This window comes from Oncorhynchus nerka, linkage group LG27, assembly GCF_034236695.1.
Source record: "Oncorhynchus nerka isolate Pitt River linkage group LG27, Oner_Uvic_2.0, whole genome shotgun sequence".
In the NCBI taxonomy this organism is placed as follows: Eukaryota; Metazoa; Chordata; class Actinopteri; order Salmoniformes; family Salmonidae; genus Oncorhynchus; species Oncorhynchus nerka.
In genome coordinates this window covers 55,536,051-55,680,229 of record NC_088422.1, presented here as the reverse complement: position 1 = coordinate 55,680,229, position 144,179 = coordinate 55,536,051, and positions in this window count along the sequence as shown.

Genomic DNA, 144,179 nt, shown 5'->3' with positions numbered 1-144,179 from the left:
AAGGAAGCCCGAGAGGCAGCCCCAAAAATGTATTGGGAGGAGGCACACGGGGAGTGTGGCGCAGCCAGGTAGGAGACCTGCGCCAACTTCCTGTGCTTACCGGAGAGCGAGAGGGACCGGGCAGGCACCGTGTTATACCGTGGAGCGCAGGTGTCCCCGGTGCGGGTGCATAGCCCGGTGCAGTACAACTCCTCATTTCGGCCGGGCTAGAGTGGGCATCGAGCCAGGTGCCATGAAGCCGGCTCTACGCATCTGGTCTCCAGGGCTATTCTACCTCGCCGCACTGGCCTGGCTACCGGGAGCATGCAACCAGGTAAGGTTGGGCAGGATCGGTGCTCAAGAGCTCCAGTGCGCCTGCACGGTCCGGTCTATCCAGTGCCACCTCCACGCACCAGCCCTCCGGTGGCAGCCCCCCGCACCAGACTGTCTCTCCGTCTTCTGCCGCCAGAGTCTCCCGTCTGTCCAGAGCCGCCAGAGTCTCCCGTCTGTCCAGAGCCGCCAGAGTCTCCCGTCTGTCCAGAGCCGCCAGAGTCTCCAGTCTGTCCAGAGCAGTCAGCCAGCCAGGAGCTGCCAGAGCCGTCAGCCAGCCAGGAGCTGCCAGAGCCGCCAGCCAGCCAGGAGCTGCCAGAGCCGCCAGCCAGCCAGGAACCGCCAACCAGCCAGGAACCGCCAACCAGCCAGGAGCCGCCAGAGCCGCCAGCCAGCCAGGAGCCGCCAGCCAGCCAGGAGCTGCCAGAGCCGCCAGCCAGCCAGGAGCTGCCAGAGCCGCCAGCCAGCCAGGAGCTGCCAGCCAGCCAGGTGCTGCCAGAGCCGCCAGCCAGCCAGGAGCTGCCAGAGCCGCCAGCCGGCCAGGAGCTGCCAGAGCCGCCAGCCAGCCAGGAGCTGCCAGAGCCGCCAGCCAGCCAGAGCCGCCAGCCAGCCAGGAGCCGCCAGAGCCGCCAGCCAGCCAGGAGCCGAGCTGCCCCTCAGTCCAGTGGGGCGCTTTAGTAGGGTTGCCAGTCCAAGGTCGGTGGCGAGTGTCGCCGTTCCTAGGAGGCCACAGAAGCGGACAGAAGACTATGGTAGAGTGGGGTCCACGTCCAGCGCCGCCACCGCGGACAGATGCCCACCCAGACCCTCCCCTTTAGGTTCAGGTTTTGCGGCCGGAGTCCGCACCTTGGGCGGGGGGGGGGGGGGGGGGGGTACTTCCACGCCCTGACCATAGTTTGCTTTGTATGTTTAGAGGTTTTGTTTGGTCAGGGAGTGTTCTGAGTGGGCATTCTATGTTGTGTCTAGTTTGTCTGTTTCTGTGTTTGGCCTGATAGGGTTCTTAATCAGAGGCAGGTGTTAGTCGTTGTCTCTTATTGGGAACCATATTTAGGTAGCCTGTTTTGTCATTGTGGGTTGTGGGTGATTGTCTATGTGTAGTGTTTTTGTATAGCTTCACGGTCGTTGTTCATTTATTGTTTTGTTCAGTTTACTTCGTGTTTTCGTCATCCATTAAAATGATGCATTCACACCACGCTGCGCTTTGGTCCGCTTCTTACAACGATCATGACAATAGTCAGGCTCCTCCCTGCCTTCACCTCCTTGACAGCAGCCTGTAGCTGTTCGGGAGTGTAGCGGCGTGGTTTCTTTTGCTCGTTGGGCCTTTCCCTTTCCAGACATTTCCTGTCAAAATAAAATGAAAGGAGTTTTTTTGTGTGTTCATGCAACATAATTTATTAACATAGTTCCAAAGAAATGGACTCACAAATTTGGATAACATTTCCATGTAATCCAACATATTGATATTGCATATGTCATGGAAAGAGCATAATTTTCTTTGTAAGTTAAGTTTGGATGGAGTGAGAGGACAGAGGTGAGTTGGTGCTTCAACTTATTTATTTTTTCATATTAATATGGTTTATTTAACCGCATTTATTTACTTATCGAGACATAATCAATGGTGAGTGTAAGTTAATTACTCTTGAGTTCATCAATAGTTCATTCAATCAATGGTTAAATTTGCGCGTCATTACTGCGAGCCATCATGACACTCAAAAGCCAGAACAGCTGCAGTTTACTTGTGAGGCTAACCTTAGCGCAGCCCTAAACCCCTCTTCAAATTCGACACAAACCTTCAAACGGGTATGTAATGAGACATTACAAACTCTAGTGTTTTATTTACATTTTAAAGTTAATTAGTTGGACATATCGGGTGAAAAAACCTGTTTCCCACGCAACATATTTACCCCTTTCACTATCACTTCGTAGCCTTCACTCCCCACCCACCATTTTTAAAAAGGCCCTGTGAAGCTCCATCACCTACGTAAATCATGCAGAAACAGGCAGGGTGGCGGTCTCCTCTTTGATTTTGTTGGAAAGGGAAGAAATTGTGCTTTGCAGTGGTATTCATATTACAGTTGACCTGGAAGTATTACGTTTTTATGGCCATAAAATATGGGCAATTGTACGTAATTGTGGGATGTACAAAAGTGAGTTAAGACATGTAGCTAGCTAAACAATGGACCATAATCACAACTCATGACGTTACTATTCTGCATGACTTTGCAGGTAGCTACCCAACCAGTTTTATGGCTGTGACTAGTCAAGCAAATGTCTGATATAAGATCATACACTTAACTTTAGCTAGCAACCCAGCCAGCTAATGTTTGCAAATATTGTGAATTTTTCAGTACATATGTGGCAATTATTTATTTCAGAAAGAGCCAGCAACCCCGTGCACTAGTTTTGTGCACTGGGTCATTAGACACCATTAGACCTGGGGGTTGGACACGACTCTGGTTATTCCTGTAACTGTTATGGCCAACTATATACTGTTGCTATTGTTACACCTCTTGGGTCTTTTCCAGAACAGGGGTGTCCCTTTCAGAGGAGTTAGCAGGATGACATTTGTGGTTATTCTTGTAGAGTGCCAGTGTCTGTTGCTATGGTCCTACATGCATGAAAACTATTTATGTGGCTCTACAGGTTCCATGTCCTAATATGAAGGCAATATGATAACGGTGGCTAAATGCCAGAGGGGATGAGCCATTAAGAGGAGTTACTATGAATATGACGTAAGGAGGACAAACGCATAAGAAGCCTGTGCCAAGACTGGAAGTGAGTTACTTCATGAATTAGCTCGGCTTTTGTTATATTAATTATTTAAAGTCTATTTGAACGCACATGCTCCAGTATTTGACTGAATAATTTCACGACACTAGCTAACAGTACAATTGAAGTCACTTTCTGTCAAAATTAGAAACGTGTAACATTTTAAAATGTAGCTCGCTAGAATACCATGGTTGGACCCGTCTCCTGTCTGATACCATGCATGGTTGCCCTTAGTTTGAAGACATTATTCAGACTGGTGTTTCCTCCATCTCAGTTATCATACTCAAATTCCACTGATTTCAAAGCTCAGTCGTCCAGAAAGTGGAGAGCATACACATATAGTTAGCTAGCAAAACAACCAGCTAACGTTAACTAGCTAACAGTACACTTTAATTTGACTTTAGGTTTATGCAGTTTTACTCCGTGATACATTTAAAAAAAGCCACGTTCGTCACGATTACTTAGACATACTGATCAGCTCCAATAGACAGACAAGTGCTATATGGCAGACCAATCCAAACTCATTTCTCGGCATGTCCAGCCCAATCATTATCTCAATCAACCAACTAGGCTCGTAATTTAACAATTTTATTCGTATCTACAGATGCCATACAAGTATGATATTAAGGCACATGAAAGTTCACATGTTGGAGAAGGCATTTGTGCAAAAACAATAAAAAAATTTTTTAAATAAAATGTGTATGTTCAAACTGCTCTCCTGTGAAGTCATGACTTGCGATGTACTAGGAAACACCTAGTTTCCAGAATCGGGTCACGTATATTTTATATTAGACATTCTTTAAGTGTAGCCTCCCTTCGCCTTGATAACAGCTTTGTACACTTGGCATTCTCTCAACCAGCTTCACCTGGAATGCTTTTCCAACAGTCTTGAAGGAGTTCCCACATATGCTAAGCACTTGTTGGCTGCTTTTCCTTCACTCTGCAGTCCAACTCATCCCAAACCATCTCAATTGGTTTGAGGTCAGGTGATTGTGGAGGCTAGGTCATCTGATGCAGCACTCCATCACTCACCTACTTGATGAAATAGCCCTTACACAGCCTGGAGGTGTATCAAATTGTATTTGTCACATACACATGTTTAGCAGATGTTATTGTGATTACCAACAATGACAAGACAGCCTACTGGGAGGAGGTGAGGGCCCAGGGAGGGTGATGCCAGTAAAATAACCTCTCACCCAACTTCAACAAAACAAAGGAGTTGTCCACATCAATTGTATCCACATCAATTGGACCGCAATGAAGGTGGAAAGATTAAAGTTCCTCGGCATACACACCACTGACAAACTGAAATGGTCCACCAACACAGGCAGTGTTGAGTCATTCTCCTGTTGAAAAAAAGAGATTGTCCCACTAAGCGCAAACCAATATTGTCCGTGTTTTTAGATGTAGGCCGTAATTGTAAATAAGAATTTGTTTTTAACTGACTTGCCTAGTTTAAAAAAGGTTAATTAACTTCTTTGGGATAGGGGGCAGTGATCTGGCAGAGAGTAACTCGCTGGTCACACGCATTTCGCATGAGAGCGACCTGCGTTCCAACATTTATGATAAAAACATCCTAAAGATTGATTCTATACTTTGTTTGACAAGTTTCTTCAACCTGTAATATAACTTTTGGAACGTTTCTTCCGACTGGACCTGAACGCGCGTTTGGATTTGTTTACCAAACGCCCTAACAAAAGAAGCTATTTGGACATAAATAGACATAAATGGACATTATCGAACAAAACAAACATTTATTGTGGAACTGCGATTCCTGGGAGTGCATTCTGATTAAGATCATCAAAGGTAAGTGAATATTTATAATGCTATTTATGACTAATGTTGACTGCGCAACATGGTGGATATTCTTTTGGCTGGTTTGGGCTCTGAGCGCCGTACTCAGATTATGCTTTTCCGTAAAGTAAAAAAAAAATCTGACACAGCGGTTGCATGAACTTGTTATGGCTGCAATCGCGATATCGGGATCGATATTACAACTACCAGTGAAAATAGAGGGCGCCAAATTCAAACCACAGAAATCTCATAATTACAATTCCTAAAACATACATGTGTCGTATATCATTTTAAAGCTATTCTCGTTGTTAATCCCAACAAAGTGTCCAATTTCAAATAGGCTTTTCAGCGAAAGCACTACAAACGATTATGTTAGGTCTCCACCAAACCACAATAAGCACAGCCATTTTCCAGCAAAATATAGCATTCACAAAAAGCATAAATAAAGATAAAATTAATCACTAACCTTGAATTTTTATCAGATGACACTCATAGGACTGCATGTTACACAATACATGCATGTTTTGTTTGATAAAGTTCATATTTAGATTTTTTTTAAATCTGAGTTTACATTGGCACATTAGATTCACTAGTTCCAAAAAGATCAAGTGATTTTGCATAGCCACATCGGTTCAACAGAAATACTCATCATAAATAGATGATAATACAAGTTATACACATGTAATTATAGATATACCTCTCCTTAATGCAACCGCTGTCAGATTTTTAAAAAAGTATACGGAAAAAGCAACCCATGCAATAATCTGAGACGGCGCTCAGAACAGTAGCCAAATTAGCCTCCATGTTGGAGTCAACAGAAACCAGAAAATACATGATAAATGTTTCCTTACCTTTGATGAACTTCATCAGAATGCAGTCTTAGAAAACCCAGGTCCACAATAAATGCTTGATTTGTTCGAAAATGTCCGTTATTTATGTACAATTAGCTACTTTGGTTAGCGCGTTTGTAAACAATTCCAAAGTCACAAAGCGCGTCCACTATAACGCGACGAAATGTCCAAAAGTTCCGTAAGTCAGTAGAAACATGTCAAACGTTGTACTGAATCAATCTTTAGAATGTTGTTTACATATATCTTGAATAACGTTCCAACCGGAGAATTAGAATTACTTCAGATGAGCGGTGGAAGGCAAGTCCTTCCCCTGTGAACGCGCCTGGTGAAAGCATGGTCCACTCTTGGCTGTGGCTATTTCCTGTGTCAATCGACCCCCCTTCACATTAGAGTCATCAGACAAAGTTGACTCATCCATATCTCGCTGTAATTTCAATGAGACCTTGGTTAAAAATCTGCCACCTCCAGAAAAAAAAAACAGGAAGTGAAATGTATTAGGTTTTTGCCTGCTATATGAGTTGTTATACTCACAGACATAATTCAAACAGTTTTAGAAACTTCAGAGTGTTTTCTATCCAATACTACTACTACTACTACTAATAATAATATGCATATATTAGCAACTATGACTGAGGAGCATGCGGTTTTATACAGGCACCTTTCATCCAAGCACCTCAATACTGCCCCTGCAGCCATAAAAAGTTAAGGAGAAGTGTATCTAAAGTTCCCATGCATAACACTAGAATTTAATCAACATTTATAATGAGTATTTCTGTGAATTCATGTGGCTCTCTGCACAATCACCGCATGTTTTAGAACTACTGAACGTAACGCGCCAATGTAAAATTAGATTTTTTATATAAATATGCACTTTATCGAACAAAACATACATGTATTGTGTAAAATGAAGTCCTATGAGTGTCATCTGATGAAGATCAAAGGTTAGTGATGAATTTTATCTCTATTTCTGCTTTTTGTGACTCCTCTCTTTGGCAGGAAAAAATGGCTGGGTTTTTCTGTGACTTGGTGGTGACCTAACTTAATCGTTTGTGGAGCTTTCGCTGTAAATTATTTTTGAAATCAGACACTGTGGCTGGATTAACGAGAATGTTATCTTTAAAATTGTGCCTAATACTTGTATGTTTGAGAAATTTGATTTATGAGATTTCTGTTGATTTGTATTTGGCGCCCTGCAATTTCATTGGCTGTTGACGAGGGGTTCCGCTAGCGGAATGGAGTTCATCTAGCGGAACCCCAGTCCTAGACAGGTTATATATAAAAAATAAAAAAAACAGATGGGATGGCAATTGTTATAGAATGCTGTGGTAGCCATGCTGGTTAAGTGTGCCTTAAATTCTAAATAAATCACCGACAGTGTCACCAGCAAAGCACTCTCATACCTGCTCCTCCATGCTTCACGGTGGGAACCACACATGCGGAGATCATCCGAGATCATCATCTCATATTTGGACTCATCATGACAGATTTACCCCAGTCTAATGTCCATTGCTCGTGTTTCTTGGCCCAAGCAAGTCTATTCTTATTGGTATCCTTTAGTTGTGGTTTCATTGCAGCAATTCGACTATAAAGGCCTGATTCACGCAGTCTCCTCGGAACAGTTGATGTTGATATGTGTCTGTTACTTGAACTCTTTGAAGCACTTATTTGGGCTGAAATTTCTGAAGCTGGTAACTAATGAACTTATCCTCTGCAGCAGAGGTAACTCTGGGTCTTCTTTTCCTGTGGCGGTCCTCATGAGAGCCAGTTTCATCATCGCGTTTGATGGTTTTTACAACTGCACTTGAAGAAGCTTTCAAAGTTCTTGATATTTTCCAGATTGACTGACCTTCATGTCTTAAAGTAATGATGGACTGTCGTTTCTCTTTGCTTATTTGATCTGTTCTTGCCATAATATGGACTTGGTATTTTACCAAACAGGGCTATCTGTATACCACCCATACCTTGTCACAACACAACTGATTGGCTCAAACGCATTAAGAAGGAAAGAAATTCCACAAATTAACTTTTAACAAAGCACACATGTTAATTGAAATTCATTCAAGGTGACGACCCCATGAAGCTGGTTGAGAGAATGCCAAGAGTGTGCAAAGCTGTCATCAAGGCAAAGGGTGGCTACTTTGAAGAATCAAAAATATAAAATGTATTTTGATTTGTTTAACATCTTTTGGTTACTACATGATTCCATGTGTTATTTTCATAGTGTTGATGTCTTCACTATTATTCTACAATGTAGAAAATAGTAAAAAAAAAAGCCTTGAATGAGTAGGTGTGTCCACACTTTTGATTGGTAGTATATATTAAAATACAAAAACATAGTCATGGTAAGCTCAAATAAAATTTCACAAGTCACCCAGAGGAACAGTTAAATTCCTCCACAAATGAGTCCCTAATTAATCATTTAAATCACATATGTCAGAGTCAAGGCCCGCGGGCCACATCCGGCCCGCAAGAAGGTTTTTTACGGCCCCTGGGATGATCTTGATTTATTATTAGAACCGGCCCGCAGCAAGCCGGCAGCCCGCAGATCTTTTACACGCACCAATACTACATTTCCCACAATGCAAAGGTGACGCACCGAGCAGTAGGCTGCTTCATTTCAATATTTATTGGCACAGCAGTCGTCAGCATCACAGTAAAATGAACTTTCAGATACCCATCAAAAATGGCAAAACGGAAGGTGGATACTGAGAACCGGGGGTTTCAAACAAGGTGGGAGTCGGAGTATATGTTCACGAAGGTAGCTGGAAAACCTGTGTGTCTTCTGTGTGGAGAAAGTGTGGCGGTACTGAAAGAGTATAATCTGAGACGACATTATGAAACGAAACACGCGGACAAAAACAAGAATATGGACATGGAACAAAGGCTACAAAAGGCAGAGGAATTAAAACGAGGCCTCAAATCTCGACAGGCTCTGTTCAAAAAAGCCAAATCACAAGGCCAGGCTGCTGTCAAGGCCAGTTTTATTTTGGCAGAAGAGATCGCTAAATCAGCCCGGCCATTTACGGAGGGGGATTTCATCAAAAACTGCATGATTAAAGTTTGTGACGAAGTTTGCCCAGAAAAAGGCAACTCTTTTTAAATGTGAGTCTGAGCAGAAACACCATTGCCGAGAGAGTAGACCAGTTGTCCATCAATCTAAAAGAGCAGCTTGTGAAAAAGGGAAAAGATTTTATTGCATATTCCTTGGCTGTGGATGAGAGCACCGACATTTCTGACATTGCCCAGTTGTCAATTTTCATCCGCGGAGTGGACTCCAACCTAAGCGTGACAGAGGAGTTTTTGGCTTTACGTCCTATGCATGGCACAACTACGGGGCATGATTTGTATGAAGAGGTGTCAAGATGTGTAAATGAGATGGAGCTGCCTTGGGAAAACTCGTGGGTTTGACAACCGACGGAGCACCTGCGATGTGTGGACACAGGAGCGGACTGGTGGCGAAGATACGGGAAAAGATGCAAGAGGAAAACGCGACAGGTGAGCTGACAGCTTATCATTGTATCATACACCAGGAAGCGTTGTGCGGTAAAGCCTTGAAAATGGAGCATGTAATGAGCATCATCACGCGCACAGTTAACTTTATCAGAGCCAAAGGTTTGAATCACCGCCAGTTCAAGGCATTTCTGACGGAGTTAGAAACGGAGCATGGTGATTTGCCTTATCACACAGAGGTGCGATGGCTAAGCCAGGGAAAGGTGCTTCAAAGATGTTTCGAGCTTCGTGAGGAGATTTGTCTGTTCTTGGACAGCAAAGGGAAAGACACAACACAACTCCGAGACGAAATGTTTCTGTGTGAAATGGCTTTTCTGTGTGACATTACGAGTCATCTGAATGCAATAAACTTGCAGCTGCAGGGTCGGGATCGTGTCATCTCTGATATGTACAGTACAGTGAAGGCATTTAAAACCAAACTGACTCTGTGGAGACGCAGATGCGGAAAGAAAATTTGAGCCACTTTCCCAGCTGCCAGACCATGAAAGAGAAGCTCTCTACCAGTGCGTTCCCGAGCACACAGTTGGCTGATAAAATAGGTATGCTTGCCGCTGACTTTCGACGCCGATTTGCTGACTTTGAAGCACAAAAAGCAGGTTGGAACTGCTCGGTAACCCATTTGCTGTTGACGTGGAAAGCTCACCACCAAACCTCCAAATGGAGTTGATTGACCTCCAATGCAATGATGCACTGAGGGCAAAATATGCGGCAGTGGGTGCTGCGGAGTTCGCCCGTTTCCTCCCCGGCACAATGCCCCAGCTGCGCATCCAGGCTGCTCAAACGTTGTCTATGTTTGGCAGCACATACCTGTGTGAACAACTGTTTTCTTTGATGAACCTGAACAAAACATCACACAGAAGTCGACTTACTGCTGAACACCTCCACTCAATTCTGAGGATTTCTTCAGCTCAGAGCCTTACCCCGAACATTGATGAACTTGTGGAAAAGATGGGACACCACCAAGTATCACCCTCAACCTCAAACAAGTGAACATTACTGTGCAATCACATATTTAGAGTTTTTACTCAGTTCAAGTTTAAAAGTTAAAATTTAATATTTGTTTTCACTGCATGTTACTTCTCCTTAAACAAAGTGTTGTTTTTGATTAATAGATTTTTGCACTTTATTTTTTTGTATTTCAATCCAATTATATTTAAAAATATTTCAGTTGAGTGGATGATAGAAAATTGCTATTATTGTTTTTTCTTTGAAGTAAATTTAGCCCACTTTTGCTAAAATAGAAAATATAGTCTACTGATGGTGCCTTGAATACCGGTTTCTTTCATTTAATGTTCATGTTATGGGGATATTTATATAAAGGAAATTTGTCTTTTGTGTCTGTTGAAAATTAAAGATTACTGACAGAGCCATAAGAAAATATTGCTTTATTTATCTGATCATATTGTAATATATTTGTTAGGTTTTCAGTAGGTTCAATTAGGTTCACTAGACTATATGCGTCATTTAAAATTTTTCAATGAACATTCGAACAGTCCGGCCCTCGTCTTGTAGCTGATTTTTTTATTTGGCCCTCCGTCCATTTGACTTTGACACCCCTGATTTAAATGATCCGAACGTCACCAGAAAATCAAGATGAAATGTTAGTTGAATTTTGTTCCAGAAATACGGTGCATTAAAACTAAAAGCTGATTTACCTAGCTTGGTGGAGACCCTAGGAACCTCAAGAGTTAACCAATCCTGTGAACAACTCAGGTGTCTATACTTCAACAGCAAAGTTAGATAAGACAGACATTTATGAAGTAGGGCCTTGTAAACAAAATGGGAGTAATGTAGAGATCTACAGGTCTATAGCGATGTCTAGCCAACCTTTAAAAACAGGATGTAGTGATGAGTATGAAAACTGTAACCTGAAACAAAACGAAGGGCACTATGAATAGATGGCATATGAGGTGTGCTGCTAAAGTTCTGGTTCAGCTGTCAGGGGCTTAAACAAACACACACTCAATAATTAGCATTTGATAAAGCTCTCTGATCGCTAAGGGATTTGTATTGATTGAGTTGGTGTGTTTTTCCCAAAAACAAAGTTATAATATCCAGAAGAAATATAATTTCTCAAATACCAATCTAGTGGATTCTCTTCCCCACTGATTACATTTCAGAAATTAAAATAGACAGATGGGCCCTGCCCTGGAGTTCACTGTAATTGCATTTGATTCTCTCTCTCGCTTGCTCATTCGCTAGCTAGCACATAACGTTCCTTAGAGCTTGGTGAGAGCGTGGTTGTCCTATGGTTATTTTGCATACAACCTTCCCACAATTTTCTGGGAATGGTGCAGGATAGTTAGCTTTGTAGCATTCTCAGCACATTTAAGGAACTATTTTCTTGGTAATTCGCTACAGAATGTTTACTAAAAGTTCAAACACGTTTACATTTAATAACAATTTTGGTCATGTTCTAGAAACATTCTCCAACTGTTGTGACACTGAAAATGTTATCAAATAGTTGAGACCACATTAAGAAGCAATGTTCTTCTGTAGGAATTTTAATACTTCAGCATAACATTTCCTACATGTTTACTCATGGTTCATGTCAAGTTCTCAAATTGCTCCAAGAACATTAAAGCTGCAATCTGCAGGTTGTGTGCGACCACCGTATGCCGCCCCACTTCTTGTGTAGTGTTTTCACTTTGAACGAAAACAAGGGGGTTGAGCCCAGAGCCGCCTTGGGCTGGCCTTCTGGTCTCGGTGTGCCTTTGCGCTAATCCCGCCTACTCTAATGACTCTGCTGCCCTGGAGAAGTACAGGAAGTGAAGTGAAACACACTTGCAACCTAAATTTACAGGCGCCAAAAACAAAAAGAGCATACAGACGAAGCCAACAAGCATCATTCTTGGATCTGAATCAATTCGACCCCAAAAGTGAAAAAGACTGCTCATGATCAATCCATAAACCGGATAAACATTGGAATTCATTTTGAAAGTTAGAAGAGTGACCGCTTTCATGGGCTGGTAATACTAGTTTAGGCTGGACAATAGAACGAGTCAAAATTCACCCAAGGCTGAAAATGTCAAAATAACGTTGGCTAAACTGGAACACTAGCGCGAGCCCATAGCAAATGAACGAAATAGAACGTTCGCATAGCCTGTTTTGACTGGAGTGACGCTTAGAATTCCATTTAGCCTAAATGGCACCAAAAAAGGTATCGCTTTTTATTTTACCACTACAATCGGTTTTAGGACGAAACTGAAAAATAACAACCCGTGTAGAAAGTAAACATCCGCACCTCAATGGTGCCAAGTGTGCATATGTCTGTATGACGAGGAAGTAGGGGAAAATGGCAACTTCTGACTATTTCTGGTCTAGCGTTTGATGACAACGAGATACACTGCCCAGCCTTACATAATTCGAAAGAGATTCTCACCATATTCCATGTTAAAAATTCTCACCACATTCTCACCAATTAAAAAAAAATCTAAATATACACATTGCGAGATATTTGTCAAAATAGATAAGACATACCTATATTTCCCTATATTAAACAATGGACGACTTCAGAGTTCCATGAGTAATTTTTTTGTTGTTTACATTTTAACTATAAACAACGTGAGCAGGTCTCCATTGCCAACTATAGCGAAGCTGCCATTGTGACATAGTACAACAAAATGGGATTAGAATGTTCGGAAGGCGAGTTGGTGCCACATTGGTCAATAGAACTATTAGGAGCTGGCAGGGTGAAAGATGCCCTAAAATAAGGCCTGTTTTTTTCATGATTACTTCAAAACTACGACAGGGAGCTGGGATATATGGTAATATTAAGAAACTGGGCTCCACCGCGGATGCAATTAACTACATTTTATTTTTAAAAAAGCATTGTTAAAAATGTCATGTGTCCAGCCTAACTAGGTATGTTTTGGGTTGCATTTTTAGCCTGCTAGCTAAGTTAGCTGGTAACCTTAGTGTGTTCAGTGTTCACGCTAGCCAACAAGGCTACTTCGCTAGCTAACATCTTCTGCATTTACTGTTTTGTACTCAATGGAATCTAACAACAGCATCATGTAGCTAAATTGCATAAACCTCACAAGATGCCCAATCCCTTTATTTCAACCAGCTAACGTTAGCTAGCTAAAGCTATATATGCAGATTGTTGACATGATAGTGTGTTTCATTTGCAGATTATAATGCTAGCTAGCTAGGTGGTCGACAACATTTCACCCCGCTATACAATTTGGTACAGTAACATCACACAAACATGAATTTGTCAGGGAGATACTGGAGGAGACAGTCTGATTTCGAGGGAACATGAGGCTGTACAAGTGATTGTGCAAGCCCCAACACTGAAAGATAGGTTTCTGTTATGTTTTGTGATTCTATAATTATTTTGTTGGTAGTCGACCAAAATAGTTAGCCATGTTTGCCTGTTCAGCACATTGCCTGCCCATAGACCGCATTGATTCCTACAGAAAGACTGAATGAATAACTAGCGTGGTCAGTCAAGTAACAATGGCTTATGAGATATTGGTGGACTATGAACCATAAAGTCATAGTAAGGTGGTAACATTAGCATGACACATGTTACACTAATTACAGCACAACACCACATCCAGTTGTGACACTGACATATTTGGTGTTAATGTTTTCATAGTATTGATTCTAACTCAATGTAATTGTATATTAATTTATCACGTTTCATCAGGGAAGGGTAAAATACTTGTAGTGAGCGTAATGTCTGCCATTCTGTATGAACAAAAGTTTCATACCAATGTTCCTGGAGACACTATTGCTTGGTGGGTCGTTCAAGACTTGGGGGTTGTTGGCACTGTGTGGGAACATTTTTACTTCAAAAGTAGCAATGTCATGTTCCTGTATACTGTGTCCTGTGCATATGCCAAATAAATTGTGTTTTGAGAGACTGGTATATCATACACTGCAGTTGAGGAAAATGAGAAAGGTATTTTGCTTTAAAAGTTGATAAACTTGTAACCCCACTTTTGAGAAAGTGGTGAATGTAGTGGTAAAAAGTAGAAGCACATTTTTACTTTATCTAGTCCTTGGCTATTGTAACCTCTTTCCAATAACGAATTGAGACCAAAAGCTCAAGAGAAGTTTCAAGTGTTTATTACCAAGGATGCTGTCAGCTGAGTGCGTCCATTTAGAAAGTTCACAACACATCTTATTCTCTTCCCTCCTTTTAGTCACCTCCCCAGCTATACATTTTATGACCCCAATGAGTTTCCCATATCTCCCCTCTGGAATGTCCATGGTCCTCTTGTCCTGGGCCTGACCCTGCTCTCTGATCCTAGGCAATTTCCTCATCTGAGTAGGTCAACCTTTCCAAATTTGTCAACCTTTCCAAATTACACACAGTTTCATGGCCTAAACTCCATTAATACTCTCAGTAATAATTCACTAAATAGTATACAAACAAACTACAGTTTAACTTGAAACATGTTACATTTTAATATAATCCACCAGTCACCCCTATTAAACCATAAACACTTCTTATTGTTTAATATCACTAAACAATCATTTCAACTGCCCGCTGTACACTTTCTTCTTAAGGTTTTTCTCCAGACCTGAGAGTGTGATAGAAAAAATAGAAAATAGAAAATACTAGAAAACACAAAAATACAAAAAACACGAATGACTTAAAACAATCCTATATTCTACTGATTATCAAAAGCTTCGATGTAGATGCATTTATAAACTAAATCTGAACACAGCTTGAGGAACCCGACTGACACGATCTCCTGCTACCCCTGAACCCTATGCCCACTGATATAATTTTCTGCTTAGGTCCACAAAAAGTAGGGCTCTAAACATCCCCATTATGCTTTTCCTCAGTCTTCCATCAAAGGCTACAGGATCACAAGATGTTTTTCAGCCAAGTCCTCCTCACTGCGTTCACCTCCTAAAGCTACCCTAAAGACACGAGCTGTAGCCTGAATCAATTTCACCACCTCTTGTGGCAGATCCGCACTATAGATGTGTTTCAACAGCACTTTTACTATATGGAATCCTAACAATGCCATCAGAGCTGCCCCTGTAACTGCCAACAATGCCCATGCTACATACTACAAAATACACCTTATTTGATGAATAGTCCAATATCATGCTGTTCCTACAGCACCTCCCACAACCTTAAGTCTCTCGTTATTACCCCCAAGGTAACAGCAGTAAGTATTGTTACCGCTTTAACAATGTCACTGTCACGACTGTAACGGCTTTACCGTTAGATCTATGATTGAGTTTGTGAGAATCTAACGTTTTCCTGACCAGCTTATCTATTGCCTTCTAATGTTGTGCTACAGTAGGGACTGGTGGGTAATAATTACCATTACTCAGATCTGGAGCACATCTCTCATCCTGTGGCATACACCCCCCTCCGTGAAAACCATATGTGTGAAATAGGTTATCGTGCATAAAGGTTGTTTGTCCACAAACCCTCTACAAATTCCTGTTACTGTGGCTTGGTCCCAGTTCTCTGGGAGGTATGTCAATTGATTATCTGCCCATTGATATGGAAGAGAGAGCAGTGGGGTTGAGAAAGTGTCCAGTTCTACATATCTCTGGGTCACATGCTTCCTGATTGTCGCCTGCAACAGATGGGCTGCCACCACTACTGCAAGCTTTTTCTCTGGGAATATAGCTTCTTGAATACATGAGTCTGTGGCAACCCTCTCAATTGGTGTTCCCTCATCAGTAAAACCTTCTCCCTATGCTATTGAAGTCTGAAATTATAAGACTATTTCAGCAACGGTTATGATCACCCTCCTAGAGTCCTCCATGTTGAGCTAGTCCTTTCACTCTGCACAGACCACTGTCTTTCCCACACTGCACACTATTCCCTGTATATCTCTACACAGTGAAGTGGTATTATTCTCTAATGAGTCTATCACCCATTTTCTTACTTTTTTGGGTTATTTCACCCCTTTTTTCTCCCCAAGTTCGTGGTATCCAGTTGGTAGTAGTTACAGTCTTGTCTCATCGCTGCAACTCACGTACAGACTCAGGAGAGGTGAAGATCAAGAGCAATGCGTCCTCCGAAACACAACCCAACCAAGCTGCACTGCTTTGTGACACAATGCACATCCAACCCGGAAACACCGTACACCTGGCAACCTGGTCAGCGTGCACTGCGCCCGGCCTGACACAGGAGTCGCTAGTGTGCGATGAGACAAGGAAATCCCTGCCGACCAAACCCTCCCCAACCCGGACGACGCTGGGCCAATTGTGCGCGGCCCCATGGCCCTCCCGGTCACGGCCGGCTGCGACAGAGCCTGGGCTCGAACCCAGAATCTCTGGTGGCACAGCCTTAGGCCTCCCGGGTGTCACATTGGTCTATCACCCATTTTCTTAATTTATAGGCGAGGCATCCCTCTGCCTCTGTCACATTTATTCCTCTATTTCTTGTCCCAATAAAGACTATGGAAGGTGTTATTGGATTTTTTTCTCCTTGGAATGGTCGTGATTATAGCAGCCGCCACAAACACTACCCCAACTAAACATGGCCCTATGCCACACATTGCCCTTTTACAGTGTGATCTACACTCCTGCTTCTTTTCCATCATCTCTATCAAAATCTGCACTATCCTCTCCATCTTGCTCAGCCTTTTCCAAGTCAGTAGGTGTTGGTGCAGCTTTCACCTGGGACAAGTGGATCCAGGCCTTCCTTCCCAACACCTTCACTGCTGTGTCAGTCACTAATAGGACAGTGTGGGGTCCGGTCCACCTGGGCTAAAAGTTACCCGGTTGATGGACCTTCAAGTACACATCGTCTCCCGGCTAGGGTGAGTGTGCTTTCCAATACTGAGGGAGTTTACTGTGGACCTTTTTCACCTGGGAAGATACAGAACTCAATACAAGTGTAAGTTCTTTAAAATAGTTTAGAAGTTTGTCTCCCATCACTTGAAGATCACTTAGCCATGAATAGACCCATGAGGGTACCAGGGGTGCCAATATCTCAGTTGGAGCTATCTCGAATGGAGACAAGTGAGTCCTAGCATTTGCCACCACCCTGGTAGCCATCAGAACTGCGGGTACAGTGGGGAGAACAAGTATTTGATAACCTGCAAAAATCGGCAGTGTTTCCTTACTTACAAAGTGTGTAGAGGTCTGTAATTTTTTATCATAGGTACACTTCAACTATGAGATGGAATCTAAAACAAAAAGTAATGAATTTGCATTATATTGCATGACATAAGTATTTGATCACCTACCAACCAGTAAGAATTCTGGCTCTCACAGACCTGTTAGTTTTTCTTTAAGAAGCCCTCCTGTACCTGTATTAATTGCATCGGGTTGAACTCGTTACCTGTATAAAAGACACCTGTCCACACACTCAATCAAACAGACTCCAACCTCTCCACAATGGCCAGAACCAGAGGGCTGTGTAAGGACATAAGGGATACAATTGTAGACCTGCACAAGGCTGGGATGGGCTACAGGACAATAGGCAAGCAGCTTGGTGAGAAGGCAACAACTGTTGGCGCAATTATTAGAGAATGGAAGAAGTTCAAGATTACGGTCAATCACCCTCGGTCTGGGGCTCCATGCAAGATCTCACCTCGTGGGGCATCAATGATCATGAGGAAGGTGAGGGATCAGCCCAGAACTACCCGGTAGGACCTGGTCAATGACCTGAAGAGAGCTGGGACCACAGTCTCAAAGAAAACCATTAGTAACACACTACGCCGTCATGGATTAAAATCCTGCAGCGCACGCAAGGTCCCCCTGTCAAGCCAGCGCATGTCCAGGCCCGTCTGAAGTTTGCCAATGACCATCTGGATGATCCAGAGGAGGAATGGGAGAAGGTCATGTGGTCTGATGAGACAAAAATAGAGCTTTTTGGTCTAAACGCCACTCACTGTGTTTGGAGGAACTAGAAGGATGAGTACAACCCCAAGAACACCATCCCAACCGTGAAGCATGGAGGTGGAAACATCATTCTTTGGGGATGCTTTTCTGCAAAGGGGACAGGACGACTGCACAGTATTGAGGGGAGGATGGATGGGGCCATGTATCGCGAGATCTTGGCCAACAACCTCCTTCCCTCAGTAAGAGCATTGAAGATGGGTTGTAGCTGGGTCTTCCAGCATGACAACGACCCAAAACACACAGCCAGGGCAACTAAGGAGTGGCTCTGTAAGAAGCATCTCAAGGTCCTGGAGTGGCCTAGCCAGTCTCCAGACCTGAACCCAATAGAAAATCTTTGGAGGGAGCTGAAAGTCCGTATTGCCCAGCGACAGCCCCGAAACCTGAAGGATCTGGAGAAGGTCTGTATGGATGAGTGGGCCAAAATCCCTGCAGCAGTGTATGCAAACCTGGTCAAGAACTACAGGAAACGTATGCAAACAAAGGTTTCTGTACCAAATATTAAGTTCTGCTTTTCTGATGTATCAAATACTTATGTCATGCAATAAAATGCAAATGAATTACTTAAAAATCATACAATGTGATTTTCTGGATTTTTGTTTTAGATTCCATCTCTCACAGTTGAAGTGTACCTATGATAAGAATGACAGACCTCTACATGCTTTGTAAATAGGAAACACTGCAGATTTTTCAGGTTATCAAATACTTGTTCTCCCTACTCTAGATGGTTTACCCATGAGCCTTGCTCTGACAACAATGCCTTGGTGAGTTTCTCCTTCAATGTTTTATTGCTGCGTTCAACAATTACCTTTCCCATAGGGTGATATGGAGTGTGGAAGGATTGTTTCATCTTTAAAAAGCAGCCTTACACACGGCCTGTACCACCATTGAGGTAAAATTTGTCCTTCTGTCTGAAATCCTCAAACACTGCTTGAGCTTTGGGCGCCCACCAGGTCTGTTAGAATTTATTAGAGAATAGCTCTGCTAGTGTCCCTCAGATGGAGGGGCTTCCTGCATTTCCAGCACCTCTCTCTGTTTGTCCCCCATTATTGTACATGGACACACTGCACCAATCCCCCCTCTGACGTATGGCAAAATCTTTTGGATCAATATGATGGGTGTGCGTGCAGTCCACTGTATCTCACAACAGACAGCTCTGTCCACTCATTGCAGGACATCTCGTATGTACCTGGACCGTGCACATTCGCACATTTGGGTCCGGCTGTCCTGCTGCTTCTTTAGCAGCGATATCGGCTCCCCTGTTACCTTTTTGTAACCTTATCCTCACCTACTTGGTGAGCTTTACATTTGATGACTGCTATATCCCGTGATTCTAGACATCTCATCTCTAAAATTGTAACACTTCTGTGCCAATCTTTATGGGAGTACCGGCAGCTGTCATCATGCCACGTTGTTGCCTAATTACCCCCAAAATCATGTACAACCCCAAACGCATATCTTGAATCAGTATAAATATTTACAGATTTTCCTAATTGGCTAATGTTCTAGCCAATGCCCGCACCTCTGCTGTCTGCGCCGAAGTGTGAGGTGGTAATGCTCCCTCCTCCACTACCCCAAAATCATCACAAATAGCATATCCTGACTTTCTAACCCCCTCCTCCATCCAACTAGACCCATCTAAATAATAGGTGAGATCTGCATTTTACTAGAGGAATCTCTGAAAAGTCCTCTCGGCTTACACTCCCAATCCGCGGCTAAACATTCATGTGGAATCCCTCCTTCCTCCTCTGTGGGCAGTAGTGTAGCAGGGTTCAGCCCCACTACTCCGTGAAACACCAAGTTAATCCCATTTACAGTATTTATCAAAATATGAGTTTACATTGGCGCGTTACGTTCACTAGTTCCAAAAACATCCAGTGATTTTGCATAGCCACATCATTCAACAGAAATACTCATCATAAATGTTGATGATAATACAAGTTATACACATGGAATTATAGATATACCTCTCCTTAATCCATCCGCTGTGTCTGATTTAAAAAAAACTTTACGGAATAAGCCAGCCATGCAATAATCTGAGACGGCGCCCAGAAACATTTGTCACAATAGCCACCATGTTGACTTCAACATAAACAAGAAATGACATGATAAATATTCCCTTACCTTTGATCTACATCATAAAGCATTCCAGGAATCCCAGGTCCACAATAAATGTTTGTTTTGTTTGAAAATGTCAGTTATTTATGTCCAAATACCTTCTTTTGTTAGCGCATTTGGTATACATATCCAAACGCTCATTCTGGTCAGCGTTACATCAGACAAAAACTTCAAAAAGTTATATTACGGGTCGAAGAAACATTTCAAACTATGTACAGAATCAATCATTAGGATGTTTTTAACATATACCTTCCAACTGGACTATTCCTTCTTGTCTTCATGAGCCATGGAACGCAAGTGACTACCATGAGGAATAAGCATGATCAGAAAATGGCTGACTGCCAGACACCTGACTGATTCTGCTATCATTCACTTCCACAATACCATAGAAGTCTCATTATAATTTATATTGATGGTTGACATCTAGTGGAACCCCTAGGCAGTGCAACATCATTCATATCTCAAGTGGATTGACACCTGAAACCCCACCTCTTTAAGGAATACCTAGGATAGGATAAAGTAATCCTTCTCCCCCTCCCCCCCCCCCCTTAAAAGACCTAGATGCACTATTGTAAAGTGGCTGTTCCACTGGATGTCATAAGGTGAAAGCACCAATTTGTATGTCGCTCTGGATAAGAGCGTCTGCTAAATGACTTAAATGTAAAAATGTAAATGGATTTCATTGGGGACTCTGGTGAATAAATACAAAGCTCAGATTTCTCACTTCCTGTTTGGATTTCTCCTCAATATTTTGCTTGCCATATGAGTTCTGTTATACTCACAGACATCATTCAAACAGTTTTAGAAACTTTAAAGTGTTTTCTATCCAATACTAATAATAATTTACATATATTAGCAATTGAGAGTAAGGAGTAGGCTGTTTACTTTGGGCAACTTATTCATCCAAGCTACTCAATACTGCCCCCCAGCCATAAGAAGGCAGGGGAAGACCGGGCAGGGGAAGAAGCATACCCCATTGGCAACCGACAAAAACAATACTGCTCGTTATTGCATATGAACGCAAACCAATGTTTTGAATTGGCACGGCCCAAAAACCATTCTTCAAATCAATTACTGAGAAAATGTTAGCAGATGGTGGAATGGAAGACAGAATGGTGGAAGTGTCAGCTACTATGGGTGCTACTTTTTTAGCTCTATTTTTCACACCCCTAAGGTCAACTGTTAGCCTATATCCTTCACCCTTTGCAAGAGGAAACAAAGGACTGTTACAGCAGCTTGCCTGTTTCACCATAACTCCTCTCTCCACCAATACTGCCACAACCTCTCCTATAGCGACCTCTACATCTCTCCTGATGGGGTACTGTTTCTGTGGGGAGAAGGCTCCCCCTCCACAACCACTAGTTCACAGTCTTTAAAAAAAACGCAGTCCAATCTATCTTTTGCCCAACAGTCAAATGTATCCCATTTTGAATCAAGTCTTGCATCTTCTACCCATCGTACTCATGGTAGGTACTCCATCTTCCCTTGTGTAAACATTAATGCTCCAGGGAACATAGCCATTATGTCTAAACACAATATAGCTTCCTTGACTGGAGCTACTCAAAATTTTGCTTTTACTGTTACACAACCAAAGTCAATTGGCAATGGAATAGTGACACGTGTTGTTTGTTGCACTCCTGAAATCCCATGATGGGGTGCTTCAGCCTCAAATTCAAAATGTTCTGTGATAGAGTTAAAAATAATCAGTGACATTTCAGCACCAGTATGTATAAGAAAGTGAAATGTCCCGCGACCTCCAACGGTACCTTCCCTATTAAACCCATCAATGCCTTTTATTACCACTGACCGCACAGAGGTCAACCACCCCTATGCTTCATAATCATCCTTCCTCCCTCTGGCTGCTCCTATCAGGGCCTTTTTCTGCCCTGTTGTTAGACTGGTAAATTGCTCCACCTGTTCATTTGGGACACTTTCTTATCCAGTGTGTCATACTCCCACACTTAAAACAACCAATTTCTTAACCCGTGGCAGGCTTTCTAGATTTATAGTTTCTCTCCCTCTTCATGCTAGGCTGCCAATTTGCCTTATCTTGAGATCCCCCCCCAGCTGGGGACTTATCCCCTCTCTTCTGATTTGGCCACTCACTTGTTCTAGCCCTGACTCTGCCCGCACCACTGCTGAAATGATGTCTATCCATGCACCATGGGCATCTACCACTCCCAATACAGCAGATTTGACAGAAGACCCGCCAGGATTTGCAGTCTCCCTACTACAGTATCTGGATCATCAATTTGGAGATATGTGCTCGAGGTCTCCCTCAGTCTTTCTGCATAATCGTGCACCCATTCCTCCCTCTGTGCATATGCTGTGACCTTGTTCGGAACAGGCCTACATAACACATTTTTTACAGCAACTTCTAGCGCTGTGGCAGTATCAGCCCACTGGTCTTGGTTGATTATAACCATTGTCACCCATGTTAGCAAACCGTACAGGAATCTGAAGCACCATCTATCTAGGAAGGCAGGCTCTGTGAATGATATATCCACCATAAGGATGTAATGCGCCTGCAGTACTAATTCTTCATACACACTCCAAATTGACATTTTTACAGGGGAAGGTGCCTCTTTACAGATACCTTTTACATCACTAGGGTTAAATGGTTGGTACAAGTCCCCCTGGTGAGGATGGTACCATAGAGGTTGACCCTCAGCAATGACTGTATTTTCCCCAGGAAAAAATTGTGTTGTGTATCGTATTGGGTGTACTGCCACACGCTCCCGCTCATTTCCCTCCTTAATGCACTGGTTTTCAGCTTACAATACAGGGACTGGTCTTTACGTCTTTGTTTCTCCTCAAAATAACCCTCTCCCATCAATGTGAGTACATATGGACTTGCTCTCTATAAGGCCTGGGGCTCTGCCTCGGCCATGTCTGCTTGGGCTAGCCCATATTTTACCTTAAGAGCTGTTAAGTCAGGATAGTGGAGAGTCTGAGCATAATTAGGCCTTGCTCTCTCAGCAGCCTGTAGTGCATTCCTTCGCTCTTCAATTTCCCCCCACATATCTCTTCACATGTCCTCCATTTCATTAGTCAATATTTTAGCCTCCTTAACCACCTTTCCTAGCTCTTTGAGTCCATTCAAGTTTTTTCTTGGCCTCTGTTAAATTCTTTAGTAACATGGTTTTGTTTCTCTACCACAGTGTTTTGTTTCAGACTTTTGACTACGTGTTTTCACCCGAGGGACGTCTTTCCCTGTCAGGATTTGGCCAGGATTGTTCCGGTTTTGGTCACTAGATGCCCCCATTGTGCTTTTTTGACCCTTTTGTTTTCCCTTGTTTCCAGTTATTATTTGCACCTGTGCCTCGTTTCCCTTGAATGTATTTAAACCCTTAGTTTTCATCAGTTCTTTGCTCTGTGTTTGAATGTTAGCACCCAGCCCCAGCGATGCTGTGAACATTTGTTACTCCAGTTGGACGCTCTTGTGGTACTCTGTTTTTGTTCTCGTTTATTTATTTTTTGATTATCTTTTGAGGCTTTTTTCCTGCTGCACCTACCACCTTGTGGATTTACCTTTTCACTTGGTGGACTACCTTTTTCTCTTGGAATTACTTTTGACGTTGTGGATTTATATTTTTGCATGAAGTACTTTATTAAAACACCATCTCAAGTACTGCTGTGTCTGCCTCATCTTCTGGGTTCTGCCGACTACTAGTGGCAAAGTTTTCTAAGTGACTGTTTCTCACACCGGAGACCCGAGTTTGTAACCGGGTCCTGACATTTCCCTGTATCTGGAAATACTGGAAACTTATGGGGGCAACTCCTATTCATGCTTTTGCTCTCTTCATCAGCATCCTCACCCAACTGTTTTACTGCTTGTGCCCACCAATCTGTGGAGTTTTCAGGTGAAGTAACCATGTTACCACAAAGCTCTTTTACCCTGTCTCCACCGGTTTTTACAAAACATTACCTCCCGAGTGCTGAAAATATAAGTTCTGTACACTGAATATATGTTACTCACTTCAACACAGTGTTTCTGATACCCCTCCCACTCAAACTAGATCCCTGGATTTTTCCAAATGGGGAGTAGCAGCTTCTTCTAAAATGACTTTAATCCCCAAAGTAGGGTTATATTGTACAGTTTTTAGAGAAAAACCTACAATACTTGGGTCAACAAGTTTAGGAGACCAAATTTATTGGCATTGCCTTAGATTGTAAACTGTCATGGTCAAAACATATAGATTCAATGGTTGCAAAGATGGGGAGAGGTCTAGCCGTAATAAAGAGATGCTCTGCTTTTTTGACACCACACTCCAAAAAGCAAGTTCTGCAGGCTCTAGTTTTGTCTAATCTTGATTAATGATCAGTCGTGTGGTCCAGTGCTGCAAGGAAAGACCTAGTTAAGCTGCAGCTGAACCAGAACAGAGCGGCATGTTTTTTGCTTTTCATTGTAATCAGAGGGCTGATATAAAACTATGCATGCCAGTCTCTTGGCTAAGAGTTGAGGAGAGACTGACTGCATCACTTCTTTTTATAAGAAACAATGTGTTGAAAATCCCACATTGTTTGCATAGTCAACTTACACACAGCTCTGACACACACACTTATCCCACCAGACATGACACCAGGGGTCTTTTCATAGTCCTCAAATCCAGAACAAATTCAAGAAAACGTACAATATTATATAGAGCCCTTATTGCATGGAACTTCCATCTCATATTGCTGAAATAATGCCTCTCCCCTATTTGACCTAGGTAGTTTGTGTGTATGCAATGATATGTAGGCTACATGTGCCTTAACAATGTATGTAGTTCTGTCCTTGAGCTGTTCTTGTCTAATGATGTTCTGTATTATGTAATTCTGTTTTATTGTTCATGTTGTGTGTGGACCCCAGGAAGAGTAGCTGCTGCTTTTGCAACAGGTAATGGGGATCCTAATAAAATACAAAATATCATCACTCAATAACTCTATTACCTTAGCAATTGGAATTTCTGAATTAATCTTTTATTTTTATTTATTTGTCACTACTTTCTTCTCACAAATGTTCCAATTACTTATCTACTTATTTCTAAAAATTTGAATATATATATTTATATCTTTCTACCAGTTCCCATACTAAACTTTATACGCAGCATACACTACCGTTCAGAAGTTTGGGGTCACTTAGAAATGTCCTTGTTTTTGAAAGAAAAGCACATTTTTTTGGCCATTAAAATTACATCAAATTAATCAGAAATACAGTGTAGACATTGTTAATGTTGTAAATGGCTATTGTAGCTGGAAACGACAGATTTTTAATGGAATATCTACATAGGCGTACAGAGGCCCATTATCAACAACCCTCACTCCTGTGTTCCAATGACACATTGTGTTAGCTAATCCAAGTTTATAATTTTAAAAGGCTAATTGATCATTAGAAAACCCTTATGCAATTACGTTAGCACAGCTGAAACTGTTGTTCTGATTAAAGAAGCAATAAAACTGGCCTTTAGACTTAGTTAAGTATCTAGAGCATCATCATTTGTGGGTTCGATTACAGGCTCAAAATGGCCAGAAACAGACCTTTCTTCTGAAACTCATCAGTCTATTCTTGTTCTGAGAAATGAAGGCTATTCCATGTGAGAAATTGCCAAGAAACTGAAGATCTCAAACAACGTTGTGTACTTCTCCCTTCACAGAACAGTGCAAACTGGCCCTAACCAGAATAGAAAGAGGAGTGGGAGGGCCCAGTGCACAACTGAGCAAGAGGACAAGTACATTGAGAAACAGATGCCTCACAAGTCCTCAACTGGCAGCTTAATTAAATAGTACCTGCAAAACACCAGTCTCAACGTCAACAGTGAAGAGGCGACTCCAGGATGCTGGCCTTCCCCCTACAGATACTTTTTTTCAGCAACATCAAATAAACATGACAGGGATAAAACAGAAAGGGTAGATGGCCCTTTTGGGGCACGGGGGGTGTTGGTACAAAACTAGCTTACCATTTTATTTTAGGCCAGCCACCTCCACTACCGATTTCTCCTTCCCACCAAGTCTCTCTCAAGGGTGAATCCTTTTTGTGACGCCAATTGTTCTAATAAAAATGCTATTGCAACCTCTTTGCAATAAGGAATTGAGACCAAAAGTGCAAGAGAAGTGTTTATTACCAAGGATGCCATCAGCTGAGTGCATCCATTTAGAAAGTTCACAACACATCTTATACTCTTCCCTCCTTTTTGTCACCACCCCCTTGTAGGTGTCACCTCCCCAGCTATACATTTTATGACCCCAATGAGTTTCCCATATCTCCCCTCTGGAATGTCCATGGTCCTCCTGTCCTGGGCCTGACCCTGCTCTCTGATCCTAGGCAATTTCCTCAACTGATTAGGTCAACCTTTCCAATTTAGCATACACAGTTTCCATTAATACTCATAGTAATCATTCACTAAACAGTATACACACAAACTACAGTTTAACTTGAAACATGTTACATTTTAATAGAATCCATCAGCATATATCCTAATCTGACTTTGGTGCAGGTTATGTTGTTCTTCACATTACTGTTTCTGGTAAACACACACTATATTAACTAAAATCTAAGGTTATTTATCACATGTGCAGGACACAGAAGGTGTAAACTGTACAGTGAAATGGTTACTTGGATAGTGGAGTCTTTTATTTAGACATGTAGCTAGCTAAACAATTGACCATAATCCCAAATCTAATGCCACTTTCAAACATGGCAAAATAATTTTGAACGATTATCCATCTCTGAATTCCAACTCGGAAAATCAGGCCTCCTTCTAGAGCTCCTACACAGATCATACACGTAACGTTAGCTTGTGTGTCAACCAGCTAGCTAACATTAGCTAGCAGCACGCGTTAACTTGAAATGAAAACATTTTGACAAAATTAGAAACTAGCTAGACTCTTACCTGTATACATGGATGAATGCTTCTTCCATGGATTTCATGGTTTCCTTTACTTTGAAGATGTAATGCAGAGACAGGCATTTTATACAACAGCATTCTTTTTGTTTTTCTCTTTTTGGACTCTCTCCGCATTTGGCAATCTTTGCTTCCACTGTGCATTCCACTGATTTTAAAACTCGGCAAATGTCTTCCATGACAACAACACCGTTTCTTCCCCACTATTGTCATCAGAAGACTACACTGTTTGGTTCAATTAAAATGTTCAATGAATTTGGAGAGTATTCAGTCCCCTTTTACCACATGTTGTTACATTACAGCCCTAATTCTGAAATGGATTAAATGGTTTTTCCCCCTATCTATCTACACACAATAACCCCAAAAAAGGTTTAGAAATGTTTCAAATCTATAAATCACAACAACTGAAATATCACATTTACAAGAGTATTCAGACCCTTTACTCTGTACTTTGTTGAAGCACATTGGCAGCGATTACAGCCTCGAGTCTTCTTGGGTATGAGGCAACAAAAACTTGGCCCACCTGTATTTGGGGAGTTTCTCCCAATATTCTCTGCAGAGCCTCTCAAGCTCTGTCATGTTGGATGGGGAGCGTTGCTGCACAGGTATTTTCAGGTCTCTTCAGAGATGTTTGATCAGGTTCAAGTTCGGCCTCAGATGGGGTCACTCAAGGACATTCAGAGACTTCTCCCAAAGCCAATCCTGCATTGTCTTGGCAGCGTGCTTAGGATCGTTGTCCTGTTGTAAGGCCAACCTTCGCAGCAGTCTGAGGTCCTGAGCGCTCTGGAGGAGGTTTTCATCAAGCATCTCTCTGTAGTTTGCTCCATTCATCTTTCCCTCAATCCTGACAAGTCTCCCAGTCCCTGCCGCTGAAAAACATCCCCACAGCATGATGCTGCCACCACCATGCTTCACCGTAGTGATGGTGCCAGGTTCCCTCCAGATGTGACGCTTGGCATTCAAGCCAAAGAGTTCAATCTTGGTTTCATAAGACCAGAGAATATTGTTTCTCATGGTATGAGAGTCTTTAGGAGCCTTTTGGCAAACTCCAAGCGGGCTGTCATGTGCCTTTTACAGAGGAGTTGATTCTGTCTGGTCACTCTACCATAAAGGCCTGAATGGTGGTGCTGCAGAGATGGTTGTCCTTCTTGAAGGTTCTCCCATCTCCACCGAGGAACTCTAGAGCTCGGTCAGAGCTAACAAGGACAACCCCCCTTCTACTTCTCAGTGGCTGATGTGAGTAAAACATTTAAACTCGTTAACCCTCGCAAGGCTGCTGGCCCAGACGGCATCCCTAGCTGCATCCTCAGAGCATGCGCAGACCAGCTGGCCGGTGTGTTTACAGACATATTTAATCGCTCCCTATCCCAGTCTGTTGTCCCCACATGGTTTAAGATGGCTACCATTGTTCCTGTACCCAAGAAGGAAAAGATAACTGAACTGAATGACTACCGCCCCATAGCACTCACTTCCGTCATCATGAAGTGCTTTGAGAGGCTAATCAAGGATCATATCACCGCCACCTTACTGGCCACACTAGACCCACTTCAGTTTGCATACCGCACCAACGGGTCCACAGATGACACAATCGCCATCACACTGCCCTATCCCATATGGACACAAATAATACCTATGTAAGAATGCTGTTCATTGACTACAGCTCAGCATTCAACACCATAGTACCCTCCAAGCTCATCATTAAGTTTGAGGCCCTGGGTGTCAACCCCTCCCTGTGCAACTGGGTCCTGGACTTTATGACGGGCAGCTCCCAGATGGTGAAGGTAGGAAACAACATCTCCACTTCGCTGACCTTCAACACCCCACAAGGGTGTGTGCTCAGCCCTCTCCTGTACTCCCTGTTCAACCACGACTGCTAAGCCATGCACGCCTCCAACTCAATCATCAAGTTTGCAGACTACACAACAATAGTGGACTTGATCACCAACAATGATGAGACAGCCTACAGGGAGGAGGTGAGGGCACTCTCACTCACCGTAAACAAAGGAAAAGATTGTGAAAACAGCAGAGATGGCACCCCTCTATCAACATTGAAGGGACAGCAGTGGAGAAGGTGGAAAGTTTTAAGTTCCTGGGGGTACACAACACTGCCAAAATGAAATGGTACACCCACACAGACAATGTGGCGAAGAAGGCGCAAAGAGCGCCTCTTCAACCTCAGGAGGCTGAAGAAATTTGGCCTGTCATCCAAAACCCTAACAAACTTCTGCAGATGCACAATTGAGAGCATCCTGTCTGGCTGTATCACAGCCTGGTATGGCAACTGCACCGCCCTCAACCGCAAGGCTCTCCAGAGGGTGGTGCGGTCTGCACAACACATCACCGGGGGCAAACTACCTGCCCTCCTGGACACCTACAGCACCCAATGTCACAGGAAGGCTAAAAAGATCAAGGACAACCAACAGAGCCATTGCATGTTCGCCCCGCTATCATCCAGAAGGCAAGGTCAGTACAGGTGCATCAAAGCTACGACTGAGAGATTGAAAAACAGCTTTTATCTCAATGACATCGGACTGTTAAATAGCCATCGCAAACTCAGCGAGGCTGCTGCCTACACTGACACCCAATCACTGGAATGGATCACGAGTCACTTTAAACAATGCCACATTAAATAATGCCACTTTAATAATGTTTACATATCTTACATTACTCATATCACATGTACTGTATATACTGCATTTTATACCATCTACTGCACCTTGCCTATGCCACTCTGCCATTGCTCACCCATATACTTACAGTGGGGAGAACAAGTATTTGATACACTGTCGATTTTGCAGGTTTTCCTACTTACAAAGCATGTAGAGGTCTGTATTTTTTTTTATCATAGGTACACTTCAACTGTGAGAGACGGAATCTAAAACAAAAATTCAGAAAATCACATTGTATGATTTTTAAGTAATGAATTTGCATTATATTGCATGACATAAGTATTTGATCACCTACCAACCAGTAAGAATTCCGGCTCTCACAGACCTGTTAGTTTTTCTTTAAGTAGCCCTCCTGTTCTCCACCTATTACTTGTATTAATTGCACCTGTTTGAACTCGTTACCTGTATGAAAGACACCTGTCCACACACTCAATCAAACAGACTCCAACCTCTCCACAATGGCCAAGAACAGAGAGCTGTGTAAGGACATCAGGGATACAATTGTAGACCTGCACAAGGCTGGGATGGGCTACAGGACAATAGGCAAGCAGCTTGGTGAGAAGGCAACAACTGTTGGTGCAATTATTAGAGAATGGAAGAAGTTCAAGATGACGGTCAATCACCCTCGGTCTGGGGCTCCATGCAAGATCTCACCTCGTGGGGCATCAATGACCATGAGGGAGGTGAGGGATCAGCCCAGAACTACACGGCAGGACCTGGTCAATGACCTGAAGAGAGCTGGGACCACAGTCTCAAAGAAAACCATTAGTAACACACTACGCCGTCATGGATTAAAATCCTGCAGCGCACGCAAGGTCCCCCTGCTCAAGCCAGCGCATGTCCAGGCCCGTCTGAAGTTTGCCAATGACCATCTGGATGATCCAGAGGAGGAATGGGAGAAGGTCATGTGGTCTGATGAGAAAAATAGAGCTTTTTGTTCTAAACTCCACTCACCGTGTTTGGAGGAAGAAGAAGGATGAGTACAACCCCAAGAACACCATCCCAACCATGAAGCATGGAGGTGGAAACATCATTCTTTGGGGATGCTTTTCTGCAAAGGGGACAGGACGACTGCACCGTATTGAGGGGAGGATGGATGGGGCCATGTATCGCGAGATCTTGGCCAACAACCTCCTTCCCTCAATAAGAGCATTGAAGATGGGTCGTGGCTGGGTCTTCCAGCATGACAACGACCCAAAATACACAGCCAGGGTAACTAATGAGTTGCTCCGTAAGGAGCATCTCAAGGTCCCGGAGTGGCATAGCCAGTCTCCAGACCTGAACCCAATAGAAAATCTTTGGAGGGAGCTGAAAGTCCGTATTGCCCAGCGACAGCCCCGAAACCTGAAGGATCTGGAGAAGGTCTGTATGGATGAGTGGGCCAAAATCCCTGCTGCAGTGTGTGCAAACCTGGTCAAGAACTACAGGAAACATATGATCTCTGTAATTGCAAACAAAGGTTTCTGTACCAAATATTAAGTTCTGCTTTTCTGATGTATCAAATACTTATGTCATGCAATAAAATGCAAATTAATTACTTAAAAATCATACAATGTGAATTTCTGGATTTTTGTTTTAGATTCCGTTTCTCACAGTTGAAGTGTACCTATGATAAAACAATTACAGACCTCTACATGCTTCGTAAGTAGGAAAACCTGCAGATTTGGCAGTGTATCAAATACTTGTTCTCCCCACTGTATATGTACATATTTTCATTCACCCCTTTAGATTTGTGTGTATTAGGTAGTTGTTGGTGAATTGTCAGATTACTTGTTAGATTTGTCTGTATTAGGTAGTTGTTGGGGAATTGTTAGATTACTTATTAGATATTACTGCACTGTCGGAACTAAAAGCACAAGCATTTCGCTACACTCGTATTGACATCTGCTAACCATGTGTATGTGACCAATAAAATTGGATTTGATTTGAGTGACCATCAGGTTCTTGGGTCACCCTATTGCTCAGTTTGGCCGGGCGGCCAGCTCTAAACGTCTTCCATTTAAGAATGATGGAGGTCACTGTGTTCTTGGGGACCTTCAATGCTGCAGAAATGTTTTGTTACCCTTCCCCAAATCTGTGCCTTGACACAATCATGTATCTTAGCTCTATGGACATTTCCTCTGACCTCATAACTTGTTTTTTAATCTGACATATGCTGTCAACTGTGGGACCTTATATGGACAGGTGTGCCTTTCCAAACCAGGTCCAATCAATTGAATTTACCACACAGTTGGACTCAAATCAAGTTCTAGAAACATCTCAAGGATGATCAATGGAAACAGGATGCACCTGAGCTCAATTTTGACTCTCAAACCGTAAGTAAATAATTATAGTTTTGGCTTTGTCATTATGGGGTATTATGTGTAGATTGATGAAATATACCGTACCAGTCAAAAGTTAGGAAACACCTACTCATTCCTGGGTTATTCTTTATTTTTTACTATTCTACTATTCTACATTGTAGAATAATAGTGAAGACACAAACTATGAAATAACACATGTGTAATCAAGTAGTAACCAAAAAAGTGTTAAATACAACAAAATATATTTCATATTTGAGATTCTTCAAAGTAGCCACCTTTTGCCGTGATGACAGCTTTGCACACTCTTGGCATTCTCTCAACCAGCTTCATGAGGTAGTCATCTGGAATTAATTTCAATTAACAGGTGTGCCTTGTTAAAAGTTAATTTGTGGGTCATTTCTTTCCTTCTTATTGCATTTGAGCCAATCAGTAGCCCTATTTGGTAAAAGGCCAAGTGTATATTACATCAAGAACAGCTAAAATAAGCAAAGAGAAATTACAGTCCATCATTACTTTAAGACATGAAGGTCAGTCAATGCGGAAAATGTCAAGAACTTTGAAAGTTTCTTCTAGTGCAGTCGCAAAAACCATCAAAGCGCTATGATGAAACTGGCTCTCATGAGGACCACCACAGGAAAAGTAAAGACACTGAGGTACCTCTGCTGCAGAGGATAAGTTCATTAGAGTTACCAGCCTCAGAATTTGCAGCTCAAATAAATGTTTCACAGAGTTCAAGTGACAGAAATCATCAAATGTTGAGTTGTGTGAATCAGGCCTTCATGGTCGAATTGTTGCAAAGAAACAACTACTAAAGGACACCAATAAGAAAAAGAGACTTGCTTGGGCCAAGAAAGACGAGCAATGGACATTAGACCGGTGGAAATTTGTCCTTTGGTCTGATGAGTCCAAATGTGAGATTTTTGGTTCCAAACGCCGTGTCCTTGAGGCGCAGAGTAGGTGTGCAGATGATCTCCGCATGTGTGGTTCCCACCGTGAAGCTTGGAGGAGGTGTGATGGTGTGGGGTGATTTGCTGGTGACAATATAATTTCTTTATTTAGGAATTCAAATCTAATGTTATTGGTCACATACACATGTTTAGCACATGTTATTGTAGGTGTAGCGTAGTGCTTGTGTTTAAAATCAAATCAAACTTTTTGTCACATGCATTGAATTCAACAGTTGAATATTTACTTTGAAGCCCTTAACCAACAGTGCAGTTCTAGAAAGAGTTAATAAAATATTTACCAAATAAACTAAAAATGAACACAATAAAATTGTGTGGGTCTAGGGTGTCAGGTAAGGTAGAGGTGATATGAACCTTGACTCGTCTCTCAAAGCACTTCATTGTGACAGAAGTGAGTGCTACGGGGCTATAGCCAATTAGTTCAGTTACTTTTGCTTTCTTGTGTACGGGAACAATGGTGACCATCTTGAAACATGTGGGGACAGCAGACTGGGATAGGGATAGATTGAATATGTCCGTAAACACACCAGCCAGGTAGTCTGCGCATGCTCTGAGGACGCTGCTAGGGATGCCACCTGGGCCTGCAGCCTTGCGAGGGTTAACTCTCCTGGGGGGGAAAGGTGTTGTCATGCCCTCTTCATGACTGTCTTGGTGTGTTTGGATCGTGATAGTTTGTTGGTGATGTGGACACCTAGGAACTTGAAACTCTCGACCCACTCCACTACAGCACCGTCGATGTTAGCATATTTCAACCCTGCAGGTGCTACACAAAACACTGAAATAAAATATAAAACATGATTTACCTTTGACGAGCTTCTTTGGTTAGCACTCCAATATGTCGCATAAACATCACAATTGGTCCTTTTGTTCGATTAATTCCATCCATATATATCCAAAATGTCCATTTGTAAAGCGCGTTTGATCCAGAAAAAACAGCTTACAAAAAACGCAACGTCACTACAAAATATTTCAAAAATTGCTTATAAACTTTGCCAAAATATTTCAATCTACTTTTGTAATACAATTGTAGGTATTTTTAAACGTTAATAATCGATCAAATTGTAGACGGGTCTTTCTGTGTTCAATACAGGAATGAAAACAAACCAGCGATATTATTCCTCTTGCGCAACTCTCAACAGTGTACCCAGTTCCTAGTTGGCCTACTTCTTCATTGCACAAAGGAATAACCGCAAGCAAATTCCAAAGACTGGTGACATCCAGTGGAAGCGGTAGGAACTGAAAACAGGTTCCTAAGAAATATCCCTGGGCAATGACAACTCAGGGAACAGAGAGAGGAAGAAAAAAAAGAATTCTGAATGGTTAGTCCTCGGGGTTTTGCCTGCTACACAAGTTTTGTTATACTCACAGACATGTTTCAAACAGTCAAATCTATGAATAATATGCATATCTTATATTCTTTGCATGAGTAGCAGGAAGTTGAAATTGGGCACGCTATTTATCCAAAAGTGAAGATTCTGCCCCCTAGCCCCAAGAGGTTTTAATGGGGGCCTGTTCAGCCTGCCTTTTCATGTAGTCCACGATCAGGTCCTTTGTCTTGCTCACATTGAGGGAGAGGTTCTTGTCCTGGCACCACCCTGCCAGGTCTCTGACCTCGCTGTCTCTTTGTTGTCGGATATCATGCCTACCACTGTTGTGTGGTCAGCAAGCGTAATGATGGTGTTAGAGTTGTGTTTGGCCATGCAGTTGTGTGTGAACAGGGAATACAGGAGGGGGCTGAGCAGGCACCGTTGTGGGGCTCCAGTGTTGAGGATCAGCAAAGTGGAGGTGTTGTTTCCTATCTTCAACACCTGGGTGCGGCCCGTTGTGAAGTCCAGGACCCAGTGTCACAGGGCTGGGTTCAGACCCAGGGCCTCAAGGTTAATTATGAACTTGGAGGGTACTATGGTGTTGAATGATGGTGGAGCAATGCTCTTCGTACTTGGCGACTTCAACCTCCCGACGTCTGCCTTTGATTAATTTCCTTCCAACTGTCTCTTTCACCTCGTTAACTCTTTTGACCTCACTCTTTCCCAATCCCCTCCAAGTCACAAGGCATACAATACGTTTGACCTCAACTTTACTGGAGGCTGCTCGCCTTCTAATCTCACTGCAACCCCCCTCCAGGTCTCTGATCACTACTTTCTTTCCTTTTCTGTCTCCCTTTCCTCCAACCTTAACCACTAAACCCATACCCAGATTGTCATGCGACTTCGCAATCTTCACTCTCTTTCTCCAACTACTCTCACCTCTTCTATCCTATCATCTCCCCCTTCTGCTAAATCCTTCTCCCTCCTGTCTCCTGATTCCGCCTCTTCGACCCTACTCCTCCCTTTCCACATCCTATGACTCGTACTGTCCTATTTCCTCCCTGCTGGCTCGGCTCGCCCCTCCTGCTTACAGAACACGGCTGCGGAGCAGCTGAGTGAAAATAAATTAAAACAACACTTCCGGAAGATCTATCGTCCTTTCACTCCCCCTCTCTACCTTCTCTTCCTCTGTATCCGCAGATAGTCTACCACTCTAAATGTCAAGCTTCTGTATCTAATCCTAGGAAACTCTTTTCCAACCTCCCCTCCTTAATCCCTCACCCCCCCCCTCTCTGCAGACGACTTTGTCAACCGCTTTGAAAAGACGGTTGACAACATCCCCTACTCATTCACTCAGCATATTGAGTCCCCTGGTCTCACTCACACAGAACTACCCTACACCTTGACGTCTTTCTCCACTCTCTCCAAATCCTGTGAATAGTGAGGTCTGGCCACCTGACAACCTGTCCACTCGACCCCATCCCCTCCTCCATTCTCCAGACCATCTTTGGAGACCTTCCCTCATCCCTGACCACTGGCTGCGTCCCCTCTGACTTCAAAATGGCCCGAGTTGCTCCCCTCCTCAAGAAACTAACACTCGGCTCATCTGATATCAAAAACTATAGACCTGTATCACTTCATTATTTCTTTCCAAAACACTTAAGCATGATGACCTTGATCAACTTTCTCTTTATCGCTCTCATAATGATCTTCCTGACCCTAACCAGTAAGGCTTCAAGATGGGTCACTCAACTGAGACTACTCTTCTCTGTGTCACGGAGGCTCTACGCTCTACCAAAGCTGACTCTCTCTCCTGTGTTCTCATACTCCTAGATCTGTCTGCTGCCTTTGACCACTTGAACCATCAGATTCTCCTCTCCACCCTCTCAGGGTTCAGCATCTCAGGCTCTGCACACTCTTGGATTGCGTCCTACCTGGCAGTCCGTTCTTTCCAGGTGACGTGGACAAGATATGTCTCTGCACCACTTACTGTCTAGAGGTCGACCGATTATGATTTTTCAACGCCGTTACCGATTATTGGAGAACCAAAAAAAGCCAAAACCGATTAAATCGGACGATTTTTATATATATTTCTAATAATGGAAATTACAACAATAATGAACACTTAACTTAGAATAATACATAAATAAAATAAATTTAGTTTCAAATAAATAATGAAACATGTTCAATTTGGTTTAAATAAGGCAAAAACAGTGTTGTAGAAGAAAGTAAAAAGTGCAATTAAAAAAGCTAACATTTAAGTCCTTGTTCAGAACATGTTCCAAGATGGCGTAGCAGTCAGACGTCTTTGTCCTGTCGTGTCCCTTATATATATCGTTTTTTAACATATTTTTCTTCGCATATCTTTTAAAATATTTTGCTAATCCTCAACATCTAAATACTCTCCTGCAACCCACCTCACCCTATGTAGCGTGGATCTGCTTTTTTTCTTCTAAAGTATATATATTTACTTCGGATCTGGTATCCCTCAACTGAAGCTAGCCAGCTGACTACCAGCTATCAGTCAGCAAACCATTGCCAGCGATCATCAGCTAAACTTCAGCTCGAATAGCTCTCGCCAGTTCGAACAACGTGACTCTAACCAGAGCATAACGGACCTATTATTTTTATCCCCGGATTCCCACTGCAAACAGAACATTTTCATCTGGATCTTCACAACTAGCTAACCGCAACCCCGGATGACTACTCCTGGCTAGCGTTTCCATCCACTTAGCTTGAAGCTAGCCCGGCCAGAGCTCCTGTGCTACCACCGAAGCATGCTCCTGGGCTACAAAATCCGGACCCCTTCTACAGCCGGTACGGGGCATGGAACCCCGCAGATCCCCTACGACTGGAATACCAACATAATCTGCCCGAGGACTCCAACAGGCCCCTCAGGGGTGACGCCCGCTAAAGGCCCATTATGCTAACCAGCTAGGCCTGCTAGCTACCTAGAGCTACTTGGAACCCTACTAATTCCACGACCGGTCTATCGACGTCACCACATGAAGAGGCAAAAACAGACTTAACCCCATCGCGACGTCCCCCAAAGGCTAACTTTCTAGCCCCTGCTATCTGCTTGCTTGCTAACCTGGCCTGCTAACTTCTAGCCTGCCCCGGTCTACTAACTGCTAGCTTGTTTAGCCCCGGTCTGCTAACTGCTAACTTATTTAGCCCCGGCCTACTAACTGTTAGCTTGTTAGCACAGGCCTGCTAACTGTCTGAATCGCCATGTCCCCAGCCAGCCCAACCACTCACTGGACCCATATTTATTTTCAATCTCTTAGATTTTTAATTCGATTATACCTTCCGGTAACCAGCCTCACCCAATGTGTTACGAAATCGCTATTTTTAATTTTAGAATACATTCAAGAACCCCCAGAAGCTAACCAGCTAATTAGCTACAAGCTGTTTAGTCATTGTTAGCCACTGCTAGCGGCTTTTACCTTCTGCACAGCCAGCCCTGTTTTTAGCCTGGATAATACTCGCCAGTCTACCAGTATCGAACTGTCTCTCCACAACAACGCCAGATTCCTGCCATAATCCCTGGACCACTACTTCTGATCTTCACAGCTAGCTTGCACCCGGCCCACCTCACGGCCCGACTCAGCTGTTCACCCGAACTCCACTCATACACGACTAGAACCCAATACTCCACCGGATCCTTGATGTAAACTCTGGACCTTGGCTAACCCCCCTGCCACGAAGCTAGCACCAGTTAGCCGTGAGCCAGGCACATCTCCCTGCTAGCAAACTAAATTCTACAATACCTCTTTTGCCATCTGGCTTGGATTCTCTGTCGACACGGCCCCCCGCCGCACCACCATGACTGGTCTGCTGACAAATACTCCATACGCTGTGCCTTCAATCGGCCTCCGTCTGAGCAGACCCCCCCTACACGCCCGGGCTACTAACTTTAAACGCTGTGTCCCCCGCGTGCTAACGTAGTGGCGGCTTCCCTGTTCCATCTACTGCTGCCCCCTGGACACTATGATCACTTGACTACATAGCTGATGCCTGCTGGACTGTCCATTAATCACAATACTCCATTCTGTTTATTTATTTTTTATCTGTCGGCACCAGCCGCGAACTCAGGCTCTGTGTGTAGTTAATCCGACCCTCTCTGCCTAGTCATCACCATTTTACCAGGTCTTGATTGGGAGAGCTTGCTAAAACAACAGGTGAGACAACAACAGCTAGTCAGCTAACACAATAGTGTTAGCTGTTGTTGTCACACCCTGGTCGAAGTATTTTGTGTTTATCTTTATTTATTTGGTCAGGCCAGGGTGTGGCATGGGTTTTTGTATGTGGTGTGTATATATGGGGGATTGTAGCTAGTGGGGTGTTCTAGATAAGTCTATGGCTGTCTGAAGTGGTTCTCAATCAGAGGCAGGTGTTTATCGTTGTCTCTGATTGGGAACCATATTTAGGCAGCCATATTCTTTGAGTTTGGTGTGGGTGATTGTCCTTAGTGTCTTGATGTCCTGATTATGTGTTAGTTTGCACCAGTTTAGGCTGTTTCGGTTTTCATTACGTTTATTGTTTTGTTGAGTTTGTATTTTGATTCATGTTACGTTGTTTTATTAAACATGGATCGAAATCTACACGCTGCAGTTTGGTCCGACTCTCCTTCACCATTAGAAAACTGTTACAGAATCACCCACCACAAACGGACCAAGCAGCGTGTCAACAGGCAGGAGCAGCCCAAAGAGGAGATGGGTAAGAAGGATTTCTGGACATGGGAGGAGATCCTCGACGGGAGAGGACCCTGGGCTAAACCAGGGGAGTGTAGCCGCCCAAAGGTGCAACAGGAGAAGAGGCAACAGAGGCAGCAGCAGCAGGAGCAGCAGCAGCTACAGTGGGAGAGATTGCACCACCTGGAGAAATGGACATGGGAGGAGGAACTGGACGGTAAAGGACCCTGGGATCAGCCTGGAGATTATTGTCGCCCCAAAGCCGAGCTGGAGGCAGCAAAAGCAGAGAGGCGGCATTATGAGGAGCTAGCATGGCAGAGCGGATGGAAGCCTGAGAGTCAGCCCCAAAAATGTCTTGGGGGGAGGCTCACAGGGAGTATGGCTACGCTAGGTAGGAGACCTACGCTAACTTCCTGTGGTTACCGGGGGGCTAGAGAGACCGGGCAGGCACCTTGTTATGCAGTGGTGCGCACGGTGTCCCCAGTGCGGGTGCATAGCCCGGTGCGGTATATTCCAGCTCCTCGTATCGGCCGGGCTAGAGTGGGCATCGAGCCAGGTAAGGTTGGGCAGGCTCGGTGCTCAAGAGCTCCAGTGCGCCTGCACGGTCCGGTCTATCCAGTACCACCTCCACACCCCAGCCCTCCAGTAGCAGCTCCCCGCACCAGGCTTCCTGTGCGTGTCCTCGATCCAGTACCACCAGTTCCAGCACCACGCACCAGGCCTTCAGTGCGCCTCGCCTGTTCAGCGCAGCCAGAGCCTGTCTCCTCTCCTGCGCTGCCGGAGTCTCCCGCGCTGCCGGAGTCTCCCGCCTGTTTAGCGCAGCCAGAGCCTGTCTCCTCTCCAGCGCTGCCGGAGTCTCCCGCCTGTTTAGCGCAGCCAGAGCCTGTCTCCTCTCCTGCACTGCCGGAGTCTCCCGCCTGTTTAGCGCAGCCAGAGCCTGTCTCCTCTCCTGCGCTGCCGGAGTCTCCCGCCTGTTTAGCGCAGCCAGAGCCTGTCTCCTCTCCTGCGCTGCCGGAGTCTCCCGCCTGTTTAGCGCTGTCGGAGCTTTTCTCCTCTCCTGCGCTGCCGGAGGCGCCAGTCTGCCCAGCACCGCCAGGATCCGCCAGAAGTGCCAGTCAGCCAGGATCCGCCAGAAGTGCCAGTCGGCCAGGATCTGCCAGTAGCACCAGTCGGCCAGGATCTGCCAGTCAGCCAGGATCTTCCAGATCTGCCAGTCAGCCAGGATCTTCCAGATCTGCCAGTCAACCAGACTCTTCCAGATCTGCCAGTCAACCAGACTCTTCCAGATCTGCCAGTCAGCCAGGATCCGCCAGTCGGCCAGGATCCGCCAGTCAGCCAGGATCCGCCAGTCAGCCAGGATCCGCCAGTCAGCCAGGATCTGCCAGATCCGCCAGTCAGCCAGGATCCGCCAGTCAGCCAGGATCTGCCAGATCCGCCAGTCAGCCAGGATCTGCCAGTCAGCCAGGATCTGCCAGATCCGCCAGTCAGCCAGGATCCGCCAGTCAGCCAGGATCCGCCAGTCAGCCAGGATCTGCCGGAACCACCAGCCAGCCAGGATCTGGTAGATCCATCAACCTGCCTGAGCTTCCTCTCACTCCTTCCTCTCACTCCTGAGCTTCCTCTCACTCCTGAGCTTCCTCTCACTCCCGAGCTTTCGCTTTCTCTCACTCCCGAGCTTTCTCTCACTCCCGAGCTTTCTCTCACTCCCGAGCTTCCCCTCAGTCCCGAGCTGCCTCAGTCCCGAGCTGCTCCTCAATCCAGTGGGTTTCTGGGTGAGGACTACTAGGCCATGGTCGGCGGCGAGGGTGGACTATCCAGGGACGCGAGGAGAGGGGACTAAGACATTAATTGAGTGGGGTCCACGTCCCGCGCCGGAACCGCCACCATGGACAGACGCCCACCCGGACCCTCCCTATTTGTTTTGAGGTGCGTTCGGGAGTCCGCACCTTAGGGTGGGGGTTCTGTCACGCCCTGGTCGAAGTATTTTGTGTTTATCTTTATTTATTTGGTCAGGCCAGGGTGTGGCATGGGTTTTTGTATGTGGTGTGTATATATGGGGGATTGTAGCTTGTGGGGTGTTCTAGATAAGTCTATGGCTGTCTGAAGTGGTTCTCAATCAGAGGCAGGTGTTTATCGTTGTCTCTGATTGGGAACCATATTTAGGCAGCCATATTCTTTGAGTTTGGTGTGGGTGATTGTCCTTAGTGTCTTGATGTCCTGATTATGTGTTAGTTTGCACCAGTTTAGGCTGTTTCGGTTTTCATTACGTTTATTGTTTTGTTGAGTTTGTATTTTGATTCGTGTTACGTTGTTTTTATTAAACATGGATCGAAATCTACACGCTGCAGTTTGGTCCGACTCTCCTTCACCATTAGAAAACTGTTACAGAATCACCCACCACAAACGGACCAAGCAGCGTGTCAACAGGCAGGAGCAGCCCAAAGAGGAGATGGGTAAGAAGGATTTCTGGACATGGGAGGAGATCCTCGACGGGAGAGGACCCTGGGCTAAACCAGGGGAGTGTAGCCGCCCAAAGCCGTTACAGTTGTCTCACCTGTTGTTTTAGCAAGCTCTCCCAATCAAGACCTGCGATTACTTTATGCCTTGCTGTATGTCTCTCTCAAATATCAATATGCCTTGTATACTGTTGTTCAGGTTAGTTATCATTGTTTTAGTTTACAATGGAGCCCCTAGTTCCACTCTTCATACCCCTGATACCTCCTTTGTCCCACCTCCCACACATGCGGTGACCTCACCCATTATAACCAGCATGTCCAGAGATACAACCTCTCTTATCATCACCCAGTGCCTGGGCTTACCTCCAGTGTACCCGCACCCCACCATACCCCTGTCTACACATTATGCCCTGAATATATTCCACCACGCCCATAAATCTGCTCCTTTTATTCCTTGTCCCCAACGCTCTAGGCGACCAGTTTTGATAGCCTTTAGCCGCACCCTCATCCTACTCCTCCTCTGTTCCTCCAGTGATGTGGAGGTAAACCCAGGCCCTGCATGTCCCCAGGCACCCTCATTTGTTGACTTCTGTGATCGAAAAAGCATTGCTTTCATGCATGTCAACATCAGAAGCCTCCTCCCTAAGTTTGTTTTACTCACTGCTTTAGCACACTCTGCCAACCCTGATGTCCTTCCCGTGTCTGAATCCTGGCTTAGGAAGGCCACAAAATATTTGGAGATTTCCATACCCAACTATAACACTTTCCGTCAAGATAGAACTGCCAGGGGGAGGAGTTGCAATCTACTGCAGAGATAGCCTGCAAAGTTCTGTCATACTTTCCAGGTCTATGCCCAAACAGTTCAAACTTCTAATTTTAAAAATTAATCTCTCCAGAAATAAGTCTCTCACTGTTGCCGCCTGCTACCGACCCCCCTCAGCTCCCAGCTGTGCCCTGGACACCATCTGTGAATTGATCGCCCCCCATCTAGTTTCAGAGTTTGTTCTGTTAGGTGACCTAAACTGGGATATGCTTAACACTCCGGCAGTCCTGCAATCTAAGCTAGATGCCCTCAATCTCACACAAATCATCAAGGAACCCACCAACTTGCCCTCCAAATCCACCTCTGCTGTCTTCAATCAGGATCTTAGCGATCACTGCCTCATTGCCTGTATCCGCTATGGGTCCGCGGTCAAACGACCACCCCTCATCACTGTCAAACGCTCCCTAAAACACTTCTGCGAGCAGGCCTTTCTAATCGACCTGGCCCGGGTTGTCCCGTCAGTTGAGGATGCCTGGTCATTCTTTAGCACAAAAACATCACAAACATCACCAGCACAAAAACATCCTGTGGCGGACTGCAATCGCATCGAATAGTCCCCATGCAATTGTTCAGGGAAGTCAGGAACCAATACACGCAGTCAGTCAGGAAAGCAAAGGCCAGCTTTTTCAAGCAGAAATTTGCATCCTGTAGCTCTAACTCCAAAAAGTTCTGGGACAAGGTAAAGTCCATGGAGAACAAGAGCACCTCCTCCCAGCTGCCCACTGCACTGAGGCTAGGTAACAGTCACCACCGATAAATCCGTGATAATCGAAAACTTCAGCAAGCATTTCTCAACGGCTGGCCATGCCTTCCTCCTGGCTACTCCAACCTCGGCCAACAGCTCTGCCCCCCCCCCCCCGCAGCTACTCGCCCACGCCTCCCCTGCTTCTCCTTTACCCAAATCCAGATAGCAGATGTTCTGAAAGAGCTGCAAAACCTGGACCCATACAAATCAGCTGGGCTTGACAATCTGGACCCTCTATTTCTGAAACTGTCCGCCACCATTGTCGCAACCCCTATTACCAGCCTGTTCAACCTCTCCTTCCTATCATCTGAGATCCCCAAGGATTGGAAAGCTGCCGCGGTCATCCCTCTCTTCAAAAGGGGGAGACACCCTGGACCCAAACTGTTACAGACCTATATCCATCCTGCCCTGCCTATCTAAGGTCTTCGAAAGCCAAGTCAACAAACAGATCACTGACCATCTCGAATCCCACCGTACCATCTCCGCTGTGCAATCTGGTTTCCGAGCCGGTCACGGGTGCACCTCAGCCACGCTCAAGGTACTAAACGATATCATAACCACCATCGATAAAAGACAGTACTGTGCAGCCGTCTTCATCGACCTGGCCAAGGCTTTCGACTCTGTCAATCACCATATTCTTATCGGCAGACTCAGTAGCCTCTGTTTTTCTAATGACTGCCTTGCCTGGTTCACCAACTACTTTGCAGACAGAGTTCAGTGTGCCAAATCGGAGGGCATGTTGTCCGAACCTCTGGCAGTCTCTATGGGGGTACAACAGGGTTCAATTCTCGGGCCGACTCTTTTCTCTGTATATATCAATGATGTTGCTCTTGCTGCGGGCGATTCCCTGATCCACCTCTATGCAGACGACACCATTCTGTATACTTCTGGCCCTTCCTGGGACACTGTGCTATCTAACCTCCAAACGATTTTCAATGCCATACAAAACTCCTTCCGTGGCCTCCAACTGCTCTTAAACGCTAATAAAACCGTTCGCTGCCTGCACCCGCACGCCCGACTAGCATCACCACCCTGGATGGTTCCGACCTAGAATAGGTACCTAGGTGTCTGGCTAGACTGCAAACTCTCCTTCCAGACTCATATCAAACATCTCCAATCCAAAATCAAATCTAGAGTCGGCTTTCTATTTCGCATCAAAGCCTCCTTCACTCACGCCGCAAAACTTACCCTAGTAAACTGACTATCCTACCTATCCTCGACTTCAGCGATGTCATCTACAAAATAGCTTCCAATACTCTACTCAGCAAACTGGATGCAGTTTATCACAGTGCCATCCGTTTTGTTACTAAAGCACCTTAAACCACCCACCACTGCGACCTGTATGCTCTAGTCGGCTGGCCCTCGCTACATGTTCGTTGCCAGACCCACTGGCTCCAGGTCATCTACAAGGCTATGCTAGGTAAAGCTCCACCTTATCTCAGTTCACTGGTCACGATGGCAACACCCACCCGTAGCACGCGCTCCAGCCGGTGTATCTCACTGATCATCCCTAAAGCCAAAACCTCATTTGGCCGCCTTTCCTTCCAGTTCTCTGCTGCCTGCGACTGGAACTAATTGTAAAAGTCTCTGAAGTTGGAGACTTTTATCTCCCTCACCAACTTTAAACATCTGCTATCTGAGCAGCTAACCGATCGCTGCAGCTGTACATAGTCCATCGATATATAGCCCACTCAATTTACCTACCTCATCCCCATACTGTTTTTTATTTTATTTACTTTTCTGCTCTTTTGCACACCAGTATCTCTACCTGCACATGTTCATCTGATCTTTTATCACTCCAGTGTTAATCTGCTAAATTGTAATTATTCACTCCTATGGCCTATTTATTGCCTACCTCCTCATGCCTTTTGCACACAGTGTATATAGATTCTTTTTTTTCTACTATGTTACTGACTTCTTTATTGTTTATTGTTTACTCCACGTGTAACTCTGTGTTGTTCTCTGTTCACACTGCTATCCTTTATCTTGGCCAGGTTGCAGTTGCAAATGAGAACCTACCTGGTTAAATAAAGGTGAAATAAAATTTAAAAAAATATATAAAAAATATGAAAGCTGGTGGTTCCTTATAACATGAGTCTTCAATATTCCCAGTTAAGAAGTTTTAGGTTGTAGTTATTATAGGACTGTTTCTCTCTATATCATTTGTATTTCATATACCTTTGACAATTGGATGTTCTTATAGGCACTATAGTATTGCCAGCCTAATCTCTGGAGTTGATAGGCTGATGTCATAAACAGCGCTGTGCTTCAAGCATTGCGAAGAGCTGCTGGAAAACGCAGGAAAGTGCTGTTTGAATGAATGCTTACGAGTCTGCTGCTGCCTACCACCGCTCAGTCAGGCTGCTCTATCAAATATCAAATCATAGACTTAATTATAATATAATAACACACAGAAATACAAACCTTAGGTCATTAATATAGTCAAATCCAGAAACTATAATTTCGAAAAACAAAACTTATTCCTTCAGTGAAATACGGAACTGTTACATATTTTATCAAATGAGTGGCAACCCTAAGTCTAAATATTGCTGTTACAATGCACAACCTTCAATGTGATGTCATAATTATGTGAAATTCTGGCAAATTAATTACGGTCTTTGTTAGGAAGAAATGGTCTTCACACAGTTCGCAACGAGCCAGGCTGCCCAAACTGCTGTATATACCCTGACTGTGCTTGCACAGAACGCAAGAGAAGTGACACAATTTACAGAGTTAATATTGCTTGCTAACATGAATTTATTTTAACTAAATATGCAGGTTTAAAAATATATACTTGTGTTTTGATTTTAAGAAAGGCATTGATGTTCATGGTTAGGTGCATTGTTGCAATGACAGTGCATTTTTCACGAATGCGCTTGTTAAATCATCACCCGTTTGGCGAAGTAGGCTGAAATTGGATGATAAATTAACAGGCACCACATTGATTTTTTGCAACGCAGGACAAGCTAGTTAAACTAGTAATATCATCAACCATGTGTAGTTAACTAGTGATTATGTTAACTTCTTTGATATAGGGGGCGCTCTTTTAATTTTTGGATAAAAAAACGTTCCCGTTCTAAACGAGATATTTTGTCATGAAAAGATGCTCGACTATGCATATAATTGACAGCTTTGGAAAGAAAACACTCTGACGTTTCCAAATCTGCAAAGATATTATCTGTGAGTGCCACAGAACTGATGCTACAGGCGAAACCAAGATGAAATTTCAAACAGGAAATGCCCCAGATTTTGAATGCGCTTTGTTCCAATGTCTCCTTATATGGCTGTGAATGCGCAAGGAATGAGCCAACACTTTCTGTCGTTTCCCCAAGGTGTCTGCAGCATTGTGACGTATTTGTAGGCATATCATTGGAAGATTGACCATAAGAGACTACATTTACCAGGTGCTCCGGTTGGTGTCCAATTATTGCGTAATCTCCAGCTGCGTGCATTTTTCCATTTGCTTCAGAGGAGAAACCAAACTGCCACGAATGACTTATCATCGAATAGATATGTGAAAAACACCTTGAGGATTGATTCTAAACAACGTTTACCATGTTTCTGTCGATATTATGGAGTTAATTTGGAAAAAAGTTTGGCGTTGTAATGACTGAATTTTCGTATTTTTTTCTTAGCCAAACGTGATGAACAAAACGGAGCGATTTCTCCTACACAAATAATATTTTTGGAAAAACGGAACATTTACTATCTAACTGAGAGTCTCCTCATTGAAAACATCCGAAGTTCTTCAAAGGTAAATTATTTCATTTGAATGCTTGTCTTATTTTTGTGAAAATGTTGCCTGCTGAATGCTAGGCTTAATGCTATGCTAGCTATCAATACTCATACACAAATGCTTGTGTAGCTATGGTTGAAAAGCATATTTTGAAAATCTGAGATGACAGTGTTGTTAACAAAAGGCTAAGCTTGTGAGCCAATATATTTATTTCATTTCATTTGCGATTGTCATGAATAGTTAACGTTGCGTTATGCTAATGAGCTTGAGGCTATGATTACGCTCCCGGATACGGGATTGCTCGACGCAACAGGTTAAGATTGATCATTTTTCATAAAACAAGTTTAATCCCAGCTAGCAACTTACCTTGGCTCCTTGCTGCACTTGCGTAACAGGTGGTCAGCCTGCCACTCAGTTTCCTCATGAAGTGCAATGTAATCGGCCATAATCGGCATCCAAAAATGCAGATTACCAATTGTTATGAAAACTTGAAATTGGCCCAAATTAATTCGGCCATGCCTGGTGTCCCCAGGTCTCAGTTCTTGGCCCTCTTCCCTCTACACACCAAGTCAATCGGCTCCGTCTTATCCTCACATGGTCTCTCCTATCATTGCTATGCTGATGACACTCAACTACTTTTCTACTTCCGCCTTCTGACACCCAGGTGGCGACATGCATCTCCTCTAGCATCTTCACTTTTTGCAACAAAGTACATTCATCTCTAGGAGAGAGAACGCATCTCCTTCCTGAGCGGCATGATGGCTATGTGATCCCATGGTGTTTATACATGCATAATATTGTTTGTGCAGATGGACGTGTACCTTCAGGCATTTGGAAATTGCTCCCAAGGATGAGCCAGACTTGTGGAGGTCTACAATTTTTTTTCTGAGGTCTTGGCTAATTTCTTTTGATTTTCCCATGATGTCAAGCAAAGAGGTACTGAAGCTTCTAAAGCCATGACATAATTTTCTGGAATTGTCCAAGCTGTTTAAAGGCACAGTCAACTTAGTGTATGTAATCTTCTGACCCACTGGAATTGTGATACAGTGAATTTTAAGTGAAATAATCTGTATGTAAACAATTGTTGGAAAATTTACTTGTGTCATGCACAAAGTAGATATCCTAACTGACTTGCCAAAACTATAGTTTTTTAACAAGAGTTTGAAAAACAAATTTTAATTACTCCAACCTAATTGTATGTAAACTTCCGAATTCAACTGTAGGTAGCCCGTGTTTTCAATGCTTTTGAATACATTCAAAGATGTAGTGGCTGTGTGAAGAGTTGACAGGTTTGGAGTGTGGCTCGCACGCGATCACACACGGATGTATACGCTCGGATGTGCGCACACACACACACCTGCCCCATATAGCCACAACTAGCGTCACATAACAGTGGAGAAGTTCCACAGCACCCTTCTTTCTCACTTCTCTCATCTCATCCTTTTGATGTTCACACCTGTCCATTGTGAGAGTCAGTCATTTATCTCTGCAACCCCCTCTCTGGATATACAGTCTAGAAGCATTTACAGCCGGTATTAAACCTGTCATTCAATAAGCTTCACAATGTATGGCTTCAGGCCAATTGTGTGTGGGTGTGTGCGTGTGTGTGTGCGTTGGTTACTTTTTGTGAGGATATGACTCAGATCCAGCTTTGAGGCACAATGCTCCTTTGTGAGCCTTTCAGTTAGGAATGTGTGTGATGGCCTGGATGAGCTACCCAAAATATTTCAGTGTATTAGTAGACCTCACATTTTCAATAAACCCTCAGCCAGACTCGCTGGAAACACACACACACGCACACCTCTACATCAAACATAACAGACACAGTAAGACATACACACAAACTCAGACATTTATGCTGCCAAAAACATGCTAAGTAACACAAACAGAGCGCGCTATCACACCTCCATTATCATGAAATAGACTAACCAGGCGAATACAAGTGAAAGCTATGATCCCTTATTGATGTTGTTAATTCCACTTGTGGCGAAATCTGCACGGAGCCTTCACCGTGCGCTGCCACTTTAAGAGTGCATGAGCAGTAAGGAAGGAGGAAATAAAGAGAGCTCGTTTAGCTCTTTGGGGAGGAGCTCTTGGGTGGCGCGACAGTTTGATTGTGTGTGCTGTGCTGCAGAAGTTTTGTTTGTTTTCAGCGTTTGTAGTTTATAATGTAGTTAACTCAATCATCGGTGTGATCGCTTTAGATCGTGGTTGTTTTTGTTTGGGACCGAGCCTGTTATGGATCGCATGAATTCGTAGCAACATTGTTGCGAAGCTTTAACATACAAACCAACAAACCATCGTACACGGCAGGCCTGAAGACCACAGCTAAGATTTCTCTTTTTCTCTCTCTTTCTCTTCCCTCTCGTTCCAGTGCTTTACCCTGCAACAGACTCTCTATTTTTCAAATGCACTTCCCCTTGAAGTTCATTAGAGCTGGACTATTATTGCATTTACATTTACATTACATTTAAGTCATTTAGCAGACGCTCTTATCCAGAGCGACTTACAAATTGGTGCGTTCACATCCAGTGGAACAGCCACTTTACATTAGTGCATCTAAATCTTTTAAGGGGGGGGGGGGGGGGGTGAGAAGGATTACTTTATCCTATCCTAGGTATTCCTGAAAGAGGTGGGGTTTCAGGTGTCTCCGGAAGGTGGTGATTGACTCCGCTGTCCTGGCGTCGTGAGGGAGTTTGTTCCACCATTGGGGGGCCAGAGCAGCGAACAGTTTTGACTGGGCTGCGCGGGAACTGTACTTCCTCAGTGGTAGGGAGGCGAGCAGGCCAGAGGTGGATGAACGCAGTGCCCTTGTTTGGGTGTAGGACCTGATCAGAGCCTGGAGGTACTGAGGTGCCGTTCCCCTCACAGCTCCGTAGGCAAGTACCATGGTCTTGTAGCGGATGCGAGCTTCAACTGGAAGCCAGTGGAGAGAGCGGAGGAGCGGGGTGACGTGAGAGAACTTGGGAAGGTTGAACACCAGACGGGCTGCGGCGTTCTGGATGAGTTGTAGGGGTTTAATGGCACAGGCAGGGAGCCCAGCCAACAGCGAGTTGCAGTAATCCAGACGGGAGATGACAAGTGCCTGGATTAGGACCTGCGCTGCTTCCTGTGTGAGGCAGGGTCGTACTCTGCGGATGTTGTAGAGCATGAACCTACAAGAACGGGCCACCGCCTTGATGTTAGTTGAGAACGACAGGGTGTTGTCCAGGATCACGCCAAGGTTCTTAGCGCTCTGGGAGGAGGACACAATGGAGTTGTCAACCGTGATGGCGAGATCATGGAACGGGCAGTCCTTCCCCGGGAGGAAGAGCAGCTCCGTCTTGCCGAGGTTCAGCTTGAGGTGGTGATCCGTCATCCACACTGATATGTCTGCCAGACATGCAGAGATGCGATTCGCCACCTGGTCATCAGAAGGGGGAAAGGAGAAGATTAATTGTGTGTCGTCTGCATAGCAATGATAGGAGAGACCATGTGAGGTTATGACAGAGCCAAGTGACTTGGTGTATAGCGAGAATAGGAGAGGGCCTAGAACAGAGCCCTGGGAGACGCCAGTGGTGAGAGCGCGTGGTGAGGAGACAGATTCTCGCCACGCCACCTGGTAGGAGCGACCTGTCAGGTAGGACGCAATCCAAGCGTGGGCCGCGCCGGAGATGCCCAACTCGGAGAGGGTGGAGAGGAGGATCTGATGGTTCACAGTATCGAAGGCAGCCGATAGGTCTAGAAGGATGAGAGCAGAGGAGAGAGAGTTAGCTTTAGCAGTGCGGAGGGCCTTCTGTGATACAGAGAAGAGCAGTCTCAGTTGAATGACTAGTCTTGAAACCTGACTGATTTGGATCAAGAAGGTCATTCTGAGAGAGATAGCGGGAGAGCTGGCCAAGGACGGCACGTTCAAGAGTTTTGGAGAGAAAAGAAAGAAGGGATACTGGTCTGTAGTTGTTGACATCGGAGGGATCGAGTGTAGGTTTTTTCAGAAGGGGTGCAACTCTCGCTCTCTTGAAGACAGAAGGGACGTAGCCAGCGGTCAGGGATGAGTTGATGAGCGAGGTGAGGTAAGGGAGAAGGTCTCCGGAAATGGTCTGGAGAAGAGAGGAGGGAATAGGGTCAAGCGGGCAGGTTGTTGGGCGGCCGGCCGTCACAAGACGCGAGATTTCATCTGGAGAGAGAGGGAGAAAGAGGTCAGAGCACAGGGTAGGGCAGTGTGAGCAGAACCAGCGGTGTCGTTTGACTTAGCAAACGAGGATCGGATGTCGTCGACCTTCTTTTCAAAATGGTTGACGAAGTCATCTGCAGAGAGGGAGGAGGGGGGGGAGGGGGAGGAGGATTCAGGAGGGAGGAGAAGGTGCCTGCCAGAATTGCCCTGCCAGAAGTATTTTGATGGACATTTTAGTTAAAAGGGAGGTTGCTTGCAAGTTGTGTATTGTTATGTGAACTGTATTGAGGTGAGGTGTACTAATGACATGTGGCCGAGAAGACTGTGGACATTTTTAAGGCCTTTGTTGTGTCGATGAACACCCCCCACATTCATACCCTCTGCACTCATCCACTAGAAAATAATACAGATTATTGCAAATCCTATGTTGATGACTGGGGTCGTTCTTGTATGAAGTTGCTGTTGAATTGCTCTGCCATTATTAGTATTAGTATTATTGTATGAGGTATTCTTGTTTGGGTTACCCCTGTGCTGTGATGTGGGTTTTATATGGTGTGTATTCTCTTTTCTCTCCACTGGCTATCTGGTAAACAGGCTACACTCTAGGCAGTCTCTTCTGCTGATGTGTGTGGGTCTGGTAGTGGTACTCTCTCTATTCTACTCTTTTCCTTTCGGCATGGTTAATACCTGCCTGGCGCCCGAACAAAATCTTTCTTTACCCCTCACTAATAAATACCGCTACACACTTCACTCAGTGTAGAAGAAGGGGAGGAGACAGGTTAAAGAAGGATTTTTAAGCATTGAGACATGGATTGTGTGTATGCCATTCAGAGGGTTAACTTCTTATGGCTTGGGGGCAGTATTTCGACATCTGGATGAGCAGTGTGCCCAAAGTAAACGGCCTGTTACTCAGACCCAGAAGCTAGGATATGCATATAATTGGTAGATTTGGATAGAAAACACTCTAAAGTTATCAAAACTGTTAAAATAAAGTATGTGAGTATAACAGAACTGATATGGCAGGCAAAAACCTGAGGATTTTTTTGATGTGGGTATTTTCAATTGAATGCCTATAGAGTATCTAATGGGTTAGGACTCAGATTGTAGTTCCTATGGCTTCCACTAGATGTCAACAGTGTTTAGACATTGTTTCAGGCTTGTTTTCTGAAAAATAAAGAAGAATGAGACCTTTCTGTCAGTGGGCTAAGGAAGAATGCAGAGCTGGTTTGCGCGCATGACAGAGTGCGCATCCTTAGTTGTTTTTCCTTTCTAATAAATACGCTTTTGTCTGGTTGAAATATGATCGATTATTTAAACAATTGACAACCTGAGGATTACCTGTGTCTGCTGTGCCTATGCCTACTCCTTACTCTATGATTTCAAAGTCGACGTCCGGTAGCCAGTTGTGAAGAGAGAGAATCCTGGTAAAGCGTTCAATGCCACGATTCAGAGAGGGTACCGGGCCAGATATGATAGGTATTTTCTTAGTGTCTTGCAGAGAGTCAATCACCTCTTTGAAATCCAGTCTCAACTGTTCAGAGCTGCCCTTCATTATGTCATTAAAACCCACATGGACTACGATATAATCTACATAGTTCATTCAATAGCAGTTTAGTAATGTAATTTACTCGATCTCCGGGATTGCACCAGGAATAGTCACATTTCTAACCATGGAGCTGCCCAAAATCATGGCTGGTGAGAAGGATGAGGAAATACGCCCACTTCCACGCTTCAGAGGATGGTGCAGGCCTTCGACAGCTGGAGAAGCCCCGCTCGACCCAGATCAGGAACGGAAGACGGCAGCGGTAGTTCCAAGAGGCTAACAAACAATGCAGTTGTAAGAAAAAAGAAGCTGGGGACCACGTGAACGGGACCTTGGGAGAAGTGAGTGCTGACAGGGGGGAGGCCAGGATGCTGTAACCCTGGATAAAACTGCGAAAGAAATTGGCAAATCCTAAGAAATGTTGCAGCTGCACTCTGGATGTGGGTTGGGGCCAATCCACCACTGCTCTCACCTGTCCGGGATTCATCTGCACATTCCCAGCAGCGATTATGGATCCAAGGAAGGAGATGGTGGTGCGATGGAATTAGCATTTTTTGGCTTTGACAAAAAGCGTGTTCTCCAGGTGGAAAACGTGTTCTTGTACCGAGCGGGAAAAAACGAGGATGTTGTCGAGGTAAACAAACACGAACCGGTTCAACATGTCGTGGAGAACGTCATTAAACCTATGTAAAATATGTTTTGTTTTCTGAATTTTTATAAATCAGTATTTCTGTATTTGAATTTGGCGTTCTGCAATCTCACTGGATGTTGGCCAGATGGGACGTTAGCGTCCCACATACCCTAGAGAGGTTATCCAGGGCCTGGAACACAGCAGGAGCATTGGTCAGACGAATGGCATCACCAGGTATTCATAGTGTACGTTTGCAGTGTTGAATCCTGTCTTCCACTCGTCATCTTCCCGCATCCGAACTAGGTGGTAGGCATTCCGCAGGTCCAACTTAGAGAAGATAGTTGCCCCCTGGAGCGTCTCGAAAGCCGAGAAGATGAGTGATAGCGGGTAGGTGTTCTTAACTGTCATGTCATTGAGGCCCCGGTAGTCGATGACGGGCGCAAGGTTTTGTCGTTCTTCTCCACAAAGAAGATCCCTGGCAAAAGGACGGATACTCCCTGCAGCCAGGCAGTCCTCGATGTATTTCTCCATAGCCTTGCTCTCCGGACCCGACAGTGAAAACAGCCCCCCCCCCCGGGGTGGTGTAGTGCCCAGGAGAAGATTGATCCTGCAATCATAGGGTCGATGAGGAGGAAGCAAAGTGGCCCTGGCCTTGCTGAAAACCTCCCAGAGGTCCTGGTACTCCGTGGGGACGTCAGAGTTCAGAGGCTTCTTCCGAGGCCACAGGAAGACGTCCCAGGGCAGGCTATGCCGACTACAGGCAATGGGCATGGCAGAACGGGCTCCAGCCCATGATAGTACCAGCAGTCCAGTTGATAAGGGGATTGCGGAGCTGGAGCCAAGAAAACCCTAGTACCACGGGAACCTGAGGAGACTTGATGAGCATAAACTGTAAAGACTCACTGTGGTTCCCACTCGCAGGTGGATAGGAGTAGTATTGTGGGTGACCCCATCTACCCATCCAGTGCTCTAATGTCCATGGGAATGGGGAGGGGCTGAGTGGGTATGCCCAGCTCAGACACCAGGGTGGCGTCCATGAAACATTCGTCGGCCCCAAAGTCAATGAGAACCCAGAGAGATTAACTGTTGCCCCACAGCAGGATGGCATGAAGAGGGGTGTGAGTAAGAGGAGAAGAAAAATTATCTGTATGGCCCACCAGAGTACTCGTGCCTACTGATGAGCCTGGTATTTTAATGGACAGGTAGACATACACATATTGACCGGCAGTTCCACAATACAGACAACTCTGGGTGTTAAGTCTATGTAAGCGTTCAGCCTAGTTCTGCCGAGTTACATCGGCTCCAGAGTCTGCAGACCTTGGAGACTCTTCAGGGAACTCGGGAAGCTCAGATCCTCTCGGGGATGTAGACACTGGGGACTTCCGGGGTTCTTCGGAGGCAAGGTGGGATCCTTGGACGAGCGATTGGGACCGGATTCAGACCTCTCCCTCCTACATTCCCGTAGCCGCCCATCGATCCAGATGGTCAAAGCGATGAACAAGTTGAGATCCGTAGGCAGCTCCCGGACTGTGAACTCATCCTTAACCTCTTACGATAATCCACAACGGAATGCGTCGAACAGGGATTCAGGGTTCCAGGCACAATCGGCAGCCAACGTGCGGAAATCAACCACATAGTCCGCCACACTGCGGATGTTTTGGCAAAGCTGGAGTAACTTCCTGGCAGCATTTCTCACGGACAACGGAGAATAGAAAACCCTTTTTTACCTCAGCCACAAACTCCTCCAGGCTGAAACGCATGGCAGATTGTTGTTCCCACACCACTGTAGCCCAGGCGAGAGCCCTCCCGGACATTAGCGTTATGAGATGCGCTATCTTCGAGTGGTCCAAGGAGAAGTACGAGGGCTGCAGCACTAATTTGAGGGAACATGCCCGACAGGTTCCTGGGGGAGGTGATCAGGGTTCTCGGGAAGCCGGGGTGGTTTGGAGAGACACACTGCTGACATCGGTGTTACTGAGGGGCTGGGTGGTTACTGTCGTGGCTGGCTGCCTCACAGATAATCTGCGGAATTGCTCCAGCAATGCATTCAAGGCACAGTCATCGTGTTCTGTCAAGGTCTGGAATCGTTCCATAAGACCTCGATGTAACTCCTCATGCCTCCCAGACGGTGTTGTGGAGCTGGTTCGAGTCTGCTGGGTCAGTAATGGCCAGTTCGTACTATCAGACCTCAGGATAAGACTCAGATGCAGACAGTTCGAAATAATAAAAGTGTAGTTACAAAACAGGGGGCAGGCAAATGACAGGTCAAGGGCAAGCAGAGGTCAGTAATCCAGGGCAGAGTCTGAAAGGTGCAGAACGGCAGGCAGCTCAGGGTCAGGGAATGCAGAATGGTCAAGAACCGGGAGAACTAGAAAACAGGAACTAACGAGAAACAAGAGCATGGGAAAAAACAATGGTAGGCTTGACAAGACAAGACGAAATGGCAACAGACAAACAGAAAACAGATATAAATGCACAGGGGATGATGGGGAAATGGGTGACACCTGAAGGGGGATGGAGACAAGCACAAGACAGGTGAAACAGATCAGGGTGTGACAGTATTCATTATCTTTAACTGGCTAGATATTTGCAGTTCGCATGTTTCAGTAATGATTAACATTGTTAAACAGTCCTAAATCTCTGCTTTATTTAGCTTTTGGTATAATTGGAATTTTTACACATACAGCGACTTTTTCCACATTCGTTTTTACGTTACAGCCTTATTATAAAATGGATTAAATATAACAATTTCCTCAGCAATCTAAACACAATACCCCATAATGACATACCAAAAACAGGTTTTGCACATTTATTAAAAACAAAAAACATATACCTTATTTACATAAGTATTCAGACCCTATGCTATGAGACTCGAAATTGAGCTCAGGTGCATCCTGTTTCCATTGATCATACTTGAGATGTTTCTATGACTTGATTAGAGTTCCCTGTGGTAAACTCAATTGACTGGACATGATTTGGACAGGCACACACCTGTCTATATAAGGTCCCAAATTTGACAGTGCATATCAGAGCAAAAACCAAGCCGTGAGGTCGAATGAATTTTCCGTAGAACTCTGAGACAGGATTGTGTCGAGGCACAGATCTGGGGAAGAGTACCAAACCATCCTGCAGCGAAGTGGCCTCCATCATTCTTAAATGGAAGAAGTTAGGAACCACCAAGACTTTTCCTAGAGCTGGCCGCTGGCCAAACGGAGCAATCGGGGGAAAAAGGTCTTGGTCAGGAAGGTGACCAAGAACCCAATGGTCCTCGACCTGCCTATTGCCTGCCCCTTGTATTCTAATAAATATCAGAGACTCTAACCATCTGCCTCCTGTGTCGTTCTAGAGTGTTGTGGGAACATAGATTCTGTACTGTACATGCAGAAAAATAACAACACTTTACTGAAGACCAGTTATACTTACACATTAAAAAGCTCATTGGCAAGGTGACCATCAGTGGCATCAGGCCCATTGAAACTGAGGGTGTTTGAATCGTCTGTGTTACGTCAAATCAAATCAAATTTTATTTGTCACATACACATGGTTAGCAGATGTTAATGCAAGTGTAGCGAAATGCTTGTGCTTCTAGTTCCGACAATGCAGTAATAACCAACGAGTAATCTAACCTAACAATTCCACAACTACTACCTTATACAGAACGGCATATGCAAGATGCAGTAGATGGTATAGAGTACAGTATATATATGAGATGAGTAATGTAGGCTATGTAAACAAAGTGGCATAGTTTGAAGTGGCATGTTTTACATAAATGTGTTAAATACATGTTTTACATAAAGACGCAGTATATGATACAGAGTACAGTATATACATATACATATGAGATGAGTAATGTAGAGTATGTAAACATTATATTAAGTGCCATTGTTTAAAATGGCTAGTGATACATTTTTTTACATAAATTTCCATTATTAAAGTGGCTGGAGTTGAGTCAATATATGTTGGCAACAGCCACTCAATGTTAGTGGTGGCTGTTTAACAGTCTGATGGCCTTGAGATAGAATCTGTTTTTCAGTCTCTCGCTCCCTGCTTTGATGCACCTGTACTGACCTGGCCTTCTGGATGATAGCGGGGTGAACAGGCAGTGGCTCGGGTGGTTGTTGTCCTTGATGATCTTTATGGCCTTTCTGTGACATCGGGTGGTGTAGGTGTCCTGGAGGGCAGGTAGTTTTCCCCCGGTGATGCGTTGTGCAGATCTCACTACCCTCTGGAGAGCCTTACGGTTGTGGGCGGAGCTGTTGCCGTACCAGGCGGTGATACAGCCCGACAGGATGCTCTCGATTGTGCCTCTGTAGTTTGTGAGTGCTTTTGGTGACAAGCCAAATTTCTTCAGCCTCCTGAGGTTGCTCTGACACGCCTTCTTCACAACGCTGTCTGTGTGGGTGGACCAATTCAGTTTATCCGTGATGTGTACGCCGAGGAACTTAAAACTTACTACCCTTTCCACAACTGTCCCGCTGATGTGGATAGGGGGGTGCTCCCTCTGCTGTTTCCTGAAGTCCACAATCATCTCCTTTGTTTTGTTGACGTTGAGTGTGAGGTTTCCTCCCTGTAGGCCATCTCGTCATCGTTGGTAATCAATCCTACCACTGTGGTGTCGTCTGCAAACTTTATGATTGAGTTGGAGGCGTGCATGGCCACGCAGTCGTGGGTGAACAGGGAGTACAGGAGAGGGCTCAGAACGCACCCTTGTGGGGCCCCAGTGTTGAGGATCAGCGGGTGTGGAGATGTTGTTACCTACCCTCACCACCTGGGGGCGGCCCGTCAGGAAGTCCAGTACCCAGTTGCACAGAGCGGGGTCGAGACCCAGGGTCTCGAGCTTGATGACGAGTTTGGAGGGGACTATGGTGTTAAATGCTGAGCTGTAGTCAATGAACAGCATTCTCACATAGGTATTCCTCTTGTCCAGATGGGTTAGGGCAGTGTGGTTGCGATTGCATCGTCTGTGGATCTATTGGGGCGGTAAGCAAATTGGAGTGGGTCTAGGGTGTCAGGTAGGGTGGAGGTGATATGGTCCTTGACTAGTCTCTCAAAGCACTTCATGATGACGGAAGTGAGTGCTACGGGGCGGGGCGGTAGTTGTTTAGCTCAGTGACCTTAGCTTTCTTGGGAACAGGAACAATGGTTGCCCTCTTGAAGCACGTGGGAACAGCAGACTGGGATAAGGATTGATTGAATATGTCCCTAAACACAGGAACAGCTGGTCTGCGCATGCTCTGAGGACGTGGCTGGGGATGCCGTCTGGGCCCGCAGCCTTGCGAGGGTTAACACGTTTAAATGTTTTACTCATGTCAGCTGCAGTTTACATTTTACATTTACATTTACATTTAAGTCATTTAGCAGACGCTCTTATCCAGAGCGACTTACAAATTGGTGCGTTCACCTTAAGACATCCAGTGGAACAGCCACTTTACAATAGTGCATCTAAATCTTTTAAGGGGGGTGAGAAGGATTACTTTATCCTATCCTAGGTATTCCTGAAAGAGGTGGGGTTTCAGGTGTCTCCGGAAGGTGGTGATTGACTCCGCTGTCCTGGCATCGTGAGGGAGTTTGTTCCACCATTGGGGGGCCAGAGCAGCGAACAGTTTTGACTGGGCTGCGCGGGAACTGTACTTCCTCAGTGGTAGGGAGGCGAGCAGGCCAGAGGTGGATGAACGCAGTGCCCTTGTTTGGGTGTAGGGCCTGATCAGAGCCTGGAGATACTGAGGTGCCGTTCCCCTCACAGCTCCGTAGGCAAGCACCATGGTCTTGTAGCGGATGCGAGCTTCAACTGGAAGCCAGTGGAGAGAGCGGAGGAGCGGGGTGACGTGAGAGAACTTGGGAAGGTTGAACACCAGACGGGCTGCGGCGTTCTGGATGAGTTGTAGGGGTTTAATGGCACAGGCAGGGAGCCCAGCCAACAGCGAGTTGCAGTAATCCAGACGGGAGATGACAAGTGCCTGGATTAGGACCTGCGCTGCTTCCTGTGTGAGGCAGGGTCATACTCTGCGGATGTTGTAGAGCATGAACCTACAAGAACGGGCCACCGCCCTGCAGTGAAGGAGAGTCCGCAGGTTTTGGTAACGGGCCATGTCAGTGGCACTGTATTGTCCTCAAAGTGGGCAAAAAAGTTACTTAGTCTGTCTGGGAGAAAGACATCCTGGTCCGCGACGGGGCTGGTTTTCTTTTTGTAATCTGCGATTGACTGTAGACCCTGCCACATACCTCTTGTGTCTGAGCCGTTGAATAGCGACTCTACTTTGTCTCTATTCTGACGCTTAGCTTGTTTGATTGCCTTGCGGAGGGAATAGCTACACTGTATTCGGTCATGTTTCCTGTCACCTTGCCCTGGTTAAAAGCAGTGGTTCGCGCTTTCAGTTTCGTGCGAATGCTGCCATCAATGCACGGTTTCTGGTTTGTGAATGTTTTAATCGTTGCTGTGGGTATAACATCGTCAATGCACGTTCTAATGAACTCACTCACCGAATCAGCGTATTCGTCAATGTTGTTGTTGGACGCAATGCGGAATATATCCCAATCCACGTGATCGAAGCAGTCTTGAAGCGTGGAATCAGATTGGTCGAACCAGCGTTGAGCAGACTTGGGTGCGGGAGCTTCTTGTTTTCGTCTCTGTCTGTATGCTGGAAGCAACAAAATGGTCGTGGTGAGTCGTGGTCAGCTTTTCCAAAAGGAGGGCGGGGGAGGGCCTAATATGCGTCGCGGAAGTTAGAATAACAATGATCCAGGGTTTTACCAGACCTGGTTGCGCAATCGATATGCTGAAAGAATTTAGGGAGTCTTGTTTTCAGATTAGCCTTGTTAAAATCCCCAGCTACAATGAATGCAGCCTCAGGATGTGTGGTTTCCAGTTTGCAAAGAGTCAAATAAAGTTCGTTCAGGGCCATCGATGTGTCTGCTTGGGGGAATATATACGGCTGTGATTATAATCGAAGAGAATTCCCTTGGTAGATAATGCGGTCGACATTTGATTGTGAGGAATTCTAAGTCAGGTGAACAGAAGGACTTGAGTTCCTGTATGTTGTTATGATCACACCACGTCTCGTTATATATAAGGGATACACCCCCCCCCCCGCCCCTCTTCTTACCAGAAAAATGCTTGTTTCTGTCGGCGCGATGCGTGGAGAAACCAGCTGGCTGCACCGACTCTGATAGAGTCTCTCGAGTGAGCCATGTATCTGTGAAGCAAAGAACGTTACAGTCTCGGATGTCTCTCTGGAATGCTACCCTTGCTCGGATTTCATCAACCTTGTTGTCAAGAGACTGGACATTGGCGAGTAGTATGCTAGGGAGTGGTGCACGATGTGCCCGTCTCCGGAGTCTGACCAGAAGACTGCTTCGTTTGTCCCTTTTACGACGTCGTTGTTTTGGGTCGCCGACGTCGTTGTTTTGGGTCGCCGGCTGGGATCCGATCCATTGTCCTGGGTGGAAGGCAGAAGACAGGATCCGCTTCGGGAAAGTCATATTCCTGGTCGTAATGGTGGTGAGTTGACATTTCTTTTATATTCAGTAGTTCCTCCCGACTGTATGTAATGAAACCTAAGATTACCTGGGGTACCAATGTAAGAAATAACACGAAAAAAAACAAAATACTGCATAGTTTCCTAGGAACGCGAAGCGAGGCGGCCATCTCTGTCGGCGCAGGAAGTTATCCTTTCCCCAGTTTCTGTGTTGTTGTGGGTTTGTATGTGTTTGTGTGTATTTCAGGAAATGGCTTCCTGAAGTCCAAAGCAGCTGATTGGTCGGCCCCATTGCTCTGACCCCGCCCTCTCATCAGGGGATACAGCTGTCTTCAATTACAGACTTCTTCTGCAGTTTTATAAGCCAGTGTTCCTTTGTCAGGAGAGAGCTTCTTGGTGTGTCCTGTTGTTTGTTTGTATAATTTGTGGTTTGTGTTTTGTAGCCAGTCCTGCAGAGGTTTGTGTAGGTTATTGAAATTGTTTACTTACGTTGGTAATTATTATATTTTTTGTTCCCAGGGGGGAAGGGGAAGGCACCTTGGGAGTGCTTAGGCAAGAGGCCTGTGGGCATACATATACCTGTATATTTACTATGTCTATGCACACTTGGTAAGACCTGGGTGGACCATCCCCTGTATTTTGGTTAATATGCAAGGTGGTGCTGAGATGGGTAGGAGAGGGGGTCTAACTTTCACTTTCTTTGCTTTGGTTCCGTCCAGCTCCTTTTCCCCACCTTACTGTGTAAAGGAAATAAATTCCCTGTTAACAGTAAAAATTCTCTGCCTCTGCCATCCTTACCTGCACCTGCAATCCCATACCTCTTTCACTCCAAGGGGAGTTGAGTGTAGCAGGGTGTTGCTTTCCCTCCAAGAGGTGTGCGTGTGTAACAGTCTGCGTGGTTGTTTGTGCATGGGTTTTTAATGTGTGTGCATCAGTGATGGTTGGTGCCATTTAAAATGACAGAGGACAAATGGCTTTTTTTAATGAGCATGGCCTTATTTCTATTACAGCATATTGGATGACTGTCATTCATATTCCATTCCCCCAGCTAAATGTAACATTGATAGGTTTAGGTTACTACATGATACAAAAATGTTCTCTATACCCATCATGAGGTTGCGACAACCTGCCAATGAATTAAAGTTTACAACAGGTGCAAAGGTTGAGAGAAATTTGAGTAATCAAGGTGACCGACAGTGAACATTCAATACCGCCTTCCACACTCTTGCCTGCATCTAGCTGAACAAGGGTGTAATCATTAGTCCAACAGTTTCAAACGAGTTTCAATTGGACATTTTCCGGTAAGTTTATCCCCGTTTCGTTCTGTTTAAGAGTTTTTCAGCAGAATGAATACACCCCTGATCTCACACACAGTTCACTTTCATAGCAGCCACATACGAAAAGCAGGGTCACTTTGAATGTTGTAGCTATAATTCCTTCTCGTATTTACAGGCTCCTCACATTTTCCCTTAAGTGCACCACACATCAGCTGTCTGTGACCAGGCAAAAAAATATGTCAAAGCCAAATTTTCAGGTAACCACTAACCACTACACATGGCCTACATCATTGTCACCATGATTAGCTAACATCATAGTCAATATAGGTACTATATTAAACCCGCAACAATCATGCAGAATAGTGTAGTCAGCAAGCAGTTTAGCAGTTACACCAGCAGGTGTAATGGCAATAAAATGTATAAAACTCAAAGCCTAACCTTGACTTGGAAGAGTTCCCATGTTGGATAGCCATAGCCAGCTAGCTAACATAGCATCCCTCTCAGTTTGAGTAGGCTAAACTAGCAAGCTGCATTCGCTAAGTAAGTTAAAGTGAAAAAAAATATAAAATATATCCAGCTCCCTCTCTTGCCTCACCTTAATTTTAGAAGAAATTAATTTGTGTAAATCTGTTCAACTATTGTCTTTCTCTTTGAGTCAACTACTCACCACATTTTATGCACTCCATGGCTAGCTTATGCTTTCAGTTCTAGATTCAATCTCTCTGATCCTATGATTGGATGGACAACATGTCAGTTCATGCTGCAAGAGCTCTGATAGGTTGGAGCTACTTTCTTAAGTTATAATTACTGTGAAAGGCTATGGAAGAGGGTGAGAACCATGGGCCTCCTAGGTTTTGTATTTGAAGTCAATGTACCCAGAGGATGGAAACTAGCTGTCCTCCAGCTACCACATGGTGCTACCCACAGTCCTGTTGAGTCTACTGTAGACCTTCATTGAAAAACAGTGTGTTTTAATAAATTATTTGGTGACAAATATTTCGTATAGTTTTACCTAAAAAGGATAACTTTAAAAAAATGTTTTACAATTTTTTTTAAACGTACTTAGGAGGAGGATCCTCCCCTCCTCCTTTGAAGAGCCTCAACTGGTGTGCATGCATCTGTGTGTGTGCATGGGTTTGTTTGTACATCTGTGGATGTTTGTGTGAGAATGAGTATGTTTTTGCCTGATGGGATCCCCATAGAATTATTCATGAACCATTTCTGATGGTCGCCTCCAGCATCAGTTATCCTTAATAGCGTTTGTCCCCATTCCCTATTTTAACCCTATAGTGTTCTTTGTAGCCGATTCCCGGTTTCCAGTGTAGTCGATTGCCTGTCTCCAGTGTCTACTGTCTCAGGGCACCAAGGTCCAGCACGTGTCTGCTCTGGCCGATATGGACATTGGTCACGCTACCAGAGAGAGAGGAGACTAATTGGAAACAGATCACCAGCACTGCAACATCACACACACACACACACACACACACACACACTCAATGACTCACACACAGCAATCCCCAATCTGCCTAACCCTGGGGTCTGTGTCCTACAATTAGCTAACTACCGCTTATTTATCTTATCTAGGAGTGACAGACTTCTCAACACTCGCCCTGCTAAATGACAGGTTTTGTGTGGAGGGCAGTGTGTGTGTGTGTGTGTGTGTACATGTGTGGATTAACTAATGTGTGGGAAACTTGCTGCAAACACCCACGTTTGGGGGAAGGTGACTTCCAGAAGCCCCATCTCTGTCTTAGAATTGTTTGCAGAAGAACAATGTTGAGGGTGTCTGCTAGTGACTACCAATTAAATGGTACCCTGGAGGTGGCCTAGCTAAAGCAGCTAATTTGTGTCTGTTTAGTCCGAGTGGGGGCTTGAGGTAGCCCACCTGTTCACCGGTTGAGCTGATCCACCAGATCAGGGGACAATGTGATGGACAGCAACTGATTAGGAGAAGCGAGAGGAGGCTAGCCCTCAACTGTGCCCCCAGGCTTTTGACATGGCCTATACTAACATCTCAGCTTGCGGTGTAAATTCCTTCACTTTATTTATTCATGAATTGTTCAAGATTTTTTGACAACTTGGCTGCACTGAGCCATGTTGGACAGAATCATATTGTTTAGCACTGGCACGGTGGTGAGCAAATCTGAAATCCAGAGATTACCCCAATCTCTATAAATTATGCATAAAATGACATTAAAAAGAGAAGAGAAGCAAGGAGAGATAATCATATAAGACACAGATAGACACACACACATTGGGAAACATAGGCGTGTCACGAAGTGTCAGCAAAACGAGTTGGAATTTACCTTAATTTTTTTAGGAATTAGGGAAAGAGGAAGAGGAACTGGAAAGCACAGCACATTAATAGCCCAGCAGTATAATCCAGTTTCTTTTGCTGACACCTCCTTGCTTCTCTTCTCTTTTTAATGTCATTTTATGCATAATTTAAAGAGAGGGAAATAGTTTTTGCTCAAGGGCCACGACACGATTTTTCAAAATTTAACATATTTTGTTTTGGGCTGATTTATCATCAAAATCTATTTGCGAGTCATAAAAAGTTAATTTATTTCAAAACATAGTGGTTATGGTTGGTATGGCTTTGAGTTGTTGTGGTAGTTTTTTCCACTCAACAAAGCCGGTATATAAAAGGTATTCTCTCCTAACAGGAACACAAGTTAAAGTGTACTGTTAGCTAGCTGGCTAATTAATGTTAGCTGGCTGGCTCCCTAGCTGACGTTATTATTGGTATCCCACAGCTGTTTGCTTCATTAGTTAGAGCCTAATGTTAGCTAGCTAACATTGAACCTGGATGGTTAACTCAAGTGTGCGCACTGAACGCCCCGAGGGCGAAACAAGATGGGTGGGGCAAAAGCTTAAGAGGGTGTGAACGATGCTGAATGGGTGTAGACAAAAAAGAGCTCTTCACTAGATACCAAAACATTCAATGTCCATTTTCTCAAAAGTGAGTTTACATGTTTATCAACTTTCAAAGCAGAATTACTTTCCCAATGTTCCTCAACAATGCAGTATGATATACCATTTTGTAGCTCTGAATCTCAACTTTTATCCAATGTACAAAACACCATTTCAAATTTGAATCCAGGTGGTGAGTCACATATGTGGACATAGGGCACATACTGCATATGTGACCGATCGGCTCGATTCGGTCTTATGTAGCAACATTAGAAATTGTGTTTTTTACATTGGATAAAAGTAGAGACTCAGAGCTAGAAAATGGTATGTCATACACTACAGTTGAGGAACAATGAGGAAGTAATTCTGCTTTGAAAGTTGGCAAACTTGTAACCTCACTTTTGAGAATATTGCCTTTTCTTTGTCTACACCCATTCAGCATCGTTCACACCATCTTAAGCTTTAGCCCCACCCATTTATTTAAGGGTTGATCCAAGGATTCTGTCCTAAGAACAGCAGTCTAGTTTTTCCCCCAATGTTTACTGACACCGGCCATATTCACTGGGTTTGAGCGTTTGTAAATTCTTAAGTTATTCTACGCTCTGGCACACTCAGGCAAGAGTGCTATGAAATCAAAGTAACTAACCAGCAAGGTTCAATGTTGGACTAGTAACCGGAAGGTTGCAAGTTCAAACCCCCGAGCTGACAAGGTACAAATCTGTCGTTCTGCCCCTGAACAGGTAGTTAACCCACTGTTCCTAGGCCATCATTGAAAATAAGAATTTGTTCTTTAACTGACTTGCCTAGTTAAATAAAGGTAAAAAAAAAAAAAAAAATACTAGCTAGTCTTTTTCAATGACGGCCTAGGAACAGTGGGTTAACTACCTGTTCAGGGGCAGAACGACAGATTTGTACCTTGTCAGCTCGGGGGTTTGAACTTGCAACCTTCCGGTTACTAGTCCAACACTCTAACCACTAGGCTACCCTGCCTCCCTGGGGAGCAAACATTAGGCTATAACTAGCAAAGCAAATGGCTCCGAGATATGAATAATATTACTACAGATCATACAGGTAATGTTAGCTAGCGAGCCTGCCAAGTACACTTTAACTTGAAATGAAAACAACTTTCTGACAAAATTAGAAACATGTAATATCTGAAAATGTAGCTAACTAGATGGATGCTTCTACCACTCTTATGGATGCCATGGTTGCCCTTAGTTTGAAGATGTAATGTAATGTAATGTGCTTTCTCCATCTCCCTAGCTATTCTACTCTAATTCCACTGATTTCAAAACTCGGTCTTCCAGAAAGTGGAAAGCAACACTTATGCAGTTCTACTACGAGGTATATTTATTTTAAAAGCCACGTTAGACACGATTACCTATACAAATTGATCAGCTCAAATATTTAAATAAGTGTGTTACATGGCAGACCAATCCAAACTCATCTCTCAGCATCTCCAGCCCACTCATTATCTCAGCCAATCATGGCTAGCGGGAAGGTTGCCCCCTCTTTTCCTGTGGCTAAACCAACTCTGCTGGTAATTTAACCATTTTATTGTATTTACAGATGGCATAAAAGTTTGTTATTAAGGCACATGAAAGTTCATATGTTCCAGAAGGCATTTTGATTAAAACATTTTTTAAGTTCAAACGGCTCTCACGACATACGCCTAGTTTCCTTAACCTCTTGCTTCTACTTGGGACGCTTGCGTCCCAACTAGAGCTCTGGAAATGCAAATGCGCTACGCTAAATGCTAATAGTATTAGTTAAAACTCAAAAGTTCATTAAAATACACATGCAGGGTATCAAATTAAAGCTACACTCGTTGTGAATCCAGGCAACAAGTCAGATTTTTAAAATGCTTTTCGGCGACAGCATGAGAAGCTATTATCTGATAGCATGCACCAATACACTACAACACAAAAGCACAGCAGGGGACGTAAACAAAATAATTAGCATTTCGGCGTTACACAAACCGCACAATAAAATAGAAAACAGTCATTACCTTTCACCATCTTCTTTGTTGGCACTCCTAGATGTCCCATAAACACTATTGGGTCTTTATTCCGATTAAATCGGGCCATATAAAGCCAAGATATCGTTATATGTAGACTGTGTGATAAACGAAAAAAACAGCGATTTCACAACGTAACGTCATTTTTTAAAATTCAAAAAGTAGACGATAAACTTTCACAAAACACTTCGAAATACGTTTGTAATGCTACTTTAGGTATTAGTAAACGTTAATAAGCGATAAAAATCATCCGTAGGCGATGTAAAAATCATTAGCTGTCGTCTTGGAAAAAATTTCACGAGAGAGCTCTTCCGGAATGATCTGGGCGGAGACCGGAGGTAAGTGGTGCCCCTGTTTCGGTTCAACCAAGAATCAAAGATGATTAAATTCACAAGACTCTAGACAACATGGGGATGCTGTGGGAGTTGAATGCTCGGTCTTATCTAATTCGGCTCACTGTTAACAATTGCTGGAAGTGGCGCAATGATATTTATTTCCATTTTCTGTGATCAGGTTTTCCTGCGCTTTCCGATGTAACGCACGTTATGTTATAGCCACAGTCGTGATTTAACCAGTTTTAAAAACGTCCGAGGGTTTCCTATCCACACATTCTAACCATATGAACGTACTATATTCCTGGCATGAGTAGCAGGGCGCTGAAATGTTGCGCGATTTTTAACAAAATGTTCAAAAAAGTAGAGGGTAGGAGCAACTAGTTAAGATCAAATCCCGTCAGCGGGATCGATTTGACAACATCCGGTGAAATGGCAGAGCACCAAATTCAAATTAAATTATTATAAATATTTAACTTTCATACAATCACAAGTGCAAAGTGCTTTACTTCTTGTTAATCCAGCCACCATGTCAGATTTAAAAAAGGCTTTACGGTGAAAGCAAACCATGCTATTATCTGAGAACAGCACCCCATCAAGCAAACACAGACTATCAAATTTCATCCCGCTAGGCGCGACACAAAACTCAGAAATAACGATATAATTCATGCCTTACATTTGAAGAACTTATTTTGTTGGCACTCCAATGTGTCCCATAAACATCACAAATGGTCCCTTTGTTCGATTAGTTCCGTCATTATATCTCCCAAATGTCCATTTATTTGGCGTGTTTGATCCAGAAAAACACTGGTTCCAAATCGTGCAACATGACTACAAAGTATCTAATAAGTTACCTGTAATCTTTGTCCAAACATTTCAAACAACTTTCCTCATACAACTTTAGGTATTTTTTTATATAAATAATTGATACAATTTAAGACGGGATAAACTGTGTTCAATAGCGGATAAAAACAAAGTGGAGGCAGCTTTCAGGTCATGCGCCCCAACCACAACAGTTCACTACACTTGACCCTCGTTCTGAACAGCCCTACTTCTTCATTTCTCAAAGGAAAAACATCAACCAATTTCTAAAGACTGTTGACATCTAGTGGAAGCGATAGGAACTGCAAGCAAGTGCCTTAGAAATCTAGATTCCAATAGTAAACTTATTGAAAAGAGTGACCTCAAAAAAATAAATCCTGGATGGTTTGTCCTCGGGTCTGCCAAATAAGTTCTGTTATACTCACAGACATCATTCAAACAGTTTTAGAAACTTCAGTGTCTACTACCTAAATCTAATAATACAATGCATATCCTAGCTTCTGGGCCTGAGTAGCAGGCAGTTTACTTTGGGCAAGCTTCTCATCCAGATGTGAAAATACTGCCCCCTCGCCTAGAGAGGTTAAACGAGTCACATATACCCATTAGTTCCTGTCAAGGCAGAGCTTCTCTTCCTGGAGTCCAAACACATTACAGTGGTTCCTCCATTAAAAGTTGCGAGTTTACGTCGCGGGACTTAGAGGTACCCAGCGTCACAACTTCATTGCTCCAGACCACCGCAGCGGGGAGTTAGAGCACTCATTATGCATTTGGGTCCCAATGTTTTTATATGACCAATCATATTGAGTGGTTCCAATAACGAATTTGACGCTATGCCACCCGTTGCTGGTGAATTTCTTCAGCAAAGATGGCTTACAAAACATCTTAAAATAACTTAACTGGCTGAGGTAGGCTATGAGGCTTTATTAGGACAACTTACAACTGCAACTGGTCAAAAGTGTAGCATCTTACATGAAACAATCATTTAAAGAAAACAAATCTGCACATTCGATCTAAACAATGTAACTAATAATTAAAACCGGACATTTGTAAAGCCCAAACTGAAAAAGTAATTGGAATACAATTATGTGTGACACAATATGAATGTAAACAAGATGCTGTGTTATCGTTTACAGTAGTGATGGACAACTGGAGGCATTTTGAAAACAGGTTTTCAAACACTTGTTTTTCACAACTGTAGCAGGTGTAGCCCATCATGCAAATGTTTCCTATTAGCAGGACAATAGACTTTTTATAACCCGGCTACTGTTGGGAAAAATCGCTCAACTTGCAATGTATTCGATGCTTAAGTACTCTAAAGTACTTATGTTCTTACATTTCTAACTCAAAACAGCAGTACAGTATTTATTCAGCAACATCTTTATGCTTTTGTTAATAAAATAACAAGAAAAAATACATTGAAATGTGGATGTTTGTATAAACTACATTTTAGTTGCACTTCCACCCAGCTCCATGACCACAGGTAAAACCTTGCTGAGATGATCAATGTATTTGTTGCATTGTTGTATCGTCAATTTCTCTAGCCAAAACACCTTGATGGCCTTGACCAATTCATCTTTGTGCAAATTGCTCAAGGCCACTGTTGATTTGTCTGTGAAGATGACATTATTGACTATTTCACCAGCTTTGATCCATGCCTGCAGGACGCAAAGTTCTTTGTTTGTCAGACTAATCATTGGGTCGAAACTACAGAACAGTACAAACAAGCGAACACACATGATTAATGTTCTGATCATTTTTTTAAAGTGTGAAAATGTGCAGCATACAGTAAAGACCAGCAGTCTATTTATTTAAGTGTTATTTTTTGCATTATTAGGCCCACATTAAAGTATCGTAGCCTACTGTACCTGTTCACTTTCCTGGGATTTTGAGTTCGGCGCAGAACAGGTATCTGATGATAGCGTTTGTGAATAGCACTGTCCGTAACAAATCCCCAAGTCTACCAGTATTTTTTAAATGTCTCCAGTAGATTTTCCGTTCCTCCTGTAAGCCCTAATCTGCTCACTTAAATGAATAAAGACCCTGGTCATGGTGGTACAGCATAATCAAAGTCAGAACATTTGAAAATCTGCTGTATACAAATAGCCTGTTGTAACCTGAAAGTCACGTCTTTCCTCACCCTGCCCAAAACTCCACCCTTAACACAGTTACCATTCAACAACAAGCTGTTAATCAAAATAAAATCACATTGTGACAAAAGAGAACAGATGAAATGGACAGTTTTCATCAAACCATCTTCTTTCTATGGTGCTACCCGTTCCAAGGTTAGGACTGTAACCACCAGAGGACTTGGAAATGAGTCGGAGCTGAGAGGATCACCAAAACTTATGGTATTTTGGTTTCAGAGCATTTTTTATAAAAAAAAGAGAAGGTATATAACCTATCAATGTGTAGGCATATTGTACAATAAAATCGATAATTGTGTACTAAAAACGTGAATGTGTTTTTGCAGAGCTTGCAACCATGCCGACAACCATCCATGCAGATCAGTGGACAAAGGGCTGGACAACGGGACGCACCGAAAAAACGCATGTTTGCCAAGAAAGCAGTTAGTTAATCCATATTCTTAAAATGTTAATGCAGCATTTGTGTGTTGGAGTCCCTTTTAATTTTTAATACAGTATATCTAATGTTTCTATCATAGGCCACTGTAATCGATGGGGGCTCGGGGCGGTACCATTCTGCTCATCTGATGAAGGTGCTCATGGGTGACATTCAAACTTTGAAGACCGAGATCGAGTCATTGAAGGCAGACCATCAGAAAGAGAAACATTCTCTGAGGGCAGAGATACGGGTGACAGCTGATGCATTGGTCTAGAGCCAGGTGGTATTGGTGAAGAGTCAGGCGGCATTGGCTGAGAGTCAGGTGGAGATGTGTAACCGAAGAGAGATACCACGAGTGGGCACAGAATACAAACTGGGATGGATCCCGAGGCAAATGTGGCTTACCAGTGAACCTCCGGGTGTTCCTCATTAATACTGTGTCTCAGAAGTTTCCGTCCATGACTGATGCAACCCGAAAAAGCATGAAAGACAGAGTTAATGAGTACTTGAGGTCACCGAGAAAGTCTGGACATGGCCTGCGCTCCTTATATAAGGAATAAGGCACTTTCCCATGTTTACTACAGTATGTACTGTATGCTATGTTTTGTTAATAAAATAATGATACTATTTCAAAATTGTGATGTTTATTTAGTTATGGAACCATAACAAATTACTTGTTCAAATATGCCATGATATTCTTGAGATATGTGTTGACTGAATATAAGAAAGTGATGTCTGCTTTTTTGCCTTTTTCTCACTCACTAGGTTAAATGAAAATGAAATCTCCAAAATATCATTACTTTTTAAACTAAGTGATTATTATTATTAATTAATAAAAAATTATATAAAAGCCCCTTAGGATCTGTGAGAATATCTAACGGAAAATGCTCCTTAGATATTAATTTAGTCCTCCAATCCTCTAAATGTAATTATTGGCAATCACGTCATTGAAAATAATATTTTTTGACACGTTGTTCTGGCTTTATTTACAAATTAGTAAGAATGTCTCACCCCATGTTCAAGAATTGCCTTTTTCTCACTCACTCTAGGTTATTAAATGAAAACGAAATCTCCAAAATACCATTACTTTTCAAACAAAGTGATTATTATTAATAATTCATTTTAGAATTATATAAAAGCCCCTTAGATATTCTCAGATATTCTCACAGATTCCAACGGAAAATGCCTAGATATTAGATATTAATTTAGAGTCCTCCAATCCTCTCAATGTAATTTTTGGCAGAGAGTCACATCATTGAAAAAAATATTTTTCGAAATACCATAGGCATAATGAGTCCCACTTGTGTTGAGTAATGTCTAATGAAGGCAAACAATTTAGAATCCTCCAATTAATTAAGCAAGTACCAGTCAAAAGTTTGGACACACATACTCATTCCAGGATTTTTCTTTATTTTTACTATTTTCTACATTGTAGAATAATAGTGAAGACATCACAACTATGAAAAAACACATATGTAATCAGTTAAGAACACATTCTTATTTACAAGGACAGCCTACTCCTTCTGCCCCGACAGGGATTTGAACCCCGGTCTCCCACTTGCCCTGCATTATGTAGTACAGACATGGCTTGCTCTCCCGTATTTAAGGAATTAGGCACTTTCCCATGTTTACTGCAGTATTTATTTGTACACTGCACAGTAGCCTAATCAACCAATAAACACATTTTGTCAATAAAGAATTATAGAACATCTTTCAAAATGCAGATGTTGATTTAGTTATGGATCCATCACGAATTACTGTGGTAATAAATATCACTGATTTACAGAAATATTGGAACAAAGCGCCATATTTTCCATTCCATCTTAACGGAAACCATGAGGGTTTCGTTTTTTCATGGAAAAGAAACACAATAATATTATTCAAATTAATTAAACAAGTACCAGTCAAAAGTTTGGACACACCTACTCATTCCAGGATTTTTCTATATTTTCACTATTTCCTACATTGTAGAACAATAGTGAAGATATCACAACTATGAAACAACACATATAAAATCAGTTAAATCAGCTGTGTTGGTGAACCCCGCCCATATCTGAACTGGCTGACACAGAGGGCACATCATGATCATAGATGAGAGGTCACTTGGTCGGGTCAACAGGAAGTATTATTAAGAACAATGATAGCCTACTCCTTCCTCCGTGTCAATGGAATGAACCCCGGTCTCCAGTTCACATGACACAGGGATTCTTTAGCTAAATAGCCCAGTACTGTACTGCCTACCATCATGTTGTACATCGCCATATTTTCCGTTCCATTCTAACAGAAACCCAGAGGGTTTTTTGTTTTTAATGGAATAGAAACCCCATAATATTAATCAAATTAATTAAGCAAGTACCAGTTAAAAGTTTGGAAACACCTACTCATTCCGGGATTGTTTGAATTTTTTACTGTTTTCTACATTGTAGAATGACAGGGAAGACATCACAACTATGAAATAACACTGATCTCCCACGTGCCCTGCATTCTGCAGTACAGACATGGCCTGCTCTCCCTTATGTAAGGAATTAAGTACTTTCCCATGTTTACTACAGTATGTATTGTAGACTGCACAATAGCCTAATAGCCTAAATTTATGATTTAAAAAAATGCAGATGTTGATTTAGTTATGGATCCATAATGAATTACTATTGGAATAAATATCACTAATTTACAGAAATATTGGAACAAAGTTGTATAATGAAGGCAAACTATTTAGAATCCTCCGATCCTGTAGCCTACTCCCGACGTCACGTTGTACAGCACCATAGAAACCCTGAGGGTTTCATTTCCGTTTTTCTTTGAATAGAAACACCATAATATTTATCAAATTAATTAAGCCAAATTTCTTAAAATCAATCCCATATACTATGTTATTACAAAAAAGTTGTTAAATTCTCTGGTAATGCCAACACGGAATATTAGCAAATGCTTCTCAAAGATGCCCTCTGGTGGTCAAACTAGCAATAACTTGCAGTAACAGAAAAAATGCCTGAGATTTAAATGATGTGCTGTGGCAGCACGCAAGGTGTGCCGCAGTATGACACAACTTTTAAAGGAGGAACCACTGTAAGAACAGGGGAGCAGGGAAGACAGCATATGATTAATGAATTACAGTGCTACCCTAATATTCTCTCAGTTCATCACAATTCCATAGTGTCTCTAGCGGTGTCTCCTAACCAGCCTTGGGCCGCCAGTTGGCCCGAAGGTTATTTTAAGAGCGAGTGATGTGGCGATGACGGGATTGGCTTCCTCTCTCACATCAAAACATACCTGCAGACGAGAGACAGATGGATAGAGAGAGAACATGATTAAGCCTTGTTTTTTTTATTCTAACACAGTCACTCATCATAATCATCAAGAGGTGAAATGCAAAACTGACCTTGGATCATTAACTCTGGGACCACTACGTCTCTATCTGTATTTCAATGTAAAGCATCTCTTTAAAGAGACTGTGTTCAACAGGAATCTGTGTGTGTGTGGCCTCACCTGGTGTCCACACTAAGTGGCTACAGAGTACTTTATGCTGAAAAACAGACACACGAGGACAAACAATAGAAGATGTAATTATTAGACTTTTACATTTCCAGATAATTGTGGATTACTAAAGTATAATATTCCTTATAACAAATCATGATAACATTTGATAGATAGATACATGTGCATGTGTAGCATGTGACAATAGCAGGATCATATCAAGAATAGCGTCACAAATTACTACATAAATGTCACTTGAAGCTTGATGACGATTTGATCATTTGAATCAGCTGTGTAGTGCTAAGGCAAAAAAACAAAATGTGCACCCCTCAGTCCCAGGACCAGGACTGACAACCGCTGCTCTTAATCTGCAGACAGGCTTTCACAGCTCTCTGTATCTGAGGACAGAAAACCTCACAAGAAATAGACTTAATTATACTCAAATTAGACAGCACTGGATATTATGTTCTCTTTCCTCACTTCTTGGGACTGGAACAACACAAAAGTACCTGCTCTATCCAGAATAGCCTACTTTCTCTCTTTGACAGTTGGGCCTGCTATCCTTTCACCCTCCTCCACGGCTGTTAGCTAGCTACCTACAAATGCATTTGGAGTTTGTTTTTTACATTGATAAATTTATCAAGATATCTAGCTAAGATGAAGTTAGGTAGCTGGTCAAATGTAATTAACTTTGCCAGCTATATATACTGCTAGGTTCTTTAACCAAGTTTAATTATTCCCGAAGGTTCTGTATAGCTGTAATCAGACAGCAAAACATTTCTCAAATCACAGTTATATACCTCCTACTTAAGACACTCCCTCTCTCCAATCCTTAGTTTATGGTTTAACAGGAAAAGAGTAACATGATCCCAAACCCATATTACTCCCTTCAGGTGAACTGTCCTCACCTCCTGACCTCAACCTGTCAATCTGTCTATCCTGTATAAACACGGTGCTCTGCTCCCATCCCCCCAACACATTCCACAGCTATCTATCCTTCGACAGAGACATAAAACCCAGTCTCTTTAATTTACTATTATTAATTTACTATCTCAATGATCAAAGTTTAGCCAATTCCAACAATACAGTATGAAAACTTTTTAGCTACGTTAGCAGCTCATTTGAGTTAAAATGCAACGTAGGTAGTTAGCTAATAATCCATAATTTTAAAAAACATTTTAGAAATGTATTTACTTACTTGAATAGGTTCTCCCAGCCATGTGGACGATTGGATACAGGGCAGCAAAGTTTGTCACTGGAGCGGTTTGGAGCATATTACTATTTGCCTGTGAATAACCAAACCTTCATACACTACAAACTTGCTATGCTGAATTCTTGATGCACAACCAAAGGTGCTGTTATATGCTGCCATATCCTGCCAGCACACCCACAAGCGAGCTCAGGTGGAGAATGACACATTGAAGAGGGCGAGGAACAAGACAGAGTCACAATCCAGGCTATTTGCAGGACAATCAATTAGCAGGGTTAATAGCCCTTCTACTGTAGGTGTGAAAATCCCCCCAATTTGCAATGTATTCGATGCTTAAGAACTCCACATTTTAGTTGCACTTCCCACAAGCTCCATGACCATGGGTAACACCTTGCTGAGATGATCTGATTTGATGCATTGTTGTATCGTCAGTTTCTCAAAACGTTTTTTTAATACATTTTTTTTATTTAACCAGCCAGTCAGTTAAGAACAAATTATTAATTACAATGATGGCCTACATTGTTCTACAGTAGTACGGCACCCCTGGAGCAAATTAGGGTTAAGTGCCTTGCTCAAGGGCACATCGACAGGTTTTCACCTTGTCTGCTCAGGTATTAGAACCAACCTTCAGTTGATTCAGTTGATGCCGGGACCATAATCCCCAAGTCTAACAGTATTTTTGAAATATCCTGAAAGCCCGAATCTTCTCACTTAAATGAATAGAGATCCTGGTCATGGTGCTGGAGTATGTTGCAGCAGTCTAAGACACTGAATCGCAGTGCTAACTGTGTTGATACTTATTCTAGTTCGATGCCCGTTATTTAATCATCTCTAAAATATCATTACTTTTTAAACAAAGCAATTATTATTATTATTATTATTAATTCATTTAGAATTCCCCTTAGATATTATCAGATATTCTCACAGATCCTAACGAAAAATATGCCTTAGGTATTAATTATTAATTTATTTTAGAATTTAATTTAGAATCCTCCAATCCTCGTAATGTAATTATTGGCGGGAGTCACGTCATTGAAAAACATATTTTTCAATATACTGTAGGCCTACCATTGTTGAGTAATGTGCTGTTAAAAGTGATGTAGGTCTTATTTCTTTAATAAGCATATTGAAGCAATAAGGATTTCACCATCGTGTTGCACTGCTCTGAGACAAGCATTGGGACTGGTCTTGATAAAACAATGAGATTTTATTTTCACTGAATCTCCGTTTGAGTATTGGTTAGACTGCAATTAGGGTGTGGAAATGTTATGCCCCTTAGATATTAATTTAGAATCCTCCCATCCTTTTATGCTGTAGCCTTCTCCTGACATTCACGTTGTAGAGCGCCATATTTTCCATTCCATCCTAATGGAAACCCTGATGGTTTCGTTTTTCTCGGAATAGAAACACCATAATATTAATCAAATTAACTAAGCCAAATTTCTTAAAATCAAACCCATATACTAAGTTATTACAAAAATGTTTTTAAATTCTCTAGTAATGTCAATATGGAAGACTATTAAATGCTTCTCAAAGATGGCCTCTGGTGGTCACACTAGCACTAACAATGAAATAATATGCAAAAGAATGCAAGAATGTTCCTAATGCTCATGCAGCAGCCCGCAAGGTGTGCTGCAGTACGTTGCAACTTTTAAAGGAGGAACCATCACACAAAAAAATAAAATCAAAACAGTACATCATATAACATTATTACACATTACAAAATTGATAAAACCAACATACAACATATTACAATGTATGTGTGTAGAGTGCATGTGCTAGCGTGTGTTTGCGTATGCGTGTGCTTGTTAGTGTGTCCCTACACAGTACGTATTGTTCCATAAGGTGTCGTTTTATCTGTTTTTTAAAATCAAATTTGACTGCTTCCCTGAGTTACTTGATGTGGAATAGAGTTATGGCTCTGTGTCATATTGTATGTTTCCTGTGGGGTATGCATGGTTGTCTGAGCTGTGTGTTAGTCGTTTGAACAGACAGCTCGGTGCTGTCAACATGTCAATACCTCTCACAAAGACAAGTAGTGATGCAGTCAATCTCTCATCTACTTTGAGCCAGGAGAGATTGATATGCATGTCATTGATGGTCTCTGTGTACATTTAAAGGACAGCTGTGCTTCTCTGGTCTGGGCCAACTGTAATTTTCCTCATGTCCCTCTTTGTGGCATTTTTTAAATGTATTTTTCCTTTATTTAACTAGGCAAGTCAGTTAAGAACAAATTCTCATTTTCAATGATGGCCTAGGAACAGTGGGTTAACTACCTGTTCAGGGGCAGAACAACAGATTTGTACCTTGTCAGCTCGGGGATTTGAACTTGCAACCTTCCGGTTACTAGTCCACTGCTCTAACCACTAGGCTACCCTGCCGCCCCAAATTTGACCGTATGACTGGGCAGTGGTCCAGGTGCAACAAAACTAGGGCCTGTAGGACTTGTTTTGTATACAGTAGGGCTGTTGTGGTGACCGTATTACCGGCACACCGGCAATAATGAGTCATGAAGGCAGTCAAATTCCACGTGACCGCTTAGGCACAGTAATTAGGCTTCTCAAAGCTCTGATGCTGTTGATGTTCATTAGTAGCCTATCAAACTTGCTAACTGCATGGTAATCAGCACTCTGTTGTCCCTCTAATCACCCTGACATCAATTCAAATATTGTCAAAAATGTAATCAAATACTTAATCAGAGCCCTTAAGCTCATGTTCCTAATGCTCATGTTCCTAATATTAAGCACATTGCTTATATTTACAACAGTATAGCCTACCTGGCTGGCATTCAAATAAACCATGGAGAAAGTGTCCTCAATTCCCTATTCAAGTGCATAGATGACATGTCTTTTTCGATAGAGGTGCATGATAATGGTCCATTCTAAATCAAAACAAATTTCACACATATATTGGGTGACAATATTAGCCTTTCATATGTGAATTATATATGATCACTTATGAATGATGTCCAGCATAAGAAACCATGCATTTTTTTGCAACTTTTTCTAATCATAGTCGCACACCTTATGTAGCCTAGCCCATAGTGGTCAAATAAGTTCTTAAAATATATATTTTTATGCTAGTGGTTGTATTAATTTTGGATCTATCGCATCCCACAACTGTCCTAGGCTATGTTTGGAATATTTATTTCTCGAACAGAATAGAATGGGTTGACCTTTGTACTATGTGGGATAGTAGATGGACATGGGATAGTGCTTTTGCTGTTTGTTAGGCCTAATCATCTTGTTGGCTGGCGAAAAGTAAATGTGGACAGTTCTTCCAATATCTTCAACATGCATCTCAGAATTGGATAAGGATGCATGCAGTTGTGTCCCCGATGTGTTTGTCTTCACTTGGAGCATGTGAGAAAGACCTGTGTGATGGAGCGCGCAGCAATCAGGTTGAAGGGCAATGTCCACTGACTGCAAAAGGTGTAACAGTATAACTTTAGTCCGTCCCCTCGCCCATACCTGGGCTCGAACCAGGGACCCTCTGACACGTCAACAACTGACACCCACGAAGCATCGTTACCCATCGCTAACTAGCTAGCCATTACACTCACCCCCCTTTTGACCTCCTCCTTTTCCACAGCAACCAGTGACCCGGGTCAACAGCATCAATGTAACAGTATAACTTTAGTCCGTCTCCTCGCCCATACCCGGTCTCGAACCAGGGACCCTCTGACACATCAACAACTGACACCCACGAAGCATCGTTACCCATCGCTAACTAGCTAGCCATTACACTCACCCCCCTTTTGACCTCCTCCTTTTCCACAGCAACCAGTGACCCGGGTCAACAGCATCAATGTAACAGTATAACTTTAGTCCGTCCCCTCGCCCATACCCGGGCTCGAACCAGGGACCCTCTGCACACATCAACAACTGACACCCACGAGGCATCGTTACTCATCGCTCCACAAAAGCCGCAGCCTTTGCAAAGCAAGGGGAACCACTACTTCAAAGTCTCAGAGCAAGTGACGTCACCGATTGAAACACTATTAGCGCGCACCACCGCTAACTAGCTAGCCATTTCACATCCGTTACAAAGGCATGGATTTTTTTTAGGGGGCATTGCAGCCACACAAAGGGGATGCCGCCGGGAAATTTAAGGCATTATCAAGTGCTTGTGAAATTGTGAATGAGAGACTGATGAAGTGTGTAAAGCCTGCGCAAAAAAACAAAGCAGAGCTCATGCCTCCAAGTAACTTTTTTCAAATCACCATTAGAGACGCATCATGCAGCCTTACAATGTCTGAGAAATCAAAAAAAAACTAGCCAAATGTTTATAGAACAACTAAAGTTACATTAATAATTCTAAATTAAGCATATAGGAATACCTATTTCTTTGTTAACCGCTCAACACAGGATAGCCACATGTACGTAGTCCCTCAAATCGTTTGGAGAAAACATCCTTTCTATTTTTTTCAGTTTTGTTAAATTTGGTTAAATTTTATTCTTCATACTATAAACTAATGCCACGGAATTCTAAGCAAATCTTGTCTGCTAATTGAACTGGTGAAGTCCACAGCCAGACCAGGACCTAACATAAGGACAACTCAGAATATGCTATTCTGTTCTTTTGAAATAGACCACATTTTGCGATAATATATAATTCACAAGTGATAGGCTAATATTGTCACCCATCAGACTTCTCTTGATTTAATAATATATGTGTGAATTTTTTATATTTTTTAGAATATACACCTGTCTCGAAACAGAGGTTATAAATAAATGTAATATTTGCACTTAAATAGTGAATGGAGGACGCTTTTCCCATGGTTAATTTTCATGCCAGCCAGGTAGTCTATACTCCTGTTGTAAAGACAATCAATTTGCTTAATATTATGAATGTTGAGAAATAAATATAGTAGGCCTAGCCTATAAAAACGCTGATGGGAGCCTCCTCTTGTTTATAGAGGCATCACTCTGTTTTTTCACGCAATTGCATAGCCTATTGAAATGTTGGGCAACATAAGCTCATGGGTTCTCGTGAAGTGTTTGGTTAGATTTTCGATTACACTTGCATTGATGTCAGAGTGATTAGAGGGACAATAGAGTGCTGACTTAGTACTTTTGGTAGGCTACTAATGACCATCAGCACCATCAGAGCTTGGAGAAGCTTAATTACAGTGACTAAACGATCACGTGGAATTTGACTGCCTTCATGACTTGTGACCGCCAGTGTTGCTGTAATACGGTCACCACAACAGACCTACTCAGGCACACTGTGTATAACAGCACTGCTTTATTTGTTACCCTTTGATGCTACTTTGACTTTGTCACTCCGTTGTCTTGCAGTGTAACAAAAAAATCAATTGTGCTTGCTGCCATAAAAGGGGAACTTGTTGAGCAGCGTAGCTATATGTGTTGTGTATGTATGCACAGGGGTCTAAAGCTGCAGCCTCAGGCTGATTCCCTTGATGTCTCTCTGGTATGCTAGACTGGAAGAGCTGGTTTCACAGGACATGCTGTGGTTTATTCAGTCTGAGAGATTAGTGATGTTCAGTGACATGTCATGATAACGATACACTAAAAAACAAGGCAAAGAAAAGTGCTTACATTGTGACCATACTAAATCACAGTTCATCTCCCTGGCAACTATCTGCCACACACGTAGCGAAACCTGGTTACACACTTAGTCAGACTGTGTGTGCGCACACACACACACGGATGAACGCACAAGCAGGGAAGCAAGAATGCACACACACGCACGCACAACACACACACGTTGATTCATTTGATGAGTGACAAAGCCCTCCTGTTTTTGGACTCCTGCCATAGAAGGCAGGGTAATGAAGTCTGTAACAGAGTGACATCCAGTATGCGTTAGAATGTAGACACTCAACTTCCTTGTTGGAAATGCTAATTTTTAAAGCTTTACCTCTGTTCCTCTTCCATTCTGCAATTAGTTTCAGTAGGTCTGACATTTATTAAAATATGTTGCAGTGTATACTTTAATGCCCTTAAGTTTGTTTTGCTTGTGTTGATTTTTTGGTCACAGGGAGTCTGAAGTTTCTCTGCTGTAGTGTGACTTTGCACTCCCCTCTTGTTCTTTGCCTAGTTGCTCTTTTTCAGCACATCAGAATAATGAGGGCAGAAGAAAGGCAGTGTTTACGCCAGAGCAGGCAGGGGTTGTTCAGAATCATCATGAATATTCAGGCATGCATATGGCCAGTGCATCAGGACCCGCATTTACTTAAGAGCACTAATTAGGACACCTAGTTCAGTAAAAATTCTGTAAAAATAATTAATCTTTCAACTAATTTCATGAATTTGATTCAGTAATCAGTCCCTCCAGGATTCTGCGATTCTGCGATCGCATAATTCAATGCAAAATCAACCAATCAGCGCATATTATGCGAGAGCTCGCAATTTTGACCAATCCCCGCACTTTTAGCGCATAAAAGGGTCCAATCAATAGCGGGTTCGTAATTTTTACCAATACAACCAATACATCAAAAGTTTTTTCCCCCTGGCCTGTCAGCGTATTCACGTGCGAAGATGATGGCTGATTGTTGATGACTGATAGGCAGTATAATGAAGAGAAATCATTTGTCAACAAAAATAACAGCTAACGACCATGCAAAACCATTTCCAAATGGTTTACATGAAAGTGGGGGGAAATTGTTTTGCACTCCGTGCAACGTTGTGCTGGGTCACAAGAGAAAGTCGACAATCAACATTCACTTTGAATCAACAAAGCATATGAGAATGTCAGAACAGTTCCCACAGCAGTGGCAGATCACCATGACTGAAGAGGTAGCAGGGAAGACTGTGGCAAGCGCTGAAAGAATCAAGGCGAGTAGCGTTTCACTCAAACTTTTACTCCGCTAACCTTGGCTTTAGTAGCGTGGTCGGCGTGCTGCTCAAAGCACTTGAGTGCAATTTGTCAGCTTTGCCATTTGACACTCTTTAAAACGTAATGTACCACAACCAACGACTCCGTAGTGGAGCAATTGATATGGAGGATGAAATGGATGATTACATTGAGATATAGGCCTAGATGAGCTAGGCCCTTGGTCACCCCCCACCTCTTGTTATGTTCTGAAAAAGCTGTGTTTGTTTAAAAAAAGAAACAGGCCAAAAGAGCACTTTTTCTTCAATTGTTTTCATGGAAGATTAACTTGAGATTGGACCCCAGATGTTTCTTTTGTCCTAGCATTTTTTTATGTTGGGACTTTGAGCTAGCTTCCACCCCTTTTTTGTCCAGAAAAAGAGCTGTTTGTTCAGGAAAAGAAACAAAATATAGCACTTCAAATGTTTCTAATTGTTTTTGTATGATGTATTTTGCTTAACATCATCCTAAAACTGAGCACATATGATTTGTATGGCTTTATATGATGTATTCCATAATTTCAGAAAAGCTGCCGCAAAATCAAGCATATTTGGTTGCAGAAATCCTGGAGGGACTGAGTAATGACCAGAGCACGCAGGATCCCCTCCCAGCAAACGATGAACTGAAAACTCAAAAGAGTTTCTCATTTCCCATAGGCTTATTGGAGCTGTCATTTGGGACTGAGACTTTTAAATGAGTGCTTCAAACAATGTACATTTGTCATTGCTAGCCATACAAATAAGATGTATTGATACCTTTTATTGATATTTTTATTTAACCTTTATTTAACTAGGCAAGTCAGAACAAATTCTTATTTATAATGATGGCCTAGCCCGGCCAAACCCAGACAACACCGGGCCAATTGTGCGCCGCACTATGGGACTCTCAATTACAGCTGGATGTGATACAGCCTGGATATGACCCAGGGACTGTAGTGACACCACTTGCACTGAGATGCAGTGCCTTAGACCACCACTTGGGAGCATTGTGAACGACTCGGCAGGATAACTTGACTGCCACGAGGGAGATAAGACCATATCATTCTGAACTGCAGGAGCCCCCATAAACATGTTTTTTTCATGAGTGTTGAGCAGAGGCAGGCTGTGTGACCTTGGTTCTTGGTTCTAGCCTTGGTTCTTGGTAACCTTGCTTCTACAAACTGTGTGTCCATCAATACTATTCAATAATCAATTAATTGCATTCATTTTTGCACCATGCGATCAATTATGAATTCAAATCATGTATTTTTCTTCTCTATGCTTCTCTAGCCACTTTTTTTCAATTTTCGCCTAAAATGACATACCCAAATCTAACTGCCTTTCGCTCAGCCCCTGAAGCAAGGATATGCATATTATTGGTACTATTTGAAAGGAAACACTGACGTTTGTGGAAATGTGAAAGGAATGTAGGTGAATATAATACAAAGAAAAAGACAACCATTTTGTCTTTTTTTGTACCATCATCTTTGAAATGCAAGATAAAGGCCGTAATGTATTATTCCAGCCCAGGGGCAATTTAGATGTTGGCCACTAGATGGCAGCAGTGTATGTGCAAAGTTTTAGACTGATCCAATGAGCCATTGCATTTATTTTCAAAATGTTGTATCAAGACTGCCCAAAGGTGCCTAATTTGTTTATTAATAGCTTTTCATGTTCTAAACTGTGCACTCTCAAACAATAGCACGGTATTATTTCACTGTAACAGCTACTGTAAATTGGACAGTGCAGTTAGATTGACACAAAGCTTTCTGCCAAAATCAGATATGTCTGTGTCCTGGAAAATGTTCTTGTTACTTACAACCTCAAGCTAATCACATTAGCCTATGTTAACTCAACCGACCCGCAGGGGACCCACCAATCAATTACATTTTCATGGGGATTTATATTATTATGTTACTTAGATTTAGAATCTAGTGGGTTAAAACTTCTTTGGGATAGGGGGCGGTATTTTGACGTCCAGATTAAAAGCGTGCCCCAAAGTAAGCTGCCTGCTACTCAGGCCCATAAGATAGGATATGCATATAATTTGGATAGAAAACACTCTAAAGATTCTAAATTTGTTAAAATGTACAGTGGGGAGAACAAGTATTTGATACACTGCTGATTTTGCAGGTGACTGACAACTGTGAGAGACGGAATCTAAAACAAAAATCAATAAATCACATTGTATGATTTGTAAGTAATTAATTTGCATTTTATTGCATGACATAAGTATTTGATCACCTACCAACCAGTAAGAATTCCGGCTCTCACAGACCTGTTAATTTTTCTTTAAGAAGCCCTTCTGTTCTCTACTCACTACCTGTATTAACTGCACCTGTTTAAACTCGTTACCTGTATAAAAGACACCTGTCCACACACTCAATCAAACAGACTCCAACCTCTCCACAATGGCCAAGACCAGAGAGCTGTGTAAGGACATCAGGGATGAAATTGTAGACCTGCACAAGGCTGGGATGGGCTACAGGACAATAGACAAGCAGCTTGGTGAGAAGGCAACAACTGATGGCGCAATTATTAGAAAATGGAAGAAGTTCAAGATGACGGTCAATCACCCTCGGTCTGGGGCTCCATGCAAGATCTCACCTCGTGGGGCATCAATGATCATGAGGAAGGTGAGGGATCAGCCCAGAACTACACGGCAGGACCTGGTCAATGACCTGAAGAGAGCTGGGATCACAGTCTCAAAGAAAACCATTAGTAGCACACTACGCCATCATGGATTAAAATCCTGCAGCGCACGCAAGGTTCCCGTCTGAAGTTTGCCAATGACCATCTGGATGATCCAGAGGAGAAATGGGAGAAGGTCATGTGTTCTGATGAGACAAAAATAGAGCTTTTTGGTCTAAACTCCACTCGCCGTGTTTGGAGGAAGAAGGATGAGTACAACCCCAAGAACACCATCCCAACCGTGAAGCATTGAGGTGGAAATATCATTCTTTGGGGATGCTTTTCTGCAAAGGGGACAGGACGACTGTACCATATTGAGGGGAGGATGGATGGGGCCATGTATCGCGAGATCTTGGCCAACAACCTCCTTCCCTCAGTAAGAGCATTGAAGATGGGTCGTTGCTGGGTCTTCCAGCATGACAACGACCTGAAACACACAGCCAGGGCAACTAAGGAGTGGCTCCGTAAGAAGCATCTCAAGGTCCTGGAGTGGCCTAGCCAGTCACCAGAACTGAACCCAATAGAAAATCTTTGGAGGGAGCTGAAAGTCCGTATTGCCCAGTGACAGCCCCGAAACCTGAAGGATCCGGAGAAGGTCTGTATGGAGGAGTGGGCCGCAGTATGTGCAAACCTGGTCAAGAACTACAGGAAACGTATGATCTCTGTAATTGCAAACAAAGGTTTCTGTACCAAATATTAAGTTCTGCTTTTCTGATGTATCAAATACTTATGTCATGCAAAAAAATGCAAATTAATGACTTAAAAATCATACAATGTAATTTTCTGGATTTTTGTTTTAGATTCTGTCTCTCACAGTTGAAGTGTACCTATGATAAAATATGACAGACCTCTACATGCTTTGTAAGTAGGAAAATCTGCAAAATCAGCAGTGTATCAAATACTTGACGAAACCTTGAGGAAAAACCATCCCAAAAAATAGATTTTTCATATTACCACTGATTTCAATGGCTGGCACTTTTTATAATAGCGTGAAATCGTGCCCGATTGCAGTTCCTAGGGCTTCCACTAGATGTCAACAGTCTTGAAAGAGTTTCAGGCTGGTTTTTGGACAAATGAGGGAGAATAAGTCGTTTTTCTAAGGGCTCCCATTTTGGCTGTAGTGTTTCCATGCGCATGGCCGAGAGCGCGTTCTTTTTGTTTATCTCCGGTAAAGACAATAATGATTCTCCGTCCTAAATTGTATTGTTTATTTGCGTATTAGGGTATCTAAGGATTGATTATAAACATTGATTGACTTGTTTGGATAAGTTTATTGGTAATGTTTGGGATTCATTTTGTATAAATTTTGATCGATGGAAACCGAGTGGATTATTGACTGAAGCGCACCAGATAAACTGAGTTTTTATGGATATAAAGAAGAAATATATTGAACAAAAGGCCCATTTGAAATGTAACTGAGACCTTTTGGAGTAGCAACTGAAGGAGATCTTCAAAGGTAAGGCATATATTATATCGTTATTTCTGACTTTCGTGTCACAACTCCCTGGTTGAAAATGATTTGTTATGCATTTGTGTGCTGGACGCTGTCTTCAGGTAATTGCATGGTTTGCTTTCACCGTAAAGCCTTTTTAAAATCTGACACCTTGGCTGGATTAACAACAAGTCAAGCTTTATTTTGATGTTTTGCACTTGTAATTTCATGAAAGTTTAATATTTATAGTAATTTAATTTGAATTTGGCGCTCTGACATTTCACCGGATGTTGGTCAGGTGGGACGCTACCATCCCACCTATCCCAAAGACGTTTTAACATGTCTCCTCCCCTTCATCTACACTCATTGAAGTGGATTTAACAAGTGACATCAGTAAGGGATCATAGCTATCACCTGGTCAGTCTGTCATGGAAAGAGCAGGTGTCCTTATGTTTTGTACACTGTCGGTTAGTGTATATTAATTGAGTAGCATTTAGATAACTGGTCAGTAGTTCAATCAGATTTCAACCAAAATAAGACGTCTTTTTCATGATGTCAAAAAGACGTTATGAAAAATACAACTTAATCTTGTTGTGATCTGGTTATAAGACGTCCCGACCAGATTTTAACCATTAAAAGATGTCTTTATCATGTCGTATGCCCACTGGGAGACGTTGAACTGACTTCTGTGTCCAGTGGGTGATACATTTAATCAAATACCTTCTTTTGTTAGCACGTTTGGTATACATATCCAAACGCTCATTCTGGTCAGCGTTATATTGGACAAAAACTTCAAAAAGTAATATTCAGGTCGAACAAACATTTCAAACTATGTACCGAATCAATCACTAGGATGTTTTTAACATATAACTTCAATAAAGTTCCAACCGGACTATTCCTTCTTGTCCTCATGAGCCATGGAACGCAAGTGACTACCATGAGAAATAAGAAAGATCAGAAAATGGCTGACTGCCAGACACCTGACTGATTCTGCGATCATTCACTCCCACAACACCATAGAAGTCACATTATAATTTCTATTGATTGTTGACATCTAGTGGAACCCCTAGGCAGTGCAACATCATTCATATCTCAAGGGGATTTCATTGGGAACTCTGGTAATACATACAAAGCTCAGATTTCTGACTTCCTGTTTTGATTTCTCATTGGGATTTTGCTTGCCATATGGGTTCTGTTATACTCAGACATCATTCAAACACTTTTGGAAACTTTAGAGTGTTTTCTATCCAATACTAATAATAATATACATATATTAGCAACTGAGACTGAGGAGTAGGCCATTTACTTTGGGCAACTTATTCATCCAAGCTACTCAATACTGCCCCCCAGCCATAAGAAGTTAACTATTTGGTCCTATCACTGTCACACCCTGATCTGTTTCACCTGTCCTTGTAATTGACACCACCCCCCTCCAGGTGTCGCCCATCTTCCCGATTACCTCCTGTGTATTTATACCTGTGTTCTCTGTTTGTTGGTTGCCAGTTCGTCTTGTTTGTCAGGTCAACCAGCGTTTTTGGTCTCAGCTCCTGCTTTCCCAGTCTCCCTTTTTCTTGCCCTCCTGGTTTTGACCCTTGCCTGTCCTGACTCTGAGCCCGCCTGCCGACCTGTAACTTTGCCCCACCTCTGGATTGTTAACCTCTGCCTACCCTGACTCTGAGCCTGCCTGCCGTCCAGTACCGTTGCCCCACCTCTGGTTTACTGACTCCTGCCTGCCTTGACTTGTCTATTGCCTACCCCTGTTGGAATATTAAACTATTGTCAATTTGATGTGTCTGCATCTGGGTCTTACCTTGATTCTTGAAAATCACAGTTTACTTACTTACTATTGGCACTGCCTACTCCAGACGACTCGTTTTCTAAATCATATGAGCAAAAAATATTTCACTTTCTTTGGAATGCTAAATCAGACTAAATTAAACGTGACTATTTATATAATGAATAGGATTTTGGGGGCTAAACGTATTCAATATTAAAGCTTTAAGCCTCTCACTAAAAGCATCACTCATACATAAGTTATACTTAAACCAAAAATGGTTCTCCAGTAGATTATTAAGAAAGGCTAATCCTTTGTTCAAAAATTGCCTTTTTGCCTTCATACAGATTGCAACTTCTCATTTCCGTCTCATTGATAATTAAATTTTGTTTAAAGTATCACCCTTTCTTAAACAAGCCATACAAAGCTGGTTACAATTTCAGTTTTATCCTTCAGAAGAGATAGAACAAATAATACAACAAATGTTAAACTCAAATATACTGATTAATAAAAAAACATATATGTATTAATTATATTTAGAATAAAAATGGAGAAGTTTATGTCACATATGCAGCTATCGGAAATATATGAGAATATCTGCTCAATCCAAATTCACAACCAACTGATTGCAGCATTACCACAAAAATGGAAGTGGAAAAGGGACAGGGAACTTGTTTGCTTGCCATATATTAAAGATACAAATTGGCTGAAAGGAACTGGCATAAATAGAAACATATACCAGTTTCATTTGAGGACAAACATGTTGACAGCTGTGCCATACAGGTTGCAAAATAAATGGGAAGAGATTTTCGATGTACCAAATCCATGGCACATGGTTAATGAACTGGTACAAAAAACTACACTTGATTCAACACTCAGAGTTTTTCAATGTAACCTATTATATAAAATTATTGCCACCAACAGATTGTTATATATATGGGGTATAGAACAATCTCAGCTCTGTACATTTTGCTGCGAAGAGACAGAATCAAAAGATAATTTATTCTGGTTTTGCCCCTATGTAGCTTGTTTCTGGTCACAGGTTCAGGAATGGTTAAAAATCACAACATACCCTTAAAATTAACCTTACAAATAGTAGTGTTGGGCAATTTGGAAAAACATAGTCAATCAATAAATAATATAATAATAGTCATAGGAATGGTTTTCATCTTTAGCTCACAATCTGTAGATACTATATGATTAGAAAGGTTAAAAAAAAGTAAAACATCACAGCACAATTGAAAAATATATGGCACATGGAAACCAAACGAGGGTGGTCTATGCTGATAGGTGGGATGGGTTGAGAGTGGCTGAGGGTTGGGATTAAAAGTTTGTTTGGTAATGTATTATTGTTATGTGACTGCTTTATATAAAAGTACCATGTACGTAAAATGGGTATGCAACATGTGTATGCAAAATATATATGTAAAATTTATGTATATGTAGCAGAAAAGCTGAAAAAAACTAAAAGATATTTGTCCTCTGAAGAGTAGAGGAGTTAAAAAAAGTAGTGATGAGCCAGGAGAGATTGACATGATTATTATTGATGTTTGATCATGTGGTCAGGTGCCTCTTTGTGGCACCTGACCACATGACTGAACAGTGTCCAGGTGCAACAAAACTAGAACCTGTAGGACCTATCTTGTTGATAGTGCTGTTAAGAAGGTTGAGCAGCGCTTTATTGTAGACAGATTTTGCACCGTCTTAGCTACTGTTGTATCAATATGTTTTGACCGTGACAGTCACCTCAACTTGCTCAATTTCCACATTATTTATTACAAGATTTAGTTGAGGTTTATGGTTTTGTGAATGGTTTGTCCAAAATACAAAGCTTTTAGTTTTTGCAGTCATCTCCGTTGCTGTAGTAGCTGACTTGTATAGTGTTGAGTCATCCGCATACATAGACACACTTGCCTTAACGAAAGTCAGTGGCATGTCATTAGTAAAGATTGAAAAAAGGTGCCTAGACAGCTGCCCTGGGGAATTCCTGATTCTACCTGGATTATGTTGGAGAGGCTTTCATTTAAGAACAACATCTGTGTTCTGTTCCATAGGTAACTTTTTATCAACAATTTAGCAGAGGGTGTAAAGCCATAACACAGACTATGATCGATACTGTCAAAAGCCGCACTGAAGTGTAACAAAACAGCCTCCACAATCTTTTTATCATCAATTTCTATCAGCCAATCATCAGTCATTTGTGTAAGTGCTGTGCTTGTTGAATGTCCTTCCCTATAAGCGTGCTGAAAGTCTGTTGTAAATTTGTTTACTGTAAAATAGCATTGTGTCTGGTCAAACACAATTTTTCCCAAAACTTAACTAAGGGTTGGTAACAGGCTGATTGGTCAGCTATTTTTGTAGTGGAATAACTTTTGCTTCCCTCCAGGCCTGAGGGCACACACTTTCTAGTAGGCTTAAATTGAAGATATGGCAAATAGGAGTGACAATACCGTCCGCTTTTATCATCAGTAATTTTCCAATCGCAGTTGTCAGACCCCGGTGTCTTGTCATTGTTGATAGACAACAATAAATATTTCACCTCTTCCACACTCACTTTACAGAATTCAAAATGACAATTCTTGTCTTTCATAATTTCGTCAGATATACTTGTGTAGTGTCAGTGTTTGTTGCTGGCATGTCATGCTTAAATTTTCTAATCATGGAAGGAATCATTAAAGTAGCTGGCAATATCAGTCGGTTTTGTAATGAATGAACCATCTGATTCAATGACTAGAACCAAACAGAATTATCTTGGAAGGTTAGATGGTCTGCATTTGATTGTGAGGTATTCTAGGTCGGGTGAACAAACTAACCTGAGTTTCTGTAACTTATCACAATCACACCATGAGTAGTTAATCATGAAACATACAGTACCAGTAAAAAGTTGACACACCTACTCATTCAAGGGATTTTCTTTATTTTACAATTTTTTGCATTGTAAAATAATAGTGAAGATATTAAAACTATGAAATAACGCATATGGAATCATGTAGTAACCACATATGCTGAGCAATTGTTGGCTGCTTTTCCTTCACTCTGCGGTTCAACTCATCCCAAACCATTTCAATTGGGTTGAGGTCGGGTGATTGTGGAGGCCAGGTCATCTGATGCAGCACTCTATCACTCTCATTCTTGGTCAAATAGCCCTTTGTTGATTTGTTTAACACTTTCTTGGTTACGACATGATTCCATATGTGTTATTTAAAAGTTTTGATGTCTTCACTATTATTCTAAATTGTAGAAAATAGTACAAATAAAGAAAAACCCTTGAATGAATAGGTGTGTCCAAACTTTTGACTAGTATTGTACATCTAAGCTGGCTTTCAAGGTCAGGTTGAGACAGCTTCTTCAGGGCATGTAACATGGGTAGGCAGACACATTCACGCACAGATAGACTTGCAAAAAGATAGACAGACTGCAAACACACACACACATGCAAGCACACGCACCCACACACCTCTTACTCTCTGTCTCTCTCTCTTTTATTACCCTTTTTAATTAATTGTTTACTGAGTTCTCTCACTCTTTCACTTATTCCATAAACATGCTGGCTTGTCAGTAAGTCAATAAATTACGAACCGCAGTGGAGATACTGTACTATGCTGTCCACTACACAGACAGCCATGGCTTTATAAGGCAATGTTATTCTTTAAAAATACGAGTGTTTGGACCCAAAAGAGACTAAAAGGGATTTGTTTGCCATTGGAATCCCTCTCTGACACATAACTGTTCCAGATAAAATCAGTCAATTTAGGACGCATGTATGTAGTTGTTAGCTACATCCCATTTCATTGGTCATTTTGGACATCTAAAATACTAACTGGAAGATGACTTTACATTTAACACTGTTTATAGTATTGTCTTTACCTCTGTCTCCCTCTGTTGCTTTCTTTTTTCCTGCCCCCCCCCCCTCTTTAGCCTCACTCTTCATTTCCCCCTTCTCCCCCTCCATCTCACTTTATCTATGCCACTTCCTCTCTCCCTCCTTCCCTCGCTCCCTCATGGTTCTGTCTTCTGAACTCTCTCCCGTGGCGGTTTGAATCCTCCTGTCAGCCAGGTACCCTGACAGAATCGGGATGCTTCCTCCCAGTGGGACTTGGGAACGTGGAGCAAGGAGGGATAACAGGGACATGTGACAGAGAGAGATACAGCCAGATGCAAGCCTCCCAACCACCTGTCTCACATATGGTAATCATTATTCATAACATTCACATGTCCAAGAGAGAGAGAGTGTGTGTGTGTCAATTGTGTATCTGTTTGCTACTGCTTCAACAAAGCATCCCAGTAATGTTTCTAAACTAAAAGTACATTTGAGTTTACAATCCTAGAAATCCCAGACAGAAATTAATAAAAACAGGAGAGTATAAAGAATGAGTACAAGTGACTTCTCTCATTGCAGCAAACATTGTGGAAATCTAGCTTTTACATTAATTCAGTACGTCTTTGCTATAATAATATACACTACATGACCAAAAGTACATGGACAGCTGCTCGCCGAACATCTCATTCCAAAATCATAGGCATTAATATGGAGATGGTCCCGCCTTCGCTGCTATAACAGCCTCCACTCGTCTGTGAAGGCTTTCCACTAGATGTTGGAGCATTGCAGCGGGGACTTTCTTCCATTCAGCCACAAGAGCATTAGTGAGGTCGGGCACTGATATTGGGTGATTAAGCCTGGCTTTCGGCCGGCGTTCCAATTCATCCCAAAGGTGTCCGATAGGGTTGAGGTCAGGGCTCTGTGCAGGCCAGTCAAGTTCTTCCACACCAATCTCGACAAACCATTTCTGTATGGGCCTCGCTTTGTGCATGTTGGCATTGTCGTGCTGAAACAGGAACGGGCCTTCCCCAAACTGTTGCCACAAAGTTGGAAGTACAAAATCATCTAGAATGCCTAGCCCAAACAACAAAAAACAGCACCAGATCATTATTCCTTCTCCACCAAACTTTACAGTTGGCACTATGCATTGGGGCAGGTAGTGTTCTCCTGGCATCAGCCAAACCCAGATTTGTCGGTTGGACTGCCAGATAGTGAAGGGTGATTCATCACTCCAGAGAACGTGTTTCCACTGCTCCAGAGTCCATTGGTGGTGAGCTTTACATAACTCCAAGTGACACTTGGAATTGCGCATGGTGATCTTAAGCTGTGTGCAGCTGCTTGGACATTTCATGAAGCTTCATGAAGCTCCTGACAAACAGTTCTTGTGCTGACGTTGCATCGAGAGGCAGTTTGGAACTCGGTAGTGAGTGTTGCAACCAAGGACAGTTTTTACGTGTTACACGCTTCAGCACTCAGTTGTCCCGTTCTGTGAGCTTGTTCGCGGCTGAGCCGTTGTTGCTCCTAGACATTTCCACTTCATAATAACAGCACTAACAGTTGACCATGGCATCTCTAGCAGGGTAGAACGAATTTGACGAACTGACTTGTTGGAAAGGTGGCTTCCTAACTGTGCCACGTTGAAAGTCACTGAGCTCTTCAGTAAAGCCACTGTACTACCACTGTTTGTCTATGGAGATTGCATGGCTGTGTGCTATATTTTATACACCTGTCAGCAAAGAGTGTGGCTGAAATAGCCAAATCCACTAATTTTGTATATCAAATCAAATCAAATGTTATTGGTCACATACACATGTTTAGCAGATGTTATTGTGGGTGTAGCGAAATGCTTGTGTTTCCAGCTCCGACAGTGCATTAATATCTAACAAGTAATATCTAACAATTTCACAACATATACCCCATACACACAAATCTAGGTAAAGGAATGGAATTAAGAATATATAAATATATGGACAAGCAATGTCAGAGCGGCATGGACTAAGATACAGTAGAATAGAATATAATAGAATATAGTATATACATATGAGATTAGCAATGCAATATATGTACACATTATTAAAGTGATCAGTGTTCCCTTATTACAGTGGCCAGCGATTTCAAGTCTATGTACAGTGGGGCAAAAAAGTATTTAGTCAGCCACTAATTGTGCAAGTTCTCCCACTTAAAAATATGAGAGAGGCCTGTAAATTGTCATCATAGGTACACTTAAACTATCACAGACAAAATGAGAAAAAAATCCATAAAAACACATTGTAGGATTTTTAATGAATTTATTTGCAAATTATGGTGGAAAATAAGTATTTGGTGACGGGGGTCAACATCCCACAGCTGGTTGGACTGGAGGATGATGTGGTGCTGGCAACAACACCCGACTCCGTACTTCAGGCCACAGATCAAGCAGTAACAGCACTTTAGCTGAATATCATTGCATTGTATGAGGTTATTCTTCTTATCTAAACTTGGGAGGTGAATTTCTGTTGTGCAAGGTTGTAATGTCTTCTATTTTTTTGTTTGTTAATTCCTGTTTTACAGCTTCGATGCTCTGGAGCCTGGTGTTGTTGTCGCCAAGGAACGTTTGGACTCAGTCGACGCCAGGTTTCAGCTGCTGCGCGACTGAACACAGCTAGACAAACATATATTTTTGACAAGATCAGGGAGTTTTGCGACAAAGAGGCTATGGACATCACATGCCCTGCACCAAAGTCAAGGGCAGGACAGAAACAGGCTCTCCGAATATAGACTCCCTTGTTCATGCGTGGTTCTGACGGACCAGTCATCAGCATCTGCAGTGCCTCTATTCAAATGACTCTCTCCTAACACACACGCCATACGTTGCTGCTACTATTTTGTTTGTTATCCTGCTGCTCAGCCACTTTACCCCTGATTGTATGCATACAATACCCTCGTCTATCACTATCGTTATTGATATTGTTCATGTACATACTGTATATTATATCTATTTCTGATATTGCTACTATGCAAATAATCCTTTGGCTGTACAGTTTACACCTTCTGTAGAGATCCATCCACTTAGCAAGACTTAGAAAAATATTGATATGTAAAATTAATATTAATATGTGTAGTCGTAACATGATTTTGTGACATACCACACAAACTCACTAAACACAAATGCTTTGTTTGTAAATTATGTTGGAGTGTGCCACTGGCTATCCGTCAATAATATACATATATATATATATATATATATATATATATATATATATATATTATTTCATTGGGTCGTCTGGTTTAAGGAATTTGAAATTATTTATACTTTTGCATTCAATACTTAATTCCATTTACTTTTGATACTTAAGTATAAAACCAAATACTTTTAGACTTTTACTCAAGTAGTATTTTACTGGATGACATCTGGACACTTTCTGTTTACCTGGAATTTTTCATTATGGTAGGCTACTACCACTTTTACTCTTAATCTTTACTACACTACTCACTGTTTAGCATATGACCTCACATATGAATCCTTAAGACATGGGTGGGACTGGCTTAAGAGGGTGTGAACAATGCTGAATGGATGTAGATAAAGGAGAGCTCTCCAGTAGGTACCAAAACATTCAAAGGCCCTTTTCTCAAAAGTGAGTTTACAAGTGTATCAACTTTCAAAGCAGAATTACTTTCCCATTGTTCCTCAAAAATGCAGTGTGTGATATACGATTTTGTAGCTCTGAGTCTCTACATTTTACCAACATAAAAAAAAACAATTTCAATTTTTGCTACATAAGACCGAATCCAGGTGGTGAGTCACATATTATTGCCGCCAGCCTGCATTCTAAATAGCAGCATTATGACACCTTAGGTCTATAGCTTTGTGAAACATAAACGGTAGGCTTAAAGCTGGAATCCGCAGGTTCTCGGTGACCACATGCCGCCCTTCTTCTTCTGTAATGTTTTCACTTTGAACAAAAACAAGGGGGTTGAGCCCTGAGCCGCTTTGGGGTGGACATCTGGGCTAGGTGTATCTTTACGTTATCCCGCCTACTCAATTGACTCTGCTGCCCTGCAGCTGGAGAGGAGATGAAAGTCACTTGCAACCTAACCTTACATCTGCCAGAAACAAAAAGAGCATGCAGACGAAGCCAACAAGTATCATTCTCCCTTATTGGATTTTAATGAACTCGATCCCAAAAGAGATAAAGACTGTTCATGACCAATCCATAAACCAGATTAACATTGGAATTAAGGTGGAAGAGTGACACCAAAATGGCAACAGTTCTCATGGACTGGTAATGTTAGGTCAGTTTTGGGTTACATTTTTAGCCTGCTAGTTACGTTAGCTGCTAACCTTAGTGTGTTCAATGTTCAAGCTAGCTAACAAGGCTAATTAGCTAACATCTTCTGTATTCTGACTTCTTTGTACTAATGGAATCTAACGATAGCATCATGTAGCTACACCGCATAAACCCCACAAGATGCCCAATGCCTTTATTTCAACTAGCTCAGGTTAGCTAGCTAACGCTATATATGCAGATTGTTGACATGACAGAGAGTTCTCATCTGTAATTATCACGGCTGTCTGTCATGGTTCCTCCTGGCACCAGAGGGCGGCAAAGACCTCCCTAGAGACTTTTATTGGACTGTGTGTCTTATTATTTCACAATTGTGTCCCTAAAATAGGTGTTTTTTCTGTGGTCCATTGAAGAAGCTTGAATTGTTATCCGTGTGTGGTTGTTTCCTTTGTGAGACTGAGTGTTTCTTGTTTTTCTAGTATACTGCAATCCTGCGGCTACAGTTTCTCAGTAAAGTATTTATGTTTATCCTTAACCACTGATTCCTCATCTGGTCTCTTCTCTGCACCTGGGTCCAACCTCACCATGTCACAGCAAGTTTCTGCCACAACATGGACACAGCAGAGATCACTCAGATCCGGAATGTGGTAGCCCACCAAGGAGCACTGTTAGGAAGGCAGCAAGAACAGCTCTTCTTCGGGCACTTGCTGAGTCCCTCCAACCACAGCATGCCCCTAACCCAGCAGGAGCCAATGCCCAGGTCTCACCTCCAGGGAACCTGCACCAGGAACCCAAGATCCCAGCCCCTGAGCAGTATGACGGCCACCCGGGAGGATTTAAAGGCTTCCTCACTCAGTGTTCTCTGGTGTTTGAGCTACAGTCCTCCTCGTTCCACAGCTATCGGGCAATGATCGCCTACATCAGTGGATCCTAAACTTTTTATAGTCCTGTACCCCTTAAAACATTCAACCTCCAGCTGCGTACCACCTCTAGCACCAGGGTCAGCGCACTCTCAAATTTGTTTTTTTTGCCATCATTGTAAGCCTGCCATCACACAAACACTATACAATACATAAACAAGAATGAGTGTGACTTTTTGTCACAACCCGGCTCTTATGGGACCAGGGCACAAATAATATTTCATAATAATCAATCAGTTTGCAATTTATTTAACCTTCTTACGTATAAAACCTTATTTGTTCATGGAAAATTTTGAATAACTCACCACAGGTTAACCTCTTGCTCCTACCTGACACGCAGGCGTCCCATCTAGACATCTGGAAATGCAAATGCGCTACGCTAAATGATAATAGTACTAGTTAAAACTCAAAGGTTCATTAAAATACACATGCAGGGTAGTGAATTAAAGCTACACTCGTTGTGAATCCAGGCAACAAGTCAGATTTTTAAAATGCTTTTCGGTGAAAGCATGAGAAGCTATTATCTGATAGCATGTAACACCCCAAAAGACCCGCAGGGGATGTAAACAAAATAATTAGCATAGTCGGCGCTACACTAAACGCACCAATAAAATATAAAACATTCATTACCTTTGACCATCTTCTTTGTTGGCACTCCTAGATGTCCCATAAACATCACTATTGGGTCTTTTTTTCGTTTAAATCGATCCATATATAGCCTAGATATCAATCTATGAAGACTGTAATCAAGGAAAAAAACATTGTTTTATAACGCGACGTCATTTTTTTAAATTAAAAAAGTCGACGATAAACTTTCACAAAACACTTCGAAATACTTTTGTAATGCAACTTTAGGTATTAGTAAACGTTAAGAAAGGCGCTGCCTTGCGTCTTTTTGACCAAGAAACAAAAGGTAGGCAAATGACAAGACTGTTGACATCGTGTGGAAGCTGTAGGTATTGCAAGCTCGGCCCCATTAAATGTGGGTCACCTTTATCAATTGGTTGAAGTGGCGCATGGATATATTTTTCCATTTTCAGTGATCAGATTTTCCTGCACTTTTCGATGAAACGCACGTTCTGTTATAGTCACAGCCGTGATTTAACCAGTTTTATAAGTGTTTTCTATCCACACATACTAATCATATGCATATACTATATTCCTGGCATGAGTAGCAGGGCGCTGAAATGTTGCACGATTTTTAACAGAATGTTCGAAAAAGTAGAGGGTCGACTTAAGAGGTTAATGAGAAGGGTATGCTTGAAAGGATGCACATATCTCTGCAATGTTGTATTGGAGAGAGTCTCACTCTTAAATCATTTTCCACACACAGTCTGTGCCTGTATTTAGTTTTCATGCTAGTGAGGGTCGAGAATCCACTCTTTCCATATGTACGTGGTTGCAAAGGGCATCAGTGTCTTAACAGTGCGATTTGCCAAGGTAGGATATTCTGAGTGCAGCCCAATCCAGAAATCTGGCAGTGGCTTCTGATTAAATAAAATTTTCACAGAACCGCTTGTTGCAAATTTGATGAGGCTCTCTTGTTCAGATATCGGTACTCACTCAGGTGCTTCGCTATATCACATTTGACATTGTCTGTAAGCTTGAGTCCATTTGCACACAAACAATCATACAATGATGAAAATACCTGTCTGTTGTCCTTGTTAATGCAGACAGAGAAGCTCCAACTTCTTAATCATAGCCTCAATTTTGTCCCACACATTGAATATAGTTGCTCAGAGTCCCGGTAATCCTAGATTCAGATCATTCAGGCGAGAAAAAACATCACCCAGATAGTCCAGTCGTGTGAGAAATTCGTCATCATGCAAGCGTTCAAGTGAAAATTATGGTCAGAAAATAAAACTTTAAGATCATTTCTCATTTCAAAAAAACGTGTCAATACTTTGCCCCTTGATAACCAGCACACTTCTGTATGTTGTAAAAGCGGTACATTGTTGCTGCCCATGTCATTGCATAGTGCAGAAAATACACAAAAGTTCAGGGGCCTTGCTTTAACAAAGTTAACCATTTCACTGGAGTATCCAAAACGTCTTTCAATCTGGTAGAATTCCCTTGGCAGCAAGAGCCTCTCGGTGGATGCTGCAGTGTACCCAAGTGGCTTAGGGAGCAACTGCTTGCATGCGTGTTACCACTCCACCAAGTCTCCCTGTCATGGCTTTGGGGCAATCAGTACAGATACCAACACATCTTGAACAACAAAGTCACAAAGTCACAAAGCTGTCCAGTACTTTAAAAATATCCTCTCCTGTTGTCCTGGTTTTCAGAAGAGGATGTCTTCCTTAATTGACCCCCCATAATATAGGTGCACAAGGCCCAAATGCAGACACAGGAGGCAGGTGGTTGAGCTCCGATATTTGTTATAACAAAAGGGGTGTATTTTAATTTTATTTCACCTTTATTTAACCAGGTAGGCTAGTTGCGAACCAGTCCTCATTTACAACTGCGACATGGCCAAGAGAAAGCAAAGCAGTGCAACACAAACAACACAGAGTTACACATGGAATAAACAAACATACAGTCAATAATACAATATAAAAAGTCTAAATACAATGTGTTCAAATGAGGTAGATTAAGGGAGGTAAGGCAAATATAGGCCATAGTGGCGAAATACTTACAAATAAAGCAATTAAACACTGGAGTGATAGATGTGCAGAAGATGAGTGTGCAAGTAGAGATACTGGGGTGCAAAGGAGCAAATAAATAAAATAAATAACAGTATGGGGATGAGGTAGTTGGATGGGCTATTTACAGATGAGCTATGTACAGTACAGGTGCAGTGATCTGTGAGCTGCTCTGCCAGCTGGTGCTTAAAGCTAGTGAGGGAGATTTGAGTCTCCAGCTTCAGTGATTTTTGCATTTGGTTCCAGTCATTGGCAGCAGAGAACTGGAAGGAAAGGCGGCCGAAGGAGGAATTGGCTTTGGGGGTGACCAGTGAAATATACCTGCTGGAGCGCGTGCTACGGGTGGGTGCTGCTATGGTGACCAGTGAGCTGAGATACCTAGCAAAGACTTATAGATGACCTGGAGCCAGTGGGTTTGGCGACGAATATGAAGCGAGGGCCAGCCAACGAGAGCATACAGGTCGCAGTGGTGAGTAGTATATGGCACTTTGGTGACAAAACGGATGGCACTGTGATAGACTACATCCAATTTGCAGAGTAGAGTGTTGGAGGCTATTTTGTAAATTACATCGCCGAAGTCGAGGATCGGTAGGATAATCAGTTTTACGAGGGTATCTTTGGTAGCATGAGTGAAGGATGCTTTGTTTGTCACACCCTGACCATAGTTTGCTTTGTATGTTTCTATGCTTTGTTTGGTCAGGGTGTGATCTGAGTGGGCATTCTATGTTGTGTGTCTAGTTTGTCTGTTTCTGTGTTTGGCCTGATATGGTTCTCAATCAGAGGCAGGTGTTAGTCATTGTCTCTGATGGGGAACCATATTTAGGTAGCCTGTTTGGTGTTGGGGTTTGTGGGTGATTGTTCCTGTCTCTGTTTGTTGCACCAGATAGGGCTGTTTCATTTTTTTCATGTTTATTGTTTTGTATATTGTTCTATTGTCATCTTTATTAAAGATGTATCAAAATAACCACGCTGCGTTTTGGTTCGCCTCTCCTTCACCAGAAGAATCCCGTGACAGAATCACCCACCACAACAGGACCAAGCGGCGTGGTGACAGGCAGCGGCAGCAGGAGCAGCGAAGTATGGCCTATACTACTTGGGAGGAAATAGACAGGTGGGCGGTCGACCCAGGGAGAGTGCCGGAGCCCGCCTGGGATTCGCTGGAGCAGTGCGAGGAGGGTTATAGGAGAATGGAGTTGGAGAGACGAGCACGGCGACGCGGACGGAAGCCCGAGAGTCAGCCCCAAAAATGTATTGGGGGGTGGCACACAGGGAGTATGGCGAAGCCAGTGCGACTCCTTGGGCCGGCTTACATGGCACCAGCCGGCTTACATGGCACCAGCGCACGGTGTCCCCGGTTCGCCTGCATAGCCCAGTGCGGGCTATTCCACCTCGCCGCACTGACAGGGCGACCGGGACCATTCAACCGGGTAAGGTTGGGCAGGCTCGGTGCTCAAGAGCTCCAGTGCGCCTGCACGGTTCGGTCTATCCAGTACCATCTCCACCACCAGCCCTCCGGTGGCAGCCCCCCCGCACCAGGCTGTCTCTCCGTCTCATCCCTACAGCTGCTCCCGCCTGTCCAGTGCTGCCAGAGCCTTCCTCCTCTCCAGCGCTGCCGGAGTCTCACGCCTGTCCGGCGCTGCCGGAGTCTCCCGCCTGTCCGGCGCTGCCAGAGTCTGTTGCGAAATAGGAAGCCGATTCTAGATTAAATTTTGGATTGGAGATGCTTAATGTGAGTCTGGAAGGAGAGTTTACAGTCTAACCAGACACCTAGGTATTTGTAGTTGTCCACATATTCTAAGTCAGCAACGTCCAGAGTAGTGATGCTGGACGGGCGGGCTGGTGTGGGCAGCGATCGGTTGAAGAGCATGCATTTAGTTTTATTTGCATTTAAGAGCAGTTGGAGGCCATGGAAGGAGGGTTGTATGGCATTGAAGCTCGTCTGGAGGTTAGTTAACACAGTGTCCAAAGAAGGGACAGAAGTAAACAGGATGGTGTTGTCTGCATAGAGGTGGATCAGAGACTCACCAGCAGCAAGAGCGACCTCATTGATGTATACAGAGGAGAGAGTCGGCCTGAGGCTTGAACCCAGTGGAATCCCCATAGAGATTGCCAGAGGTCCGGACAACAGGTCCTCCTTTTTGACACACTGAACTCTGTCTGAGAAGTAGTTGGGGAACTAGGCGAGGCAGTCATTTGAGAAACCAAGGCTGTTGAGTCTGCCGATAAGAATGTGGCGATTGAGAGAGTCGAAAGCCTTGGCCAGATCGATGAAAACAGCTCCACAGTACTGTCCCTTATCGATAGAGGTTATTATATCGTTTAGGACCTTGACCATGGCTGAGGTGCACCCATGACCAGCTCGGAAACCAGATTGCATAGCGGAGAAGGTACGGTGGGATTCGAAATGGCCGGTGATCTGTTTGTTTACTTGGCTTTCGAAGACCTTAGAAAGGCAACGATAGATATAGGTATGTAGCAGTTTGGGTAGATCATTTTAGAAAGAGAGGGTCCAGATTGTCTAGCCTGGCTGATTTGTAGGGGTCCACATTTTGCAGTTCTTTCAGAACATCAACTATCTGGATTTGAGTGAAGGAGAAATGGGGGAGACTTGGGCAAGTTGCTGTGGGGGGCGCAGAGCTGTTGACCGTGGTAAGGGTAGCCAGGTGGAAAGCATGGCCAGCCGTAGAAAAATGCTTATTGAAATTCTCAATTGTAGTGGATTTATCGGTGGTGACAGTGTTTCCTACCTTCAGTGCAGTGGGGCAGCTGGGAGGAGGTGTTCTTATTCTCCATGGACTTTAGTGTCCCAGAACCTTTTAGAGTTTGTGTTGCAGGAAGCAAATATCTGTTTGAAGCTAGCCTTGGCTTTTCTAACTGCCTGTGTATATTCGTTTCTAGCTTCACTGAAAAGTTGTGACAGGCAGACGAATATTCCAAATAGTATCCGTAAAGTTTGTAGAAACATGTCAAACGTTTTTTATAATCAATCCTCAGGTTGTTTTTACAATAAATAATAAATAATATTTCGACCGTAGCTTCTTCAATAGGACAGAGAGAGAAAATATCTGCTCCAAGCTGTTGCGCATGCAAAACTCTGCTGGCACCCAGCCATCCACTGACGCGAAGTGATCGTTCTCGCTCATTTTTTCAGAATAAAAGCCTGAAACTATGTCTAAAGACTGTTCACACCATATGGACACCATAGGGAAAGGAATCTGGTTGATATCCCTTTAAATGGAGGGAAGGCATGCAATGGAACAGGGAGATTAATTTCTCTTAGGCACTTCCTGGTTGGATTTTCCTCAGGTTTTCACCTGCAATATCAGTTATGTTATACTCACAGACAACATTTTAACCGTTTTGGAAACTTTAGAGTGTTTTCTATCAATCTGACAATTATATGCATATTCTAGATTCTGGGCCTGAGAAATAGGCTGTTTAATTTGGGTACGTTTTTCATCCAAACATCAAAATACTGCCCCCTAGACTCAACAGGATATCTTGTGTGGTGTGCATGAGTGTCCGAGCTGTGTGCTAGTAGTTCAAACAGATAGTTCGGTGTGTACATCCAAAGGCCATCCCGGAGTGGCCTCTTCACTGTTGACGTTGAGACTGGTGTTTTGTATACGCCAACGTATGTACATTACCTTGGAAATAATGGACGACACAGCGGGACGAGGCGGTGTTAATTTATCCAAGGCAATGTACAGAATGGAGGCGTTTATCCCTCTTATACCACAGTTGCAAAAAAAGAATATATATGAAATCGTACGTTCAGCATTTTTTTCATTGATATTTTAATTTCTATAGGCAAATTCATACTTTCTTTTCTTTTGGTTACAAGCTGCATACCACCCTCCATCCCACCGCTGGCTTGCCTTTGAAGCTAAGCAGGGTTGATCCAGGATGGGAGACCAGATGCTGCTGAACGTGGTGTTGGCGGCCAGTCGGAGGTACTCTTTCAAAAAATATCCCAATGCCCCAGGGCAGTGATTGGGGACATTGCTTTGTGTAGGGTGCTGCTTTTCAGATGGGATGTTCAATGGGTGTCCGGACTCTCTGTGGTCACTAAAGATTCCATGACTCAACGCTGGTTTCCTGGCTAAATTCCAAATCTATCCCTCATGGTCACCTAATCATCCCCAGCTTCCAATTGGCTTATTCTCCCCACCTCTTCTTCCCTGTAACTATTCCGCAGGTTTTTGCTGTAAATGAGAATGTGTTCTCAGTCAACTTACCTGGTTAAATAAAAAAATATAATAGAGACGTGACCCAGTCATTAGTTCAATATTTACCGACGTGACCCAATCGTTCGTTCTTTATGTTCTGTTTTTATCCCTTGCTTGCTAACTAGCCAGCTAGCTATGGCTAACACAGTCACGACCTCTGTAGCCAGAATAACAGTAAAGTAGCTGTTTTCTATTGAAATACATCCATAACAATAAGCTGATAATGCCGATTTTGCCTGGCATAGCTAGAAAAGTTTGCCTTCTCATCAGGAAACTCATCAACACTGACTGTTCATTACGAAGACATCGCATTGCATATCAAACACTAGGCTAGAAGCTAGCTAAAATGTTAATTGCTAGCAAACCTGCCAATACAGTATGACAACCAAATTCAAAAATATCAGTTTCTGAAAACACCTGGTCAAACTAGAAATGTTGGAGGGTTTGACAGCTTTATCGGAAGAGTGGACCAGAGAAATTCATGTTCATTACTCACCACATTAGGTCATCAGATGCTCCAAAACAATTGTATCTGAAAAAAACAAATCAATGCTAGCTAGAAAGATAGCTTGGACCTGCGTTTACAATGTATCCAATTTCAGGTTGTGTAGTTGTTGGTTTAGCTTTCTGTAACTTTGCAGCAATTACGGATTACATGTGTAGGCGCATATTGTGTCATGATTGCAAGGTGTCCCGATGTCTTTTCCAACTGGTTTTAATGTCCATTCTAGAATGCCCTTCTAGCCAATCAGAAATTAGTATTCAACAATACTGTGGTAGAAATAATGATATTCTACATTTTAGGAATATTTTTGCAACACAAAATAGCAATATTAACCGGTCCTCAAGATTTGAAAAAATAAATATTGTTCTGTTCCATAACACTAGAGATTACTTTTGTTCACCTGTTCTGTTTCCTAACTCAGAAAATGTAATTATTTTCCTATTTTCACTTCTGTTCCCTGAACCAGTTCTAAACCCTGCTGAAAACATTTTAACCGGACACATTTAACATACAACTGTTTTCATGTGGACACACTCATCAAAAACACCCATTGTCACACAACTGCAACTGGAATGCAATTAATATTTTTCATAATTAATACACTATTTTAAAAACCCAGCTGAAAATCCAGTGTTTCTTTGTCAAGCGGTTTTGTTATAGTTTAGTTATAGTTTTGTTATCTTCTGTGATATATATAAGTGTAACATTGGAATGCAAACCCAAATTTAATTTATTTCAACTCTATTTCTGACATGGTACAGGTGTCTTCTTTTTATTTTTTTATTTAAGACTCAACCATGTGTGTGAGGTATATACTTTTGTTTCAAAGTAGATTTGTTTAAGAAACACTGAAACACTGTGAGACTCTGGTTTAGCCCATGGCAGTAAATTAAGTAGAGCCTGGGAGGACAGCAAAAGTGTGCCATGGAGCAGGACAGGGAGAATGTATGCATACACTCCATCAGACTGTAGTAAATTATACTAGTGGTGGAGTGTGTGTGTGGGTGTGCATGCATGCGTGCGTGCCCGCTTGTGTGTTAGCTGTAAACCGTAGGGGTAACACTCCAGAGGTGGGTTGGGTTATGCACTGAAATGATAAAGTGCTAGCTCTGAATGAGTAGTGCCAGCGTGCATGCATGTGTGTGCACATGCTGGTGTGAGTGTGTCTGTGTGCTTTAACACATGTGCATTCATACCTGTGTGTGCGTGCCTAGACTGCTCCAAAGAGTGAGGGTGAAGCTTTATGTGTTTCTGCACACTGTCCTATCAAGCCCACATACTAGAGACCAGAGGGTAAATACAAAGTCCTCTCCTTCTCTCATTCTTTCTTTCACTCTCCCAGGTCTCTCCTAATCTCTTTCTCTCACATACAAAGTACACTCACTCTCTCTCTTTCTCTCCCTTTTCTTTTTCCCTGTGATTTCAAAGAGGCTACATACACGGAGTGTACAAAACATTAGAAACACCTGCTCTTTTCATGACATCAGGTGAATCCAGGTAAAAGCTATGATCGCTTATTGATGTCACTTGTTAAATCCACTTCAATCAGTGTAGATCAAGGGGAGGAGACAGGTTAAAGAATGATTTTTAAGCCTTGGGACATATTGTGTATGTGTGCTATTCAGAGGGTGAATGGGAAAGAAAAAATATTTAAGTGCCTTTGAACGGGGTATGGTAGTAGGTGCCAGGTGCACCGGTTTGAGTGTGTCAAGAAGTGCCACGCTGCTGGGTTTCTCAAGCTCAACAGTTTCCTGTGTGTATCACAAATGGTCCACCACCCAAAGGACATTCAGCCAACTTGACACAACTTTGGGAAGCATTGGAGTCAAGATGGGCCAGCATCCCTGTGGAACGCTTTTGACACCTTGTAGTGTCAACGGCGTGAAAAGTTGAGGCTGTTCTGATGGGAAAAGGGGTGCAACTCAATATTAGGAAGGTTTTCCTAATGTTTTGTACACTCAGTGTAGATAATTCTCTCTTTCTGCTTCTGTTCTCACCCCCCTTTTCCTTCTTTATCAGCCAAGCCACACAGATCAGAGCCAGATGTTGTGTGTTGTGAGTACTGTATATATTACAAACATGCAAGTGTTTTCATTGCCATCCCAGTCTCTTTATTCACCCTTTTATAAGCCATAAGGGCTGCTTCAGAAATCGTACTGTGTACTGCCAAAACAGCAAAGGTGAGATTTCTTTACCAGCGGCCCACGCAGTTTCCAAATAAAAACAAACAATGCATGAGGCACTTTACTTTTTAGATGGGCTGCAAATGAGCACAGTGGGAACAAGACTTCCCACAAACTCTCCTCTTGAGCAGAAAAATAACAGTATTACAAACTTTCCTTTAACACTTTTTTCTCCCTCCTTCCTCTCCCTCTCTAGTGTTGAAGCAGTAATAACACAGTTGAGTGAATTACAGTGGAAATATGGATCTGTGTCTGGCTGTAACGCTGAAAAGATTATGCAGTTTGTTGTTCAGTTTCCAGAGTTCTGTTTCTTCACCAGAAGAGCCTTAGAGGGCTCCCAGGGTCTGGAGCTAGTGCAGCCCTGGATTGTTTTTTTTTGTTGGTTATAAACAGGACCTTTCTGGACAACACTATAGTTCTCACTCTGTGATGTGTTTAGGCACCTCAAGGTACAGTGTGCCAGATGCAGACTGACTCACTTCTTTTTACATTTAGCATCTTTAGCCTCTTGTTTTATGGAAGATTGAATTCAGTATTATTTTACGCTAATAAGGTGAATTTATTATTTATTATTATTATTTATTCCGTTTGGGTCCGGGTTCAAATGTTGGACTCGTGAAGACCTCTTCAACCCATTGACCTTCTTCACATTTTGTGTTACAAAATACTCCAATGTCAAAGTGGATAAAAATTATTTAAATGTATTTATTTATGAAACATAAAACACAATATATCTTGATTAGATACTGTATGTGTGGTACTGGGTAAAATTCATAATGCTGTTGACCTTAACAAGGGTTCCAGGACAAGTGGATGCAAAATAGCTCCACCACCATATTTTCCAGTAGGTTCCATTTCGACACCAAACCCACAATAGGTGTGCATGGTCAAAGAGCTCTGTTTTCATGCCATCCAACAAATATAAATACCTGAAGTTTTCTAAACAGCATTGGCACTTGGATTTGAACCGGTGCCTTGGTCAGATGACATGAAAATAGAGCTCTTTGGCCAATCACACCAGTGAGAACGCATGAGCAGAAAATAACCCAATACCTGATACTTTGTTATCCGACTAGTCGGTGTTTCCCGGAGGTCATTTGCCAGAGGAGCCATCTGCTGCCTCTCATCACCTGATAGCAGAATCAAAGGAGCACAGCAAGAGGAGCATGCCAATCAATGATGGTCGCATGTCACGAGCCGTGGAAGCCGAAGACAGCGGCCTCCCGCAAAGCAGTCTACACTCCCAATGAGACGCCCAGAGGGATACAAACAATGAGCAGTTTCGCCGCCCTGGAGCCTGATCTTATTGCACCTCCATTGCTTGGGGTACCTTTGTCTGCGGTCGCTGTGCCTACTCCTTTCCCTACGATTTCGAAGTCGACGTCGGCAACCTTCCGTCCTTGATCTGGATCGAGCGGTGCTTCTCCATCTGTCGGAAGCCTGCACCAGGCTCACGTTATCCTGCCTATCACCCGTTCTTAAGGGTTCTCAGAATCCTGTGAAGCATGGGAGTGGGCGGATTTCCTCGTCCTTCTCGCCAGCCATGATTTTGGGCAGCTCCATGCTAAGAAATGTGACTGTTCCTATCCTGGTGCTTGAGTACATGATGTTAATAAGCTGCTCCCGAATGTACAGTGGTTCTTTCTTTTAAAGGTTTTGAGCTTATGACGCGACCATAAGTTTTAGATGGTGGCATTCTGTCATTGCACCACACTATCACAGGTGGGAGTTAGAATGCTAATCTATCATTAGTCTAAACTGTGGTACAAATGACTATCTTTTCATAAATTAATGGAGGTGTTTTCAGTCTGAGATTCTCTCTCTAATTTCTGATAGTAATTAAAACCTCTTAACTCCACCCGACACGCATGCGTCCCATCTAGCCATCTGGAAATGCAAATGTGCTACGCTAAATGCTAATAGCACTCGTTAACCTGTTGCTTCTACTCGGGACGCTTGCGTCCCAACTAGAGCTCTGGAAATGCAAATGCGCTACGCTAAATGCTAATAGTACTAGTTAAAACTCAAAAGTTCATTAAAACACACATGCAGGGTACTGAATTAAAGCTACACTCGTTGTGAATCCAGCCAACAAGTCAGATTTTTTAAATGCTTTTCGGCGAAAGCATGAGAAGCTATTATCTGATAGCATGCAACACCCCGAAATACCTGAAGGGGACGTAAACAAAATAATTAGCATAGCCGGCGCTACACAAAACGCAGAAATAAAATATAAAACATTCATTACCTTTGACGATCTTCTTTGTTGGCACTCCTAGATGTCCCATAAACATCACTATTGGGTCTTTTTTTCGATTAAATCGGTCCATATATACCCTAAATATCGATCTATGAAAAGTGTGTGATCAAGGAAAAAACAGCGTTTTAAAACGCAACGTCATTTTTTAAAATTAAAAAAGTCGACGATAAACTTTCACAAAACACTTCGAAATACTTTTGTAATCCAACTTTAGGTATTAGTAAACTGAGTAAATTGATCACGGGGCGATTTGTATTCAATAGCTCCGCGTCTTGAAATCATGTTCGGAAATTTCTCATCCAAAACATCCTGTCGGAGACCGGAAGGAATGGGCTCTCTCTTACTCGTTTGACCAAGAAACAAAGCCCAGGCAATTGACAAGACTGGCGACATCGTGTGGAAGCTGTAGGACTTGCAATCTCAGCCCCATGTAATTTGCTTTCCAATAGACAATACATGCAAGTGGCGCATTGATATATTTTCCAGTTTTCGGTGATCAGTTTTTCTTGCGCTTTTCGATGAAACACACGTTATGTTATAGTCACAGCCGTGATTTAACCCGTTTTAGAAACGTCAGAGTGTTTTCTATCCACACATACTAATCATATGCATATACTATATTCCTGGCATGAGTAGCAGGACGCTGAAATGTTCCGCGATTTTTAACAGAATGTTCGAAAAAGTAGGGGGTAGGCTTAACAGGTTTTAATAGAGAAATGTTTTGACCAAGTTAATCTCCTCATGTTGTATGTGTTCAATTACTTGTGACATTGTGGTTACAATGAAGAATGTAAACAAAACAAATCCTATACATAATGAATAATCAGATGCGTGTTATGTGCTTTATTTTTCCTTATTCTTTTTGTACTCATTATTTGGTATTCTTTGACAATACAAAACATATACATACAAATAACTACATCACACCTGCCAAGACGCACCTGCTCACCCCCCCCCCCCCCCCCCATCTCCAGTGCCTTCATCACTCTCCGCCTCATGGCCTCAAACTACACCATTTTGTTTCTCTCCGCCACCCACACACACTTTAAACATTTGGATAATAAAGCATTAAGGCTAACATTGGTCGATTTTAATACTTCTGACAGACAAAATTCTAACTCCACCCATAACTTTTGGACTTTTTAACATTCCCAGAAGGCATAGATTAATGCAACCTACTGCAGGCCTAAAACCTATGAGTTTAACCTTCTGAATGAATGATTATATTGAAGATAGAAGCCACCTCTTAATGAGTTCCGAGAGCCGATCTGTTATCCAACAATTATTATTATTAGTATTATTATTAACCCTGCATTACATTTCTATAAAAGCCCCTTAAATATTCTCTGTAAGGTTTTACATTTTTAAATCAATATCACAGACCAGATTTTGCCTATCAAAAAATGCTCCTTATATATTAATTTAGAATCCTCCAATCCTCTAAATTGAATTAGATCTACAGGGAAATGTTATTGATCTGCAAGTATTTTCATTTAGAAACCACCTCAATGAGTTCCGAGAGCCGATCTGTTATCCAATATATTATCAAATTAATTAAGCTTTTTTTTTTTATCAAGCCCGTATAGTCTGTTCTATTCAAGGCAAACACAGCACTTACACTGATGATTGGCTGAGAGAAATCGATGATAAAAAGCTTGTGGGGGCTCTTTTGTTTGACTTCAGTGCAGCTTTTCACATTATCGCTCATGATCTGCTGCTGGAAAAACATATCTGTTATGGCTTTACATCCCCTGCTATATTGTGGATAAAGTGTTACCAAAGAGTTACCTGTTTAACAGAATACAGAGGGTATTATTTAATGGAAGCCTCTCCAACATAATCCAGGTAGAATCAGAATTCCCCAGGGCAGCTGTCTAGGCCCCTTATTTTTTTCAATCTTTACTAGTGACATGCCACTGGCTTTGAGTAAAGCCAGCGTGTCTACGTATGGGGTAGACTCAACATTATACCTGTCAGCTACTACAGTGACTGAAATGACTGTAACACTTAATAAGGCGCTGCAGTTAGTTTAACAATGGGTGGCAAGGAATAAGTTTGTTTTTTAAATATTTAGGACTAAGAGCTTTGTATTTGAGACGAATCATTCACTAAACCCTAAACCTCAATTAAATATTGTAATACATATTTGGAAATTGAGCAAGTTGAGGTGAAAAAACTGCTTGGAGTAACCTTGAATTGTAAACTGTCATGGTCAAAACATATTGATACAACAGTAGCTAAGATGGGGAGAAGTCGGTCCATAATAAAGTGCTGCTCTACCTTCTTAACCGCACTATCAACAAGACAGTCGCACCTGGAGTACTGTTCAGTCGTGTGGTCAGGTGCAATTACAATTGGCTCAGAACAGGGCAGCATGGCTGGCCCTTGGATTTACACTGAGAGCAAACATTAATAATATGCATGTCAATATCTCCTGGCTCAAAGTGGAGGAGGCATTGACTTCATCACTACTTGTATTTGTAAGAGGTACTGACATGTTGAAAGCACCGAACCGTCTGTTTAAACGACTTGCACACTTCTCAGACACCCATGCATACCCCACAAGACATACCACCAGATGTCTCTTCACAGTCCCAAAATCCAGAACAGACTATGAGAGGAGCACAGTACTACATAGAGCCAAGACTACATGGAACTCTGTTCCACATCAGGCAACTCATGCAAGCAGTAAACTTTGATTTTAAAAAGCTGATACAAATACACCTAATGGAACAGCGGGGACTGTGAAGCAACACAAACATAGGCACAGACACATGCATACACAGACACGATACACAGAGGTACACATGGATTTTGTGTTGTAGATATGTGTTAGTGGAGTTGGGGCTTTGGCAACAGGTAATGGAGATTCATAATAAATACAAATACAGATGGTTTAATATGCATATATTAGCCATACATATTTTTAAACCTTCCAAAACAGGTTTAAAAATATCAACATAGTTTTCAATATCCTGGCTAGCCTCTTTTATATTTATCATGTTTTTGACTTGGATGTAAACACCGGGTTGTGTTTCAACAAAGGCTTTACTGCAAACCAAATGGAACAATACTATACAATATCAGGAATCAGCAACGAGTCTAAACTGATGTTGATGAAAACAGTCCTGTCAAACATTACGCAGGAGACATGCTACCTCTGGACTGATTAGGGTGTGCTCAGCTGCAGTATGTGTCAATCAAACTATTTAGCCTGAGGCAATGCCACATGCACCGGCATGCGCACGCCCCCACACACACACACATTCTGGCTTCCTTTAAATCACCTGTCAAGATAGGATGCACAATCAGATGACCTGTAGTGTCAGGATGCTATTGTTAATGGATGTCATGGATAATCCCTCAAAAAGAAAGGGTTGATCTCACTTCCCTCCTATTGATATTTAAGGTAATTAGGAGAAAGTCAGCTGGTAAACATATACACATGGGTATACCTGTCAGATAATGGAATACTGCCTATCACAAAACACAATGCTACATATGTCATGGGGTTTACATTATTCATGTTGTATGCATTATACATTAAACTCCATATGAATGTGACAGAACTGTGATTTTTTAAACAAACATCAAATGGGGATATTTGAGGTTAAGAGACATTTGCAGTTATGTTGGAGGTCACACAGTATATGCAGTACATACATGCTCATTAATGATTTTCCAGGAGGAGTACTGGGGACATCCACTCCCCTTGACCTTGCTTAGAGCTGTAGATAGGCTGATTGGGATGAGAAGGTCAGGGATGTGATAGAGCAAGAGGTATGTGTAACCACAGGATGAAACCCAGAGATTTTAACTAAGTGCTATTTTAATTTGAGCTCAGGGCTTCACCCTCTGCTTTTCCTACATATCCTTCCAGAACGGGTAGATTTTTAACCTCTGAGATTTGGGCTTAAAAAATAATTGAATTGAAGAAAAAAAATGACTTTGTGGCTGGGCTTTCAAAGAATGACTCCCCCTTCTTCCCCTCCCCTTTACCCCTTCCTCACCTTCCCTTATCCAGTCTGTCTCCTGTCCTCTCTCTTTCTTGTGTGGATGTCAGTGGACTATGTCACACCCACCTGACACTCCACAACTACCCACATCATGAACCAATCAGATTGTCCGACACTGAACTGATGCAGAACTGAGCAAAATCATCCTGTTTTATTCAAGAGGGAATGAAATAATAAGAGCAGAAATCAAAGTGGAATAAAAGTTAAACAAATAGGTACAGGGTAAATAAAACTTCACATTCCAATTTTATTCTATCAGTACCTTGGCAAGAAAATAGGATATAAAATAGCCATTGGCCAAAATATTTGAAAATGTGAACTGTACTGTAATACTTTGAAATGTGTCCCTGTTGAAGTTTCCCTAGTCCCCATTGCTCTGTTGTTGTTGTGTGGCCTGTCTTAAAACCTTTTACTGCAGTGGGCTAAATCAGAGTCACACAGAGTGTTTCTTGATAGTCTTAAACAAATCTATTTGAAACAAAGGTATACACCTCAAACACATGGTTATGTACCATGTCAGAGTTGAAATGTATTACATTTTCTTTATTACACTTTATATACAGTGCATCACAGAAGGCAAAAATATATATATTTTTAAAAGGTTTGACATAGAAACACAGAATTTCGGTGCTAAAAATATATATATATGTTTTTAATCATATATATTTTTTTTCTGACACACGGTGAAAGACATGTTTAACTAGTTCGCTAAGTAACGAGTTAGTTAACTATAGACCAACCTCCTAACGTTACGCTACAGCTGAATCAGACAAACTAATACCACAATCAATCTGATCTGAGGCCAGGGGAAGCTCATCAATAAGCTAAGGACTGAACGAGCTGAATAGCGAAGAATTTAGCTGAACAGTTTGTTTGTGTGCTTAATTCAGTAAACACACTGGATGATTTAGAATCCATTGAAGAGCTTGAACGATTCATTGACGAGAGATACTTACGAACTCAAAGAAACATGTTGCTGGTTTCGGAGGATTCAAGCATTGTCAAGGACAACCAACCAAATCTACAAAACAAAACAAAACCAGGTTGGCCAATAGGTATCAACGATGGAACCAAACCAACCCCTAGTAAGAGGCGAGTGGGGAGAGGTTTACTGATATGGATGTTGACTTGTTAAAATCCATTAATGAAAGGCTTGCCAAACTTGATATCTTGGATATATTACGAGAGGACATCAATGCATTATGTGCCAGTCTCGTTTTCAGCCAATGTCAGATTGATGATCTAAGGAAAGAGAACACTGTGCTGAAAGGTACTGTAGACTCTATTCATAGCAAGGTGGAGGTGGTGCAAAGGGAGAACAAACAACTTAAAGAATCATTGCTTGATGTACAGTGTCGATCAATGCGGAACAATCTAATATTCTCAGGGATACCGGAGAATGACAACAGCAGAGGCTGTGAGGACACAGTCCGAGACTTTATGTCAACTCAACTAAAACTGCCCACCGATGTTGTGCGCAATGCCACTTTCTCCAGAGTCCATAGAATAGGCAAGGCCTCTGGGAATAGGCCACGGGCTATTATTGCATGTTTTGATCAATTTAAGCAAAAGGAAATGACGAAGAACATGGGGAGAGAACTCAGAAACACTGATTTTGGAATGAATGATCACTTCCCCACCGAGATCAATGAAAGGAGAAAAAAACTATATCCCATCATGAAGGAAAGACGTTGCCTGAATCAACGAGTCTCCATGGTGATGGATAAACTTTATATCAACGGGCAACTGTATAAGGACTCTAGAGTAACTCCCTGGTTATTTTAATTTAATGTTTAAAACTGAGTTTGTGTGTTGTAGTGTATCATGACAACTTCAACTATAAGAAATACATGCTATATTGATCTCCACTTGATAAGGGCTGCATATACAGTAGCTCAGGTTAATGTATGTAGCCTTCCTAACAAAATAGGTTTTTAACTTGGTCAACATAAATAATATTCATATTTTGGCCTTGACCCGAAACGCATTTAGATGCATCTGTAAATGATGGGCAAATTAACATTCAAGGATATAGTCTACTGAGAAGGGACAGGAACAGGAATGGTGGGGGTGTTGCACTGTATATTCAGAATCATATACCTTTTAAGAGGAGGGATGACCTTAATGTAGTTCAAATGGAGGCACTATGGGCTCAAGTACATCTACCTCAACAGGCACCCATATTGGTAGGATGTGTGTATAGACCTCCTAGCTCTAAGGTGTCCTATCTGGATGACTTGTGTACTGGGTTTGACCAGGCCACAGATACCAACAGAGATGTATTTATCTTGGGGGATTTTAATATAAATTGGAAGGATCACAATAATTTGAATAGAACAAAATTTATGAGATATGCTAAGAACTGTGGTTTGAAACAAATGGTTAATGATACTACTAGATCTTCAATTAAGTTGGGTCATCGTTCAGACATATGCATTGATCTGATTTTCTGCAATATACCATTGCAATGCTTAAAAGCCAGATCAATGCCAGTGGGCTGGACAGACCATAATATTGTGACCATAACCATGAACACCAAGGTTCCAAAGAAACCCCCTAGTATTGTGGTCAAAAGAAATTTAAAAACATTTAATCATGAGTTATTTCTAAATGATTTAGCTGCTGTACCCTGGGAGCTGATTTATCTAGAGGATGATTTAAATCACGCTACAGAATGTTTTATTGATTTGCTCACTGAGGTAATGGACTATCATGCCCCTATAAGAAAGAGAACAGTTGGTGCCCGTCCATCTCCATGGATTGATGATGAACTGGGTGAAGCTTTTTCTCAAAGAAATATGGCAAAAGTCTTAGCAGCCAAGTCAAAATTAGAAATTGATGAACAGAATTATAGAACATTACATAATTATGCAGTTAAATTGAATCGAAGGAAAAAAAAGTTATTTTACAACAATGCTTTTACTGATTGTAAAAATGATTCTAAAAAGGTATGGAACACAGTTAAGGGCTTACTTGGTACATCTATCTCATCATGCCCATCTAGTGTGGAGGTTGACGGGAGAATAATAACAAAACCAGTTGATATTGCCAATCATTTTGCAGATTTTTTTACACAGAAAATTAAATTACTAAGCAACAATGTAGACATACATTCTTCCAAACAAGCTATTGTCCAATGGATTGATGATCATATTATGAGCAATAAGATCTGCTCTTTTAGTCTACAAATGGTGTCAGTGGAGGAGGTGTTAAACCTATTGAAGTCATTACCTGATGGTAATTTTTTGCTTCGCTGTGCTGCTCCCCAGATTGCAGTTCCACTGAGATACATATTTAATTGGTCACTGGAAAAGGGGTTGTTTGCAAATGTATGGAAGCATGCGAAACTGTGTCCTATTCCGAAAGACTGCAAATAACCCATTACTCCTGCCAATAGTCGACCAATTAGTCTACTCCCTACACTCAGTAAGATATTGGAGGGTATTGTGAGTAGACAAATGTGGGAGTATATGGAAAATAATGATCTGATTACAGCCAATCAGCATGCTTATCGCAAAAACCATTCCACTACCACTGCATTGGTTGACATGACTGACCAGTGGCTCAATGCTATGGATAATGGCAGGTTTGTAGGTGTACTATTTTTAGATTTCAGTGCAGCATTTGATTTAGTGGATCATGAAATTATTTTGACAAAATTAATGCATTATGGTTTTAAGGAGGTAGCATTGAATTGGGTACAGTCATATCTAACTGACAGGAAACAGTCTACTTATATCAATGGTTCCTTTTCTTCCCCTAATGTGTTAAACTGTGGAATACCGCAGGGCAGCTGCCTTGGGCCACTTCTCTACTTAATATACACCAACGACCTTCCCTATGCCTTGGTTGAAACTCAAGCTACTATATTTGCAGATGATACTACAATTTATGCAGCAAGACAATTGGTTCAACAGGTACAGCAAGCTTTGCAAGGAGATTTGGAGATGATCAGGAAATGGGTTTGCCAAAACAAACTTGCTTTAAACACCAAGAAAACCAAAGTTATGTTGGTCTGTTCAACTAGGAAAAGGCCAAAACAGCATGGGATACAATTAAATATGGGAGGAGTACAAATTGAAGAAGTGGCAGAAACCAAACTACTGGGAGTGCAGCTAGACAACTGCTTATCATGGTCGTCTCAAATAACTAATCTATGTAAAAAAAAAAAATTAAAACAGCATGCATAATCAGAAGGATAGCTAAATATTTACCAGGGAAAATCCTTCAGCAAATAACACAGGCATTGGTTGAGAGTCAAGTGAACTATTGTTCGGTGGTCTGGGGAAATGCATCATCTAGTGAAGTTAGGAGGCTGTAGAATGCACAGAATAAAGCAGCAAGGATTGTTTTAAGGCGGAGATATGGTTCTTCTGTTGCAGTCATGCGCAGTGTTCTTGGTTGGTCATCAATCGACAAGATAATTGAAAAAAACATGCTTATCTTATTTTATAATATACATCATTTAAAACGGCCAAGTTCTATTCACAACGGTATTCAGTTGGTAAGAGACAGACATTCCGTAAATACTAGGAATAGATTGTCCACCATCTATGCGTTATCCAGACAGAAAAAATAAATGGGCAAAAGAACATTTCGATTTAGAGCAATAAAGAAATGGAATAAATTAACTGAGCAAACTAGAAACCTTTCAATATATAAGTTTAAACATTATTTAAAAACAATTTAAATATAGTATATAGAAATGTTGTGGGACTATAGTAGATGAAGAATCAATCTTTTTTTAGATTGAGTATTTATTGGGTCATTATGCTAGTGTATTATGTATGTTTGTAATAGTGTGTTATCCTCTTCAGTCGACCCTCTACTTTTTTGAAAATTTTGTTAAAAATCGCGCAACATTTCAGCGCCCTGCTACTCATGCCAGGAATATAGTACGTTCATATGGTTAGAATGTGTGGATAGGAAACCCTCGGACGTTTTTAAAACTGGTTAAATCACGACTGTGGCTATTACATAACGTGCGTTACATCGGAAAGCGCAGGAAAACCTGATCACAGAAAATGGAAATAAATATCCTTGCGCCACTTCCAGCAATTGTTAACAGTGAGCCGAATTAGATAAGACCGAGCATTCAACTCCCACAGCATCCCCATGTTGTCTAGAGTCTTGTGAATTGAATCATCTTTGATTCTTGGTTGAACCGAAACAGGGGCACCGCTTACCTCCGGTCTCCGCCCAGATCATTCCGGAAGAGCTCTCTCCTGAAATTTTTTCCAAGACGACAGCTAATGATATTTACATCGCCACGGATGATTTTTATCGCTTATTAACGTTTACTAATACCTAAAGTAGCATTACAAACGTATTTCGAAGTGTTTTGTGAAAGTTTATCGTCTACTTTTTGAATTTTAAAAAATGACGTTACGTTGTGAAATCGCTGTTTTTTTCGTTTATCACACAGTCTACATATAACGATATCTTGGCTTTATATGGCCCGATTTAATCGAAATAAAGACCCAATAGTGTTTATGGGACATCTAGGAGTGCCAACAAAGAAGATGGTGAAAGGTAATGACTGTTTTCTATTTTATTGTGCGGTTTGTGTAACGCCGAAATGCTAATTATTTTGTTTACGTCCCCTGCTGTGCTTTTCTGTTGTAGTGTATTGGTGCATGCTATCAGATAATAGCTTCTCATGCTGTCGCCGAAAAGCATTTTAAAAATCGGACTTGTTGCCTGGATTCACAACGAGTGTAGCTTTAATTTGATACCCTGCATGTGTATTTTAATGAACTTTTGAGTTTTAACTAATACTATTAGCATTTAGCGTAGCGCATTTGCATTTCCAGAGCTCTAGTTGGGACGCAAGCGTCCCAAGTAGAGGCAAGAGGTTAAATGTGAAAGTGTGTTTGTATTATAAATTGTATTTTAATGTTAAGGACTCTTGGAAGATTAGTCCAAATGGGGACTAAAAGAGATCCTAATAAAATAAAATAAAATAAAATCATGCAATTGTGAAAAATATTAATAATATGTCAAACATGAGGCCACTAGGTAATTTGACTGCAAGAAAGGGCTACCACCCCGTTGTGTTGAAGATTGGACTGTGGTGGTATTTGATGTCGGAAACTGACAAACAGGAGCAAACCAGTTGTCTACTGTGTCTGTTGACCTGCAGTGAGGCGAGATTGGACTTCTGCTATGAGGCATGTACTGGTTGATGCAGGATAGGTGATAAGGAGTCTACACTAAGTAAATGGCCCAATAATCCCTTATTGGCCTCTAGACAACGATTTGTTAGGAAATAATAGGATGATAGATTCAATCTGCCCTGTGGAAGTTTCACCGTATTTCTGATACCAATCAAATCGTCTCAGATCTACACAAGTGCACAGGGTCTATGTGTAAATTTGGATTGGGCACTGTCTGCTTGTGACAGTACAGTGCCTTCAGAAAGTGGTCACACCCCCTGACTTTTTCCACATTGTGTTGTGCTACAGCCTGAATTTAAAATGGATTACATTGAGATTTTGTGTCACTTTACCCCAAAATGTCAAAGTGGAATGAAAAGTTTAAGTGTCTTGAGTCAATAAGTATTCAACCCCTTTGTTATTGCGGGCCAAAATAAGTTCAGGAGTAAAAATTTGCTGATGTTTGAATGACTACCTCATCTCTCTACCTCACACATACAACTATCTGTAAGGTCCCTCAGTTGAGCAGTGAATTTCAACCAGAAAGAGAAGGGAGGTTTTCCAATGCCTCACAAAGAAGGGCACTTATTGTTATATGGGTAAAAAAAAAGCATTCATTGAATATCCATTTGAGTATGGTGAACGTATGATCTCAGGAAACGTATGATCTCTGTAATTGGAAACAAAGGTTTCTGTACCAAATATTAAGTTCTACTTTTCTGGTGTAATCAAATACTTATATCATGCAATAAAATGCAAATGAATTACTTAAAAATCATACAATGTGATTTTATGGATTTTTGTTTGTTAGATTCCGTCTCTCACAGTTGAAGTGTACCTATGATAAAAATTACAGACCTCTACATGCTTTGTAAGTAGGAAAACCTGCAAATTGGCAGTGTATCAAATACTTGTTGTCCCCACTGTAGGTTCAGAGCTTCTTCTCTTTTCTATAACCTGTAGTAATGTAAAGAGACTTGGGTCTTGTAGGGATAGCTCAGGGCTTCCAGGCCTTTTCTACCCCTCTTCTCAATGTGTCTTTCTGGTTGAGGATAAGGTTTGGCAAGGGATAAGGGGGAGCGTTGGAGTTCTCCTTTTGTCTTCATACTTGAGGGAGGAGTTGGATAGGGGACGTGAACCCAGTTAAAATGTTTAGATTTAGGGGTAGGGTTGGGAGTAGGATACGGACCGGTTTCAAGTTCCTCCGCGTACACATCACTGACAAACTGAAATGGTTGACCCACACAGACAGTGTGGTGAAGAGGGCGCAACAGCGCCTTTTTAAAACCTTAGGAGGCTGAAGAAATTTGTCTTGGCACCTAAAACCCTCACAAACTGTTACAGATGCACAATTTGGAGCATCCTGTCGGGCTGTATTACCGTCAGGTACGGCAACTGCAGCACCCGCAACCGCAGGGCTCTCCAGTGGGTGGTGCGGTCTGCCCAACGCATCACCGGGGGCAAACTGCCTGCTTTCCAGGACACCTACAGCATCCGATGTCACAGAAAGGACCAAAAGATCATCAAGGACAACAACCACCCGTGCCACTGCTAGTTCACCCCGCTATCATCCAGAAGGCGAGGTCAGTACAGGTTCATCAAAGCTGGGACCGTGAGACTGAAAAACAGCTTCTATCTCAAGGCCATCAGACTGTTAAATGGTTATCACTAGAACATTAGAGGATGCTGCCTATATGCATAGACTTGACATCACTGGGCATTTTAATAAATAGAACACTAGTGACTTTAATAATGTTTACATATTTTGCATTACTCATCTCATATGTATATACTGTATTCAGTTCTATTCTACTGTATCTTTGTCTATGCCGCTCTGACATTGCTCGTCCATATATTTATATTTTATTTATTCCATTCCTTTACTTAGTTTTGTGTGTATTGGGTATATGTTGCTAAATTGTTTGATACTACTGAACTGTAGGAGCTAGAAACACAAGCATTTTGCTACACCCACAATAACATATGCTAAACACGTGTATGTGACCAATAAAATTTGATTTGATTTGTTAAGGGTTTGGGGAGGAATTTAATATCTTTATTAAGAAAGAAGAAACAATAGGAGATTGGATGGTTCTTTGTGATAGTGAGTATTTGGTTGTGGTTGTGGTTGTTGATGTTGTTTATGTTTGCATTGTCCAACAGGAGCAGCCAGAGAGGATTACGCACAGGTCCTCTCCAGCGCAGCAACACAGCGGGCACAAAAGCAATTTTGGGTATAGTTACTTCTGTTTAAGGCTTTTCTGGGTAAGTATACATGTTTTTTTGTTTATTATAAAAAATTTAATCAAAAATTAAAGATTATGTTTGAGAATTCCCTCCAGGTCAGTGTGCATGTATTAAAAGTTCACTCCAGGTAAAATGAGGTAAGTATACTTTATCAATGTAGAGTGTTCTTTTTCAATGTAGAGAATTATTTAAAGCAGCCTCTGTACTCCTCCATAAGTAGGTAAGAATAAAATAAATATAAGCCGAGTATAAGTAGTGGTTTAAAAGTGGGTAAACGTTATGACATGGTAATAACACAATAATAACAATAATTAACTGACTGTACGAGGCTATAAACAAGCAGGAAAACTGCTTTTCTGGATGCCTGTGATTTTCATTCTGCGTCATTAAGACACGTGATGCCCCTGCCACGCATGAGTATTGGGTGATCTCGTTCTCAGAGACCAGATGTAAGGTAACCACTAGGCTACCTGGGGAGGCAGGTAGAAATCCTTTCCGCAAGGCCCGACGGTATATCAAGGCGCGTTCTCAGCGCCAGGATCCAGTTGCAGAGGGAGGTGTTCAGTCACTGCTAGAACAGCTAGGAAGTTCGGGATCCAATTGCAGAGGGAGGTGTTCAGGCCCTGCTCAAACAGCTAGAGGTGTCACTACAGACCCTGGTTCAATTCCTGTCTGTATCGCAACCAGACGTGATTGGAAGTCCCCTAGGGCGGCGCACAATTGGCCCAGCGTCGTCCGGGTTTGGCCTCGGTAGGCCGTCATTGTAAATAAGAATTTGTTCTTAACTGACTTGCCTAGTTAAATAAAGGTTAAAAATGCAAAATAAAGTTAATGATGAATAATGTAAAATAACTTGTCTGTGTAAGCAGTATATAAAATAACTAACAGGACTGTCCCAGTAGAGCTCACTTCAGACCGGTACTTTATACATTTACGCATCTAAGTTTGACTGTGACCTCTCCAGCTTGCTGTTAAATAAACAATTATTCATTGAAGATTAACTTTGAGTGTCCCCTGTGTAGAATTTCCACAACAGCACGACAACGCCTCTTCCCCCTCAGCAGGCGAAAAGGATTTACAGTATACAGTATATAGCCAAGTTATTGTTACTCATTGTGTCTTTTTTCCTCGCTGCATAATTTTTCTACTATTTAAAATGTTTTCCCTCTGCATTGTTGAGAAGGACCCATTAGTAAGCATTTCACTGTTAGTCTATAACCTGTTATTTATGAAGCATGTAACAAATGACATTTGATTTGAAGTGCAACTTGAACTTTTCCAGTGACATGAAAGAAAGACTTTGACGTTCAAAAATAGACACTTACATGCACAATCTGCTCTTTAGTAAATAAAAGAAAATAATTAAACAGACCGATTTTGATGGGAATTTTTTATTATTTTAATTAGATTTCCATGGGGGCTCGGACATTGATTCTAGGGGGTTTTAATATGAAGCTTTTTTCTCACAAATTCTCAGATGGGGACGGCTTGGGAATGCACACTGCACACTTTGCAAAACAAGCATTCAGTACCTACTTGCAAGAGCAATGTAAGCAATCCAGAAAGCTGGTGTTAGCTAAACCGACAAAATCTCTGCATAACTAGCGGTGGGGTGAAACAAGACTTTCTGAGGTCTTTGGGGCTTTCAACTTAATTGTGCCGAAAAACAGTTCATCACTCAGAGCTTTTCTTTTTTTTTCTCCACAATTTCGTGGTATCCAATTGGTAGTACTTACAGTCTTGTCTCATTAATGTAACTCCCGTATGGACTCGGAAGAGGCAAAGGTCGAGAGCCATGCGTCCTCCGAAACACAACCCTACCAAGCCGCACTGATTCTTGACACAATGCCCATCCAACCCGGAAGCCAGCCGCATCAACGTGTCGGAGGAAACACCATACACCTGGCGACCTGGTCAGTGTGCACTGCGCCCGGCCCGCCACAGGAGTCGCTAGTGCGCGATGAGACAAGGATAGCTCTGCCGGCCAAACCCTCCCTAACCCGGACGACGCTGGGCCAAATGTGCACCGCCCCATGGGCCTCCCGGTCCCGGCCGGCTGCAAGAGAGAGTCTGGACTCGAACCCATCATCTCTGATGGCACAGCCTAGACCACTGCGCCACCCGGGAGGCCCATTACTCAGAGCTTTTAACACAATGCTCATTACTGGTCAGCAATAGATAGCAGCTTTTGATGTTCATATGGATGTTCTTTCCATATTATTTATCAAAACTTTGTTGCGCAGAGTTCAGACATTTGGAATGACACATCGTGTTGAACAACAAATGAGCTGATTGGCTGACTATCCTTCGTTGTTCAACGCAACGTGTCATTCCAAAAGGGCTGTGGTGGCTTCTACTAGCTAGCATGAGAACAAAAATGGCACTTTTCTGCGATTTGTCAGTTGGGATACTGTGGCTCTTCGGAGTACAGTGCCATATTGTGGTATGTTTTCAAGCCCTATTCTGCCCCGACTCAGCACTGGCTTAATCCTGGCTACAGCCTGCTCTGACTCGAAAAGAACAATCTGAACCTAGAGTCGGATCTTTGGCTAGCCTGCTGGTTGATATTTCAGCAGTTATTAGCTTACCTAGCTAGCAACTGTGGCTAACTAGTTAGCTAGCCAAACATCAAAATATGGCAGGCTAAATGACAAAGCAATAGACAGAAACAACTCACGTGTGTAGAATAATTCGGCTGGGATTCAATCCCATCGCAGGTTGTCATCAACGCAGTTAAATGTCACATTTACATTACATTTAAGTCATTTAGCAGACGCTCTTATCCAGAGCGACTTACAAACACTGCAGGTGTCGGCTTTGTCACGTCCTGACCTTAGTTCCTTTTGTATGTTTCTATTTTAGGTTGGTCAGGGCGTGAGTTGGGGTGGGCATTCAATGTTTTTGTTCTATGTTTGGTATTTCTATGTGTTTGGCCTGGTATGTTTCCCAATCAGAGGCAGCTGTCAATCTTTGTCTCTGATTGAGAACCATACTTAGGTAGCCTGTTTTCCCACTCTTGTTTGTGGGTGTTTGTTTTCTGTTTAGTGTATGTCACCTTGCAGAACTGTTTCGTTTCTTCCATTCACTTCGTTATTTTGTTTTGTGTGTTCAGTTAATAAATTAACATGAACACTTACCACGCTGCACATTGGTCCAATATTTCATACTCATCGTCAGACGACGAAGAGATCCGTTACAGGCTTAATCTGAAATTACCTTGAAATGGTGCATTGTCAACAGGCACGACGGATTTACTGACACAACACAAACACACATACATACACATTACACATGCACACTCACTTTTACACTCATCATTTGCTGCTGCTACTCTGTTCTGTATTTTACTCTTATTAGCTATTCCGATGCCTAACCACTTTATCCTGCCTTTATGTACATATCTACTTCAAATACTTTGTACTCCTGCACATAGATCTGGTACTGGTTTTTTATTTTATTTCTATTATTATTTGTTAACTGCATATTTGGTAAGGGCCCTGAAGAAGCATTTCACTGCAAAGTTGTAATGTATTTGGCGCATGTGACAAATAAAAATATATTTGATTTGCATTAAATACTGGCCAAAGTCTGTATTTATTGTTGTTCTAGTAAAGTGCCCTAATAGTTCCATCATGAGTTTACTTCGAAGTCCATCCATACCTGACTTGTTTTGAAAGCTGCAGCCTGCTTCCGACTTCTTAGGTAAAAAAAAATACAGCACATGGGGCATACCATTCTATTGTTTGTGAACAGGCCCAAGCAAGGGCACACAGAAAAGCAGATTTTAAACATACTAAATTACCATTTTTGGAAGGAAAACTATTTCACTCATATTGTAAATAATTATAGTTCAATCTCATATATATTTTTTTAAATAAAGTAACTGCATATAGGACACTAACAAAGTCCAATAACGCAGTCTGCGGCTTGCAACCTGGTTATAGACTCCAATGAGAAACGGCTAAAATTAGCTTAATTTTACATATGCTAGCCCCTGGTTTAAACTGAGTGAGTTTTCTGTTTGCGTTTGCATGTGTGTGTGTGTATGTATGTATGTATGTATGTATGTATGTATGTATGTATGTATGTATGTATGTATGTATGTATGTATGTATGCGCGTCAAAGTTATCTGAGACCTCTTTTACATCTGTTAAATTTGTGTTGAGAAATTTGTTGGCAGTGGACGCTCAGTTGCTTGCAGGGCTCTGTTGCTTTTGTTCGTTTTCACCTTCAGAAAAACTGGCAGAAGAAAACATAATCCTACTCCTGAGAGGAGGACAGGCCAACAAAAGAGAGAGAGAGAGAGAGAGAGAGAGAGACCTTGAGAGAGAGAGAGAGAGAGCTGTAGGAAGAGTCTTATTTCGAGAGACAAAACTCAGGGCAATGTTTTGGCTGTCCACACCAAATTCATTAAGAAACACTCTAAAGTTACCAAACAACACAGATGCGTTCGAACGTAGTGTGTACACGAGTCAGGACACACTTTTGGCATGTCACAGGAGGGAAGTGCAATGGCTTCAGGTTAAAATAATTTATGTGTGTGTGTGTGTGTGTGTGTGTACTGTATATTTGTATTTATTAGGGATCCCCATTAGCTGCTGCCAAGGCAACAGCTACTCTTCCTGGGGTCCAAACACATCAAAGCACACCCACATTACATATAAAACAAAATATAAAACAGTGAACTATGTTTGTACTGAATGAGCTAAAGATAAAACAGCACATCATATGACATCCCTACACCACCACATATCCACAACACAACATGTTCAATACCACCAAAATATCACAAAGTGTGTATATGCATGTGTATGTACCTTTGTGTGTGTCTCTTCACAGTCCCCGTATGTGTGTAGGAATGACAAACAGGAGGAGCTGTCATATGAACCTTTCTCAGTGGTGTTTTCAGGGCACACATGTGGGATACATACAAAGAGTTCAAATGTGAGGCTCATTCACACAATGAAAATAGAATAATTATCATGTGGAACAGGATCTGGATAAGAAAAGCAAGAGTGAAAGTAAATATTGTATAGGACATTTCCTTGGTTGCCATGGTGCTGGTAGGTCACCGAGGCAGAGAGCACTGTAAATATTGTTCATATTTTCAAGTGTTTTTAATTGCATTTTTTTTTTAAATGGTCTTGTTAACTTGAGGGTAGATCTGAAATATCTGGTGGTAACCCATGGAGTTGCAGGCCTGATGACGGCAAGTCAGTTTATTTGGTTTGGCTACCTAGCTAGGTAGCTGCCTAATGGTATTTGAAAGGATGCATCACATCACCGGCTTTTTGTTCCACCTGTCCTGGTTCCTGGAAAGATATGGACTGCAGTGTGAGGGAATGGCACAGGCTTGCCTCGTAGGGGACTGTTCCAGACTCCTGTCGAGGTGTGGTTGTCTTTTCTGGCTCTGAGTTTTACAGCCGTCGAAGCATCACCCAGGTGGATGCTACACTTTGATTGTGGATTATCCAGCCTAGCTACAGAGGAGGAGACACCGTGCCCAATTAAGAATTCCGGCCCTGTTTACCAGTATCTGATCTGATGTTTCTGTATCATTGATGCACCCTCAGCTCTTTTCTCCCTATCTGTCTATATCATATATGTTCCCTCAGCCCTTTTCTCTCTACCTGTCTGTATCACTGATGCTCCCTCAGCTCTTTACTCCCTGCCTGTCTGTATCATTGATGTTCCCTCAGCTAGCGTCCCACCTCGACAACTTCCAGTGAAATTGCAGAGCACCAAATTCAAATGAAATTATTATAAATATTTAGCTTTCATGAAATCACAAGTGCAATACATCAAAATAAAGTTTAACTTGTTGTTAATCCAGCCGCCGTGTCAGATTTCAAAAAGGCTTTACGGCGAAAGAAAACCATAAGATTATCTCAGGACACAAAACATTGCAGCCAAGTAGATTCGTCACGAAAGTCAGAAATAGCAATAAAATTAATCACTTACCTTTGATGATCTTCGTATGGTTGCACTCACAAGACTCCCAGTTACACAATCAATGTTAGTTTTGTTCGATTACGTCCCTCTTTATATACAAAAACCTCAATTTTGTTGGCGTGTTTTGTTCAGTAATCCAATGGCGGTCACAAGAGGCAGATGAAAATTCCAAATAGTATCCGTAAAGTTCGAAGAAAAATGTCAAACGATGTTTATAATCAATCCTCAGGTTGTTTTTAGCCTAAATAATCGATAATATTTCAACCGGACAATAGCGTTGTCAATATAAAAGAAAAACAAGAAAGGCGCGCTCTCGGTCGTGCGCAGCAAAGAGCTCTGGGGACATCCCAGGGTCCACTCACTCAATGTGGACATTCTCCCTCATTGTGGAAGCCACAGGGAACAGAATCTGGGTCCTATCCCTTTAAATGGTGGATAGGCTTTCATTGGAAAAACAGCCATTTCAAAATAATGGCACTTCCTGGGTGGATTTTCCTCAGGTTTTTGCCTGCCATATCAGTTCTGTTATACTCACAGACATTATTTAACTTTAGAGTGTTCTCAATCCAAATGTACCAATTATATGCATATCCTAGCCTCTGGGCCTGAGTAGCAGGAAGTTTACTTTGGGCACGCTTTTCATCCAAAATTCCAAATGCTGCTCCCTATCCTAAAAAAGTTAAAAGTTGCGTCACACTGTGGCACAGCCTGCATGATGCTGCAGCATTCTGTGGCAGGTCATTTAATTATCCGCCATTTCTTCTGTTACTGCCAGTAATTGCTAGTTTCACCACCAGAGGGTATCTTTGAGAAGTATTTAACCTATTGAGACGAGCAATCCCGTATCCGGGATCCTATTTATAGCCTCAAACTCATTACCATAACGCAACGTTAACTATTCATGAAAATCGCAAATGAAATGAAATAAATATATTTGCTCTCAAGCTTAGCCTTTTGTTAACAACACTGTCATCTCAGATTTTCAAAATATGCTTTTGAACCATAGCTAAACAAGCATTTGTGTAAGAGTATTGATAGCTAGCATAGCATTAAGCCTAGAATTCAGCAGGCAACATTTTCACAAAAACAAGAAAAGCATTCAAATAAAATAATTTACCTTTGAAGAACTTCAGATGTTTTCAATGAGGAGACGCTCAGTTAGATAGCAAATGTTCAGTTTTTCCAAAAATATTATTTGTGTAGGAGAAATCGCTCCGTTTTGTTCATCACGTTTGGCTACTTTTGTTAAACAAAAAACCTGTATCCAGGAGTGTAACCTGTATCCAGGAGTGTAATTATAGCAGAAAGCTCATTAGCATAACGCAACGTTAACTATTCATGAAATCGCAAATGAAATTAAATAAATATATTAGCTCTCAAGCTTAGCCTTTTGTTAACAACACTGTCATCTCAGATTTTCAAAATATGCTTTTGAACCATATCTAAACAAGCATTTGTGCATTAAGAGTATTTTGCATTCAAATAAAATCATTTATAGAACTTCAGATGTTTTCAATAGCATTAGCAAATGTTCAGTTTTTCCAAAAATATTATTTGTGTAGGAGAAATCGCTCCGTTTTGTTCATCATTCGAAAAAAAATCCAGGAGTGTAATTATGCAACATTTTCGTTAACAAAAACAAGAAAAGCATTCAAATCTCAGATTTTCAAAAATGCTTTTGAACCATTCTAAACCATTTGTGTAAGAGTATTGAAGAACATTAAGCCTAGATGTTGCATTCAAATAAAATCGCCTCAGATGTTGTCTTAGTATTTTGTGTTTTCTTTGATTATTTGTTCAGGCCAGGGTGTGACATGGGTTTATTGTGTTGTCGTATTGGGGTTTTTGTAGGCATTGGGGATTGTGGCTGATTAGGGGTGTGTCTAGCATAGGCTTGGCTGCCTGAGGCGGTTCTCAATCAGAGTCAGGTGATTTTCGTTGTCTCTGATTGGGAACCATATTTAGGTAGCCTGGGTTTCACTGTGTATTTTGTGGATGATTGTTCCTGTCTCTGTGTAGTGTTCACCAGATAAGCTGTAATTAGGTTTTCACGTTTCGTTTGTTGTTTTGTATATTTATTTAGTTATTTCATGTATCGCTATTTTTTCATTAAAAAACATGAGTAACCACCACGCTGCATTTTGGTCCGACTCTCCTTCAACAGACGAACGCCGTTACAGATGTTTTCAATGAGGAGAATCTCAGTTAGATAGCAAATGTTCAGTTTTTCCAAAAATATTATTTGTGTAGGACAAATCGCTCCGCTTTGTTCATCACGTTTGGGTAAGAAAAAACCCAGAAAATTAAGTCATTACAATGCAAACTGTTTTCCAAATGAACTCCATAATATGGACATTCGGGCCGAGAAGCAGGGTTGAGTTGAATGTTCTGGCCTTACAACAGCAGTCAAACACCCAAGCTAACATTGGCTAGCTACTTCCAGACACAAATGAGACCTTTGTGCCTCTGACCATTTTACTCGCCCTAGCAGAGCTTGTAAGGCAGTTTTCATGTAATACTGGAGGCTGAGACAGGAGGGGTCAGGAGACACTGTGGCCCCATCCGATGAGACCCCCGGACAGGGCCAAACAGGCAGGATATAATCCCACCCACTTTGCCAAAGCACAGCCTCCACACCACTAGAGGGATATCTTCAAGCACCAACTTACCATCCCGAGACATGGCCGAGTATAGCCCACAGAGATCTCCGCCACAGCACAGCCCAAGGGGGGCGTCAACCCAGACAGGAAGATCACGTCAGTGACTCAACTCACTCAAGTGACCCCTCCTAGGGACGGCATAGAAGAGCACCAGTAAGCCAGTGACTCAGCCCCTGTAATAGGTTTAGAGGCAGAGAATCCCAGTGAAGAGAGGGGAACCGGCCAGGCAGAAACAGCAAGTGCGGTTCGTTGCTCCAGGGCCTTTTCGTTCACCTTCACACTCCTGGGCCAGACTACACTCAATCATATGACCTACTGAAGAGATGAGTCTTCAGTAAAAACTTAAAGGTTGAGACCGAGTCTGCGTCTCTCACATGGGTAGGCAGACCATTCCATAAAAATTGAGCTCTATAGGAGAATGCCCTGTCTCCAGCTGTTTGCTTAGAAATTCCAGGGACAATTAGGAGGCCTGCATCTTGTGACCGTAGCGTACGGCAAGACCAATGTACGGCAAGACCAATGTACGGCAAGACCAAATCTGAGAGATAGGTAGGAGCAAGCCCATGTAATGCTTTGTAGGTTAGCAGTAAAACCTTGAAATCAGCCCTTGCCTTAACAGGAAGCCAGTGTAGGGAGGCTAGCACTGGAGTAATATGATCAAATGTTTTGGTTCTAGTCAGGATTCTAGCAGCAGTATTTAGCACTAACTGAAGTTTATTTAGTGCTTTATCCGGGTAGCCGGAAAGTAGAGCATTGCAGTAGTCTAACCTAGACTACTAGTTTCTGGTTTTTGCAATGTTACGTAGATGGAAATAAGCTGTCCTTGAAACAGTCTTGATATATTCGTCAAAATAGAGATCAGGGTCCAGAGTAACGCCGAGGTCCTTCACAGTTTTATTTGAGACGACTGGACAACTATCAAGAACTATCAAGACTGTCAGATTCAACAGATCTCTTTGTTTCTTGGGACCTAGAACAAGCATCTCTGTTTTGTCTGAGTTTAAAAGTAGAACATTTGCAGCCATTATTTCACTTATAATTCACTGTATCACAATTCCAGTGGGTCAGAAGTTGACTGTGCCTTTAACTTCTTCGATATAGGGGGCGCTCTTTTAATTTTGGGATAAAAAAACGTTCCCGTTTTAAACAAGATATTTTGTCACGAAAAGATGCTCGGCTATGCATATAATTGACAGCTTTGGAAAGAAAACACTCTGACGTTTCCAAAACTGCAAAGATATTATCTGTGAGTGCCACAGAACTGATGCTACAGGCGAAACCAAGATGAAATTTCAAACAGGAAATGGCTCAGATTTTGAAGGTGCTGTGTTCCAATGTCTCCTTATATGGCTGTGAATGCGCAAGGAATGAGCCTACACTTTCTGTCGGTTCCCCAAGGTGTCTGCAGCATTGTGACATATTTGTAGGCATATCATTGGAAGATTAACCATAAGAGACTACATTTACCAGGTGCCCGCTTGGTGTCCTCCGTCGAAATTATTGCGTAATCTCCAGCTGCGTGCATTTTTCCATTTGCTTCAGAGGAGGAACCAAACTGCCACGAATTATTTATCATCGAATAGATATTTGAAAAACACCTTGAGGATTGATTCGAAACAACGTTTGCCATGTTTCTGTCGATATTATGGAGTTAATTTGGAAAAAAGTTTGGCGTTGTAATGACTGAATTTCCGGGGGTTTTCTTAGCCAAACGTGATGTGATGAACAAAACGGAGCGATTTCTCCTACACAAATAATATTTTGGGAAAAACTGAACATTTGCTATCTAACTGAGAGTCTCCTCATTGAAAACATCCGAAGTTCTTCAAAGGTAAATGATTTTATTTGAATGCTTTTCTTGTTTTTGTGAAAATGTTGCCTGCTGAATGCTAGGCTTAATGCTATGCTAGCTATCAATACTCTTACTCAAATGCTTGTGTAGCTATGGTTGAAAAGCATATTTTGAAAATCTGAGATGACAGTGTTGTTAACAAAAGGCTAAGCTTGTGAGCCAATATATTTATTTCATTTCATTTGCGATTTTCATGAATAGTTAACGTTGCGTTATGGTAATGAGCTTGAGGCTATGATTACGCTCCCGGTTACGGGATTGCTCGACGCAAGAAATTAAACAGCTTGGAAAATTCCAGAAAATGATTTAATGGCTTTAGAAGCTTCTGATAGGCTAAATTGACATCACTTGAGTCAATTGGAGGTGTACCTGTGGATGTATTTCAATGCCTACCTTCAAACTCAGTGCCTCTTTTCTTGAAGATATCAGGCAAGACCTCAGAAAAAACATTGGGGACCTCCACAAGTCTGGTTCTTCCTTGGGAGTAATTTCCAAATGCCTGAAGGTACCACGTTCATCTGCACAAACAATAGTACGCAAGTATAAACACCACGGGACCACACAGCCGTCATACCGCTCAGGAAGGAGACACATTCTGTCTCCTAGAGATTAACGTACTTTGGTGCAAAAAGTGCAAATCAATCCCAGAGCAACAGCAAAGGACCTTCAAATCAAATGTATATATAGCCCTTCGTACATCAGCTGATATCTCAAAGGGCTGTACCGAAACCCAGCCTAAACCCCCAAACAGCAAGCAATGCAGGTGTTGAAGCACGTTGGCTAGGAAAAACTCCATAGAAAGGCCTAAACCTAGGAAGAAACTTAGAGAGGAACCAGGCTTTTAGGGGTGGCCAGTCCTCTTCTGGCTGTGCTGGGTGGAGATAATAACAGAACATGGCCAAGATGTTCAAATGTTCATAAATGACCAGCATGGTCAAATAATAGGTCTGGGACAGGTAGCACGTCCAGTGAACAGGTCAGGATTCCATAGCCGCAGGCAGAACAGTTGAAACTGGAGCAGCAGCACGGCCAGGGACAGCAAGGAGTCATCATGCCAGGTAGTCCTGAGGCATGGTCCTAGGGCTCAGGTCATCCGAGAGAGAGAAATAAAGAGAGAAAGAGAGAATTAGAGAGAGCATACTTAAATTCACACAGGACACCGGATAAGACAGGAGAAGAGAACCACTGCTCCCGGATCCGGGGGAATTGTCATCAACTGACACTAATTAGCATAACGCAACGGACAAAAAATATTACTAGAAAATATTCATATTCATGAAATCACAAGTGGAATATATTAGATTTTGAAATTATGCTTTACAGCCAAAGCAAGACAAGCATTTGTGTAAGTTTATCGATAGCCTAGCATAGCATTATGTCTTGCTAGCAGCAGGCAGCTTGGTCGCGAAAAATCAGAAAAGCAATCAAATTAAATCATTTACCTTTGATGAGCTTCGGATGTTTTCACAGACGAGGCTCCCAATTAGATAGCAAATGTTCCTTTTTTCCATAAAGATTATTTTTGTAGCCGAAATAGCTCCGTTTGTTCTTCAAGTTTGCCTGAGAAATCGACCGGAAATTGCGGTCACGACGAAAATATTCCAAATTAGATCCATAATATCGACAGAAACATGGCAAACGTTTTTTATAATCAATCCTCAAGGTGTTTTTCAAATATCTATTCGATAATATATCAACCGGATCAGTTGGCTTCTTAGTAGGAGCGAGAGAAACAATGGCCGCATTTGTCTATTACGCACATATCACTCTGAGAGCCACCCGCTGACCACTGACGCAATGTTTTCGCTCACGCTAATTTTTCAAAATAAAAGCCTGAAACTATGTCTTGTGACACTAGACACATTAGGGAAGCCATAGAAAATGAATCTGGTTGATATCCCTTTCACTGCTCAATAGGGACGCATAGGAACGCAGAGGTTTCAAAATAAGAGTCACTTCCTGATTGGATTTTTCTCAGGCTTTCTTCTGCAATATCAGTTCTGTTATACTCACAGACAATATGTTCACAGTTTTGGAAACTTTAGAGTGTTTTCTATCCTAAGCTGTCAATTATATGCATATTCTATTATCTGGTACTGAAAAATTGCCCGTTTACTTTGGGAACGTTATTTTTCCAAAAATGAAAATAGTGCCCCCTAGTTTCAAGAGGCTAACAAACTGACCCTAGCCCCCCGACACATAAACTACTGCAGCATAAATACTGTAGGCAGAGACAGGAGGGGTCAGGAGGCACTGTGGCCCCATCCGATGAGACCCCCGGACAGGGTCAAACAGGAAGGATATAACTTTGCCAAAGGACAGCCCCCACACCACTAGAGGGATATCTTCAACCACCAACTTACCATCCTGAGACAAGGCCGAGTACAGCCCACAAAGATCTCCGCCACGGCACAACCCAAGGGGGGGGCGCCAACCCCCCTTGTGAAGATGCTGGAGGAAACAGGTACAAAAGTATCTATATCCACAGTAAAACGAGTCCTATGTCAACATAACCTGAAAGGCCGCTCAGCAAGGAAGAAGACACTGCTCCAAAACCACCATAAAAAAGCCAGACTACGGTTTGCAACTGCACATTGGGACAAAGATCGGACTTTTTGGAGAAATGTCCTCTGGTCTGATGACACAAAAATAGAACTGTTTGGCCATAATGACAAGCGTTATGTTTTGAGGAAAAACGGGGAGGCTTGCAAGCTGAAGAACACCATCCCAAATGTGAAACACGGGGGAGGCAGCATCATGTTGTGGGGGTGCTTTGCTGCAGGAGGGACTTGTTCACTTCACAATATAGATGGCTCATGAGGCAGGAAAATTATGTGGACATATTGAAGCAATATCTCAAGACATCAGTCAGGAAGTTGGAAAGTTGGAAATGGGTCTTCCAAATGGACAATCTTCCCAAGTATACTTCCAAAGTTGTGGCAAAATGGTTTTAGGACAACAAAGTCAATGTATTGGAAAGCGCTGACCTCAATCCTATAGAAGATTTGATGGCAGAACTGAAAAAGCGTGTGCGAGCAAGGAGGCCTACAAATCTGACTCAGTTACACCGGCTCTGTTCGGAGAAATGGGCCAAAATTCGCCCATCTTATTGTGGGAAGCTTGTGGAAGGCTACCCGAAATGTTTGTCCCAAGTTAAACAATTTAAAGGCAAAGCAACCAAATACTAATTGAGTGTATGTAAACTTCTGAACCATGGGGAATGTGACAAAATAAATAAAAGCTGAAATAAATCATTCTCTCTACTATTATTCTGACATTTCACATTATTTAAATACTGTGGTGATCCTAACTGACCTAATAGGCTGACCACACCGCTCGCGTTGCAAAATAAATTTAGGAATCTGTTATTCAATTATTGCGAGCGTCAACAAGCATCTTATAAATGTGGCTTTGTATTCGCACACATCCTGTGGCCAGTTAACATGCATGAGGAAATGTCTGCATGTCCTCTGATCATGCAGGTAACGTTAGTGGACCATTCCTCTACATGTTGTCAAGGGGGAAGGATAATAACGATGAAAGAAACTACAGAAATGTACAGAAATACTGTCACGGTTCATGAATCCACTGCCTCCTTTTCCTTTTCTCTCTCTCTCTCTCTCTCTCTCTCCCGTGTTTGTGTGGGCGTGGTTCCCAATCTCGGCCTGATTGTCTGCGCCAGCTGGAATCACTTATCTTCCCTTTATATGTTCTGTAACCAGTGTTTCTTGTTGTCAGATCGTTGTTACTTCCCTGAGGTTGTGTCGTGTGTCCGTGCTCATCTCTCGCCGCCCTTGTGTGGATTATCTGCTGTGCTCCTTCCTACCCATCCGGACACTCTCCCCTGGGTTTCTCAGCACGCTTTCATAGGAGGATGCGCCCTAGTCCCTGGGTCGGATTCCGTCTGAGTACAGTCTGTCTGTCCTGTTGCTGCTGTAACCTGTATTCATTAAACCATCGTTGCTTGCATCTTGCATCCGCCTCTGTATTGTTACAGAACGATCTGACCAGACCATGGATGCAGCGAGTTCAACGAGTCTGACCGAATTCATTTCCCGCAGTATCACGAGAATGGATCAACAAGAGGAGAACATCTCCAGCACAGGTCGGACAGTACAAGCCATTGCGACGCAGGTATCCCAGCTGACCCAACAATTACAACATCTGAGGGGTCTCGCTGCGCCACCTACACCGGCAGTTCAACCCGCCCCGCCAGAGCCGGATTCCCAGCTAGAGCCACGGCTACCGACACCAGAGGGTTATTCAGGTGATCCTGACTATTGCAGAGCTTTTCTTACGAGATGTTCCATGCATTTCTCGTTGCAGCCACGGACCTTCAACCGTGAACAGTCTAAGGTAGCATTCGTACTCACACTGCTATCAGGCAAAGCGGCTCTTTGGGGAACGGCGGTGTGGGCGAACCAGGACCCATGCTGCACCTCTTTCCAGACACTCTCCGAGGAGATGAGAAGGGTCTTCGATCGGGCCGTGGCGGGTAGGGAGGCGGCCAGACTACTCGCTGACCTTCGCCAAGGAGACCGTTCAGTATCGGAATACTCCATCCAATTCCGCACTCTGGCCGCAGAGTGTCAGTGGAACGAGGAGGCGCAGTGGGACATGTTCCTGCATGGGCTGGAGGACCGGATCCAGAAGGAGATTTATGTTCTGGACCTTCCCAGGAGTTTAAATGGACTAGTGGAACTAGCCTTGAGGGTCGACGCTCGTCTGAGTCGTGTTGGCCGCCGAGCATGCCCTAACAGACCGTATAACGACACGGAGGGCTGGCATGCCAGCGGCGGGAACACGGCCAGTTCAGCCTCCGCTCACGAAGCCATGCAGCTGGGGAGAGCTCGCCTCTCCCGGGAAGAGAGGGAGAGGCGGAGATCCCAAGGACTCTGTCTCTACTGTGGTAGAGCGGGCCACTTTATCCACTCCTGCCCGGTAAAAGATTAGGCCCGGTAGTAAGAATGAGGCTACTATCGGGTGGTGTCACCACAGAGAAGACCTCATCATCTACTCTCCTCCCGGTAAGACTAAGATGGGCCAACCACACGCACGACACCCAAGCCTTACTGGACTCAGGAGCAGAGGGTAATTTCATGGACTTCAAGCTCGCTCACAAACTCCAGATTCCTATCACCTCACTCACGCACAAGATATCCGTCAACGCTCTCAATGGTCAAGAACTACCCAACATTTCTCACACCACTGAACCTATCACACTCATCACTTCTGGCAATCACACTGAGACACTATCATTTCTACTCATGGACTCACCCCTTGCACCATTAGTTCTCGGCCACCCTTGGCTCACCCAACACAACCCCAGAGTTGACTGGGGTCATAACTCTATATCCATGTGGAGTAACAAATGTCTTGAGTCCTGTTTAGTGTCTGCTTGTTCGTCTGTGTCTGATTCTGTGTTTCTAGAGGAGGCAGTGGATTTGTCTAACGTGCCCGTTGAATACCTCGACCTGAAGGAGGTGTTCAGTAAGTCCCGTGCTGCTTCTCTTCCTCCGCATCGTCCCTATGACTGTGCAATAGAATTATTGCCAGGTGAGTCTCCGCCTAAAGGCAAGTTATATTCACTCTCTGTTCCTGAGAGGGAGGCTATGGAGAGATACATCTCTGGTTCTCTGGCATATGGATTCATTCGTCCTTCCTCTTCTCCAGCGGGGGCGGGGTTCTTCTTTGTGGAGAAGAAGGACGGATCTCTGCGTCCTTGCAATGATTACCGTGGGTTGAATAACATCACAGTGAAGAATACCTATCCCTTACCGTTGATGTCCTCAGCCTTTGAAAGGTTACAGGGAGCATCCGTGTTCACTAAGTTGGATTTACGTAATGCATATCATTTGGTTCGCATAAGGGGGGCGAATGGAAGACCGTTTAACACCCCCAGAGGGCACTTCGAATATTTGGTCATGCCTTTTGGGCTATCCAACTCCCCAGCGGTTTTCCAGGCACTCGTAAATGACGTGCTGAGAGATATGATTGATCAGTTCATATATGTTTACCTGGATGACATACTGATTTTTTCTTCTTCTCTCCAGGAACACGTTCAGTACGTCAGACGAGTGCTTCAGAGGTTGTTGGAGAATGGACTTTTTGTCAAGGCGGAGAAATGCATTTTTCATGCACAATCCGTTCCATTCCTAGGTTACATCGTCTCGACTGAAGGTATTCGCATGGATCCTGACAAGGTTAAGGCTGTGGTGGATTGGCCAAGCCCAGATTCCCATAAGGCCCTACAGAGGTTTCTGGGATTCGCCAATTTCTACCGGCGTTTCGTTCGCAACTTTAGCCAGATAGTCGCTCCTCTTACCGCCTTAACCTCCCCCAGAGTGACGTTCAGGTGGTCCGATACAGCCGAGGCTGCATTCGTCAAACTCAAGAGCCGCTTTGTTTCGGCTCCCATCCTCATAGCTCCCGATCCCTCGCGTCAGTTCGTGGTGGAGGTGGACGCTTCAGAGGTGGGGGTAGGTGCGGTACTTTCCCAACGTTCCTCTTCTGACGACAAGATGCACCCTTGCGCGTTCCTTTCCCATCGGTTATCACCTGCGGAACGCAACTACGACATTGGCAACAGAGAGTTGTTGGCAGTGAAGTTAGCACTGGAGGAGTGGCGCCATTGGTTAGAGGGTTCGGGGTACCTTTTATAGTTTGGACCGATCACAAAAATTTGGAATATATCAGAACCGCCAAGCGACTCAACTCCAGGCAGGCGCGGTGGGCACTCTTTTTCGGACGTTTTGACTTCTCTCTCGCGTATCGCCCGGGTTCCAAGAATGTCAAACCCGATTCCCTTTCTCGCATTTTTGACCATTCCGAACGCCCATCCACTCCCGAGTGCATCCTACCCGGGACCCTAGTGGTCTCCACACTCACATGGGAGGTTGAATCGAGGGTCAAAACGGCCTTAGAAGGGGTAACGCCTCCGCCCGGTTGCCCGCCTAATCGGTTGTTTGTGCCGGAGGGGTGTCGGTCCGATGTTATTCGGTGGGGGCATTGCTCCAACGTAGCGTGTCATCCAGGAGTCAGTCGCACTAGCTTTTTGGTTAAGCAACGCTTTTGGTGGCCACTGATGGCTCGTGACATTCACAGTTTTGTCTTGGCTTGCTCGGTTTGTGCCACTGGGAAGACTTCTAATCGACCCTCAGATGGGTTACTCCAACCGCTGTCGGTCCCTTCGAGACCCTGGTCCCACATCGCGCTAGATTTTGTTACCGCCCTCCCGCCCTCCCAGGGCAAGACGGTTGTTTTGACCGTGGTGGACCGGTTCTCGAAGGCGGCTCATTTTATTCCCTTGCCTAAATTACCATCTGCCAAGGAGACAGCAGTAACTGTCGTGGATCACGTCTTTCGCTTACATGGTCTGCCGATGGACGTAGTTTCTGACAGGGGGCCCCAATTTGTGTCCAAGTTTTGGCAAGAGTTTTGTAGGTTACTGGGAGCGAGTGTCAGCCTGTCTTCAGGGTTTCATCCCCAGAGCAACGGTCAAGCGGAGAGGGCCAACCAAGATTTGGAGAGAGTGTTGCGATGTTTGGTTTCTAAGAATCCCTCTTCCTGGAGTCAACAACTCTCTATGGTTGAGTACGCTCACAATTCGTTGCCAGTGGCAGCCACGGGTCTCTCTCCGTTTGAGTGTAGTTTAGGTTACCAGCCACCTATCTTTCCCAGTACGGAGTCCGAGGTGTCTGTTCCCTCCACTCACGCTTTCATCCAGAGGTGCCGTCACGCATGGAGCAGAGCCCGTGAGACTCTTCTCCGGGTGGGGGCGCACCAAGGCTAAGGCCGATCGCCACCGGTCGAAGCCTCCGGTATACGTCGTTGGCCAAAGAGTGTGGCTTTCTACTAAGAACATTCCACTCCGATCCGTTTCGAACAAGCTTGCCCCCAAATTTATCGGCCCGTTCAAAGTCACCAGGATCATTAGTCCGGTGGCGGTCCGGCTCCAGCTTCCTCCGGCGTATAGGAGAATTCATCCTACCTTTCATGTGTCTAAAATAAAACCTGTGTTTCAGGCACGCATTAACCCGCCGGTCCCGGTTCCCCGCCGCCACGACTTGTTGATGGGGAACCCACCTTTTCTGTCAATCGTATTTTGGACTCTAGAAGGAGGGGACGCGGATTCCAGTACCTGGTGGACTGGGAGGGTTACGGCCCGGAGGAGAGAAGTTGGGTACCTGCTAGGGACATTCTGGATCACTCCCTTATCGATGATTTCAATCGACAGGTAAATTCGCCTGGGAACGCCAAGAGGCGTTCCTAGGGGGGGGGGGTATTGTCACGGTTCATGAATCCACTGCCTCCTTTTCCTTTTCTCTCTCTCTCTCTCTCTCTCTCCCGTGTTGTGTGGGCGTGGTTCCCAATCTCGGCCTGATTGTCTGCGCCAGCTGGAATCACTTATCTTCCCTTTATATGTTCTGTAACCAGTGTTTCTTGTTGTCAGATCGTTGTTACTTCCCTGAGGTTGTGTCGTGTGTCCGTGCTCATCTCTCGCCGCCCTTGTGTGGATTATCTGCTGTGCTCCTTCCTACCCATCCGGACACTCTCCCCTGGGTTTCTCAGCACGCTTTCATAGGAGGATGCGCCCTAGTCCCTGGGTCGGATTCCGTCTGAGTACAGTCTGTCTGTCCTGTTGCTGCTGTAACCTATATTCATTAAACCATCGTTGCTTGCATCTTGCTGTTACAAATACAGATGGGGAAAAAGCAGATGTACTCTCTAAGTTCTCACCATGATTCCTTGTGCTCTCTAAGTAATCATCTCACACACAGTGACACTGTCAGTGATTATTCCTTGGCCAGTCACTGTATTATGGCTCATCCCATACACACATTGACAGTTTTGCACACGCTCAAAGCAACACCAATCCCAGGGAGCCATTTCCAATAATACGAAATCACTGACAAGGATGAGTAATACTGGCAACATAATGTAATGCATACTGAACTGGACTGGACAGGATTGCTGTAGGATTTCTGAGCCAGTACCTCAGGGGCTGCCAGAGACAACAAACTCATGATTTCATCACTTCATTCTGTGTCATCATCACATTTCTGCTCTGACATCATAACAAACTAGATCACTAGTGTAGTGTGTTTGCTCTCAAAATAAACTGAATCATAGACAATGGACATACACTCCTGAAAACTATAGCAACAATCAATTTGAATGCTGCGTATTGTTTTTATACTAAAGGGAGGACAAAAATAGAAGTTGTTCCTATTTCTGATGCAAATCGCGTTGCAAGTCCTGCCTCTCCCATCTCCTCATTGGTTTATAGAAGCAGGTACCCACGTGCCATCTCCTAATTGGTTTAACCTCTGCGCACCGAACCCATTAGCGGGATTAAATTCGACAACATATGGCGATCGCTACATAAATAGTCATATTAAACATTCATGAAAATACAAGTGTCTCACATGGTTTGAAAGCCTAGAATCTTGCTAATCCAACTGCGTTGTCAGATTTTTAAAATTATTTATTGCGAAAGAATACGCTGCGATTATCTGAGCACAGACCCCCATATCAAACTACTTATTCAGCCAGCACTTGCGTAACAAAATCACAGATTGCATTGAAATAAATCATTTACCTTTGAAGATCTTGCTCTGGTTGCAATCCCAAGGCTCATTGTTACACAATGAATGGTCTTTTGTTCGGTTAAATCAATTTTTTATAGCCTAACACAAAACATTTTGTGAACGCTTTTAATCTCGTTGAATTTCGTGGCATTCAATTTTCGACGTAACATCCAATGTAAAATAGACAGACTTTCCCTGACTTTATCCAGTCATGTTTGGTTTCCACAGCCAGCATGCTTCCTCCAATCAGTCTACATTAGAGGGAGCATTAAGGAACTTGCTGGCTACAGCACCACTGCACCAAGCCCTGTCCCTTCTGCTCCTGCCACAAGTGTTCATCTGCCCAAATATATTTGTGCAGGCATAGATGTGCCTAAGGGCCAAAAGGGCACATTATGGAGGCGTTACTGTGTTTGCAAGATGAAGTCTCCCATCACATACACCACATGCTCAGTGACCCTCTGCTTTACATCAGAAAGAGACTGCTATGGCATCTGGCATCAGCAGCAGAATATTATTTCGAGTTTTGGCAAAGTTGGTGGGGTTATATGGCAAAGTGGGTGGGGGCTAGGGTCAGTATGTTATATCTGGAGTACTTTTCCTGTCTTATCCGGTGTCTTGTGTGAATTTAAGTCTACTCTCTCTTTCTCTCCTTCTTTCTATCCGGAGGACCTGAGACCTTGGACCATGCTTCAGGACTACCTGCCATGATGACTCCTTGCTGTCCCCAGTCCACCCGGCCTTGCTGCTGTTCCAGTTTCAACTGCTCTGCCTGTGGCTATGGAACCCTAAACTGTTCATTTTTACTCTTGAGGTGCTGTCCTGTTGCACCCTCTACAACCACTTTCATCTCCACCCGGCACAGCCAGAAGAGGACTGGCCACCCCTCATAGCCTGGTTCCTCTCTAGGTTTCTTCCTATGTTTTTGCATTTCTAGGGAGTTTTTCCTAGCCACCGTGCTTCTACACCTGCATTGCTTGCTGTTTGGGGTTTTAGGCTGGGGCTATATAAATTGATTTGATTTGATAGAGGACAGGGTCATCCAAATATTGAAAGTGTGTAAATAGTTACCCATGTTATTTTGTAAATGTGTAAATATATTTAATTTTTTCATATTTTCTTATCAATAATTATTTTTTTTCCCTATTTTTTTTTCTTTCATTTATTTTACTCAATTTTTTGGGGGGCGTGTGTTAGAATACCATTTTGGTATTTTGTATATAGTTATTTGTTTCAAAATGTATACCTTCACCAATTTGGCCACTTGGGTACATTTGGGCTACTTGTGTGGGACACCTCATGATAAATGTCATGTAGCACACTTATTTTGGAAGTTATCATTCTGAAACTTTGCACAAGTACTGTTGCCCTCTTATGTTTTTCACTGAAATTGTCGCCATCATCATCCTATCTGAATGTTCGTTTTAAAGATGATGATATTATTTAGCTCGATGCAAATGTTGCCTGTAATCCATGGCTTCTAGTTGGGATATGTACGTACGGTCACTGTGGGGACGACGTCGTCGATGCACTTATTGATGAAGCCGATGACTGAGGTGATGTACTCCTCAATGCCATTGGATGAATCCTGGAACATATTCCAGTCTGTGCTAGCAAAACAGTCCTGTAGTATAGCATCCACGTCATCTGACCATTTCTGTATTGAGCGAGTCACTGGTACTTCCTGCTTTAGTTTTTGCTTGTAAGCAGGAATCAGGAGGATAGATAGAATTATGGCCGGATTTTCCAAATGGAGGGCGAGGGAGAGCTTTGCATGCATCTCTGTGTGTGGAGTAAAGGTGGTCTATGATTTTTTTCCTCTGATTGCACATGTGACATGCTGGTAAAATTTCAGATTTAAGTTTCTGATAGAGGAAAATATGGTTGAAATGACTAATTATGTATACATTCCAATCAGAAACTGACTAGTCCAAATGCTATAATGTACGGTACATGTGAGTTTTCCCTCTGGCTCCCTTTCCCAATTGTATATACTGTAGTCAGGAGTTAGTAACAATATAGGTCTGTTCCTTAGTTCATTCAGTTGTACAAATCTCCAGGTGGTGGGAACGGGCCATCTCCAAATGGTCGGGAATGTTGATTTATGCTGACTGGCCTTGACTTCGTGCTGATAACGTGGAGGCTTGAGAGTTAAGAGGGGCCCTCTGTTTGTGAAACGGAACGTTTGGAAAACGCTGACGTCATTTTCAGTTTATAACCTGTGGAAATGTGTGTAAGCATTCAGTACTCTCTCGTAATAAACGCTCTTTACCTGGCTTTTAAGACTGGTCTCGATCTACTTCATGCATAATTAATGAACTTACAATTCATTAATGAATTAGAAATGAGTGCTAATTGATTTTGGCAATTAAAGCATAAAGGAATTTAGAATTCCTCTATCAATTTGGTCCTTCGAGCCGGATCTAAAATATCCCTCTCTGTGCCTGTAGGTAGTACGCTGGAAAATCGTGCACGGACGAGTTTTGACTCGTTTTACTAAAGACCTGACCTCTGAATTGAGGTTAAAATTGAAACAGGCCTGCGTATTATCACAGAGGACAGAGAGGGTGACTAGATTCAAACGAACAATGTTTTCCCAGCCGGCAGCAGGTAAAGTAGCCTTTATTCTTGATTTTGGGGGATTTGAGTTCTTTAATTGATGTTTTGAGAATTCATCAATAGTGAGAACTTTGCTATCCCCACAAGGGTGTATGATCATCATACAATGGGTTTTGTAGAACCGATATACACGGAAGCAGGTTCGAAAATAACCTGTGGTAATGTGCACTACCGAAAATAAACTAAAACTTAGTCATGAGTGGCACACCAGCCCGAGATTAAGAAGGGATATTAAATAGGTACTGGGAGATAGGACGGTGATTTTGTACAAATACTGGGCGTAGAGAGACGGCAAGCGCAAGATAACTGGATTGGTCATGTGAATAGTGGCAGTATTGATCACCGTCCCGATTCAACTAATACTACGGAAAATATCC